At 41.1% G+C, this 121,896-nt stretch overlaps 3 protein-coding genes across 5 annotated transcripts; 1 reads left to right on the top strand and 2 right to left on the bottom strand.

Moving 5' to 3' along the window:
- Positions 1-8,998: 8,998 nt before the first annotated feature.
- Positions 8,999-12,714, bottom strand: LOC140993793 (hippocalcin-like protein 4). 2 transcript variants are annotated; one of them, XM_073463332.1, is made up of 3 exons: positions 12,553-12,714; positions 9,357-9,572; positions 8,999-9,196 (listed from the first exon to the last, which is right to left on the bottom strand). In XM_073463332.1, exons 1-3 carry the CDS (start codon positions 12,712-12,714, stop codon positions 8,999-9,001), a joined length of 576 nt encoding a protein of 191 aa, XP_073319433.1. The 2 variants fall into 2 exon arrangements, with proteins under 2 accessions (XP_073319433.1, XP_073319435.1); XM_073463334.1 differs by lacking the exon at positions 9,357-9,572.
- A 45,693-nt stretch (positions 12,715-58,407) lies between these two features.
- On the top strand, positions 58,408-91,897 carry slc66a2 (solute carrier family 66 member 2). 2 transcript variants are annotated; one of them, XM_073463122.1, is made up of 5 exons: positions 58,408-59,185; positions 59,839-59,972; positions 62,998-63,048; positions 71,864-72,080; positions 88,552-91,897. In XM_073463122.1, exons 1-5 carry the CDS (start codon positions 58,983-58,985, stop codon positions 88,760-88,762), a joined length of 816 nt encoding a protein of 271 aa, XP_073319223.1. In that variant the 5' UTR covers positions 58,408-58,982; the 3' UTR covers positions 88,763-91,897. The 2 variants fall into 2 exon arrangements, with proteins under 2 accessions (XP_073319223.1, XP_073319224.1); XM_073463123.1 differs by lacking the exon at positions 62,998-63,048.
- A 4,605-nt stretch (positions 91,898-96,502) lies between these two features.
- Positions 96,503-116,280, bottom strand: kcng2 (potassium voltage-gated channel, subfamily G, member 2). The gene is made up of 2 exons (XM_073463532.1): positions 115,492-116,280; positions 96,503-97,330 (listed from the first exon to the last, which is right to left on the bottom strand). The coding sequence occupies exons 1-2, from the start codon at positions 116,278-116,280 to the stop codon at positions 96,503-96,505; spliced, it is 1,617 nt and encodes a 538-aa protein (XP_073319633.1).
- Between the last annotated feature and the right edge of the window lie 5,616 nt (positions 116,281-121,896).

Below are 121,896 nucleotides of genomic sequence, written 5' to 3' on the forward strand. Positions count from 1 at the left end.
CACAACTTTTTCAAAGTTTTGCTGGGAGGCTTGCAAGCAGCAGATGCCAACATATTGTTACGTTAGGTCCCTACAGTAAAGGCCAAACTCAGATAACACTGGACCCTACATTTCCCTTAATGCAACTCAATCTCATTAGGTCTCCCCTGCCTGGGGAAGACCTTTTTTAAACTCCATGCCCCATAACGCTGGCTTTCTGTTATAAATGTATAGTTGCAGCCGGAGTTGAGATACATCATGAGATGACATCATCAGGGTTATCTTGTCAGACTTTGTTTATTTAAAGAAAACTACTCCAGAGCCACAGAATGTATTATACAACATGTTTTCACAGGCTGAGCAGAAGTTACTCCTCATGACCATTGTATACTCTTGATATATCTGAGCAATGACCTCAGAGGATGAACTTTCGTGGTATCAATTAAATGTTAACACCATCAAGACTCACAATGATGGGGTGCTGAGCAGAAGGCTAATACAAACCTACACGGTCGGTGTGTTTGTCAGCTGAACATTCACAGAGGGATGAGGGAAGGTTGCTTGGCAGCTACATTTATTTGCCTGGTCATGGGCCAGTGTGAAGATAACTGAAGCCACGTTTCCACCCAAAGTACACGGAACTACAGTCCCGGGAAATGCTTTCAAGGAAGTAAAAGCTTCCTTCAGCCAGTTCAGACTCAACCAGTCATCACTGCACACCCAAGCCCAAAAGTTCTGTACTTTTGGAAAGTACTACCCCCTGAAGCAGGGACTTTTGTTGGGGGGGAATTAATGGTTCCTGTGGTGGAAACCTCAAAAGCAGTAGTAAAAGAAGTTCCTCAAAAGGTTTCTAGTTGGTCGGAGAAGTTCCTCCAGTTGAAACAAGTTTTAGTGTGGTTGTTTTGTTGATTGATGCCAATGTCGCCTTCTTTTTACCATAAAATTTTGTGAATTTGTGTTGTATGTCTCCTCTATGCTCTTCCTCTGTTGTGTTTCATTTTGTTTTTACATGGACACACAAGTGTTAAAAGTAACACGCTGGTCTTTGTATGGCCTGTCAGCGACATTATGTTTGGATTGTGTGTCTGAGCTCACAGCCCCATCCTGTGGCCGCTCCGCAAACTGCATCTCCTCGGTGTGACCTCTATTGCTGCAGTGTGATTCACTGTTTCTCTGCTGCATTTGTGATGTTAGGTTTTCCACTGAGCTGAGGCCTAATACAGCGGCGCTCAGAATAGATTTTTATTGATCCGTGATGGACGGCTGGAGGAGGGGCAATGGAAAACCAGGTTTTTAGCCAACACAGTTTATCCAGAGGAGTGAGCCAGACCAGAGGAATCTATATTTATTTATCGATTTATTACTTCAGTGTTTGTGGAGTCTCCTAACAGGCCGATCTTTTGTCACAGAGAAAAACACAGAGAGCTTAAATGGAGTGGTATTGCCCTTTAACGCAGCATTTCAAAGACAGGAAATCTGTTGAATTTTTCAGCACAAAAGGTCCCTGTTGGTGTTTCCGCCTCTCGTGGGAAGTGCATGTCCTTATCCATTCATAAAGCCAAAGCTCAATCCTCATGAGTCATTTAATAATGTTCAATTATTTCTCCATCGCTGTCCAGCTGAGCCCGCAGATACCACAGGCAACATTCATTTCCTCAGTCATTACGTTTCACCCTGAATTACGACTGTGTGTGTGTGTTTTTGTGTAAATATGTGTGGTAATGAAGGTGTGAGAGTGTGCTTTGTGTGTGTTTATGTACTGGTTTCCCTATCGTGTGGCCTCAGCATGGTTACCATGAGAACAGCATGACGGGTGACATCACTGCAGCAGTGTGACATCATCGCTAGACGGTGACTCATACTCTTGGCTCACTGTCGTGCGTGCGTGTGTGAGAGCGCTTAAACGTGTGAAGACGCTGTCGGAGGAAACACACGGGAGAGAAGACAACAGCAGCCACTCTGGACATCCATGTGTTTTATTCTATGTAACAAAAATAATTACATCGTCTTTGTTCTAGGAGCCTAACAATATTGAAAACAGAAAAGAAAAACAGAAGCCAAATCATCAGACGGGACAAAGAGACATTTACATGAACATCATAGAGAAATGTTGAAGAGTAGAAGTATATTGCACAATCGAGCACAAATGATCCCGTCAGAAGAAAGAGCAGAATATCCATGTTGATATTCATGTCACACAGCTCAGCGCGTCTGTGCAGAGCTCTCTGAGGACTGACAGCTGATGAGCTGCATCACATGTGATCAATACAGCATCACTCCATGTTTAACTCCACCTGATACGACCACAGCCATCGGTTTCTCCACGTGACACACTCCCATCTTTGGCACATACAATCCACAGATTAAATGTTGAATTTTGTTTAAGGAGTTTTGAATTGGACAGCGCGTAGGGAAAACAGCTGATGAGAAGGCATTCGAGAGAACAAATGAAAAGCACTTTCTCCGCTCTGAGCCGGCGCTAATTAAGATGGACAGGATCTAATAAGCAAGAGGAGATTGGAGATCAACACATTGTGGAGCCACTTTGTGAGCCAATCTGTTCCAATCAACTGTTTTATTTCATACCGTTTAATGTAGAATAGGGTGACTAACAAAGCCTATGACAGTAATGAAGTGAGTCAAAACAAGAGGCGACAGAACACATGGGGCTGTGTGGGTGACTGTTTGTACACTGCAAACAATGTGCAAACTCTGGTAGTCAACCTTAACTGTGTGACTTTGTTTTTCTGAAAATCCATGCACAAAATCTGCCAGTGGAGAGATTTAAAAAACTTGAACAATAAAAACCCTTTCATACAAGCCTGTTTGTGCAGAATGTAGGATATTTAAAATTGCTCTCCTGCAGCTGCAATAATTATCTTTTTTGTTTTATTTGTTTTTGCCACATGATGAGACAAAAATAATCACTGGCATATAATCACCTTATGAAGTTGTGATGGCATATAATTGTCTATTAACATATCCAGCAGCTACAGAGTAACATTAGCATTCACGTGCGGTGAGTATTTCCATTTTCTGCTACTTCATACTTCCACATTTTGGAGGCCAATATTGTAGTTTTTACTCGCTACATTTATTTGATAGGTTTAGTTACTTGTTACTTCGCTGATTAAATGCTGCATCTGAGCCAAAGCAGCACATTTTCTAATTCATTTATCCTCAATCAGATTTTAAAAAAGTAATAATTTACTTTTACTTCTACTTCTGATACTTAAGTCCATTACATGTCAGATACTTTAAGACTTTTACTCAATAAACTATTCATATGGGTGACTTTCACTTTAACCAAAGTAATATCTTAACATAATATGTTTACTTTTACTCAAGTATGACTTTTGGGTGCTCTTTACAACACTGCTTAAGAGACCACTAAGATGAGAGATCATAAGAAAGGCTCAGCCTCTTAATCAATTTCTTTCACCTATGTCAGTCTACTTTAAGTGTTTAGCATGACGATGTTAGTGTTACTCGATTCAAGAAAACTCCAAGAAACAGGCTAAAAAAAAAATTTTTGTAAAAGAAAGATCCACTCCAGTTTACCTTGCAAAAAGGCGACTCACTCCACTTTCAGATTTCTGCACTTCTTCTGAGAAACACAAGACTGTAATGACTAATGAAGCTGTCGGCATCACATAACAGTGTCAGTTTTGATCTCGAGGCATGTTCGTTATATAAGCTGTGCGGCAGTTGAGTCGTTGTGAGGTGTGACATTATACCTCCATCCACTGGGTGACACTGTGACACAGCACAGGGTTTTTTCTCACCAGTGACACCCCTCTCCTCACACCTCGGGCTTCTCCTGCCAACAACTCCTCAACAACTCCCATTTCAGAAACCTGTCGAAGCCATTTGGTGAAACATAACGTCTATATGTGAGTATTATTTGTAGAACTGCAACAGTAGGCTACAGCAAACGAAACGACACGTCCCATATCAGAGACAGTACATACCGTATATCAGCGGACCACAAAAGCAAGTGTAGGCAAGGGTAATAATACTCAGTGCTTCGGTGCGAGGGCTTACACTCATTTTTTTTTTTTACAAAGTTAAACTAGACTGAGGCGTCTCTTGTTACACAAATGATACAAATACAAAACACCTGAACACTCGCAAAAGTGTCCCGACATACAGCACACACAGAGCTTTCACAAGCACTCACAGTTGTTACACAGGCTCACTCTATCACTCTCTCTCTCTCTCTCTCACACACACACACACACACACACACACACACACACTTACTCACACGCACACACACACAGTAGCTGTGTCATCATATGAAATTAGGTCTAAGCTAGTGGTACATTTACATTTACATATTATATTTGTTTATATTCATAAATACGATTACAGTCGTATCATAATGTACATGTAGTTTTTATCATTACAGTATCGCACAAAGCCTCGGGGAGGGAGGGAGCGTGCTCATTGGCTGGCTGAGAAGGAGGAGATGAATCTGATTAGCTGACGGGAGAGAAGTCAAATGTTTTTGCTGCTATGCAGGGATGCCAGAAAGTCTACAATCTTTAAATAATCCACGATGAAAAATGCAATGGTCTGCCCCAGTGAATCAGAATTCCTAATGCAGGACTCATGAGATGAAGCAAAGAGTCGTTTTAGAGTCGCAGGGTTTCCTCAGGAAAGTAACAGGCCTGGAAGTAGGGACTTAGCCAGCAACTTGTCGAATTTAATTAACACTACTGGAGGTGCTAAATACTCAAACACAAAGACAAGGTGTTTACTCAATCATTTTCCCCCACACAGCTCCATTCTTACAGGGGTAATGAGACATAGCCTTCGTTACGGCTTTACCAAATCACTATGCCTGATTACGTTAGCTTCATGTAACTTTAGCCATACATTAGCCCAACTTATACTTTCTCCTTCATATCTATCTATGACACAATAATGCTTGTATCTCAATTTCTGAGAAAGTCAGGTGAACAGATTACTGCACTTTTCTTTTTTCCCCCCAACACTTGGTTTATTAGGTGCAGACTAGCATATTTGTTTCTGTTAGCTTTCAAGATTGACTCAACATCCACAATAACTAATAGTCATAATAATAGTTTGACGTTGTGGGATATATACTTTGTCACTTTTTAACTACGAGATGGATGAGAATGTTTATACCACTCTCATGTTTATAGGAGATGTTTAGTTTAGCTGGCTGAGCACAAAGAGCAGTTAGCTAGCTGTGCTCTGTCCAAAGGTAAACAAATCTGCCTATCCTCTAAATCTCTAATTAACATGTTATATCTTGTTTGTTCAATCCAAGCTGGCTCTTTTCCCGTTTTCAGTCTTTGCGCTAAGCTAAGCATGACCTGCTTCTGATTAGCTTACCCCCGTAATTCTTGCCCTAACTAGAGTACAGTACTAGCCAATCAGAGGCAGAGTAGGGTGTGGGTAATTAAAAACTCTGTAATCGACATAAAATTAGATGTTAAATGAAGGACAATATTTTATCTGTGCTCAACCACTTGTTCTCTCTGATTTCTCAAGATAATCCAATGGTATACATGATGTAGCTACAGGTAGCATTACACTGTCCAGTTATCTACTATTATTCACAATCACCGGTGAGCACATGTACACATGCGCACCACCCCAGGCTCCCTCTTCAACCTTTTGCTCTTTTTCGAATTGATTTTAGATCTGAGCTGAGTTCAGCAAAGTTGCTCTCCCTCCACCTATTATCAAAGCGCTTCCTCTCTGACATTTAGGGAGGAAGAAGACAAAAGGGAGGGAGAGCCGGACAGTGGGAGAAGAGAAAGAGGAGCTTCTCATGTGAAACAACGATGAATCATGGAGTCAGGTTTGGCCTTTCAGAGAAATACCGTTTCTGTCATGCGGCCTGTAATTACTGTCCTGATTATTCCCACTCCACGCTCCACTAGTGGCTCTTTCTGTTGCTCAAATTGCTGGTCTGAGAGAAGCAACATTATTTTTCATATTGTTCTGTATGTTTTCCTGGTTTCTCATTCTGCTTAAGACACATACATGTCAGACTGTTGACACGATATCCACAGTTGGTTAAGTTAATTCAGTTTGCTGCCCAAACTCATGGTGCTACTTTACAATGAAGAGCACAAAGCTGACTTTTTTTGTCTTTTTTTTTTTTTGTAATGAGACGCAATTAAAACATATCCACTGCAATCAGTTGTAATAATGACATACTATATCAGTGTAGGTCTAATTTTAAATTCAACCTGTAAATGAAATAAATACCAAAAATGGAAATAGAAATGTCTTAATATAGCCATGTTAATTAGCTCTATTACAGCTAATGGACTAAATCTAATAACTAATTAAGAAACAATGCATAAGAGTGAGCTTTTACATTTCCATTGTCATTATCAAATCACACTTGTGTTCATTAATAGGTTACCTCTCTTTTATATTAAAGGCTTTGAAAACATTTTGTTAATCAGTTTCTTAATTTAGGCTTTTTTTTTGGCAAACCTGGAAAAGATTTGAGAGATTTCTCTCTGAGTTGTTTTCACTGGGCTATTTTGAGAAGCTTAGTTTGCCAACGGAAGAATCTGAAGATACTATAATCGCACAAAAACTCTACAAATGCTGGCTTTAATTATGTCAAACTAATGTAGTGTTTTCATGCCACTCTTTTCTTCCTCTTCTTCTTATAATAATAATTGTATACTATTAGCAATTTGAATGTCAAGTGTTAATTTTCACACTTCCTGTTGCCTCATCCCACTGAAACTGTAGCTGACATTCAAATGAGCCTAAAATAATCACACAGAGAGCCACGCTGGAGAAAGCCTGGGTTCCATTATGCCTCGCCCTGCCTATGTGGAGGACGAAGCTTTACTCTAACCTAATTACATGTCCTTTTAATACAACACTTGTAATCATCTTGATAAGATATTGATTTTGTTAGCATGTGTGGAGAAGCTAGGGGGGCAGCCAGAAGTCATTGAGCAGCACATCAGTATGCTTTACCATGTTGCTGGATGCAGCCTTCTGAGACATTTGTCACCTGCTCGCCTCGTACTTAGAGTGTAAAGCGGGTAGACGCCGTACTGTACGCTGCCGGAAATGCTTTGTTTGTGGATTTGGCTGTTGAGGAACTAACAGATGCAGCTGCGCACAGGCAACATTCTCACAGGTACACTCACACATATGGTGACAATAGCACAAACTCTTACAGCTTATGGTTTACATGGTTCTCTCGCTATCAGCAGAGCATTTGCTTCTCTCTTGTCACTCTACATGGACCATATGGACCAAACAACAGGCCCTCTGTTGGTTTAATGCCATTCCTTTTTCCAAAGTATCCCACAGTGCACAGCATCCAAACATTGGTTCTGTTCTGAAAATAGGCTGCCAGAATTGACACTTGAGTAACACATTCGGGAAATATGTTTATTTGAGTTCTTGACGAGAGTTAAATGAGAAGATACATATCACTCTCATATTGGTTCAGTAAATATGAAGCTAAGGCCTAGAGGCTAGCTTAGCATTAAGACTGGATACACAGGGAAACAACTAGCCTGGCTCTGTCCAAAGGTGAAAAAAACGCAGCTGGTCCTCATCAGAAAAACAACCATTTAAGTCGACCATTAAAGGAGCTTATTACTCCCATATTTGCGTTTCTTGTTAGGTGGAGGTGGCCCCCTCCAGTAGCCATAGTAATTATTACAGAAGCAAAGGAGGAAGTTGGGAATGGGTGGCTGGGTCAAACAGCACAGAACTTTAAGCTCGTAGACTTACTAATGTAGTTAAGTTATGTCACGTATATTACGCACAGTAGGTAACATAGGTTCATAATAGTAGTTTTAGTGCCTTAACCTAACCAAGCATTGCAGCTGATTCGCTGGTTTTGGGAACTGTGATATATGTTGTTTTGAGAGTCACTGGCAGTTGATCTATTCAGTCGTTTAGGTGTAATAATGTGTTTAAAAAATGACAAGTTGCAGTTATACCAGGGGTTTTAGGGACTTTTTTTGGACTTCACCTCATTTCTTGAGCTATGAGTTGGCCAGGCAACCAGCGAACACTCCACATAAACCCCAGTAAAAACACAACTTGTCATTTTGACACTTTGGTTCTTGAATGAACTAAACAATTTTTTATGTGATAAGTGAGTCGAGGTGCTACTCGGCAGATTTCATTGACCTTGAAGACAGCCTTGCCAGCTGTTTGTTGTCAGTCTTTATGCTAAGCCAAGCTAACTATTGCTTAAAATTTAACTGACAGATATGGGAGTGGTATTGATCTTACCATGTAACTCTCACAAAGAAAGTGAACTAAGTATATTTTCAAATGTATTCTTTTAAACAGATAGCTGCAAGTGTCATCTGGGACAATGATGAAGTGGTAGAACCAGATGGTGCAGACATCTGTCGATGTGGTGTTATGAACAACCACATTTCTTCATGCCAATTGAAATCTGTGTTAACTTACATCTTACATTAGATCTTGAAGCTGGTGGGCAAACCATTCACTATAATACAGTTTGGGAGAAATGTGGAAGTGTTATATAAAGGCAGCAGACTTTTGCAGTACCCTGCAGTCTTGTAATCTCACATGCTAGGCACAGAGCCTGACACTCTCAAAGTGTGAGTGACACTTCTACATATCTCCTTGGTAAATCCCGACAATATTTCTACGGTCTGTGCTGAAGGAGCTGCAGGAATTTCCCCTTTCCTCATCAAATTGGATTTGTAAAGACTGCCAGCTAGACTGCAGCAGGAGTGCTGCAGGACTGTACTGCACCGCGGGACGGACTGGAAGAAAAGAATGGCATCAATCAGAGGGTCCACTCTGTTCCAAACATAGCTCACTCCCAGTCATCACTGCCTCAAATAAAGGAGAAAAGCTTCCCTACCTCCTCCTCCTCCTTCTCCCCAAACTGTATCCCTCCCTCTCTTCCCCAGCCTTTCTGTTCTCCCATCCTCTTTCCTTCTCTTGTTTCAGTTCAACTCTTCGCCCATCCCTCCCCTCCCTCCCTCTGTTTCTCCACCCACCCCTCTCTCTACTTCTGCATGTCACACTGCAGCAGTAGGACGATGGAGGGGTCAGACTTGGCCGCCTCTTTAAACTCTTCCAGGGTGATCTCATCATTGTGGTCCTTGTCCATCTTGGAGAATATCTTGTCCACACGCTGCTGCGGGGTCAGCCCGTCCTCGTTCATACGCATCATGATCACAGTGCCCACCATCTTGTAGATGGCCTGAAGAGGAGGAAAAGAAAAGCAATTAAATTTGTCTTTGAATGTGTAAATAACACATGATCTATCGAACAGAAACCAGTAAAATGCCAAAATCTAGTTCCTAGATAAAACCTTCTCATGCGTACATTAACACATGCACTCCACCCTCACAAACACACACCTCGATGATCTCCAGCATCTCCATGCGTGTGATCTTTCCATCCCCATCCAGATCATACATATTGAAGGCCCAGTTGAGTTTCTGCTCGAAGCTGCCCCTGGAGGTGATGGACAGGGCGCAGATGAACTCTCTGAAGTCGATGGTCCCATCGCCGTTCTTGTCAAATGTCCGAAACGCATGTTGGGCAAACTTGGAGGCATCACCATACGGGAAAAACTGGAGGGTGACAAATGAGGAAAAGAAAGTGACATAAATTAACAATCAGATGCATTGAAAAACCCTATTGAGTTGCATTATGGGCAATGTAGGATCCAATATTTTTGAAGTTTGACCCATATTAGGTTCTAAAAGTCAGGATATCATGACCTCAACTGACCTCTGCTGTACCCCCAACTTACATGTTACTATCAACCAATCACAAGAATTGTTGACAACGTACTTTTCTGCAAACCACGAATTGTATGTTGTGACAACACTGTGTTTATGATCTGGTTAGGTTTAGGCACAAAAACCGTTTGGATAGGGTTAGGAGAAGATCATGTTTGCACTTAAAATACCCGGTTTTGACACCACAAACATGGCTAGACATTGTCCTGAGGTCTCTTAAAAAATATCCGCAGTGTCATGGTTACAAATGTCGACACACAGTCTTTAACTGCGGTCATTGGTTTGACAGCCTTCTCCCCTGTAACTCCACCACCATCCCCTCCACCTAACGAGATGAATGTCAGCTCATAAACATGTGAACGGGGTATCAAAGGGATTGTAGAAATGTGTTGCGTAGCCTATGACATGTACAAATGTGAACATATCATACATGTTTGCAGAAACAACACGTCTATATTGACCTTGTATTAAACATCTGGGTCAAACGCATGTACAGAGTGGATTTCTTGTTCAATTTCTGGATATTCGTTTTCTTATATTTTACCTTTTTTTTTAAAAAAAATGTAGCATTCAGCATTAATTGAGTGAATAGAATTCCTAAACACATATTTGGGGTCTCTGTGACCATATTACACCCCTGTCTAATTTATTTTTCGTAAGTTGAGCTTAACTGTCTTCTACGCTTCAAACTATTTGTTTTCAACCATTATTTTGTTACTGTGTTACTGTGTATAAGGTTTATAAGGTCAGATCATATGGGTTTTGGCTTTTTTTTTTGTCTTGACGCTATGAGTTAGTACAGACCTCGAGAATGTTACTTTATGTTCACTGTCACAGAAACATGATTGTGTAGAATCTACGTGCCAGTTTCACTGCAGAGCACAACCTTGTGTGATATAGGAGTGTTTTGATGACAATCACAGAAGTGGAGCAGGAGTATTACAGTGTTAGCTCAGGGGACATTAGCTTACCCAATAAATAGTTGATCACTGTGTGCAGAGCATACAACCACATGATAACAACACAGTGAGTTCAATTTTCAATTACTGTGCTGACTGATTTGTTTTGGGTTAGTGTCTCTGTTCTCTATTTTCAAAACTCTGCAAGCTTTGAAAATAAGATTTTTCTGCCATTGAAGAGTGACGAAAAAATGTCAAACACTTCTAAGTTATGAAAAGCTCACAGCAATGTGATTTTATGTGTTGCTCAATCTGTTACGTATATACCATGTTACTATAGATCCAAAATATGTAGGAACGTCTGTCAAACCATCAATGCATTTGATAGATTCATCTTTCATTTTTATGAATATCTGATGTCTCTAACAGGGTTTTAACAGACAGGAGCTGCTCCAAACATAAACACAGAGAAAGGCAGTTGTTGCGTGAAAGACATTTTAGAAATAAACTGCAGCCATTGGAGAGCACTTGTTTTACAAAATGAAACTGATGGAACTGACAGATGGCACTTCAATCTATCCATCTATTTTCAGTGTATCTGATAGAGCTGTTTTGATGTTGTTCCCAGAATGCCATTATTAATGTAGTGCCAGTACTGTCATTTCAACTAGAAAAAGCAACAAAGTCCACATCTGAAGCAAGCCCTCACAGCTGAGTGGGTCAAGTACAGGACTTTCACTGGGAGACCAGGTTTTGTATCCCAATTGGAACACACTGTTATACTGTTCACCTAATATTTTTACTCTAAGTTCACTCATTATTTTCTGTGTCTTTTCAGTTGTCTGTTCCAGTTTAGTTAGGTTAAGGCACCAAAAACACTTTTGTTCCGGAAAACATTAAAATAGACCCTTTCACAGTATTACTACGTGTTTGAAAGAATAACTTCTCCAAGGTTTACCAGTCTTTTTTTCCAAGTCGCAAAGCTGTGACATTGCAAAAACGCAGCCAGTCCTTATCAGCAAAATGACCATATAGGTCAACTATGAATCACCTTATTGGACCCATATTTACGTTTCTTGTTAGGTGATGACCTCTATGGGCTGTTGTAATTATTACAGCTGCAAAGGAGGAAGTGAGGAGTAGTATAAAGATGTCCGTGTCCAGTGTGAAACCAGAGGTCAGCTGTGAATTCTTTTCATTTACTAATTCAGTAAGTTACATCACGTTACTTACTTAACATAGGTACATTCTTAACTAATTTTAACCCATACCACAATGTTTTCCTCAACCTAAATCAAAGTAGTTTTAGTACCTAAACCTTGAAAACTGCAAGTGTATAACAAAGGTCCGTTACGCCTGTTGCTGGTACACTGCAATGGTTATGTTGTCTTGGGAACGGTCATATATGTCATTTTTTTCTCTATTTTCTGCTGCTTGCTCAGGGCCAGGTTTGTTTCTGATATAATAATACAACTTTGAAAACAGTCAGTTTCTCATTCACAGTGACACATCAATAAGTACACTGAAGTACAAGCCAGTCAGTACAATCTGTCAGTCTCTTTCTGGTGCTGTGCCATTTTAAAGGCTCTGATGAAGTTTCAGGCAGCAACAGAGTGACTGGCAGTATTAGAGACTCCGCCTCCTCTCTATGCCCTAAATATTGGCTGATTAGTCATCCATGGTAACATAAGCCTTCTATGTAACAACCCAACAATGTTCTGAGTCATTTAAGAGGTAAACTTTTAATTTTATATAACAGTTTTCACTGCAGGCAATGCAGGAAGTAGCTATGAAAAACATTCTGCTACCCATTTGTTGACCCCAGGCCGACCTATTACTGCATAATCAACTCCCATGTTTCCACCTCCTCTGCGTCATGTCTCCTTCCCTGCCCTCCACCTCAGGCTCACCTTAACATAGAGCTGCTGAAACTCCTCCAGGTTGAGGATGCCGGAGGGACAGTCTTTGAGGAAGCCTTTGTACCACTGCTTGAGCTCCGCCTCGTTGAATTCGGTGTTCTTGGTCAGGTCATCCAGGACCTCTGGAGCCAGCTTGCTGTTGTGTTTCCCCATGATGCTTCACCTCTCTGATGGAAGCTGATACAGAGAGGGAGAGAGGGCGAGCACACAGGTGAGAGGGTGCTAGACAAACAACAGCAACAGCAGCAATGTCCTGTGTTGTTGCAACAGCACAGGTCCCTGAGGACGGATGCAAACAAGGAATTACCTGCACAGAGCCACACACAAAGGGAAGCTGCATTGTCATTATGTTGCTCTGTGTCAAAATATGCATAATAAACATTCATACACACATGTTCAATGCCAAATGTTTTTATTGAGCCATTCAGTCCTAAAGTTATTTTCAGAAATGTAACCCACTTAAAATTAGCAATATTTTGAGAGTAAGGTAATGTATTTCTTTGGACTGTAGTAAGTCAAAGGTAGATAAGTGTGGTATTTTCTTGTTTAAAGAAACACAGCTCCACCATGGAGATTACTTATTTGAATCTTAAGTACAATATTGATGTGCCCCAAGGTTCCATATTAGGACTTTTACAGTTTACTGTCTAATAAATGACATGCCTTTAGCTGTATTTTCTGATGTTTACACATAAAAATATGCAGATGATACAATTTTGTATATTTTTGAAACAGGGAAACCCAATTTAGCTGTGACATTAATTGATGCTATGCCAAACATATCTAAATGGACAACTTCTTCATGGCACCTAAACCTTAGTTAACCGTCTACATTTATTTTTCTAAGATGACTGTCTGTGGAGCAACTTGACAGAACATGCCACATGGTCACAACTGTTGCTGGTTCTATTCTGGCTGGTGACCCTTGTAGCATGTCAAACCCCCCTATTCCTCTCGCTCTCCCCATTTCCTGTCTGCCTCTACCTGTCACTATCCAATAAAGGCAAAGAAATAATCTTGTCTATTGTTAACCTACTGTTTAAAAGTTATCCTTGTTTGTTTAGATATATTAATGAACTTTTTTTGCAACTAAATGCTAAAACTCTATATGCATGCGGTGATTGTGACAGAGATACGTGTTCAGTATTGAGAATTCAAACCTGTATATACACTTCTGTGTTATATATAAAACTTTGCTTGGAATGGCATCTCCTTTAAGACGCTTTATCAAACTTATGAACAGTACTTCCAGGAAAACAAGGGCAGTTGCAAGAGGCAACTGTATTAACTGTTCTGTAAGTGTAAAATAGCTCTATATTCCAACAGTAATCACTGTGACAGTTTGTTTGGTCAGTAACCCATATCTGTCCTCCCCCTGCTCATGCAGTAAAAGAGAAAATACATTTTCAGGTAGCCCTGCCCACACATCAAATCAGGACAGACCACTCCATAAAGAGGTGGTCCCGTCTCTTTAGGGGACACATATAGAGCAGGATCCACCTGTTCTGGTAGCTACACTGGCAATGGAGGAACAAGGAAAGCTACCAATTCCAGTGATCCAAGCGGATCATGCTTGGACAAAAGAAAGAGGCAAAGAGAGCTGCCTCGAAAAAAAGAAAGGAGTCATGCAAGTGTCGTGAAGTTGAGAGAAGGAAGGGGATTGCTAACTGAAAAACCAACAGGAAGTTAGCCAAAATGACAAAAACACTACAGCAGCTTTAATTGGCTGTTAAAGTAACCCCGGGACTTTACATTGATATCACTGTAGGTTAATGTACATTTCCCCGCTATAAATAACTTGGTTCCAATACATAAATACCTATTGCAGGCATTTTGCAGACACAAGTGAAAATATCTAAATAAGATCAAGTTTAAAGTAAAGAGCAGTAGTTATTGAAGAGTAAATATGCATTAGACAAGTGGAAGTATCATATGATCTGTTTAAAAGATGTGTTGAAATGGATAGTTTTATCAGTGCACATACATCACGGACAAAAAGTCCATGTCACAAAAGGTCTTTCCAGTCCCATAATGACTCGTATCATTCTACCTCCATAATCACCTGATAGCATCACTGCTATTCTGGCCATAAAATGGCCCATTAGCCTGGCTCCTCACCACACATATTCCCATGGTTGCCGACCACTGCAGTGCCTCCATGACGCCATGCCTGACTCATAGTCCCATCTGACAGCTTTCGCACTTTGACACCAGGACACAGCCGAGTCAAGCGGCCACAAATCCTCCTCTAAATTGCAGCGAGAGTGTGGGGACAGTTTAGAGGCTGAAATATCATCCTGCCGTGCTTTATGGCGAGTGAGTCATGTAGAAGGAGGCAACAAATCCCCAAGTTACTGCAGACTGCACAAATATTTTGGACTTTATGTTCCCATGACAAGTGGGAGGCACTGTAGGAGCGCCAAAAGCTTAGAGGAAGAGCAGTCAAGGATATCAATGGGACCGAGGCCTTTTGAGCGTTAACTTGTGTTGAAAAGGTCACCTGTGATCTTCTCAAGTTGAAACACAGAATATCCTCTTACAGTTGTTTAAGGAAAAAAGAAAGATTTCTGTTCGGGAAGAGAATAAAATCAAAGAGTTGAAGCCTTAACACTGAATATAACCCTTTCTGTTCTCTGCAGTCGTGTCCAATTAAAGCATCCTTGACTTTTTTTAGTTATTGCTGGAAACCAGCTCCCACTTTTAGCCTGTTTATAATAGACCCCAGCGTGTGGCAACCACTTAAGAGCAATTTCAAGTGTTTCATTTCCACAAAGGAACCTGTGTGCTTAAATTGTGCAGTGACACAAACGGATCACTTCAGGGGTGACTCAGGATTGTTTTTAGGTTAGGAAGGCGACTGTTTCATCACATCTCACAGACCATTTCTGTAATGCATTACTTGCTCAGACACACATACAGTGTCTACTCAGACACATTAACACAGTTTCACGAGGTTAACTACTACTACAGGATGGATGCAGACAGATGTTGAGGGTGACTGTGTTGAGAAGGATCAAGCGCAAGGGTTCATGTTGTGGCAGCAACACCTTCTCCCCTGAGGAGTCGTTATTAAATTAGAAGGATTCAATCCTCCCTCTCTCTTAAATGCAGGGCTCCACGGTGCCACTATTTTGGTCGCGCAAAAATCTGTCAAGCGGGATTAAACACTTTCATTGGTCACAGCGGTGCGCATGAAATGTAGCAATTTCGCAAACCATCTATTTGCACCTTTGTTCCTGTTTACAATCATTTTCATTATGTGTTAAGAAATTAAAATGGATTATTGGGTGCCCCTAAATGATCTGCTGGTGCACCTAAATGAAAAAGTTTCTACTGTGAAATATTAGCTTGGAGCCCTAAAGTGTGTATGACTCTCATTGCATATGGAAAGAAACTTGAACTTTCTCTGAATCATTGACAGTTTCCACACCGGTAGCTCTGTAAATCACTGACTGCATCAATAAAGATGCACACATCACAAGCGTACCAAATTTTGCCACAAGCTGTGAGTTTATTTTGGCTCTTCCCTTCTATGCACACACACAAAAACAGTCCACACAGTTGAAATAACAGCGCTGTAACATTGTTTCTTGCCTCTGACGGAGGCCGATGAGTTTTTATCCCTCTGTTAGAGAACCAAATGTAGCAGATAATAGAGTTTGCTGTGGAGGACAGAGAGAGGTGCGACTAGCCAGGCGAGCAAACACACCTGAAATTTATCCCATTTGAACAAATCAAAATAAACACTGCTCACGCAAGCAAAATAGGCAACCCGTAGGTTCATTCTAATCATTCCTGGGTAGGATGCTGTCTTCCAGTCAGGTGCTCGAGTCTCTGCCAGCTCATTTTACTGAGGTAGAAATCTATTGTGGGAGACTATTCAGGTATTGGAGGTTATCTGGAGATAACCCTCTGTGTTTACTTCCCCTGGATTAGGCTGCCTTTCAGAGCAAATAAGTCAAATCCCTGCAGAATCAAAGAGATGCTTTCAGACTACAGATTAACTGGCTTCTATAGCCTTTTCTCATTTTGCCTGCCTTGGAGAAGGTTGTGATATGCATTAACACATATGTGTGCACGTATATGTCAAACTAGGGTAAGCTTGTGTTGATTACAGATGTGCTTGCTGTTTTAAGGGACACAAAACATGTGAATGCATAAAATATGGACTGTTAATCTGCCTGTTAAAGTACTCTGGTGCCACATCAACAATTACTTTAAAGATTTAAAAGGGTCTAGCATTGTGCTCACTGATAGCAGACTCCAGCTGAGCAACAATCAGAGCTTTGTGGGCAAGATTAGGAATAGCAATGTCAACTTCCTGTGCCAGAACCAAAAAAAATGCCATTTTCAAAGAGATGAGAGATCTACTGAAGTCAGCATGCTAACCAGCTAACCCAGCCTGCCCTTGTCCAAAGCTTCTGTGCTAGCAACATCAACACTTCCCCAGTGCTCCGAGCTCCCAGTCCAGACTTCGCTAGTCGCATAGCTAACTGTGCTAACTTTATTGACAATAAGCAGCAGTTGTGATATGCTGCCCTCTATTTGTTGCTAACTCTTACATATTGCACCTTTACATTCTCAGGTTTACTGAGCATTTTTGTACCTTTCAGCTCACTGTTTTGGCTTTGTCTGCAACTTTACTGGTTTGGTTGACTCTCAACACTCTCATCAACCATTTTTTCTTAAAGCCTTACCCAATGTACACTAACTGCCAAGCAGACAGACAAAGTAATCGACTATTTAGTGAACATAGAGTATTTAGCTGCTAAAGAGCCACATTCTCAGGAGCTGGTGGAGACCAAAACAGAGTTAAAAGGAAAGTGAATACTGCAGACACATTTGTTGGGTTGACACAATCACCACTTCAAATTAAACCTAATGTAGTCCATGTCTGCTGAATGAGATTATGTAGACAATATAAAAAGACAATATTATTAACAAGGTTTGGGGATTTAGTCTAGTCATTTCCTGCTTACATTTTGTAGGTTTCACCCTCATGTGTCATGTTTTGTTTCATTTCCTGTCTTTGTCTCTTCCTCGCCTTTGTGATTGCCCTGATTTGTTTCACCTGTCCCTGATTAGCCTCTTGTGTGTTTCCTCTTTGGGGTGTCAGTCAATTGCCTAACTGGTTTGTTCTTGATTTAGTTTCGTATTCCTCCTTCCTCCCTCCTTCCTTCTTCAGTTTGTGTTGCCTGCCTGATTTTATTTTTGGAATAGGTTTATGTCATTAAGGCTCTCCTTTAGTTACTTCCACCTGCCTAAACAGAGTCTTGCATTGTGGTCCTTTTTGCAATGACATACTGTATATGATGATGATACATCAGATTTGTACACACTGCTCTGCTTCCTCCAAGTGACCACAAAACAAAAAAAACAACAACAATGAAGCTGAACTGGCGATCATGAACACAATAACCTCCAAAATAAACATCCAAACAACTTGCTAACCCACTAAGTAGAATTTCATTAGCATCCAGAGAAAGTAACATGTTCTTTTTAAACTGCAAATATAAGTTTTGGCTTTGTTAAACCCTAAAACCTATTTATACTCTATAATGCCAGTGCATTCAAAGTCACTCCTTCCGGTGCTAATATGCCATATTCCCTAAATGCTGCAGTCTCCCTCAAACATACTAAAGAGCCCTGAACGCCTGCTGCTCTGCACCTCCCACCAAATGGGATCAATTGGCCTGGCAACATGCTGCCGCTGTGCACAATGATGGCTTTGACAGTCCATTCACGTCAACACGCAGCAGAGGCCCAAACACACACGTTCACATTAACGCACAAACATGCCAGCTTCAGCCAGGGACAACAAGGACATATTAGTTCCACCACACACAGGTGGTCTCTGGAATCTTAACACGTACAGACATTCAGACATGGACATCAAAAATATCATGATAAAGAAGGAAACGGAAACAGCGAGAGCAGATGAAGAGGTTGTGTGAGAAAAAACAGAGGAAGAAGGATGACTCAATCTGGATTCACACCTCTGAGGAAGAAGACAAATAGACAGACAGGGAGAGAGACGGGGAGTGAAAAGGCGATGAAGATGGAGGGACGGGGAGAGACAGCAGCCTGCCGGCAGATAAGCAGAGCTTGTAGAAAATTGTCCCAACAGGCATTCAAAAGAGAAAGACATGTATCTCATTGAGTCTGAAGGGGCCTTAACGCATGTTCATTCCAGCTGTCAGGCCGATAGTAAACACTAACTCTAATCTGAGTTGCAAATGCGTGGGAGGCTCTCTGTGTGTGTGTGTATTGGCCAGCTTGACTGCAATCTAGCTGATTGGATAAGGTAGTTAAACATGTATGCGTGCCAGAGTCAGTAGTACTAAAGCTACGTTTTGATGGCAGTTTTCTCAAACTAAAGACAGTGGTTATTGGGCTAATGTATGACATGACCGCTATACATCAAAAGAAAATGTCCTTCTTTCAAGGACTAACTATCTCTGAAAGGTCAACACTAAAAGGAGAGGTGCTGACAGTACTGTGCTCGGTCTACTAAATACACAGTTTGTAATTTCTGCCGCTAACATTCACTCAATGAAAACAAAAGACGCAAGTTACAGGGGACCGTGGGAGTTGTTGTCTTTACTGTTAAACAACCACCATTGCTGATTAAAATCTATCTGATGTGACTCTGGCAGAAACTGATGAGATACAGTAATGTTTCAAAGTTTTATTCACATTATGTTAGTCACAACTTTCTCCCTCACTTTATCCCAGAATATCGACAGGGCAACCAAATGCAACACACCTTTACCTTAAATAAAATGACAGATTTCTCTGGGTTTGAACATTGTTGGCAACATCTGGGACAAGAACACTGGTCTAGTTGTTTATAGACATTTCAGTGCAGAAGTTACATAAAATATGTTTGATAAAGGAATGACTGTATGTTAGTACAAGGCTGAAAGTGCTAATGATGTAAGTTCTGTGTATGATTGATGAATGACTTAGTTAAATGACAGAAAATCTGTCAACAATTATGATCACTTATCATTTACGTCGACCTTTCCTGGTTCCTGCTGGTGACGATTTCCTATATATCTCTGCAAACTGAATATGTTTGGACACGAGGCAGTTTCAAGACATCACCAGGAAACTGTGTTGGATATTTTTCACTATTTTGAAATACTTTAGACAAAAAAAATTCATCAACAAAGAAAATAATCATGAGCTGATCCCTAAAATGATATAACAGCATAGATGAGTCTGTTCCACTAAAGCCTTTAGGTAGTGGATAATTGCAAAAGACATTAATGATGGCTCTGTTTTAGTAAGCCAGCATGCAGAACAGCAGGACCCTAAAACATAAGTGGCTAAATGAAATTCTGCCACTATTGATTTTATTATTTACACCTGTGCTCTTCCAACCGTGACAGCTCAAAATGTCTGCTTTGACGGCCTACTGGTTTTCACATTACTGAGTGCTCTTCTGGACCAATTGTTCTAAACTCTACAGACCTTCAGAACAGCCAAGAAGAACTTTAACCCCTAACCCTAACCACTACTTTACTGTTGGCATTAACTGTCTAATAGCAGTGGACACAAAGGAAAATACAAATGCAGCTGACATGGATGACTTGATAAAAAACTGCGAACAATCTAGTTGAGTCAAAGGGGTATTCACAATATGACCTCAAATCACACTACAGTTATCCACTACTACTACTACTATAAGACAAACAGTTTCCTTTCTGCACACACACAGCAAGAGGCTCCACAAGGACCAAAACAAGGTTGGAAAGCAGTGGGCTTACACTGTCATTATTGTGAGGCTCAGGCTCTCTGGCTTTAAGTGAACATAGCCTAGAGGGGGAAATGTGTTGGTGTCCCTGTGACTGAAAATGATTAGCTGGCAAAAGCTGTAATTGAGTTGGAAACAGAGCAAAACTGGGAAGCTAGAGCTCCTATACAGTAGTCATTTCCTGTGTGTGTGTGTGTGTGTGTGTGTGTGTGTGTGTGTGTGTGTGTGTGTGTGTGTGTGTGTGTGTGTGTGTGTGTGTTTGCAAAGGCAATAACCTTTGTGAGAGTGGAAAAAGTACAATGGGGAGCAATCAATAGGGTACCAGTCCAATACCAGCCCTTGCCATGAACTACACTGTGAAGTGTGTGTGTGTGTGTGTGTGTGTGTGTGTGTGTGTGTGTGTGTGTGTGTGTGTGTGTGTGTGTGTGCGTGAGTGCGTGTATCAGAGAGAAATGATACAAAGTATGGAGATTTAATGAGAGGTGCACGGCCAGCGTATTGATATGTGAATGATAAGCCACGCCCTGAATGGTCTTCGTGGCAGCTCACCGAACCATCAAAAGTGAAACAGAACAATACGTTGTCTTGACAACAGTTTCCTGGCCCACAGCCAAACAGCCGTCTGGTAGCAGATGAGGCTTTCGGCCAATCGAAGCAGTCCCTCTGCCAACTGGACCTGACCAACTGGCTGACAGATATATGGGCTTGATGTGGGAGTTTATTGAAAATCTAAATATTGGCCAGTGTTAGTCTTCCACATCCCACATGGCGCCCTGTGTTTGATTCGATTTTTATTGTTGAATCAAGCGGGAGGGTAATAAACTGGTTGTTTATTAGAAGCAACCAGACACAATTCTAATGCCAGCCTGGCCAGCATGAATAACATGCCAATGTCTGAAGTCATTTTTAAAGGTTGTTGCAATACATTTCTTGCTGTTCGCCTGTCATTTAACACCAGCACATTAAACTTTTTTTGTGTCGTTTTAGGCATGAATGTCACAGAGAAAGAGAAAGAATGTCAGAGGAAGTAGAAAAGATAAAGAAAGTCTGCATATGAAGGAGGTTGGAGTGGATGGATTGGTCAAACAAATACAGGACTTTCATCCAGGAGACCTGGCGCTCATGTCCCATGTGAAACCAACAGTCTAAGTATGTATTTAACTTACGTCATGTACATAAAGAAATTCAAATTATTTTAACCCCAACTATGGTCTTTTCTAAACCTGACCAAGTACTTTTACTGCCTAAATATAACCAAACTGCGATCGTTTCACACGCTCATTATTGTTACCATGACGACAAGGAACACCAGACTTTGATAACCAGCCCACTGTCACCTGACTTCATCCCGTGCTGCACATCCAAAAACTGAGAAAATTCACCTGAATTTGACACACAAAATGGATGACACACAAAATGTTCTTAAAAGTCATGGGCTATTTGAACGACACCCAGGGAGATCACGTTGCTAATGTTATGTCTGTTCACAAATGTATGCATACATGTTACTTTTTACTGGTGCCATAGCCTAGTTTTTTATCATGCAGTTGTTTTTTATCTTGAGACATTAGAAATGTTTATGTCAGAGGTTCTGCCTGTCTTCTACAACAGTTGCCACTGTTTAGCAGTCAGCAGAATAATACATCAATTACATTTCTCTTTTTGTAGTTTCTCTAGAGTCTCTTTAAAGATGGCAGGAATGTTGCCGCAAGCAGGAAACAAGAAAAATCTGGCGAGGTAAGCTGTGTTTACTCCTTGTATTACTTTTGTGATCAGACCATACAAATGTTTATTTATGACTCGCTTACATAGTGTAACCGTAGGACAGCAGAGAGACAAGCCATAACATCAGCAAACTGACTCAACAAAGATACACAATGTTCGCTGAATAGCTAAAGCAGCACGTTGGAATTCAGCTTTTTTCTTGTTAAAGGAGGAATGTGAGATTGCTTCTTTCAAAAGTTACATGCTCTTGTCTGTAGTCGCTGATTGCAGAGCTGAAGTCTTGAGAAATCAGAATTCAGTCACGAAAATGATGACTGGAGTCTTGACCTGATTCTAATTTACATGAGAACTGTTAATAGTCTTGACTTTAGAGTTGAAAGTAAAATGTATAAGACTCAAGTTTTTGACCTGCTATACAACAGTAAAATCCTGGAGAAATAAAGGAAAAAAGACAGTGTCACATAAGTATTGCACTGAACACAGCTTGAGTGTAGGACTTGTTGAAAAGAACCAAGCATTAGCAGTAGATGCTTGAATCCGAAAAATGTCAGTAATGTGTTGCTCTTGTGAAATGTGAAAGCCTTGTTAACACAAAGTGAAAATGGATGGTTATGTAAGTGAGGTGCTGAGGCGTTGCTCCCTATCAGTAGGATCTCCATATTATTCTAATCTACATATATTCTCTCTGGTGACTGGCGCAGGAAGGATGCATCACTATAGAAACGCAGCTCACCTCTGTTCAGTTCAAACTCTAATTTAAGACCAGGCAGCATGTCTAGCCTGGGGAGGAACACGGGGGACAAAACGACTGTGAGCGTGTGCCCTTATGAGTCAGACTCTCAGCTAACCTTTATCTCCCATATCTCCCTAAACGTCATATATTCACCTCAGTATGTATTTATTGCCACAATTATTAAACATTTGCTGAAGTCTGGGTGACTCATGTCTGAGGGCTGCTCTAATTGTCGCCTATTGTTTCTGTCTGCGCGCTATCAAACCTGCACAGCCTTATAAAATGTGGCTAATAATATTCCACCGACACCTTTAAGCTCAGGCACAAGTAAAAAGCTGCCAGCATCCACACATATACACACACAAACACACACAAACACACACTCATATGCACAAACAAGCATAAACACACTTTCCAGTATTACATAAGCCCTGGTGGAGGGTTGTTTGGTTGTAAGGCTCAGGTGTTTCGAGACAAAAACACTAGTCTCTAGAACAAATATACCCATGTCTCATCAGCGCACACACACACACACACACACACACACACACACACACACTGTATTTACTGTGTAGTGCGTTGAAAGTAGGGTAATTGAAAAGAGGAAGCAGAACATGGGATGAATGCCTGCAGCACTTACCCCTGCTCCTGTACTGAAAGCTATCCTGTCATCACTATCCACTGTTGACATGAACATTTAATGTGTTCTGTAACAAAGACTGCTGCTAGATGGCAAATAAGCATTTTACAACCTACAGCACAATGTCAGAACAGTGTTTTCAAAGCTGCTATGTGTGCCATTTTAAAGGAGACATTTTATGCTAATTTTCAGGTTCATCATTTTATTTTTGACATTGAAGCATGTAACAGGTGTTTCAATGCTCAAAAAAATGCATCCTGTCCAGTGCTGCAGCACTCTATCTCTGTCTGAGGCACTCTTTTTTAGTTCCTGTCTCTTTAAGACCCCCCATCTCAAATACCCAGTCCGCTCGGATTGGTCAGCTCACACATGCCTGAGCCAGCACTGCTAACCGGAGTCAGGGAATTAAAGGCGGGGTGACAGACGAGGCGTTTCAGGCACTTCAGGAGCAGTGTTTTCTGTTGGAGAGAGGAGCTCCCATTGATGCAGATGTGGGCTTTATAACTTTCAAGATCTTTTACATGCACAAGAACATGTATAACACACTGAAGCATAATAAGTCTCCTTTAAGTTTAATTAATGACTTGCATTTCACAAGTTGCCAAACACAACCATATCTTCTTAGCACTCTCTGTAATACACACAAAATATACATAACATTGTTAGGCAGTCGATACAATTGATATAAATCCTGACCAACACAGCTTTTATGACCGACTGACCAGAATCCCAAATTTCAAGCATTTAGTCTCAAAGTTTGTTAGTCTTTTTTCCCTGGCAATCCTTTCTCTACACATAAAAGAGGCATGGATTACAGATACTGGTGAAGAGATTTTTACATGAATTATGGACGAAAGGGTTAGTTGCGATCAAAGCATGTTCCATTAATGCCTGACTTCAACTCATCCAGTTTAAAGTCATCTATCGGATGCACTTCTCCAAGACTGAGCAGACATTTTCCCTACAGGCTCTGCTTCCTGTGACAAGTGTAAATTAGCTGACGGGACCCTAGGTCATCTTTTTTGGTTTTCTGGGAAAACATTTTTCATTTGTACAGTGATATATCAACAGAAAACTAATCCCTGGCAGTCTCTTTGTGATACTGGGTTGCTCCAACGCTGTGACTCTTTCCCAGCGTAACAACAAACCCTCATGTTGGTTACAGCAAAAAGGATTATTCTAATTGGAAATCCATTCTTCCTTGTCAGAATTGTAGATTACAGATTCGATTCAGAATTAGAATTAGGGTTGACAACTACATGCGCGCTTTTTCTGTAATGTGGCAGTTTGTTTTTTATATTCCTCGATTTTTTTTTCTTTCTTGTGTGTGTTTGTTGCAAAAAAGAAAAAGATCATAAAATGTAAAAAATATATATACATTACGCCGCATATGGCAAATGTGTACAAAGCACTAAATGATATGGTTTCATAATCTATTGGATACATTGTGATATAGGAGAGCAGTTGACTTGTTTAGATGTAAAATAAATAAATATAATAAATAGTATTATATATCATATTCCATTGCCCTAATTGGTCGAATGACAAGTGTAGCACAAAACCCTATTAGAGGTAGATTTAGAGTTAATTTCTTTTCACTGCATATTTAAAAAACTCGTACATTTAGTGTCTACAACCTTGAGATAATTTTGGCAGCGTCTCTGCTTGTTTTGGATCTAGTTTTGGCACTCAGCAAACATTAGCCCTGATTTCTTTTGACTTCCACTTATCTTCTGGTGAAAGTTTAGTTACTCCCAGCCACATTTCTCTACAGTGACACTTTCAGTGATTGTTCAGTACAAATTTAAATTAACACTGCTGCAGCTGACTAACTCTCTTAACTCAGCCTCAGAGAGGCTCATCTCACGGATCAGACACCAACCACACAGTCATCTGTTGGCTCACTTTGTACGGAGGTTTAAGTAATAAATGCAAAGGGAAAAAGCTGGAGGGACTTTGCTTTCGAAAAATAAAAATATGCAAAACAGCGTACAGTGTGAAAAAATAAAAAGCAAAATCGTCCCCCAGGTCACATACAGATTAGCCTCAGATTTGTTTAAGAAGGAAAGCCCAGTATACAGAGTGTTATCTATTGGATGAAATATTATAAATTCTACCAAGGCAGGTTTAACAATCCTGTTTTTCTAACCCTGACAGCTTGTCAGTCTATCGCCAGGTTGACACTTACAGTATAGACAGACCAGCACATTCACACTCACATTCCCACCTTTGGACAATTTTAGTATCATCAGTTCGTCTAACCTGTATGGGTTTGAACTGTGGGAGGAGACTGTAGCACTGTAGCAGTATAAGTATCCATCCTGCTCGTTACAGGACGGTAGGTTCAGTATGCGACTTAATTGGTTCAATACACCCTGTGACCCAAACACTTACTGTCAAAACAGTCTATTCATGTCTAGTACTCACATGTGAGAGAATCTAGAACGTACGTTTTACCTGCAAAGTCTTGCTGTTGTTGTTGTTTATCTATCAGCTGTAGCATGCTAGTTGGCTTGGACAAGCTCGTGTAGTGTAACTGCCGTCTTTGTGGCAGACAAAAAATCAGAGACCAGAGCTGGAGGATTCTCCAATGACATTCTGATCCACTGTAATGGAGGATTATGGTTTCCCAGTTACAGTGAAAATGGAAAATCGACTGAATGCGACGATGAAGGTGAGTCCTTCTTGTCCAGGCATTATCAAAAGATCAGAGACTTAGAATGGAGCATTACTGACATTAATAATTTGTTTTTGTTATTTGATTTTTCCTTGACAATATGCCAGTATTAGAGTACCTTAACTGCAAAGCAATACTTTCCCTCCTGCTATACCGAAAACATCACATACATTGACCCCAAAACCAAGGTGCATAACAAACCGAGGATTTTGTTACACCCCTAGAAGAAACCACACAGATTTCAGAACCTTGACTTTCTAGCTGGAAGGCAAAAGTGCTAACCACTGAATGTCTCTTAAACCTATACAAAACATAACATAATAAATAACAAATTAAAGGAACAGTGTAAAACTTCACTTGACTTTCCATCCGCTTTTGAGTGAGTAGATAATTCATTAATTTTAATTTTATGGGTGAACTGTTCCTTTAAAATGTTTTGTCTCACTTCTGAGATCAGTCCCTCAGCACAGTTTCTGGTGTACTTTACCTTTCCATTGTACTGCATTGTATCTGTGAAGCCTCTTGTGGACACTCTATCAATGGAGTCCACTGATAACTGTGGGTGTTCATTAGTTATCCACTGGTGATGCCAAACTCCTTCACTCAACATTCCTTTGTTGTTGCTCAACCACTATAAGCTGGTCTCTCACACACACACAGCATCTTTATATTCCAACATCTGTCTCTTTGGGTAATACAGCATGTGACAGGAATGGATGAATCAATCAGTCAAGAGACATACACATGGAGCAGCTCATGCGAGCCACCTTCCTACATATACACACGCACACACAAGCACACGCGCACAATGAGGCAGTGATGCATGAGACAGATGCAAAGTACACCTGGCCACGGGCTCACGACAAAATGGAAGTGATACAAAGGTAAGGAAAGAAAGAGATGAAATAAGTGGGGGGGCGGTTGTGGGTGTCGTCGCATCATTCATCTGCTGCTGCTAACTGAAAGAGAGGCAGAAGCAGACACCGGAAAAAACAAAACAACACACACATGCTCAGAGGCGGGCAGGAAACTGTAGCGTAACATGTTGCTCCAAGCTAATATTATTGTACTCTACAGAATATGGATCAATAGGTCTTTCCAGAGTAGAGGAAGTAGCTGTAATCATGTGTTTTCCCATCCACTGATCTGTCACTCAGCTGTTATGTGTAACTGCAGCTTCTGATGATGTAAATAACAGGGAGCTGTGACTACGTCTAACTTCACCGCAAAAACCAGGAAACCCACCTAGTGCATCTTTAGGAAACAGCCAGCTGCTCATCTTGTGTGATGAGAACACCAAAATGATCCATTAGCCTGCGGTGGATGGCTGTAGAAGCTGTAAAGCTAAACAATGTTCAGCACTGAGCAGAACTTTTGTAAATCCTATTCAGATTTATGGAGAATATACAATAAAATGTACTGTTTTGAATAAAGGAGATAACAGCAATGGGAGCCTGTGTTTACACAAAGTCTTAAAGTAAAGGTCAATGAGAAAACACTAAGACGTATTAGTGAAAGCTCCGTCATCTTTATTTGGATTACCCCTCAACACAGTGTACTTAGTGTACTTAGTGTGGAGCTAACAATCAGGCATTTTGCAGTCTACGCTCTCCGTACAATACATGATATAAATATAATTGAATGATAGCTCCAACACCAAAATCTAAGGCAGAGAACTTGGACATGATGTCACTCCCAAAGTGATTGACAGGTCTTTTCATACATGGACTAATACTAAATTACATATGGAGGAAACATTATTTATTGGGCACTTAAAGGGATTACAGCAACCGATTATAAGTGATGATTTTAGGGATACTTTGGAGGAGATGGTACTGGAAGATATTAATGTGGCATTGTAATAGTTCACTCATGGGATGGTAAGCACTACTTCAGACAGGCTGACTCTTGAGGACTCTACACTGTCTGCTGAGAGCGTAAGAGTGCTTTCACACCTGACCTGCTTGGTTCAGTTTTTTAACAGACCCTGGTGCAGTTTCCTTGTTAGTGCTTTTTTTTTTTTCTTTTGGCCTGATGTCCAAGCTGTCAATCGAACCCTGGAGCAGAACCAATAACCAGACGGAGGCTGCTTGAAAAGGTTGGTGGTCTTGTTTCGCTTCCAAGGGGACTCTGATGTGAAAGCAAGGGAACCAATCGCAAGATTTATGATAATAGATATTTCATTTTAGTACAAATTCAAAAGCTAAATAACTAATATATCCATCTGTTAGGCTGTTCACAAAGCAATCTGTAACCAAGCCGTGTATTTATGTAACATGTATGCAAGTCAGTGCGGATATTTTCCCTGATTAACAGGTCAAAGCTGTTAAAAACTACCATGCTGCATCCTACTCCATGCCTTCATTAATGTTCATTGAAGTGTGTGACAGCAATCCCACAGAAATAAGCCCCGAATTATTTCTGTACAAGTGCAGATGCAATATATGGATTTTCGATCAAGCAGATTGATAACCAATAATTACCTCCTTCTGCTGGCCACAGCCATAAAGATTAACCAATAATTTCAGATTTTTTCATCGTAAAAAAAAGTTCCTAATTTCTAGTTAATGCAGGGTAGGTAAAAATAAGATGTAGTGAGCAGAAAGATGATTTAATATTCCATAGCTCTGATAAGATTTGTTGTGTTAAACTCTCACTTTTTCCCTCCTCTCTGAACCCTTGCAGAACATGTATTGCACACTACAATTGTGTTGTCTTCCCCTAAACCTGTAAATGAAATGTCACATCTACAGCAACAACATGTTTGGCTCTGTAGTGTACACTGCATGGCTCTTCACAGGTGCAGCAGTTTGATGTCTTTAGCGCGACAACAGCCTGCAATTAGATTGCAAACCAATTTCAGAGGAGCATGCCGCCAGCTTATACTGTATGTTGAATGTATAGATGTTGCTTGTTAAGTCAGTGAAAGCAATCTGGCTTCATGTTAATAAATTCATACAGCCCATTTTTTAAGTCATACCATGTGGTCGATTTGCACTCTAATATTACTTATAATTCTGATAATTATCTATTTGCCAGCTCTTTGTGACACCAATAAACATAAATCAGAAGCATTAAAGTGCTGCATAAACTGCTGCAGAGACCCCACGTGGGTCACGATGATGCGCTAATGATGCAGGATCGACAAAACTGTCCAATCAATGAGTTATGTCAGTCTGTATAACATTTTTATTCGTCCTGGTTTGTTTGTACAAAGTGTGGACCAAATGAGTCTGAAAGCACCCTAAAAGTGGGTTGCAGTAGAAATAAAGCAGCAGTTTTGGCCTCGACAAAAGACTTGAAACAATCGCGCTGCTACAACACAGAATTACATCTGTATTGAGAGACTGTGTCACGAAAGTTAACATAAATGAATTTCAAATAGAGCTTCAAAATGTAACAAAGAGGCAAACGTGAACCCTTCAGCACTGAGACCCATCATGCACCAAAGCTCTGCTCCTGCTCACTCAAAGCCTGGCAGCAAAAGGGCTCCAGAGCCAAACTGAGCTGTCACTGCCACCAGCTGTCTGTCATGGACGTGCTCATCTCGGGTGTGCGTGCATGTGTTTGTGTCTTTTCCATTCCCACTGAACATCGCTGTGCTGCCTTTCATTGTATGTAAACACAATGAATCAATGACGCTACATTATGTATAGACCCAGCAGGGCAGATACAGATAGTACAGATAGTTGACACACACGGTCAGTGACTATGATGCAATAACTCATCTGAAATGACCCTATGATGCCACATGAAGGCCACCAGTAATGTGAACAAGCTCAAACACACACACACACACACACACAGCACACATTGGAAGCTGGTGCTATTGACTGTGCCGGACCTGGTTCTATGCAGATAGAATTGAGCCACATGTTCAGCCTGCTGTCGCTCCTCTCTTCACTCACAGAGTTCAAACTGAAAAGCCAAAACAGTGAGACTTGCACCTGATGGCTTCTTTTGCTCGCTTACTCTTCATCTGTATGCACTTATTACAGTTAGTGCAACTACCAGCCACTCAGGAGGCATTCACACCTTACACTTGCATTCTTCAAGCACTGTCATGAGCAGAAAAAAAAACATATTTGATTCAACTGACATGCTTGTACTATGCTTATTTATGCTCTTAATGTGCTGGAGTCCAGCTTCAGTGGTGCGACACACAGGTAGCCTGATTTTGTTCATCCATCGATTTGCTCCCACAGCATGAAGGACATTCTCGCACTGACTTGCTGCATTTTCAGACCCGTGCGGAAGCAAACAGTTTGTGGGTCCGTCCAAGATGTGAAGACTGTTCTCTAACAATGACTCACCGCATGTAACACACAAAAGAACGACACAGGCGTGACAATATTGCTGCCACCAGGGCAGATATGGTCAACTAAGTGCCACATGTCCATGGCCCCAGGTTCAGTTATCTCTACAGCCCTAAGTGTCCTTGAGCAAGACACTGAACCCCTTGACGGCTCCATAAGACAGCTCAGTATCACTGAAACCTTCACTTGACTCATCTGAAGTGCTGAACAAGTGACACTGACAGGGTTAAGTGTTCACTCCCCCCCTCCTGGTGAGAACACACCAGCAAAATAATGTCCATGACTTCCTTTATCATCACTCATTGCTTCTCTTAGTTAGACATTAGAGGTAAGCAGGGGGATACCTGACACATTCTCACCAACACTTGTACACATTAACATGAGGGCACAAAGAGACCATGTACAAATTTAAAAAATGTCCTCCACTCACCCTGTAATGTTGGGAAGAAGAATAAGCTCCTCACAGACACAAACCAAGAGCGTGTTCTCTGCTTTGCAGCTAATCTCTCGGCAGTGTTTTGGTCCCCGGCAGTTCCTCCCTCATGTAAAATAACCTTCGCGTTAACTCACCTCTCTCTCTGGAAGAAGATGAATGAACCGCTGCGTCTCCCTTGCCAACACATTTGCATAAGGGCCGCCTCCCCCGCGCGGCGATTGGCCAGGATGGCAGTTTAAAGGTGTATCCTGCTCTCTGGTTGGACGGAGCGGCTTGTCATTAAAACACAGAGACGGGTGAGCGCGCGCGCGTCTGTGCCCCTCTGAAGCGCCGCCGAGCGCGCGAGAGAGAGAGAAAGAGAGAGAGAGAGAGAGAGGATGGAAATATTGTAAAAAGCACTAAAGGAAATGAAACGACAACAATAAAGCAGGTCAATACACATGATAATCTTTCAGCATGAGAATAAGTTAAATTTCGTGGCTGTTTACCTTTAAATTGATCTAACTTACACTGGAGATTGGTCATTTTTTGGAGGTATGACTTCAGTCTCTGGCTCATGGGCTTTAAGGCTCATTTGGGCTTACATGACAGCACATTATAGAAAATTGACTTAATAAACCCACAATGTGAGAAACATCTAATTAACCAAACAGTAGCACTATCACTGAAAAATCATTTTGGGCAAGAGCTTGGCCGGATTAACCTGCCTGGTTCCCCTGGGCAAAAATAAGCTGTTAACCCTAGGTTGTTTTTGTCATACTCTACATTAATTGAGGAATCTGAATTATAAATTATAAAACTAGCCTTGACACAGGCACCCAAGTTCAGGCAGGTCTTCGTGTTTAGGTATTAAAGTAGGAGGTTTGACTTGAAGTCCCCCGACGTTCAAAAATATGTTTTGCTTATCGTGATGTTTAAAATTCACTGTGCAGAATGATGGAAGAGCCCAGTTTGACACTAATTTCTTTGTATCTGGCAAAGAGGGAAAGTTTCCACCTTAAATCTGAATTTAAGATGTGTATGAGCAGGATTTTGTGTCATCACAACTAGTCAGGAAGCCAATCTGGTGTAAAATTAAACTTAAAATGTACCCTAACACTGATAAAGGACCTTTCAATGAAGTGAAAGACACAATTTTAAAAAAAACAGTTAATACTATAGAATAAACAATGTTTACATACATCTAACTATAAAGCAAGGGATCTCTGTCCGTCCGCCTGTCTGTCTGTTATTCACATATCTCTAGAACCATTCATCTAACCTTCTTCACACATGGCAGGTTTGTTGCTGAGGACACAAGGAAGTGTCGAATTTGGTGCAAATTTCTGACCTCATGGGGAAGCAGACATAAACAAAATGAAGACTAGCATAGTGCAACAACTTGCCGTGGTAACATTTTGCAGTGAGAAAAAAAAGGTATTTATTTTTCTATTAAGTTTTCTATTCTACTGCGAGAACTGCAGGCGAGATTTTAAGTTTCTGTCAACAGCAATATTCTAGCTAACGTTGGCTTCTAGGGCTAGAATGTTTACCGTTGCATGGCAGCACCGTCAGCTGCTCCAGAATGCCTCTCTCATTGGTTGTTGTGGCCTGGATCAGAGAGTATGGATGTAATTATCCATAAATATCAAACATGTTTGATCGATTATTTGATGTACCAAATCATGTCTGTAGGGGATCTTTAAGGCCCTGATCATGTCTGCATTACCAGTTTAAACATTTATAATCCTCGCTTTCTACAATATCTGAACATATGACATGTTGAGAGAAGTATTGTGGTGCTGGTATATGAAATATTCATGTACTAAGTCAAACTGATACAGACTCACTTTATGCTGTCTTGCAAAGGAAACAAGAAATTCAGACAAACCCATCATGGCTAACATTTCCATATTTCATCTGTTAGCTGAGAGAGAAAAGCCCCAGGACTTTGTCTCTTAATGACACAAATGTCATTTTAACTGAGAGAAATTGTCACTGCAGAGAATTATTTCCTACATTTTGTCTTATCATATGACAGCAGAGCCTCCGATAATGTTCTGCATGGTTATATAATGATTTCAACTGTTGTGCATTATTGATTCCTTTTGAGCTGACATGGTTTTACAATCTGTTGTTACTTGCAAAATCCATTAACAATAGCATCCATTATTATTTGATCTGGGTTTATATAAGCATTATTTCTGGTATTTCCTCTACATCTACAGTATGTGCTGTTGATCTACCATGACAGTTTTATTATCGTTCTTGCTCAACAAGGTACAGTCACATTCCAGTCACTTTAATGTATGTACAAATAACATGATTTGATGGTGACACAACAGTCCTCCCCATTTAGTTCAATTCAAAATGGGTGCATCCAAATACCACACATAAGAAATGTGAGGTGACATTGTATAAAGAGCAAGAGAGTACAAGTAGGGTGGAGGGCTGGGAGAAACAAACACAGGACATTCCTCCAGGGGGCTGGTGCTTCTGTCCAGTGTGAAACCAAGACTCCATGTTGACTTGTTTTAACTTGTTTTTTAACTCGCTAATGTAGTTAAGTTGCATCCGTACATTACATAATATAAGTTACTTACATAAAGTAGGTACAATTGTAACGTAGGTTACAGAAGTCACATAGTTATTTTAAGCTGACTGATTTTTTACCTCAACCTAAACTTACCTAAACCTAAATTAATTGTTTCAGGGCCTACACCTCATCAAGCAGTTTTAGTGCTTAAACCTAACCATACAGCAAGCGTACGACAAAGTTCTGGTACACCTGTCACTGGTATGGGAATGGTGTTATATATGTCGTTTTGGGAGTTATGTGTATTGGACTGTTGATCTACTCTCCACAGAAGGTAATGGGAAGGATTGGCACATCACTTGCACACAAAATTGGACTTTGGCGTATGCACCGCATACAATATGAAAGTCTAGATTCGTATTATCTGTATGCAGAGCCCGAGTTGCTTGTCAAGTGAAAAGACAGACGTCTTCAAACTTTTTAATCCGACAGAAACACAAAAAAGCTTGCCTTCTGATAGGATCTTGCTGTGTGGCTGTCAGACAAAAGTAGATGTGTAAGTGTGTGTGTGTGTGTTGAGGGAATGAGGAATGGTGGAAGAAGAAAACAGAAACTGAGTTATAACAGAAAGGAGGAAAAATGTGTTGCAGTCTGATTATTCAAGGTCAGCCAGGGCCTCTCGTTGGGAGTGACATAATCTCTAACACAAGGTAAACGTCCATCATCCTGCAGGACAACTGCAACACACATTTCTTGGATACCATGATGAGTATGCGTGTGTGTGTGTGTGTGTGTGTGTGTGTCCTTCAATCCAAGGTGGACATCATTCAGTCGGAGAGAGACACAGATAACCACATAAAACAAACAGTTTCAGGATAAACTTATAGAAGTATTTATCAGTATGGGAGGTAAATGGTCTAAATCATGGAGGAGACCATCAGCAGGATTTATCACTTTAAAGATGATGTGTAAGAAAGGTTGATTGTGGGGTCTTATTCCGAACTCGTCAAACACTGACGCATTGGGATTGTAGGTCAGGCCAGCCGCCATCCCGATGTGTCAGTATTTGACGAGTTGGGAATTAGACTCAAAAATCAACTTTTCTTACAAATAGGACCTTTAAGGGAAAAGTCTGATAGTTTGATTTTGCAGAGAATTAGATGAGGAGATTGATATCATGTCATGTCTGATAAATATGAAGCTAGCTGGCGTTAGCTTAGCTCAGTTAAATGACTGGAAATGGGGGGAAACAGCTAGCCTGCTCAGTATAAAGGCGACAAAATCCTCCAACCATCACCTCCAAAGCTCAATAATTAGCACGTTTTATATTGTTAGTGTAATGCATACATAAACCAAATGGTAAAAATAAAATGTTTGTGAGGGTCTTTTGTAACTTTTGGACAGAGCCTAGCTAGCTGTTAACCTGTTTCCAGTCTCTTTGCTATGCTAAGCTAACCGCTGTTGGCTGTAGCTTTATATTTACTGTATAGACATCAGAATGGCATCAATCTTCTCATCTAACTCTCATCTCATCTAAATATTATAGCAACATCTTCTCCTCTTATCTCCACTTTGTCTTCCTGTCTCTCCTTCCTCTCTCCCCGCTCTAATTCAAATATGTATTATTGAAACCGCATTAATTGATATCAAATGAATCTCTCGCCCTCTAATTGAAAAATGCTTTATTGAAAATGGCATGAATATAGTATGAACCTCTCTCCCTTTTACTTCTATGAATATTCATGGCTGTGTGCGTGTGGCTTCAATGGCAACAGAGGGTTGCCATGGGAGACAACCCATCGAGCCGGTCCTCATCCTCTCATCCCTCTCTTCTCTCTTTCATCTCTCCTGTCCTCTGTCACTAACCCACCATTAATCTCAATACTTTCTGTTCTATGTTGTACTTTGTCTCCTCTTTTAACTACTTATTGTGTTGAAACTACATATTTCTGCAGTTTTTATGATGCTTCACGTCATTTAATTGAATTTCCTCTCAAATAAATCCGTCTGTCAAGAAAAAGTGTGGGTTTATCACCTCACAGGCAGATTTTTGTATCACAAGTGAAGAAAAATGGTTTGTTAATAAAGATATTTTTACAGCGTGCTGTTGTTATAATAAGGGCAGACCTAAATGGTACTATATGTGGGTATCACAGCTTGTGGCTGTGATTTCAGGCCTGTTCCCTCAGCGAGAGGTGATACAATCTTATTCATGCTAATTGATGGGCAAGTCGGCAGCCTGATAATGAAATTCAAACCTCCATTCATGCCTCAGTGTGCGTCTGAGGTTTGCGGCGTGTGGTGTGTAATTCTGCGCGGTGGCGGCCTGTAAACTGTCTAATTGACCTTTCCGTACACCACACCAAGGACGGCTCCTCCGCCCGCCTCCTTCCTGCCCATATTCCCTCCCTTCTCCTCTTTCTCCCATCCTCCTTTCCCATTCTCCCTTGACACTCACAAAGTCTTACATGATGGTTTCTATATAATCTTCTATATAATATGTTGTCATATTATGGTGTGTTAATGGTTCAAATTCTGGAATGGCTCCAGTAGATCGTGAAAATCGGGGTTCACACAATTCTCGATTTTCTCACAATATTATTACATCTCACACGGTGGATTGAGCGTTAATTTCGATCAAACCAGAGTTGATGATTGTTGGAACAGTGAAAAAACTAACCAAGATGTTTTTTGTGAGTTTTATTTTGTTGCTGCGGAGTCTGAATGACATGTTGCTTACAATTATAAGCAATTATAAGTTTTTCTAAATGGTGGTCTGGTGTATTCTGCGAGACGATTTCACCCTTTTTGTAATACTGTCAGACACTTTATGTAACAATTTCAGTCTGTTAGTGGGAAAAACAAGCACTTAGTGGATGTAATTTGACAGGTCGAGCTTGCCCTCAAGAATTAAATTGCAGCCATTTCAGCTGTGTCACAGCGGCCAGCTGAGGCGGTCTACTGGACCAGATCAAAAACTTTTTGTGCCTGATATTTATTTACACGCCAAAATATGTAAAAATTGTGCTCAGCAAAGAATGCAGTTTGCCAACTATGACCATCATCTTTAGCCTTAAAAAAGTCATTTAATTTGCCTGAACTTAACTAGACAGGAGGCAGATCAGTCCATTTATATGAGGGTGTCCTGGTGGCCAAGCGCCAGCACAGCATCCTCAGGTTTATGTAACATATTGTGCAATTCCTCACCTCAACATTATGTCCATTGACAATGTTCAATGCCAATGCAGGAGGTAGAACACACTATACTGTGTGTAGCGCACAAAAAATAACCATGTTTTCTTGATGGATTTGTAGCATGTTGGAAATGTGTGTTGTGTCGCAGACCTGCAATTAAACTGTGTTTTAGTTCCTAACCCTCACTCTAGTGTATTTGCCAGAACTGCACTCTTTTCCTAATCTTAAAGGGGAATGTTGGTATTTTTAAACTTGAGCCCTATATTTGTTTTGCTGTGTAAATTATTCATACTTACCTAAACTTTTGGAATGGACCCAGCTGTCAGCCAGTTGCAATTGCTTCATTGTAATCCTTTTGGGGCAATTCTGAGCATCATGACTTAAAGTGCTTGTTTCTGCCACTGACTGACTGAGGATTTTTGTTAAAAAATAAAATCCTTTTTGTCACCAGAAACACAAGTCTCATTCATGGAGAAGTCTTATTCTGAAATCACACAAGGTGAGTTGTTGTTGCACTTCTTGCCTTATCTTAAAATCAATCAAATAGTCAACCATGACTTTGGACACAACTTCTTGCTGGCAGTTGCACTGGGTAAACTCAAACTCTGACTCACATTTCCTCCGCAGTCTTCCTGTAAAAGCTCACCTTTCATGAGATTTCAGAGCGAGACTTCTCCTTGAGCCAGACTTGTTTTTCTGGTTACAAAAGGATCTTATTATTTAACAAAAAGGTCTATCTCATGACGAATCATTTCCGTACCGTGTCAGCCTTGCAACCAGAGTAATGACAGCCTGTCAGTGAATGTAAATTTGACCGCGAAGTTGCGCCGAAGGATTACACTGCAGCCACTGCAGCTTGCAGAATTGTCCAATATCGACTGTCTTGTTTCGCTCTCTCTCCCCATTTTCTGTCTGTCTGTATACTACCATCTATCGAGTGCTGCTAAAAAAATATCCCCATAAAAGCACAGACAAACACTGTCATCCTGCCAACTGAGGCATTAGATCAGAAAAGCCCATATGGGCTGTTTTGGAAGGCAATGAGGAAATGATCTGTTTTGGTTGAATGACTTGTTGGTTCCAAGAGGGAAACTCAGCATCCGTTGGAGACAACATAAAGGCATGATTTTCATAAACTTTTGTGATATCTCTGCAAACATATTTCACAGATTTTATGTTGCAATCATTCTGTCAGATTACAATATGTTGTCTGTCTCTAGTGTACAGACAGAGGTGTGAAAGCAAACCCTCATTGTCTACGCACTTGGAACTGTCTGCAAAAGAAAATTAGCTACCTGGTTAAGTAAAGGTTCAAGAAAAACAAACCTCCCTGCCCTCCCACTACCTTTCCTTCCTCTTCCTCTTTTATGCTTCCTTTCACTGGCTTTGAAGGGTGACACAGAGTATGTGTGGGAGAGAGATGATAAGTGAGTGTCTAGGAGACAAGAATGTGTCCTAGCAGCTGATTACCACCACTGATCTGTCTTCTGTGTGTGTGTGTGTGTGTGTGTGTGTGTGTGTGTGTGTGTGTGTGTGTGTGTGTGTGTGTGTGTGTGTGTGTGTGTTTCAGCTTTCAATCTGGCAAAAAGTCCCAAGTCCCTGCAGTTCTTCGTTGCACAAACCTGTAGTGTACCACTAATCTGACTGTCGCCTTTTCTTGTTTCAAACCTGCCGCTGTCTGAAACAGAAACACTCTGACCTTTCTCCCATCTCTCCTTTTAATGACCCTTCTTTTCTTTCCTTCACCCTCTCTCTGCATCTCCTCCTCCCTCCTGTCTGTAGCGATGTAATGAGATTAGGGAAAATGTCTTGCGATGACCTCTCAATCGCAGGTCAACATCTGCCATTTTGTTAGATGGTGTAGACAGAAACTGGGAGTCACACTGCTTCAGGCAATACAAGCACTGCAGCATCAGGCCGGCAGGAGAGATATTATACAGCATGTGCGCAGAGACGCTCAAAAGAGTTTGAGTCGTTGACATGACAGGTGTTTATTCAGGATGATTTTATTATTCAGACTGACGTCAACCTCCTCGTTCTAGGCAGGCAGGCGGAGGAGTCATTTTAGATTAAATGTAATCTTCAATCTGCTTAAATCTGCTGAGGAGGGAACTCACTCGGGTGTGTTTTTCTGTCAATCTATGAAATCTGCTGTGAAACCTGCTTTTAGGCGCTACTAATGTGCCTTAAACACATAATCAGGGTTGTTTGGTGCTGAAATAGCATAACAGTTGTTCTCAACTATTGCAGCACAAGATTAACTCTAACACCATCCTCCTAAATCTAAACAAGTCCATTATTTTTGTTGTAAGGCATGAAAAACCTCTCTCTTATACAGTGAAAGATGAGGTTCTGAGTCAGGTTACATTATTGAAAACCAGTTTAAGGAATTTTCGACTCATTCTAGAGAATTAAAGTAAGCATATCTCAGCCTCTGCTTATAATGTTCTGCCATTATAATATTGCAGGAGAAGCCCTTGAAGAATCACATCCAACTGTATCATTACTGTTTCATTTGGCCCTGTGGAAGTCATGATCTATTGCAAAAGTCTGTGAGAGTATGTACCCCATCATAATCCTAAAATCATTTTATCATATCATATCACATACATCATTATATCATCAGTATTATAATTATTATTATCATTATTATACTATAGCAGTAAGACTGAACATGACTACAATCACCCCAGGCCTTATATACGTGTTTATGTGTATGCATGTATGTATGTGTGCATGTGCGTGTGTATATATATGTGTTTATATGTCTTTTCTCTTTTTCTCCCTTTCTCCCCCCTCTCGCTGTCTCTCTCTTTCTTTCTCACCCCTTTTCTCCTTTACTCTTTCCACCACTCAGAGGCCATAAACCTGAGTGCACACACTAATACATGACACTGTCACTCATACAAATACCCAAACATACTTAAACACAAACTGTATACTATACCTAATGACTATAATCACTGCGTCTGGACACTGACCAACCACATTATGTTTAACTGTTTGTTGTTGTCTGTATTTTCTGACCAAATCATAAAAAAGCCCCTCTAGCAACTTCTCAACTTGCTAAAAGTGTATTCCCGGAACCAGCCCTTCCTCATCAGAAAAACACCATATACTGTAGGTCAATGATGAAAGCAGCTAAGTATGACCCACACTTAGCATTTCTTGGTAGGTGGGGTCCTCTAGTGGCTGTTTAAATTATTAGAGCAGCAAAGGAGTAAGTGGGGAGAAGAAGTATAAAGAGGGAAAGGTGTATATAGGGAGGAGGTCAGGGACGGATGCTAAGGTTAAACAGGACTTTAACTCAGGTGACTACTGTTTCATGTCCAGTGTGAAACCAGAAGTCAACTGTGAGTTCTTTTAACTTTAACATAGTGAACATAAGTTACTTATATAATTTCAATTTTAACCCAAACCACAACGTTTTCCTAAACCTAACCAAGCAGTTTCTGTACCTAAACCTAACCAAGTAGTTTCAGTACCTAAACCTAACCAAGTAGTTTCAGTACCTAAACCTAACCAAGTAGTTTCAGTGTCTAAACCTGACCAAGTAGTTTCAGTGTCTAAACTTAACCAAGTAGTTTCAGTACCTAAACTTATCCAAGTAGTTTCTGTGTCTAAACCTGACCAAGTAGTTTCAGTACCTAAACCTAACCAAGTAGTTTCAGTGTCTAATGCTAATCAAGTAGTTTCAGTGTCTAAACCTGACCGAGTAGTTTCAGTACCTAAACCTAACCAAGTAGTTTCAGTGTCCACACCTAACCAAACTACGACCGTACAACAAAGGTCCAGTATGCCTGTTGCTGTTACGCTGCAATGGTCATGTTGTTTTAGGATACATGCCATTTTGTAGTTACTGGCAATCAACCCAGTTATTCGTGATAATGTGTTGCCAGGAACCAAAACACACTTCTTCTCACCATACCTAGCCTCACAGCTAAAGCAACAAAGTCACTTCGATAAGCATACCAAGCAAATTACCTTAGACTTTCAAATTGCAGCCAGTAAATTCACCATGTCTAATTGTGTGTGCCTACCCATTATGTTCTGTGGAAATCACATGCCTCCAAATACCAAGCCTTAAAATGTCAGGAGACATAGTTTAAAGAGCGAGCATGTCCATGTTGGGTGAGGGGGTGGAAATACAGGATTTTCACCAGAGTGTAAAGGTTTTTGTTTCCTGTGTGGAACCAAAAGTTGTTGCCTTGTTTTAACTTAAGTTCATAAGTGGACGTAATGTATTTTACTTACATCGTGTAGCTAACGTAATCTTTTCCTAAACCTAACAAAGTAGATTTGTTGCACAAACCTCACCAAATTGGGACTATTGTCTGTTTATTTTAATTAACATGACAACAAAAGTTACATGACCATGGATCTGCTATCCACAGAAGTTAACGGGGAGGATTGGCACATAATTTAAAAGTCTAAAGGCCTGTTACTCAAGTTATTCTTTAAGGCATCTTTTAATGAAGACTTTTAAGCTGCCAGTATACCACAGAATACAATGTTGGATTAGACCAGCCATATCCGACAATTTATGTAATGAAACTGCCTTCACAAGGCTGCAATATCACAAATGTACTGGAGAAATATAGTTTTTGGTGTACTCCCCACTTCAAAAACTGGGGCCAGTGTTTAGATAAATGCAAATATGCAATTTTTAGGTTATTGACTTCTGTTGATGAAAACATTTGTCTTGATTAGCATCATCGATTCTAGTGTTACTGCAGCAGCACCAGCCTCCTGGCAGTATGTTCGCTGTTTACTGGCAAGTTTCTGAGTGGAATCCACTGTGTCAATAGAAACTGTTACTGCTAGATGTTTACCAGTTCATTTGTGGCATTTCATCTTTGTAATTCCCCTGTCCCAGTTGAATACATGTGTTTCATTTTGGTTGTGAAAACCCTTCACCTTGCTGGAACTACAACACCTTCAGAGTGTCATGTAAAACTGGAATAATTGCTGTTTAATCTGAGGATGAAATCCTTTTGTTTATAAATCATGTATTTTTGGCTATAACTTTAAAAGCAAACATACTTACTTATCTATTTTATTTTATTTTATTTATATACCTGGGTTTTTGTGTGTCATGGCAAGTCACATTTTGCAAAATGCTGGCTATAAGTACCTCCAGTCCAAAAACCTGCCATCACCAGTGGCATTAAAATCCAATATTACCTCAGGCTATCTTCACTGATAATTCATATTACAGTATGAGCTTCTTCCCTTCCCACTTTTTTCCAGACAGCTAACGACTCTCACCTCTCTGTAGATAGAGTTCTCTGGTGTTAATGACCCTGTCTTTTAGTAGACCAATGGATGTACCACCTTGGGCACTGAACCGCTTAATCATGGGGGGACAAAAAAAGGGAGCAGACAGGGGGAGATGAAGTGAGGGGAGAGCGAAATGGACAATGATTCCACTCCAGTGATTTCACATGGAAGAAGATGAGGAGCAACAGGGATGATAAGAAAAAAAACGAGGGAGATGGGGAGAGGAGAAAGACGTAGTCTGACAGATCCTTAATTAACAGTGGTAATGAGTAAGAGAGGAGAGGGGGAGGAGGAGAGGTGGGAGAAGGTGGGGAAACAGTAGGATCCTCAACATCGTGATGCATCTGCAAGTCTTCACTATGCACAATTACAGCAGGCCATATGTCCCACTTTGTCACTGTCGCTACGCCTGTCAGGCTTTTCTATTCACACACGTAATAACAGCAGATTTACCATCAAGATGCACTCTTATTTTGTAGCAACGGGTTCTTGATTTCAGATGGAGGTAGACAGAAACATATTTCTCATGTCTAGATCGATTGCTGGCAGATTTTATCAGCTGTAGCTAGCCAGCTAATTAAGCTAATGTTAGCTCAATGAGTGGACTGCCTATTGTTCCAGTGTCCCATTATTCCAAACCATAGACCATAATAGACTAACCATAGTAGTCTGAAAATGTCCAATTGGACAAAAATCCCTCTTGTCAAACAGCACTTTTTGACCGTTAACATCTTCATGTTGGGTTGGGGTTAGGGTATGGCCAAAACTCTCACTAATTCAGCACCATAGACCATATTCACAGGGCGGCCATTTTCCTCTGGTCATGGTGGGAAGCGCTAATGTTTTACTGTTTACTTTACTGTTCCCGGTTGCGAGTCCTATAGCTAAACATAGGCAATCTGACAAATTGTTATCATTTCACTGTCTCCTGATTGATCACCAAAGTGAAAAGACAGTGGACAGTGACGTACATCGGGCCGTATTTCTACACTGAACAAAAATATAAACGCAACACTTTTGTTTTTGCTCCCATTTTTCATGGTGGTCACATCAGATACTGACTGGTTTTCTGACCCCCCCAGACCCCCCCAATAAAGCAAAACTGCACATTTCAGAGTGGCCTTTTATTGTGGCCAGCCTAAGGCACACCTGTGCAATAATCATGCTGTCTAATCAGCATCTTGATATGCCACACCTGTGAGGTGGGATGGATTATCTCGGCAGAGGAGAAGTGCTCACTAACACAGATTTAGACAGATTTGTGAACAATATTTGAGAGAAATGGATCTTTTGTGTATATAGAAAATGTTTTAGATCTTTGAGTTCAGCTCATGAAAAATGGGAAAAAAACAAAAGTGTTGCATTTATATTTTTGTTCAGTGTATATAGAACAACATATTTGATTACCAAATTTGTTGTTTTATCTAGAAATATGGCCTAATGTCACTCGGAATTTTCACTATCAAATGTCTTTTCACCTCCCAACTGAGAAGACAATGGAAAGAGAAAATCTGGAGGGACACTGGGCCATACTTAAAGGCAAAACAACATTTTTAATAACCCCTTAGCTAACATGTCACTTCCAGGTTTAAATGAATCTGTTTAAGATGTGTGTTGATATTTTAGAATTATTTTACGCCCCTCCTTTCTTATCGTGTAATGTGTATCAGACCGTCGTGTTAGCTCGGAAGGGGTTGAATGCTAACATTAGCTGTTATACCCATTAGCTTCCTTTAAACACCAGCCAGCATTAACTTCCTAGCCAATGTTACCATTTGTTAGATGTTACACAAAATGATGGAAGAGGCATAAATTCATTCTAAATCATCTACACACATCTTGGACACATTTATTCAGACCTGGAAGTAAAACATAAAGGATCTAATCAAATGGTAATGTTGTGTAAAGTGTGTATTGTCAGAGCAATGGGTTAATTTGTTCGGGTTAGGGTTGGTGTCTAGAAGCATAAACACAGTAACCTAATGGTATGCAATATTTTGTCATTGTTTATACAGCACAATATTCACACTTATATACCGAATAATGTCACCATTATGATTGCATTATATCTAATTGCATTTCCTATAATGCAATATGTAATCTCACATGATTTACACATGAACACAAACGGCTACACACAAACACACACACACACCTGTTCACACACTTGCTTTTCATCTCCATGGCCTGTCTATTTCCAGAATGCCCCCAACCTGCACACACATGTCACTGACTCACACATGAGCACACACCCGAACACATGCACAGATACACACATACCTGTCGCAGGAGGAAACACACATTTCACTGCCATGGCTACTGCGAAGCTGACCCAGTTTCCATGGCGACAGAGACGGGGTCGTTAACCGGCTGCCGATCCCCAGGACACACCCATTTTTTACTAATAGAGAAAGAGGGATGAAAAGATGGGAAGTGAGACAGAAAGATGCAGAGGAATGAAGTGATGAGATAGCTGGAGAGAAAAATAGCAAGGGGTGAGGGATAATGAGGTAAGAGAGGTGGAGGGGTGAAAGAGGAACGAGAGAGCACTTCAAAAAAAGGGAGGGAAGAAGTTGGGTGTGAGGCCAGTTGAACAGCTTGAGAGGAGGACTTGGAGTAAAAGTATAAAGAACAGGGTTAGACGATGTTAGAAAAGAGTGGGATGGAGTACTAACTCTGATGATTGTACATTCAAGTTTCTTTTGAATTAGAAGAGAGGAAAGAAGCAAGGAAACAAGGAAAGATTAGTGAAAATGTATACAGTATATATTTTTTTTCTGTTTGTGTAGCAGAAGTATGTTTGGTGTTGCTTCTGTCCCGTAAATCATCTTGTGCCCACTCAGGTTGATCTTGTGACCATTTGGAGGAGTCCCAACCACCCCGTCGGAGAACACTGATCTTGAGGCCTTATTAACATTAGTGATGTGGGTGTTTTTATGTACAGTGGGTGATTTGGCAAAATTGAACAGATAGCTAATTCCACCGATCTCCCTCCTTCCTCAAAAATGTCCTAACTGTATGTTTCAGTGGTTGTTCGGTGTTAATGTTGTGTTTGTGTTCCGGTTGGTTTGAAAAGACAAACAGCCAGCAGCAGAGATGATACAGTGGATTGTGACCCGTAGTTGCCCTGGTAAACACACCATCACATTGCCTGATGCAGCTTCTGTGTCTGTAGGCTTGTTAAGTAGCGAAGGAGCGCTAGGGCAACCCGGCAGCAGCTGAGCCCAGAGACACTCTTGCAGCAAAGATCAGCTCTGGAGGATGAGCGACCCCGAGAGGAGCAGCAGTAGACCAGGAGAGAGGCCAAAGAGGTTGGTGTGTTTATCCACAAAACTGTGGCTCAAAAACTGCTGAAAACAGACATTACCAGAGCTAATGTGTGAGTTAACAGTTTGAGTCAAGTCAAGCATAGAGAACACATCCAGTGAAACCGACTGATCCGAGGCAGAGTAGGGCGGGAACTCAGGCGGATGGTCTGCCTATCAGCAATCTGGGGGTAATGGAGAGGGGTGGCAGGTTAAAATGGGGGATGCATTTGGGTCATTTTTGCTAACATGGGTAGCTAGCCTCCTCTCAAATTGCCTACTTTGTATATGTATGGTAATGTGGTGAGTTTATATAGAAATTTCTGGTTGCAGGACACCCTGCTAGCTTACCTGGTAGAATGTGCCTCATGTACTGAGGCTGTGTTCTTACCTCAGTGGCCGGGGTTCCATTCCAACCTTTGTTGTGTCTCTTCCCAACACCCCTTCACCCCTAACTGTTTCCCTGTACTATCAAATTAAGCCAAAAAGAACTTTAAAAAAAAAGACATTTCTGGTATGGTAAAATTAGAAATCTTTATCCCAGTGTGTGGGGTTATATTGGGTGATTTAGTTCCAACTGTTGTGACAAATTTATTGTAAGACATACATAGTGTGTTACATGCTAAGTACTAGTCAATGGGTAGGTTTTATATAAATATCTATGGTAGCATTGGGAGTTTTGTGCAAATTTAACTGTCATATGCAAGGATGATCATTACAATTTGGGGAACTTATCATACCTTATATTAATATCTAAAAAATGTTGTTATAAACATTCAAAAATGAACTTCCATTATCAACAGAATGTAAAGAAATAACAGTTATGATGTTCTGATATCTGTGTATTGTGCTGCAGAGATATCTAAAACACCAACACTCCCCCAGTGCTTGGAGCTCCCAGTCCAAACTGCTAGCTGCACAGCTAACTGAGCTAACTAGCTAACGGTAGCTACCATTACCGATATGCTGCCCCCTACTTGTTTTTGAGAATTAATTCGACAGGATGCCAGTTCTGAGAAGCTACGGACAACTATTGACATGTAGGCCATGTTAATCAATCCTGCCATCAGTGATAGAGTTTGATTATCAACTTAACACAAATTAGAATTAAAAAGCCATTCATCTAGCTGATTCAGATTGGGCTCATCTGATTATTGTCTCGCTAACCTGCTATTTTTGCTAGATAATTAGATAGGCAGACCTGTTCTCTGAACCTCTGTCAGCTCCTTCCTCCCACCATGAAAAGCCTTCTGTGGCAGGACAAAGTTGGAGATCAGTTTCTATTCTCGTAGATGTATAACTGTATTAGCGCAGACAGAAGGTGATGTATGTTACAAAGAGCCCAAAATAACTGCCGGGGTAAAATTAGGCGCAGCTCGCCTCTGGCACAGTAGAATGGGATATAATATATGAATGAGAGGTGGGCTTCTTGGATTGAGCGGCGGGTCTGCATCTACTATGACAAAGATAACAGGTGGTGGTCATTTGTGGTTTGTTTGTGTGTGGAGGGAGAATGAATGAGAGAGAGCGAGTGGAAGGTGACAGGGATTTTCACTTCAAAGGCGGGCTAGAGCACAGCACAGATTAAAGCACACCAGGAATCAAAGGGCCTCAGGTGGTAGGCAACACACAGGTGTTCCCCGTTTGTATGTGTTTGTGTGTGTTTGTGTGCATGCATGTGTGTTGTAGAAGAGAGAGCCCATCATTTTTTTTTTTTTTTTTTTTTTTGCCTCTTATCTCTCTCAACACCTTTCTTGGTTCTTGCTCTCTTTGCTTTGTCCGTGCCGTTCATGGCTTTCAACATGGGAGTGTTGTTGTCGGAGATGAAGGCTGCTCTCCGTGTTTGACTTTGTACATGTCCACAGTAGACACAACATTTCAGGGACCCTCTACAGTGTGAAGCATTCTGCGTTGTCCAAACCAGCACTTCCACGACTATAGTGCAACTACAGTATTGCTACTGCAGCGTGGAGGACAGAGTCAGACCTCTACCTCAGCACAAGAACCAATGTAACAACATCAAAAAAATAGTACTAATTAAATAAATGTAGGAATAAACATATTGTGCATTCAAAATCTTACATGGGGATGAATACAGAAGCATTATCAGCTAAATATATTTGAAGTTATAAAAGAAGAACTACTTGTTATGCAAACTTTTTGACCATTATTGTGTTTTTTCCATAAATCTGCCTCTCAAGGTCTCTTATAGGCTTCAGATATTAACATATTACACATTTACTGAATAAAAGCAGTTGTACATGCTGCATAGCTGAAGTAAGCGGTAGAAGCAGCACACCAGGCTGGAGAACTGAGGCTACACACTGAGGAGGGGACAGTAGATGATTTATCCTGGTGCCTCTTTTTCTGTCATGAATTTTAGAGCTACGTTTGACTGGAAATGTTTTTCAGACATATGTTATTGTGCTGGACCAGCTGAAGAAGGTGTTTGTAACCCTAACCCTAGTTTACGGTACATGTCTGTTGTAATGTGTTGCAAATTAACCCCTAGGTAAGTCAAAAATGGGTCTAATAGGTTGGAAATAAAGATGGTTTATGTTATTTTGCACTATAGTTCTGTTGTAATGTGTGATAAATCAACCCTTTAAGAATGTCTAATAAGGGCCTAACAGGTAAGAAATAAAGATTGTTTTATTTTGCAGTACCGTTCTGTTCTATGTCCCATATACAGCGGCCCAGGGTTCGAATCTCACCTGTGGCTCAATGCTGCATGTCATGCCCCCATTTTTTGTCTTCTCTCTGCCGTCCTGTCTAATAAAACCATGAAAAGGCCCACAAAAATATTTATTTTTAAAAAGGTGGTTTTCATTTTTTTTGCAGTAGAGTTGTACTTGTAATATGTTGTGAAAATGTTGCAAATTAGAAAGCCATCATCATCTACAATGTTGTTTGGCTTTACTTTACAGTACAGCTTTAATTGCAATGACTCACAAATGAACCTGGTATAAAGGGAAACTATGTTAAATAAAACCCAGATGAATGCATCATCCTCCGAGCTCTGTATTTTATCTGACCATTATTAATATAGCATTACATTTGTCCAGTTATAGCCTGTGTTGTCTAATTAAGCCATCGTAGGTCCATGTAGTATTTCATGTGGTGTCTCATGACATGTATTATTTGCTAGAAAGGGTAAAATAGCATCAGATCTGATATGACATTGCATTTGATGTCTAATTTCACGATCTTGTAAAATAGTGTGTAATAGTGTACAAGGATCTCCTATTGGTTTCTAATTAGAGTATAATTCGAAGTAATAGTATCTAAGCACAGTATATAAGGCTAATGGGGATTCTAATTATACATGATTTATGTGAATGGTTTGTAATTAAGGTATAATTGTGTATGTTTGCTGTCTAATAAAAAATATATTAAACCTTGTTTTTCTCTAATTTGACATAAAGTTCAGCTTGCTATGTCTTATTAGTGAACAATACAGTGCCACAGAAATCTTTTGTACTTGAAACGTTGTGGCGTCCAAAAATGAATTCATCTGGTCTGATCATCATTTAAACCTGTAACATTTCCTCGATGTCTCAGGCGAGATCTCCTTCGGCCCTTCAACTCGTTCCCTTTGACAAAAATATGCGCTCCCACGGACACAGATGCTCCACATTTTGCAGAATGGGCTGGTCTCATCCAAAATTATGCAAAACAGCAATCATCTTCTGCCCTCTCGCATGCACAGAAGCCCCTCTGCGCACTGCACTCTTCCACTTCGGGCCAGGCAGGAGGAACATGGAGGCAAAAAGAGTGAGAGAAAATATGACAGGGGTATGAGCTAAGATGGGGATAGATAGATAGATAGATAGATAGATAGATAGATAGATAGATAGATGGATGGATGGATGGATGGATGGATGGATGGATGGATAGATAGATAGATAGATAGATAGATAGATAGATAGATAGATAGATAGATAGATAGATAGATAGATAGATAGATAGATAGATGGTGCAAGGATCTGTGGATAATGACAGAAGAGAGGGGGCCACTTTAGACTATTGACATTTACTTTGTGTTTCACCTCGTAAGTGAAGTGTGCAAAAGTAGCATTAGGGAGAGGGAGAAATAGGGCGGACAACACCCACGTGCAATCACACACACACACAAACACACACTCATACACTCTTTCTGAAGTGCTTCCCCCTATCCAACCATGCAGACATCCATTAGAGCCCGTCCCTCCCTTCCATCCCCTCCCAGTGGAGAGCGCCCGGGCGTGGGCCACGGGGCCGAACCTCTCAGCCTCCCCTCTCTGCTGGCCACGGCTCTCCACACACCCACTCAGCACTCCACCGCCAGGGAGAAGAGTGTGTGAACTCCATTTACCGCCCCAACTGCTAAAGTAGTATCGTGTAAAATGTTAAAAGTGTCTCCGTCACTCACACTCACACTGTGCGAGGAACAGAGAACATCAGCTTAACACACTTTATTATTTTATTTTTTTAAATTCTCATCTCTGCCTCGTGTTGGCTGTCTTCCAAGTACACATAGCCACGGGTAAACACACAGATAAACACACTCACACACAAATACACTAACATGCACACAGGCTGACAAGTGTCTGCTTCAGCACAGGTTGCCATAGCAACATGGTCAGCGGCGTTCTTTGCGCTTTGGCTTCCCCGAGCATGACACTGAGGCCAGTCAGTATTTGAAGTGCACTCACACGTGCACACACACGGCAACGTCTTTGCACATGCAATCACACACCACGCGTGTTCACCTCACACAGATCCAAGCACATCCTGTATGAACTGTGTTTTCCTGCACATGTATGATGGTGTTAGTTTTGGCCGTTGGTCATGTTTGTGCTGGTCTTTGAGGTGATTTTAGTGGCTGCAAATGGTCTTAACATGAGAAGAGAGCAGCGTTGACATTAACAAACACTGCCACCTGCTGTAGAGACACCGCAAATGCATCAACAAACGCAATGACCTCATGATGTGTACAACATCTGGCCAAAAGTATGTAGACTCCTTCACTTAAAATCTACAATATGTCAATGTTGAACATCTAATTCCAAAACCATGGGCATTAATGTGCTGTTACAAGAGCCTCTGCTGCATCAGTGAGGCCCATCACTGATGTGTGGTTGTGTGGTAAGGTCTGGTTTATTATTATGGGTTGTTTTTTTAAACATCACTGCATGCTGTAACTGAGATTTCCTTTCAGTGGAGATAAGGTTCTAGACAATAAAACGCGGCTCTAAAGTACACAAAGGTATGAGGGTGGTCCAAATACTTTTGGCAAAATAGTGTTCTGTTGTAGATACTGTATCCAAAAGAATAAAACTTTTGTTTACAGGATCCAGGTTCACCCACATACAGGTATACTGCAAGCTGAACAAAGATATTTCAGGACCATGGTCAGCAACGTCCAAACTCAATGTACTGAGCACATGTGACCACTAGAGGGCGATACAGCTTCATATCAGCAGCAGTGTGACCACCACGAGGTCATCAGTCTGTGCATTTTCTTATACTGGCACCACAATTTCGATCCTGCTGTAATGTCTTTGAGCAAGACACTGTAGTTGAGAAAAAGAAAAAAAAGCTGGTGTCACATGACAGATGAGGATATATAATTGCAGTTTTAATTTCTGACTCATTAAACAGGCATTTACATATTCACTTATCTCTGAGGATTATACAAGTGAACAGAGAGTTGTTCTCTTCTTTGCACTGAAGCTGTCACCTTCCCCCTGACATGCTTTAAATGAAGGTATTTTTGTGATTTGAGGAGTCTTCAGTCAACACAAACAGAGAGGGGAGTGATTTTGCCTAAATTTCTCAACATCAAATTGCCAATTAGCAAGTCAGTTGGATTTCTTAATTTTTACCCTCTGCCCTCTGGAGTGTACTCACTGGCTGGCTCAAGAGCTGCATGTGTAATCTATTGGAGTACCTAAAGGGTTATGTGTCTATATTTACCAATTGTTTAAGTATCTCATTATTCCTGACAGATTCAGACAACTCCAGCTGCTCTGAAGCTGTGAAGTGTGGAGTAGAGCTCATACTTTCTATCTACTCTCAACCACTAATGTTCAAATTAAGATACATAAAACATTTGATTATTTTCATTATAAACAAATCTGCCTATAATTTTCTCACATGATTGCTTTATAAAGTGAATAATGTCCTTCTTAGGACAAGATAATGCTTTCAAATTGCTTGTTTTTCTTGGATTACCAGTCATAAATCATAAATTGCTTTAATTATGATGTAATTTCCCTGCTTGTCTTTATCTCCTCAGACACGTCAGCATAAATCTTTTGATGTTTCTTGAAGATGAACACCAAAGCCTTACATGCCTCGTACTGTCTTTGACTGTGAGACAAACGTTCCACTTCTGCTAACCAGTTTGGAAGCCTGCTTTTCTTCTCACTGGAGGCTGGCAACTTAATAACATGCAAACATGTGTATATATATATATATATATATATATATATATATATATATATATATATATATATATATATATATATATATATATATACATATATATATATATATATGTATGTATATGATATTTTCATTGACAGCATACATCACATCTTGTCTGATGGGTAAACCCATCTCCACTTTGCCATGGAGGGCAACAGATGCTGGAAGCATGAGATAATTGAATATTAAGACTGGCATATAATTAGCATTTAGCAATTAAAATCAGTGCAGCAGCAGCCTCACAGGCTGGTGCCTTACACCTCCAGATATACAGGAGGTGTAGTCTGAAACACTAGGGTAATATATTTAAAAATATAACAATAAAATACCATACAAATGCAAAATAGATCCCAGCACGCAGGGAAAATGTCCTGCTGCAAGATTTCTCAAAATGAATAGAAAAAAATCTCAAATATTTTCACCACCATGAGTATTTAAAAAGTCTAATCGAGATGATAAATCCTCTATTCTTGGTTTTGCTTGAGAGGAACCTCCAGTCAATGAAATAAAACAACAAGGTTTTATAGAAGAAGAATTTACAGCAATACTTTAAAAATAACATGAAGCACTGTTTGTTCAAGGTACATTGTCGGACTGATGGAAAATGAGTCTTCAGCTTTGGAGTTTCAACCGGGAGACTACTAACATTCAGTGTTTTTCATTAAACTATTTAGTTCCTTGTCCTAACACAGAGTGAGACACTTTCCCCTCATCTCTAACTTACAGCAGACTAGTATTACCACTCAAAATCAAGGATCTTTAGTAAATAAGGCTAATGTAACACTGTGTTCAACTGATCTCGAGAAACCCATAAAACTTTAACCCTAACCACTGTGGGAAACAGCAACACAACTCTGTCACCATTTGGCCTGGTAGTAACAACAGAGGAATGATGCTCTCTGGAAAACACAGCTACACTTTTTATTTCGAGGAGTGAGTAGTGAAACTGTTTGGAAAAAGTCTTTATTTGGCTGTTGCATATTAGCTTTAGTGCACAGTGATTTACAGTCACAGAACTACAATATCTACTACAAGTAATCTGAGTGTGACAATATGTGCATTACACAGTGGTTATACAGGTAAGAGGACAACATAAAACACATGATATGGCAAAAAGGTGAACATTACATGATATATTATGCTCAGAAATAAATTGCATAGATGTGTTAAACAATATATACTCCCAGAAATTAAGTCAGACATCAATAAAACAATAGAATACTTCATCTTTACCAGTACGAGCTGTTTGTCAACCTGTGGGTAATAATACACCATAAACTGTTTTAAGGCCACTGGATGTGTCACTTTATACTGCATGTTGACTCTGCTTCATGGAGTCATTATAAATGTGTGACCACTAAAGAGAACAATACTATCAGATAACTGCAGTGATGTGATATGGTGAGCTACATTTCTTAAAACATTGAACGGGGCAGGAAACATTTTGTCATGCACACTGTGAACGATTCTGTGAAATTAAAACTTAAAGAAAAACTTGATTTTCTCCAAATAATGTCACGACTAATTTCACACGCTACTGTGTGCATTTTAAATGTCATAGTGCCTTTGGGATATAGAAGACTTACACATGTTGATCTAACATCACTGCTGGGTGAGATGGTTAAAAATGTCTGATCGAAGTTATTTGTGTATACAAAGATTATAAATTCATGCTATATACACTCATTTTGATAATAACAGTTACAGATTGTCGTTAAAACCACGTGTTCATGTGTATGTTTGGGCCTCAGGGTGCAGCTGAAGTACAGCTCACATACCAGTGTAGCTCAACTGGCGACAGCTTGACTGCCTGCTCACATGACGCACCATACTTTGTCTTTGGTGGTCAGATTTTTATATCCCCGTTCTCCATGTTTAAGAGCAGCCTGTTGAGTGTTTGACCACTAGAGGCACTGTAAAGCAACAATAATCTGATCAGCAGGTCCCTACAGTGTTTGCACGAGGAAACACTGTCACAAATGTGCATCTATGCACCTGCACGTCAGTGAACATCAGTTGGTGCCGGTAAAAGAGGAGGAAGACCACAACAGGTACACAATGCAGGTTATTGAATGAGGTAGTTGATGCATTCACTGTGTTCTTTACAAGATTTGGTTTGAAAACATTGAATGCAAAGAAAACCACATCTGATTAGAAATAAATCCACATAAATCTCCACAGGATAACATTAAGCACCTTGATCAGCTGCAATCTGATTGGACAAGATTTAAAAACAAAAAAATGTTACAAACATAAATCATGTGTTTGCGTGTTGTTCCAAGGCTCCTCACCCTTTTCTGAGTGTTAATACTGAGAGACGTGCACAGATTTGTTAGCAGCACCTTGGAAAACAAGCACACACGACTAAACATTAAAATGATATTAACTCAGAGGTCCCCTCTATAAGACGTCTGATGAATGTGTGGACCTGTGCAGCCACCACTTAAGTGACATCACTGTTGGCAAGACAACAGAAGCCCTCGGATTTCGGAGGTTACATGGCGAGAGCTCACCCGACGGATGAACTGTGGGCCTGCTGTCACTTTGAAATGGCCTGCTCCTCCATGCCAGCCTGTGTCATGAGCTCAGTCACGTTCTTCTCAAGGTCATCGATGCGGGTTCCCATCTCATCGAGTTCCAAAGTCAAGGAGAGATCTGCCAGGAGCTGTGCAGGTTGTCCAGTTAGCACCAGAGAGCAATGACGCAGTGCAGCAACACACAGCAGCCAAGTTTGATGTGCCATTCTTACATGTAGTACTTTTTATCCATCTAGATTGTTTTGATGTGAGTCATTGAGTTTTGGAGTCATCGGCCATAGAGATGTCTGCCTTCTCTCTAATATAATGGAACCAGATAGCATTCAGCTTGTAGTGCTCAAAGTGCTACAAAAATACATTTGAAAAACTCAACAGTTAAGTCTCTTTCCAGAAATCATGACCTGGTTACTCAAGATAATATGCAGACCTTGTTGTGAAAGCCAACATGTACTCAGGGACAAGAGGCTTGTGCTTGTGATAGCGCGGGATGTAAACAATAATGGCGTCTTTCTTAGCTTAGCTAGCTTAGTTAGCTAGCCTCTCGTCCATGAGTAGATGCATGCTTCCTTCTACACAGCAAGGAACATAAAACAGAAGGAAGGGTCAGAGTCACCATGCATCTCCCATTGACTTCAGTACAGCTGTCACCAGTCTGGCACCAAAGGGGGATACTGTGACGTAATGGTCCTTCCTTCTTTTTTAAGTTCCTTGCTTTACAACAGTTCTGTGAAAGTGGGGTGAACTGTCCCTTTAAACTGTTATATTGTAACCTACATCTAAACTAAGGATCTTGGGGAGAATATGACTGTGCTGCCAGGCTTAACACATACATTTATACATTTAAATGTTTTTCTTTTTCACAGAAGACATGCTGACAGTAGCAAAACCACTGATGCAAATCCTAAAATGAATGATGACGGAGCCTACGTTCATGTTACTAGCAACACCTGTGCTTTTTTCCAATTATGTCAAGTCAAAATGGCTGCTGTAGAGTCGCACAGTTCATGTTATAGCCTTTCGGTCATTTTTTTAAAAACAGTGTCATGAACTACACATATGATGTTTGTCAATTTAAAAGATAATTTCCCAAAACAATAAAGCTGTAATTTATCATAAAACTAATGAACAGTAACACTGTGAAAATAGGTAGTTATAAAGCCTACACAGCCAACAGTAACGTTAGTAAGAGTTAGTAGTGACAAACTCTCCTTTTACATCTGCAGTTGTCAATATGAGCAGATTTATTGTGATTTTTATCTTTTTTACTACCTTTCCTGGTGTTGGTGACGTTCACTGAGCAGTTTAACGCAGAACTAGATGATATTTTACTTTAATTACGACAGACTGCCACTTTCTTGACTTGGAAAATCATCTTTTAAATAGACCAACATCATACATGTAGTTCATGGCACTTCAAGCGAGACCAAAACAGTATCAGTCTCTCTACAATCTCTAACATACTAAGTTTTTCCAAAATAAGGTCCCATACGGTCCACCGGAAAGGGGCGTGGCTTCGGCTCTGCCAGGGAACCTCGCTTAAACTGAGTGTGGACGCCCCCTGCTGGCCGTGCATGCTGCCAAAAGGTGTAAGATTAGCAGGTGCTCTCAGGTGGATTTTAGCTGTCTTAGCTAACATGACACCTCTTGGAGTCGAGACAAACGGACTACACGTTACACACCGAACCTGAACCGCCTCAAAGTGAGGTGAACAGCTGTGGTCTCAGTAGATGTAGCTGGTTACATTAACAAAAAAAAAAAGGATATTTTTGGACTCCAGCTGTTCAGACACCGCCTGGAATCGTCCCTGGAGTCTCTGCATCGTTTTCTCCATCTGAAGGGGAAGAAAAACGTCAGAAAACAAGTATCTGACATGACAGGACGTTAGCTCACACCGGACAAACTTACCGCCTCTGTCATGTCTGCAGCTGCTTTGCTGTCTGTTTTTGACATCGTCTCTTAAAGAACACACAGATCAGTCTAAGAGTCAATAGTCGGACTATGGCTGTTTGTTTGGTGTAACTAAGATGTGACCACGACGATAAAAATCCCAACTCAGCTTCCCCTCACAGACGTTAGCTGTGACTCCCATAACTTTGCGGTGAGTTGAGTCGAGGGAATGAAAACAATACGACTTCCGCTAGTGTCCATCATTTCAAAATAAAGGTCACGTGATAAAGCATTGCTGTATGTTTTTCCTTCTATGGTGAAGTACTGTTCAGTTTTAAATTATTCTGATAATATCACAATTCAGTGTCAGTTTATATATATTAATTTCTACAATAGATAAGGGCTCAATTCAAAAAGGGGCAGACAAACTCATCATACAATTAAAGCAAGTGTCACTACGACATTTCAGCAAAGGGAAATGACTGGCCCCTCGATCCTTAAGAGTGTTTTCTCGTGGAAAATGTATCATTACAATCCATATCTGTTGTTACTTGTAAGTTTAGGTCATGATAAATGTAATTTATTTAATTTATAATCTTAAGGCTAGAAAACATAATGCAAAATGTGAAGTTACCTTGACACGAAATGGCAAAAACTAAATAAAACTGTTAAAACTATTCGATTCGTCTTCTGTACCACCACATGACACATTTCCTGCAAGTGACATATTTAACGCTTTTATTGTGAAGGTACATTTATTGAATATCCGGTCCCGTGCTGACTCACTTTGACTAGCTTGACTTTGACATCCGCGGTGATCTGCATGCATGGATGCATAGGGGCAGAGCGTTTTATTAACTCTTTGTAAACTGGTTGCTCCTGTCAGGCAGGTCTCTGTGTGTTTTATGTGATGTAGATGTGTAGGAACATTTCCCTCTCCCCAAACTGAAGCTCTGGTTTTTATATAAGAGATTATCCTGGATCAAAGTGACAGCTGAGAGATGAGAGGTTGTCTGCTTTGAGGGTTATATAACTCTCATTAAGCCTTTTTAAATCTTTATAATCTGGATTTTGTGTCGGTGACAGTCTGAATTCACTCCTGCTGAATACGTTTAATTTTTTACTGTGTAACATATTTAGAAAGGCATCTCAGTCTGAACCGCAGTGCTCGTGTTATTTGTATGGCACTGGTGTGGTGTGCAAAGCAATAAGTCAACTAAAATAAACCGGGTTGCATGAAATATTCAACAAGGTGTAGCTCAACTGTAAGAGCAAGAACAGGCAGAGTGAGATTCCTCACTTCAATACAATATTAACTGCCTGTAGTGGAGCCGGATTAAATTAGAAGAGAGGTCCCAGGTAAAAAATTAGGTATAGGTCCCTTGCAGGAGTGGGGCCCCTGGATAGAAACCAACACTACCTGGCTGGAAAGTATTAACTTTATTTTAGAAAAGCACAATAATTCTAAAATCTGTAAATGTGTTTGAACTTTGAATTAATTGAGGGGTGTTTTATCCATACAGATGTACACCTTTTTAAGTACAGGCATTATAATATATATGACCTGCCAAGGGACTGCAGATGTAAACTCTGGTACAATGCATCGAATGGCAACAGTTATGTTAAATATTGTACATGGTCCTTCTACAAATAAAGATGAGTTAAATTAAATAACTTGTCATAATAGAAATAATAAGATAGTTCAACAGGAAAAGCTAAATAGAGCTGCAGCTAACAGATTTGGTTCCTTTGTACGCTAATATGTAGCTAATTCTGTTGAGCTAAAGTTATCAACATTCCTAAGTAATGTCATGTCTTCGTAATTATCAGCCAACAGAAAATTATAGCGTGGTATATAACCATTGTAAGCCAGTTGTTCTGCTGCCATCTGGGAATACAGAAGTATCCGGTTTCTTGAGCACTCCACCATAAAGAACTGTTTTAATTTTCCCAATCTGACCAACCATCATTAAGAATAGGAATATAAATAGCCAATATTCTTCCTGATGGTCCTGATGTTACATAGAGGCATCAGTATTAAATTGAGCCTGTTTCATAGCCAGTTAAAAGTCCCTTGTGGTACATTTAGGCACATATTGAATCATGTGTATCATTGATGATATCATTATTTTGTAAAAGAAATACCCCTTTGCTCTCCATACTTTTCCAAACTGCTCACACAGTCAGACTGTAAGTTCAGAAATCCTTGCTTTGAGCTGCAGACCACCCACACAACAGTTTGAGGTGGTGTGTGAACTATCTTGACTGAATCAAACATCTTTGTCGTAACGCGTGACGTGTGACGTTTCAGGAAGTGTGGGCTCGACCATATAACAGAAATACACTGGATATGGGCCAGTTGCTGAACAAACTACTATGATATAAGAACCCTGGACACAAAAAATGCTGTTTGTTTTAATTTTCCTGCACATTTCAAGGGCTTTTTATACTATTTCAGGAAAACTGGGAGTTTCTTCTCGTGAGTTCGGTGCAGCTTTTCAAAACAACGCCAGCTAGCATCAACAGAAGAGTTGAATCAGAGAATTGGGACGTTTTGAGCAGATTAGCATCTTCGGTCGTCTCTTTTACAGCTAATATTCCCGCCTTCTGTAGTAAGCACTGTTGTTCCGTTGTTACAGTAGCTAACACATTGACGTTCTCACTGTTTGGACTGTTCCCAGATGTTACTGTATCGTTAGCCCCCCCGGGGTCGTCGTTTCGGATTCACTGCTCGGCTTGTGATGGCGTGGCAGTAGCTGCTTCTTTGTCCGTGTGAGGATTATGCACGAAACTCACGGATGTTTGTCTTGTTACGCTGTAAAACTCGTTCCAAGGATCCAGCAGAGGAGAAACACCTCATCGTAGTCACCACTGAGGCAGTGACAGCCAGCTGACATCACTTCACAACTTCTTGGCCAGGTTGTTGGACTGCTGAGCTGCTGAACATGGATGATGAGCTGTTTGAACAGATTGTGACTGTGTTTAACAGCCTGGTGTCGTGGGTGGCTGCTGGTGCCATGGTGTTTGGTGGGGTTGTGCCCTACATCCCCCAGTACAGAGACATCCGCAGGACCCAGAATGCAGAGGGGTTCTCCACCTATGTGTGCCTGGTCCTCCTGGTGGCAAACATCCTGAGGATACTCTTCAGGTAACGAGTTATTCCCTCTCTGTTGTATTGCAACAAAACTCCATTTAAAAATCAGTCAATTTAACTCTCTTTTGCTTCTGAGCCAAATTTGATTTGATTATGGAACAAGTAATGAGATGTTCAATAATCAGCAGAATATTCTCTGAAATTCGGCTTACAGGAAAACATCTTAGGAGCTTCCATTGCATTGAAACTGAAGATTTAGTTCTCATTGGTGTCCACCTAGTGGACTCAATTTATGACCAAAAAATGAACTACAAATACAATTTACCCCTGATAAAAGTTCACTGGATAGCAGATATGACAGGTTTCAATGTATGCTGAATTAAACATCGGTTGCTAATTACTCATGAAAGGTCTTAAAGTTAAACTGGAGTACTAAACACACTTGCATAGTCAAGAGACGTGACAAACAAGAGGTCTGAAAACCTGTTCAAGACATCAACCTGAGTAGTTTTCACTTAACTATTGTGTGTGCATCTAATCTGAAGTGGCTGATACCATCATGGTCTCTCTTTGCTGCGGCACAGGTACTTGAGAACTTGAAAAGCAAGCCTGTGTGCTGCTCCTGGTGCTTAAGCTTTGACTCTAATCATGCCTGCTACATGTGACATAGTAAGTTCACACGTTCTTCTGTGTTTTTTTCCCATCAGGTTTGGCCGCTACTTCGAGACGCTGCTGCTGTGGCAGAGCATCATCATGATCGCCACCATGCTCATCATGCTGAACCTGTGCACCAACGTCCGCATGGCCACTGAACTCAACACCAAAAGGCGCTCATTCATAGGTCAGAAACCCTCTGTGGGGCCTCTTTACATTGCAGATAAAGAAAGTGTGTGTGCTTTTAAGTGCCGCTTCAAATGTTACATGCCAAAAAAGAGTGAGTGTGTGGGAGTGAATATGAGAGGACGTGTGATAGAGATGTGATCCAGTGTGAGAGTGTAAAAATATCTGAGTGGATGTGTGTAGGCAGGTGCATAGAGAAGTGTAAGTGTGTGTGAATGAATGTGCTTGAGTGTGTGAGCATTGTGTACAGGTCTCCTTAGCCCTCAGTGTGAGTGACCTCAGAGCCACTCCTTAAATTGGTAATGTTTTAATGCATAAAATCCTTGTTTTAAACTTTGCAAGTGTTGCAAACTATGATCAGAGGTGAACTTTGCCCTTTAACTATACGGAAGATTGTTGCCTTTGACATGACATGCAGGATGTGTTTGTTAATAAATGACTCAAACCTTAATCCCAAAAACCAGCCTTCTTAAGGAGAAAACACTGGCCCACAAATGAAAAGATTTTCTTTTTACTGTTATCATTTCAATTAAAAGACCACAGGTACCTGTTTTAAAAAGCTGATAAAGGCCTAATGTTTTGGTCAAATACGAATATTCATGATCGACCATCTTCTAACAGTAGAAGTAATACGTTTAGTAAGGGAAATATAGTTTTAACTATTTTATTTTGAAGGGCATATTTTACTATTCTCTTAATACTAATCTTTAGAGTAACACCTTATAATCACCATCATCAATAAATTATACATTTATAGTTAATTAAACTTTAGTTAATAGTTATTTCACTGTTAACAAACAATGAAATATTTTATAAACCAGTTAATTAAAAAATATATATAATACTTTTTAAATGTTAATGAATACTGTGTAGTTCATCTTTAACATTACATGATTTACTATTATTGCAACTGATATTTATAAATGTTTACAGTTAGTTATTAAACGGTCTATAAAGCTTTTTATTGTTTGTTGACAATCAAATAACTATAAACTAATGTTTGATTAACAATACAGTTGCCATTTACTAATGGTGTTTATTATCAAGTGCTACCCAGGTGAAGAGAAAAATACACAGCAATATACAGCTTACTGCCATTTGCAGTAACTTGAGTTGTTCCTGGAAACAGATTGCGTCTTTCCCAACAGCCCTATTAAGTTATTCAGTACCTTACATCCTGTCGTTTTATGAGCATCCATGTGTACACAAACGAACAAAGAACAGCCCTCTGTGTATCACGTGTTGAATGCAGTGCTGGAGTTTTCCATCCAATCATACTGTAGTGTACTCCTGCTCCAGGACTGCTCAGCTCTGTCTGCCATGTGGCTGCCTGAAGACAGGGCAGGGCAGGACACTTGAATAGCAAGGTTTAATGTCCCCAGGCCCAGTATCACATGAGAAAATACAGAGAGTGAAAACTGTGGAATCCAGCACAGAAAGCATTCAAACTGTAGTCTGCATTCAAAGAGGAAAGGCTGGAGCCTCAGGCCAGTTGGCCATCTTGACAACCAGTGGGCCAGGAAAAATGTCCAGCATTGAAAAATTCATTTCCCAGACAGCTCCAAATGGATGTAACAGATTGCTGAACTTTCTATTATTCAGATCCAAGGTTCTGTCTTGTTAGATATTGTTGTATTCATTTTGTACAAATCAGTTTGGACACGTTATACAGTTATGACTATATATATATACAGACATTTCAAAACTTCTATGACAGCCCAACTTAAAGAAGAGGCAAAAGAGCTATCCTGTTTCCGTCAGAAGGTAACAAAACCTGCTCACCAGCACCTCTCACACTTAAAAATAATAATCACATAATGTCTTGTTTGTCTAACAAAATCAATGTACAGGAATGATAAGTTGTAATCTTAAACAGGGTTATTTGCAGTAACTTCTTGAAGTCAATGTTCAAATGTGTATTTCACAAATGTCATTGCTATTTCCTTTTCAAATCTTACATTTTTCTCAATATGTTTAAATGGTCATGAGTTAAAAAGCAACAATCAAAGTTAAAGATAAAACTTAAAACTTATTTAACACATTAAAAAACTGAGGCAAATCTGTCTTAGTAGGACTGTGTGGGTGTGCTTTAACCAACAGTGACCATCCAAGTGTGTAGGAGAAACTACAGTTGCTGCTAAAATAGCATAAAGCTAAAGTTTGGCTTGTCCATTGGCGCATGAAAACAAAAAAGTCTGAGTTCCCAGGTATAATATCACCCAGATCTTCTGCATTGGGGGGCAGATGGAGCATGGGCAGAGACTTCTGTTTGCCCAGCAGCTAACTTGGCTTAGCCCTGCTTTTAGTGTGGAGTGTGGATAAAATAATGTAATTGTGCGTCTCTTCTAGGCTTTCAAAATGTTATTGGACTGAAAGGATCAAATTCTGATAGTAAAATGAGTCATTTCACGGTGGTTGTGATGCTCTAAATAATAAATTCACCGCTTTACAGCCGCTCTTCCACAATAAAAGTTTATAGGAAAAAAGCCTTTTGGGTCAGTGTGCATCATGTGACATTATAATTACACGGCTTGACCACTATGTCTAATCGGCCTCAAAGCGTAGAGATGTTCCTGGTGGTTTGGGCAGGATCTGTAGAAGAGCACCCATTCTGTCTATAAATATAAAGGGCTCATTATAAGGCAATCGGAACACAACAATTCGTATATTAAGGTGATTATACACTAATGAAAAAATAATTATGGTAATTATTTGGGGAAAAATTGTCTCTGTGTCAGACCACATCACTGATAGTAAGAAGCCGATTCAGAGAATATTTATTATGGGCCTTTTAATGTGCAAAGACACCAAGGATACTCTATAACTCAGGGAATCAGACACTTTGCAGTGTCACTGATTACTCACAATGATCTGAAGTCTGGCTGACTGTCTCACAGTATAACAAAGTCATGCCGTAGTTCAGTAACCTGACACATCACGGTTAACCTCTGGCTTTGCTGTCAAAAAGAAGAAAACCAAGCTCTTTTTTCTTTCCCTGTGTTCTTCCCTTATTTTTGTGTCTGTAGCAACAGACAGTAAGGACGAGGAGATCAGAATCCCTAAGAGGATCTTTCTGGGTATGTACACAACTTACTGTGTCTGCCATGAAACATCAGTTGTAGTTCATCTGCCTCTCCATCTCTGTGTCTCATGCATGACGCCCCTCCGTGGCTCTTCCTCCAGCTCAGCCAACACTAACTGATGACTAACACCACTCACCACCGAGTGTTTGGATGAAGCATGAGCCCATTTCACCCGCATGTAGTCCTGATGTTGCATCTATATGTTTGATTCATTGATCGTATTTACTGTCCGTCCATTGTGGCCACTGCTGTGATGGTTTTGATGCATGTTAGACCTCACACCTTCACTTCAAATGAAGGGTCAGCTTTCACTGATAAAGCTGTGTGGATGTGATTTTGCATGTATTAATAGTACTTACAACTAAGTTATCATGTATTCTGACCTTATATAGACTAGTTATTAGTTATCAGTGATTTACAACGACTAACATGTTGATAGTACAGTTTTAAGCCACATACTGACATCTTCTAACTTTTCTAACTTTGTTTTTTGAGATTTGAAATGATTGATATCTCAATCCAAATGTGTTTGTGTGTGTGTTTAATGACCCCTTAACTGGTGCATGCTGTTTCTATTTTGTGAATGTAAAGCATCTTTGTTAATGGCTGATTTATGCAAAGTCAGATGCTAATGACATTTAATTGATGTTGTCTTCTCATCGTCTTTTTTCCCATCGTTCTTTGAACTACAAGTTTGGTTTCAGCACAATGATGCTTTTATGATGGATATGTCACAGCTGCAGATTCAAAAGGAGAAAAACTGCTTGTTGATATCAGGCTGTGTGTGTGTGTGTGTGTGTGTGTGTGTGTGTGTGTGTGTGTGTGTGTGTGTGTGTGTGTGTGTGTGTGTGTGTGGGCAGCTATGCATTGAGGCAGATTTAGTCTTTTTTCCATCTATAGTTTGATCTTGTTGAAAGGGTTTGTCAGTATCTCGAGACAGCTTGCATAATTTCAAGCTTCCTGAGAGGATAACGAGGTCAGACATGCAGTTTGCTGGTACCTAATTTAAGGTTAAGACTGATGATGTTCTCTGTGTTTTTGTTACTGTCAACAAGAGCAAAAAACCAACAGTGAATGAATTGAATTGAATTGTCTGTGTATCCAAAGCTTTATATATCTTCTTCAACTGTGCCATGGAGCTCCATTGTTGTCCAAAAATGATAACGTATCAATGAGCTACACTGTTGCACTGGCCAAAAGACATGTTCCTTCATAGGAAGTCTATTTTTAAGTCAGTCCCACTCACATCGTCCTGCTGCTGTACATACTTAAACGTGCAGTAAATACGTATTAGTCTGCAGCTGAAAAAAGTCCCCAAACAATGTACATTTTATTTGTTTGTGAAATATTTGCTGAAAACTACAGTTCCCATCTGTTTTGGGAAATCAATTATTGGTTTTAAAAAGTGAAACTATATATATGTGGCCCCTTTTTTTTTAAAGATTTAAATTTTCAGTAGCAACACATGGGTTTGGGGTTGAGTGGCACAGCACACATGGGTTAGGAAGTATGAAGGTACCTTGAGACAGACTAATGCATTTGTTGGTTATGGTCTTTTTTTAATGACTTAAAAAGACAGAGGAAAACATAGAGATTACTACCGAACTGACTCACGATGGCTTCAAACTGTCAAAATGTCAGTCTGTCAGTCACGTGTTCTCCATCAGCTGCTCACAGGCCTTTATACTTCAGATTTTTGGACTTTTCACTGTAGGGAAAACACAGGTGTTATTCATAACATTAGCAATGGCTCCACTTTATTTAAATGTCCCAGTAAGCCAACATGCACAATACCAGGAAGTGGTTTTCCACTCATTTAAGTGGCCTTCTCAGTTGCACTAAAGTAAACCCTTCCCGGCTTCCAATCTAAATGTGTCCCAGTGCATCTGCTCGGGGAAACATGGACACGAACGTTACGCTTTTTTGTTGAAGTTTAATTCACAGTGGCATTCTAAAGTTGCAGTTTGGTTGATCACTGATGATGCTTGACACCGCTTGAATGAAACTGCAAACTATATTGATTTCACACTATACACAATAAGTATGCACTTTGGAATAAGGACACAGCTGTTGTTGTTCCTGGTGAGGACACTAGATGGCAGTAGGAAACAATGTATGTATGATGTGAAAAGGCACTTGTTCTCTTGGCTCAGTGTGTTGCAATATATAAAAAATCCTCCTCTTGGGACTGACTAATGCACACTAGATGACTGGGTATTGAAGTGCTATTTTGTTCCCTTTTATTGGAGGTTTTCGATCGTTTTAAGAAAAGCAGGAGCAGAGGAGCAGAACCACTTTTCACCATCATTACGGCTTTCTGTGGTTCAGCCTGTCTGTCTGTTTCCGACATCTGGCATCAGCTGTTTTTGCCCACATGTTGAACCTAGCTGTTCAGCTCCAGGGGCTCGATTCTCTATGAACGGTCATCGATCAGTAAGCTCTGCCAAGCATCATTAGAACTGACAGAAGGCCATGTTCTTTGATCGCAGCTTTGCTGGTCTGCGCCCGCTCATTGATCTGCGAGTGTAAATATCAAGCGTAAGCATGTTATAGGCTGCTATTGATGGAGGCATGAACGCACCTAGGTGGAGGGAGGGATTAATGAAAAAGTGAAGCGGAGCTGTGTATTGGTTAGACACGCGGCAACACTTTGAGGCCTGGAGCAAGTGTGGTCGGTGTCTGGGCTGATGCAGCGATGGAAAAGCAAATTATAGAGCTAACAGTATAACATATAGCACCAAACTGGTGTGAGCGTGCAGCTGTGAGGTGGAACAGGCTCACACTGTAGCTTTCTGCTGTGACTCACCATAGTGTTAGTCAGCCAGATGAATTCTCAACGTGTACATTTCTCTGATTGTACAGTTGGATTCCTTTATGTCCTCTAGCCCTCATTATAGAACATATTGGATCCATTGCAGCACAGCATCAATATAACACCAGGCACTTCTGTCTCACAGCTGGATACTTGCACTCAGAAAGAAAATCACAGAACTTTCTAGGACGCCTAAATAAAGCTGGAGTATAATAGATATCAGTGGCTGTGAACATTACATGTTGAGACATTGTGCTTAATAATGTGTAATTTGCTGAGATAATATCATGTAAGTGAGAGCGCACAAAGGTTCAAAGTACGCCTGTGGTGCCGCGACTACACTCACACAACTGGCCACATCTGTGCGGTACGGTACAGTACGTCCTCTGTTGAAGGCTGTGTAGTTCAACTTCTCAGACAGAAGAAATCCTGGTGTAATAGCAGCTCAGGGTGATTTATACGGAAGACTGCATACAATCCTTTAAGGAGATTAAAAGATCAGATCGTTTGGCTGTGTCGGAATCCCAAATGCTGGCGATCACTCAGGTGGAGGTAAAAGGGTTTGGAAAGAGAAAGTAAGATCGAATATTTGTCGAAAAAGTTATGACAGTGGGGAAAGTTTCACTTTGTCTAATGTGTGCCTCAGTCAAACTTTACTGTTGGTTATTTTTGAAGACCTGACAGAGGAAACTCTGATTGAATTTTTCGAAATCACCAGCCGCATATAAATGAAATTGTGTCAGCGAGCAAGCCGTCAAACAGGGCTCTGCTCCATGATTGAAAATTCCTGTATGCAAACTTTAGGCTGTCTGTGGTTTCAGACTGCGGGGGAGCTCGCCTGTGTGTTCCTTAGAGGCAGTCGCTCTGTTTTGTCACAACCACATTCTCAATCAGTTACAGCTTAATCTTAAAGCAGAAATAGACAACTTTTAAATCGCCACCCCCCCATTTCTCCATCCCAGTGTTTCCCTGTGGTATGACTGTTGGTGCCAATGTTGCAAACATTAGAATCATGACTACTACAACTGTAAGAATCCCAATTTGACCTAGAAACCTCAGTGCTATGAAAAGGAAGAGTTGAACACCTGGTTCTATTAATAAGTAGACAGGTTTTGACTTAATCTAGTAGCAAGAATGACGGTTTATGGCCTGGTGGTAAGGGGAGACACATAACAACAAGGGAACAGACTTTGACACAACACCGGAGAGAAAAGAAACCCCTTTTTATATAAAATTTCCCACTTGCAAAAGTTAAATTGACTGCCCCTACACAGGTTGTGATTTGCTTAAAACACGAATCAGGAAGCATTTCATGATATCTTGATCATGTCACAGTGATTGAGCGATACCGTACCACAGAGCTACATGGCAATACAACAGATTTCCATTTCTTTCTAGTGTTGGTCATGGCTCATTGCTCACTCTGGTCCCGTGGGGGGCCTCTACCTGTAGCTTCATTGGGTTTGTCAGCTTATAGTAAATCACCTTCTCCTGCAGGTGCAGTTATCTGCTCCCTAAGGGCAGGTAGAGGCCTAACTTTCAGCCTCAGTCCTTTTTTAAAGAAGAGGTGTAGCATGTAGTTAAGTGTCAGGGCAGAAAAGTTGCTGTGCTTTGGCTTGCCAGTGAAATCCTATTAGTCACTGTGAAATAGCTCCGTGTCTTAAATTCAGAAAATGAAGCATGTTAAAATCTGAGGTTCACTTTCCCAGGCTGTCTCTAACAATAATGTTCCTGCTTCTCCCACGAGTGCTTTTGAGTGACAGCAAGTCATTATTTCAACTACCCCATAGACGTATTCAGGGCCTAACTAAACTTTTCAAGGAGCAGCTGGTAAACAAGCTCTGGCCCGATTCACCCACACATGTACCGCAACTCTGTGGGACTTCAAACCGAGCTGTGCACAAGACGTTTGGCCACCAGAGTGAGTCTTATTGTATGTAGCTCCAGTCTGTTCCCACACAGTGCTACTGTGGCTGCCACACAGCACAGGGATTAAAGGCGCAGAGGAGAACGCCCCAGGGAACACAAGTGGCACAGCAAGAGAGGGTGTGTGGCAGGATATGGCTGAGGTACGGTACTGCGATAAACATCTCATAGCGGTCAGTGTGAAACTGTGCAACACACTGATCTGCCTTCAAGATGCTGTTTTAACATTTTTGCTGCAGCTTAGAATTGACAACAGATTTGTGTGCCTCTTCAAAGCCTGCACACACACAGGATTAAGAGATGATGACACTGCAGCACTGGCACGAAAGAGTGTCATTACCAAAACATGAGGCAGAGACAGGGAAGGCACAAATAATTGAAATGCACGTCATAATCAAGTTTTTTTGTCAGAGCCAGAGGTGTTCTTAAGAAAGGTTTTCTGCTCTTTGCTAAGTCCCTGGCCAATTTTTGTTCTCTAGTTTGGTCTGTTGCTTGGTGACTCTTTTTCTCTTCTTCCTCCATTGAGCTCTTCTCCTCCGGCACTGATGTCCGTAGAGGCCGCTGGGCCTGGCTCCGTTATCAGCTCTGGTGCCCATTCTCCTCATCAGCATTCCCTGTTTTGGGCCTGAAAACCTCCTCCTCCCAGTGATCCAGAGCCTGTGTGATAGTGGTGAGAACACCAACAATCTCCCAGTGCTCTCCCAATCCAGTCCAGGCAGAGTCAGCTAGCTGCACAGCCACTGAGGACATTTCCCACATTACCAATAACAGAGACAAAGGAAAATAACTTTTAAAAACATTCGTAATGGTTTTATTTCAAAAACTGAAAGGGAAATCTTGTAGATACAGCCGTGCAGTCTTTGCGATTATTTCCTAAATTTTAGGGCGTTCGAGTTGGAGAAAGTCATTCGGCAATATTGGCAAAATTTAGAGCAAATAAAGGGTGATGTGTTGTAAAGTGAAATACAAGAAGGTAAGAAAAAGGAAAGCTATACTTTATACTTTACTATGCCATTTGTTAAAACACGCTAACAGAATCACAAGACCTCATACATCACAAAAGTACAGCTGCATTTCACATTTTAGCATATTGCTAACTTAAGCAGCGTCTTTTAGCCACTTGCGGAAAGAAGAAACAAGCTAACAGATGAGGTGGAGTTGTTACGGCTAACATGTTAGCAGACAGGTGCTTATTTACACATTCAGCAGGCACAGACCAACGTTAGCATTCGTTCTGTGTTGTGTTTTTGGCCCCCTTACAACTCTAGTACTCACTTTTCTTTTAGTTGTTTTGGATGCTATTTAGAGTCTTACACTGTTGAATAAATGTGTTAATGCTAATTTGTTCACATGTGTGACACTGTTTTGTGTTTTACTCTTGGTCTTTATTCCAGAAGTCTGCTGAGGTTGAACATGCTGTTAGCTAGCTAACAGCATGTAACACTGTAAATGTTTCCACGGCTCCTGCCAACTCTTTCTGTATGTGTCTGTTATACTACAAAAGCCAGCCACATCATCACTTGGAGCCATATATAACATGTATCATACATTCAGTTCTGTGTTTAATGTGAAGCTGTGCACGGCTCGAGCAGCCAGGTTGGTATTGAGCGCTGCTCTATTGCCCCTGATTGCTTCCCTCTGTGTTTGGCTGTTATCAGGCCGCGCCAGCCTGGTGCTAGTTGGCCCAGATTCACAGCCCTCTGGCTCTGATGCCAGCAGGGCTCCACAGCCTCACCAGGCATCTGCAGCCACAACACCTACAGAATAGCACAGTGCTTAACAGTACATAACAGCTCTCAAAGGATATTCTTAGTGTTGATTATACTCGGAACAGAAATACGTGCCCTGTTAAACCTTTTAAGAACAGTTTGCTTGTCTTTTGTTATATACTGTACGCCGTAGTAAATCTTGGTGTATGGAGTGTGTGGTGGGCTGACAGAAAGCTGTGACCTGGTTTAAATTGCCCTTTGAGGTATACGCGGTCACATTTAGAGGATTTGTTTAACTTGTCTGAGAAAGGAACAATTGGCTTGGCTCATTTTAGCTGGTAACCTTGCTCACAAACATGCCTGCCATGAGCATTCATGTAGAAATGCCATCTAAATGTCAGAATCGCCCACCATTCATTTTCTTATGAAACAATATTTCATTAAATCATAAACCCAAATGTCATAAACGCTTGTATCGCTCCACTTATGATTTAATCATCTGACAGTCTTGAAAAATAGCTGGTTTGTTTATTTTAGCATGGTATAAAGTGGTGTAGTTATTCCGAACAATGCTTTGATTTCTTTTTCCTTTTTCTGTTTTGCCTTATCTACTGTACAGGCCCTTCTCTGGAGGCCTATACTGGCCCATACAGTAGGCCTCTGTAGAATGCTAAGATGTGCCCCTTAGATAAAGCGAGCCTCATTTAAACGTGATTAAATGAATCGGCTCTATTGCATTTGAGGCTTGTAGAAATCCCATTTAAGATACAGCAGCGCAGAAACATCTTCTGCTCTCAGCCATGATTAGATTTTCATGATAAACTCTTTTAATGTCCTCTGCTCGCACATTAAACCAGCAGCTATGCTGTATCTGTGCCTTTTAGCAGCTCATACCATAAAGATGTGTTGACTGTGTGGAAGGAATTAGAAGTAAAAATGTCCTACGTGGCTTATTGTAGGCTTACCTGTTTCCCTCATCAACTATAGTTAGAGTGGTGCCTGAGGCAAACGACAGTTTGAGAATATTATCACAGTGTGATTAGTGTTGGCTCTGTTGCATATTACAGAAAGTCAGTGTTGTGCTCAGAATCTTTATCTAATCATTTCCTTGGAGAAAGAAGGCACACGAGAGGTGCCAGGGCAGAAAACTGGGCTTTAATCATTCATCACTTTCCATATTCTCACCCAGCCCATTACTGCCGTGTGGAAATACTATAACCTTGGCTGACTGCCATCCTCCCTCGGGGCTTTTTTACCACCGTCATTCCTTCTCACGGAGCTTCCTCCCTGAAGACCCTGAAGTTAAAAGCTTCTGTTTTTGCGAGAACCTGAATGAGAATGAGTCTAAATCACGTGCAGTGCCGACGGCCTATTTGTGGCAGTGACATATAGTTTCTTTCTGAAGACGAGAAGGGGTGGTGGGAGTCATGTGAAAATTCACAGCTCAAGTGTGAAGTCAGTTAAACATGTTCACAATAATAGGGTTTTTGATTCTTTTTATTATACTGTCCAAAAAAGAACAAACAGGATTGATAGATAATTATGTGAAGTGAGGGGAGCGGGAAAAGTTTGATTGCATGTAAGTGCAAAAGTGTAAAAGAGTCTCAGCTGACCAGCTCACCTGAAATTTAAACTACATTTAAACAAATCCGAAGTCATTTTTTCTACAGCAGATGATTTAATCATGCAGCTCTTCTAGACTGGAGACTCTAGATGGATCAAATTCTGAGTCATGTTGTGGGGGCTGTGATGCTAAAAGAAATATATCCACCATTTTACAGCCACTTCTTTCATAATGTAAGCTTATGGGAAGAAGTCTTTTTTTGGCCGGTGTGCATCATGTGACATTGTAATCACAGTCCTTGCCCCTCAATTTTCAACACAAGAATTCTTTTATGAACGTTTTGTTTCCAAACCAAGTTGAGACCACCTGGGTCATATCATCGTGGTTATTTTCACCCTCATGTGTAAAAGTTTGTGGACTGCCCCTTTAAATAGCAATATCATTGTCATGTTGTTGTTTTGTTTTTTTGGTTGGGACATCACCACCACTTAGGTGCTTTTGGCGGTAATGAATATTGCATCCTCTCGGGAACACAAACTTTGGAGAAGTTTGTTTATTCCCCAAATTCACTTTGGAATGAAACTCTTTCCTGTGATGTGTGAAAAAGTGCTTTCCTGTCTCTTTTTCAGAACTGCTTTGCCTCATCGTCTTTATTTTTACAGGATCAGTGCACATCAAGTAATGTTTCTGTTACTGTGCCAGTGTTGGCCAGCTGGAACTGCTCTCCCTTGAGTGGCTAGTAGAAAATATTCATTTCTGTGGACTCATTCGTGGTTTCCCTATGTTGTGCACCTACAGACTTTGACTGGAGCCACTTCTGGTCGTGGACTCACTTCGTGGACTACCTGCAGTGTGTGCTGGCCTTCACGCTGGTGGCGGCCTACATCACCTACCTCCTCCTGGACTCTGCGCTGTTCGTGGAGACCCTGGGCTTCCTGGCTGTCTTCACTGAGGCTATGCTGGGCACACCACAGCTCCACTGCAATTATCAGAACAAGTCTACAGAGGGCATGAGGTACGGATTCAAGACTGAACACCCGAGCATGTTGCATTCACATTTTTTTGGCCTTTTGCCTTAGGAGGTACACTAGACATAGATAGAAAAGCTTTTAGTAAGGTCATGGTGAGTGATATTGATTTTGCAGTTATATAGTGCACACCTCAGCAAAGTGAACGTCCAGGATGTTCTGTAATACTCCCGTATTAAACAAGTTACAAGGGCACTGAAATATTTTCATTATTTTTTATTTTGGTTTTCATCACCAGCTCATCTTTAGACTCAAACAGCAGAATAATCTGTTTTCAAAAAGGCAGAAAAAAGTAATACTGAACTTAATAACCATCAAACAGGCACTTTAAAAGGAGATTGGTTTGAATGCCAGGAATGTCCGTCCTGCTGATGTGAAAATCAACCAGATTATTGAGCAAGAAGAGCCACGGCCTTGAGATGAGGACGACGACAGCATGTGGTGGGATGAGTTTGCTGACAGTGATGCAGACAGCTGCTATGACAGCGATGACGGCAACAGCGATTATGAGGATGAGGACAGCGACGAGGAAGTCCCAGAAAAAGAGAAGTTCCTACTTCCTGAACCAGTGACCAGGAAGAGGAAAAGAGATGAAAATGAAGAGCAAATGAAGAGCAAAAAAGCAGAAAAAGATTCAGGTGGTGTGATGAGTTTACTGACAACAATGACTGCAGCAAGGATTACAAGAGTGAGAACAGTGACGAGGACGATGAAGTCCCAGAAACAAAGAAGGACCTACTTCCTGGACCAGTGACCAGGAAGACGAAAAGAGATGATGATGAAGAAGAAGAGCAAGTAAGAAAAAGATTCAGACAGTCTGACACTGTAACATCTCCTCTTACATCACATGACACCTGCACCAAACGTCTCATCATCGGCTTCACTCCAACCTGCTTTATATCTGTTCTGTACCAAGCCATCACTCCTGATATAGGACAGGTTAAAACCTCCTTTCTTTTTCTAAGGAAATATCCAGATGCCTGCATGCAAGAAAAGGCCATTTTGTGACCTCATAATATCCCTGCCTGAGAGTAACAGGAGGTGGAGAAGAGCCTGTACAAATAGCCAAATGCCTAAAGCTACATAAACTTGCATAATTCCCAAGTTTAGGTCTTAGAAAAGTGACCTCATGAATGGGAACAGGTGGGAACACCATCCGGGACACTCTTGGCACCCACCAGCTGATCGTCCTGGAGGGGGATCCCTCTTTGAGTAGGACCTCCCAAGGTTTCTTCCGAAAAGGAGCTTTTCCTTGTTCTCTTGAATGATTCAACTGATTGAACTTAAATGAAAAAACAACCGGTTATTTTGTTATTCATTTATGAATCTGATACCAAAAAACAAATAACGGTTTGTTTTTTCATACTTCAATTTTATGCTCAGATCAAAAAAGGGAAATGAAAAAACGGGCCACGGGCCAAACTTGAATCTGATATTTAGTTTGTCCGATTTGTGTGACCGCTAAGTTATTGACTTCTTCGTGTGTTGTACTTGTACAACTGTTGTAAGCGTGCAGCAAATTCACCCACCAACAGTTCAGTGTGACAGAAAGCCTGAATAGCCAGAATCAAGCAGTGATTGGAAGTCAATGAATCGACACCATGGCCGCACTGGAACCATACGCTAATATTATAAAAGACTTATTTGAAACTGGCAAGATGAATGCAGAGACTTCCAGATGCCGTTGTCATTTTCAAGCTAGTTCATGGACTGAAAACGTAATAAATATTGGGGAGGATGAAATCTTATCATGCTAACTCATTGCCTTTGTTTTTAGAAACCAGAACCAGACAACTCAGTATTTTGTGTACAGTATTACCTCTTAAACATTATATGATCTTTTATGCTTTTTATTATTTATATATTTTTGCTTAATATGAGATCAGACATGCCATTAAACTATTCACAATGCCAAATAATGAAAATAAAAATCCTGTTTATTGCATCACATGTTTTTTGTGAACATCCCTTTTAGTGAAAAACAAACTAGCTTAAATAAGTTAATCATTAATCCTGCATATATAGAGGAATAAATGGGGGGTACAAGCCTGGCCTTCAGCCATGGTGACAGGCTGACAGTGAAAATGATAAATAATCATAAAAATGCTTTGGTGTGTCTTGGCCCTAATACATGAGACTCATCTAAGACTAATGGAGGAGTTTCGTGCGGGGCGACAGCTCTGGAGGACTCCTGGACTGACACTAACCAGCCAGGAGAGTAGATGATATATGTTTTGAGCAAGCTTACAGATTAATACCAACCCCCACCCTGCATCACTTCATGTGCTTTCTAATTGTTGGGTTTGTAGAAGGGGTCTTGGCAGCAGTGACATTGTGAGAATTTGCCCCCAAATCTCTGACAGTGTCAGAACTTAGCCGCAGGCTGTGATTCTGTCACCGGAGCGCCACATCGGCCAACAGTGGACGTGTGTGTGTCACAGTGTAAACACTCAGGTTATTTACTGTCACTTTCTCCTCCTCCTTCTTTACTATTTGGGCATTCAGTATGATTTACCAACAGTCAGTCAGATGGCAATCAAAACAAAGCTTGTTGCCTCCTTGATTAATGAGCATGGCTTTATCCTGATGAGTATTGTTTTATTTATGAGTGCCACCTCCATCACAGGCAGCTCTGAGGGTGTGTGTCCTGTGACACACTTGTGAGTAATGGCTCCAGATTATATTGTCTCACATATGATCGTTAACACTGACACGTGCTTATTAAGTATTTCTGGCACCTGTCGAGCAGGAAGTAAGAACAGGGCTCCTGACAACTATTTATTATGCTAAGATGACGATTTAATTGACCCTCTGAAGTTTCCCTGCGCATCTATTTGATAATGAGGTACTCTGTCTTGCTGTATCTGTTGCTAATGTATCATTTTGGGTCATTAATGTTGATTTGCATCAAGTCTTAGGCTGTAATTAGAGGTCTTGACATAAAACAGATTTTTGAAAGCATATACAGTTTCAGAATAAATGCTACTGTACAAGCTTTCTGAGCTGTAGCCAAGCCCTGGAAGCTGCTTCATACCAAACCTTTATTGTATCGCACTTGAAACACTCAAAAAAGCCAACAGCACCCAATGATTAAAAGCTGGATCCAGGGCGAAAGAAATAAGACAAAGGGAAATGTTGAAGTCGTAAAAAATTAATTGAAATGATCAATCTGATAATGTATGTATGAAAAGACTTGTGAGTGTGAGATTGTCCACAGAGCACACAGGCCTGATAAGAAAACCTTCCTCACAGTATGTGTCCTGCCTCAGAGCAGCGCCTCCCCCCCTCTGCTGGTCGGCTTGCTGCAGCAGACAGATAACAGAACTCCAGCAGGGCTGCCTGTCCACTTAACTGGCCATGACAGCTCCCACGCTGCGCTTTGCCATACCCTCTGTCCCATGCCTTATTTATGTTGCAATTTTTTTTTGTTCTACTTCCGACACTTCTTTGTCTACCACCCTCATTGTCCACCACACTGTCTACAGTATGTGCTTACAGTAGTCCACCCTCAGTTACTCTTCTATTGCTTGGTCTGGAAGATTTCATCATTTAATTTGTGATGAGCTGATTTTTTTGATGGTCCCCACTTTCCACGACGTCTTCATGGTTTCTATCGTTTCCCAGAATGAATTTCAGCAGACAATGGTTGTAAACATGCCTTTAGTGAGGGTGGACATACGGGTGTCTTTAAATATAGATTGTAGCATGGGTGTACCTTGTACTCATAATACAACAACTTGTGGTTGCAATGCATTCTGGTCTATTTCAGATACTCTAGTGGCTTAAATTGGTGTGTATGTCATGTCCAGGATTGATTTCTTCCTGTCTGACAGTAGAAAAAGCACTTTCTCTTTTTATTTTGAAGTACTGACAACAAAACCTAAGGACAGCGCTCGATGTTTTAGAAAGAACACAACCATTTTCTGCTGTGAAACCCAGCAACAGAAGGAAGTATCATCTCGTCTCCTTTTGAACCATTACCTATGGGGATAAAACGCATCACCAAACAGTTGCAGAAATGCAAGGCACAATATTTAATAGCAGTTTTTAATCATGTACAGTATTTTTGCTGACCTGACGTGCCAAAAAAATAAAACTTGACAGGTGATTGGACAAACTATCTGTCTATCACCGTCACCGAGAAGAGTGAAAATGAAAGCCTTCAGGGCAAGTTTCCAGTTCTGATGTAACTGATGCTATAGCGGCTTGATGAGCCGCTGTTATTGTTTTCTAAATGAGCAGTCGCTGCCCCCCTCAAAACCATACCTGTAGCTGCCAGTAGTTCAAAGGATGCCAGTTGGTTCAGCCACAAGCGCATCGCTGAAGCCTGGCAAAGTGGATTTGAGAGATCACTTGATATGGTGAATCCAACTGTCTTACAAGATCATATTTGTGTGGATTATATCATGGATGCTTTGGCTGAGTTTTCACAACAAGGTTTCGACGAGCAGAACTCTTGATGTAAAGAGCCAAGCTGACTTGCTGAATTCTTACCTTAAACTTCTCTGATTGGTTTGGGGACTTTCTTACTGCATCATTTGAAACTTAAGCATCAATTACACATTTTTAAAAATTAAATCAATTTAAATTTTGCATATTTTTGACTACATTATTTAATTATGACCGTTTCATTTCAAATATAACCATGTTTAAAATTCCCTGATAAACACATTCAATGTTATGATGGATTGGTAGAGGTACTGCAGTTTGTGCAACGAAAAAAATTACCTGTTATGAAAAATAAGCAATTTGTTGCTTGCAAATTGGCACTCCGAAACTACAAAACAGCAATTATAAAATGCTGTAATACCCAGACAGTGTGAATCATGAAGTTTCATGTCAGTTCTGCCTGTCAGTTCTTTTGTCTCACAGCTCATTGTGCCAGCCATCAGCCGGTGAGGATAAAGCTGCCATAGACGGCGGAGGACATTGTCATTTCCAGTTCTGTTTGTTGTTTGTGTCCCTCCTCCCTCTCTGCCAAACCTGTTGAGTCTAGCACGTCGTTGCTAGGTTACTTTACCTCAGCACTCTGTTCAAGGTTCTCCTGTGTGTGTGTGTGTGTGTGTGTGTGTGTGTGTGTGTGTGTGTGTGTGTGTGTGTGTGTGTGTGTGTGTGTGTGTGTGTGTGTGTGTGGGGGAAGGAAATAGGAAGGAAATGGAAAGCTGTACAATTTTTAAAAGCAAAATATTTTTTTTAAGATTTTAACCCTGAACTGGTTGCACTTGCAGTTTCTGTTTGTGCCCATATGCATTTTGTGGAGACAAACACAGACAGGAGAAGTAAAGCAGAGTGCCCTGTCTTGTAAAATAATCAGATCCCATGCAGCTCGTCTGTGTGGGGGAAAACAACACGCTGACCTCCTTCCACTTAACAACCCAGCCAGTGAGCCCCCACTGCAACCGCCTTAACATTTCTAACGAGTGTCAGAGAACTTCCAGTACTCAGACATGCTGTAAAACATCACCACCATACAGTATACACCCTCCCCGGTAGGCAGAGGATGGAGTCAGAGCAGGAGAATGAATCATAAAGTATGTCCTCGGTGTGTGTATACACACCAGCACTGCACCATGACACACTGTCAGACAGGCAGCAGCAAAGTCAGTTTCTAATAATGAAATACGGGGAGAGTTCTGGGGGAGGCTGATGAGTCCCACGTTGGACATGTTTGTCCCATGAGGATACAGCTGAAGGCATTTGGTATTTGCCTGATGTTAATTCATCCCCAGGTTCTCTGTTAACCTCACTGATGCTGTCTGACACCAGAGACTGTTCTGCTACCATAATGGGACCTTAGGGGATTGCATTAACACCACCCATACATTGTGTGTGTGTGAGGATATCCCCTGTCCCTTCCAGCTCTCTACTTTTCAACCCCTGGTGTCTTTTCACCGCTCTTCTTCTCTTCTCTTATTGAACTCGTGCAGTCTACAGTGGAAGTGATGTCGATTCACAAAATATTTCACAGAGGTGGACAAAAGCAGTCATCGTTTCTGGTTAATGCCAGTTATCAGTTATCAGTAGTAGCTTGCTTGTAACTAGTCCTTAAAATGACATTTCTTGGCTACATACGTAATATGTTAAAAGGCAGAGGCTGTAGCAGGGCTGGACAATACTGTGAGTAGATATTATATTATTATCATGATATGAGACTATATGTCAGTTTAGATTTTGGATATCTCTATATAGTGATTTGGCGTAAGTGTTGTCTTTCTCCTGGTTTTAAAGGCTGCATTACAGTAAAGTGATGTCTTTTTCTGAGCTTACCAAACTGTTCTGCTTGTTTTAATACTAGTTTTTTTAAAATATGTAAGTGTCAATAGTCATTCCTACAATACTAACGCAGTATTGATATCCAGGTATTTGGTCGGGCAGTCCCAGCATTTAGGAAGTGTTTTTGAGGAGATTTCAAAATATCAAAATATATATCATGTATCACAATACAGCCTAAAAATCTGTTATTATTTTAAGACCATATTTTTCAACCCTCGGCTAAAGCTAATCTACATTTCACAGGAAAACAATACTGTGTCCTCACTGGACAATGATTTCTGTATTGTCTGTTATTGTGTTGCAGTGTACAACTAGTTAGTCTTAGAGTTATAAGCACAATTAGGAAAAATGTAAAATCAGACCAGTTCTTTCGATGTAAGAACTGTTTTGAGTGGTCATCTTACAATTGACTTGGACAAGCAACATAAGTAAGATTTATGCCTTATTGCTATTTGTTTGCTGTTTTAAACTGTTTTGTTTTAACAAAGGAAGAGAATTTGAAGAGCTGTTAACTGATGAGTTAGTTACTAACTGGATGCTAGCCTGGGTAACATTGACATCCACCCGAATCCAATAAAGAGCAGGACAGAGCCAGTCCTGTCTCCAGGACCAGGGTCCACACTCTACTGCACAGTGAACGTGTCAGTCCTGAACCAGGGTTTTTCTTACGTAACCTGTAACCCTATAAAGTAATGTAGGTAGAGTAAGTTGGTGTTGGCAAAGTAATCTTATTGAGCTGGTTAGCTGAACATAAACGTTTGTAACCTTTGCTAAAGTAGAAAAACACACTGATTGATCAGTTACTTTCACTTTTCCTCTTGTGGTTTTAGTTTTGAAAAGTCTTTAAAAAAAAGACACCACTCTTTAAACTGTTGAGAAGGCGAGTGTTGCTACACTACAGCTCTATGCACTTCAATTTAGCGTGTGGAGAATCAAAGATTGACAGGAAAATTGTGTGTGGGTGAGAGAATACTCAAACGTGATGCTTCACTACAAACGTATCAGCTACAGTATACGCACTGTTCAACAACATCATAGTACTATTAAATATAATATCTTCCAATAATTGCTGAAGCGAACGACACTGCTGGCCTTTTTCACACTGCTAATATTTACAGAGGATGTTGTCAAAGTAACAGTCCTCCTCCTCAGTCTCAGCTTGTAGTCTGTTTGGTTCAAGATAACCATGTTTGATTTCATTTATTGTCTCTTCACTTCTTTCACCAGTTGCTACTGCACAAACCTGAGTGAAAATTCCTTTGATATTTGGCCTGAAAAAGCTCTGCTCTCATACCATTTTGTGCCATAAAGCAATTCAGTTCTGCAGTTTTTGCGCATCTACCCGGGGGCCCTGCCCTTCTTCAGACTCTGTTTATTACACTGCACTCTGATCCAGTTATCAGGCCTGAACAGCTCACATATAGTGACTGGCAGCTGCTCAGACCTCTCATTTTCCAGCTTATTCAAACCCCCAAGAAATGGAGAAAGAGGCAGAGTGAGACCTTTTTAAAGGACAAAGGTCAGGAGTCATTGAAATGAAAAGAGAGATATCCCACAATCATAAATTCAGGATTGATATGAAATGCAGTGTAGAGGTCCAGGGAGGCTGGCTGTGTTTTCGGGGAAAAGGCTTGTTTGCTTCTCATAATTAGTTCTGCAATTTGTGTCAGACATTAACTTTACATTTTAATAAGTTTTCTAGTTTTTGATTTGAAAGTGAAATTAAACTAAGTGCCCTTAATGCTGGCTGTGCATTTGTTCTGGCTTAATGTTTAATTTATATATTTTCTTGTTTTTTTCCTCAATGTAAAATAAATTGTCTTGAATCTTTTGAACTAGTTGGAACTGGATTTGGAACCAAGTGAAACTACCTCAGCCAGTGCTACTGTAAATACTTGAAGACAGACAGATGTTTTATGGGGGACATTAGGCCAGATGAAAGGTGTGAGAGCGCAGTGTTTGGAGGATGGGGGGGTTTTGAAGCTAATAGTTTTCAGGCTGCTGCTATTTTTAGATGGTCCCAAGCTTTGGGGAGTCAGAGCTACATGCTGATACTTAGCAGCCTGCCATAAAACAAATAAAATACAACACACAGACAAACACAGACAAAAAAACAGCGAGGTGGGACATCCAGACAGCCAACTGCAGCCTTATAAGGCTTGTGGTCTTGAGCTGCATCCCAGTATGCTAGATAAAAGTGCCAGAGCCTTATTTAGCCTGCAGGCTGCTGTCCACACACACACACACACACACACAGAGCCACGTGCTGGGATGGATCTGTATTGACGACTGATGCTGCCGGGCTGTCACCCCTGTGGCCCGGTGCGTGGCTGTAGAACAGAGCAGCTCGGTGGCTCCCTGCAGCGGGTCACTGCAGCTGGAGAACCTTAAGATCATCCGTCCAACACATCCACCCTCCGTCTGCTCACATCAGTCAGGGCACTGCTTCATCTTTATCAGCGTAGATGAAAAAATCATCAAAATCAGTTTGTTTCTGTTCTTCAGGGGGAGAATCCTGCTGAGACTTACCAATGGAAGTGAGTCTTATTTTGTCAGAGAAACGCCTTTTCTTCTGTATGCTGTGTTTTCTTCTCATAAAACAAATTCAACAGAATTTAGTGAAGGCAACAGACAATACTGATGATATTGGCAAGAAACATAAAGAACTGCTAAATTAAGTTCAACAGTGGCATCTACTCACAAAACAAAAGAAAACTAATATCAAGTTACTTGTTTATTAGGGACTCCAATAAACAAGTGCTTCGTCCTCAAAATGATTACACTCTTACAGCACAGACCCTCAATATTTGAAGAAAATGAAATGATGAGTTTGAGCGAAGGCACGACGAGCCTAAATATTTTCTCCCTTGCAAATATTTATACAATGATAGACAGTTTTCCTTCAATATTGCCAGTACTGTGCGACATGATGCAGTGGGGTAACCCTTCACAATGCAGTTTTCCGTTTTTTGATCCATTTGATCCCATAACATTTGGAAAGCCTAAAAGAGCCGCACGGTTAAATCATTTTATCTCTATTCACGCAAGCCGGGTGCTAAACTGGAAGTTAGCCAGCTCGGTCGGTGGAAGTCTCTAGTGCGCACGCTCTATGAGCCCCACAAATGGAAGATCTGGGTTAATATATAGCTGGGAAGTGGAGCCATTTTGGCTTCATGCACCACTGAGCAGCTTTCATAGGAACGAATGGGGCTCCGCTTCAACACTGTGTCCAGGTTTTATGTAATGTCCTTGTTTTTTATGCACATTTTCAATGTGGGCAAAAACACCTGAATGGAGACGCCTAAAATTAGGGTGGAAAAATAGAAATATCACAAATAAAAATAGCTGCAGACGAAAACATTGAATGCGTGTGGAAGACTGACGAGGCTGTAACTTTCCTGACATGATTACATGAAACAGACAGTGTAGGCTGTCATTCTGGGATAAACAGATTTATTCTTCTTCCCTTCAATGTTTTATCTCCCAAATGACTTTCCTCTCAGCACCATAGTAATTCCCCCAGTTATACCTCCCAGTTTTAGTAAGTGCATGATGATTCAGCGCTGGTCTGCTTTACCTCCTGTATGTGCTCACTGCTGTGCTGTAGTAGTTCAGAAGCGAGCTGACTCACCGCTGAATCCTGAGAGAGGAGCTGCAGAGACGATAAGATTCAGACAAATTTATAGCAGAGGAGATTACGGACCTCACTACGTCTGTTTAGTAAGATATGACTACATATGTAAAAGTAACTCTTAATTAAGTGATATATTAACAGCAAATGGGTTTGGCTTCCTCAAATGAGATTATGGCTCTTTAGCTTTTTCCAATCTGAGGGGCTCTTGTTTCACTTGCAGCTGCAGCAACCGACTCCAACTTAAGTGGTAGTTACAGCTATATAACTATGTAAACAGTAAGTTACACTAAATAACTGTACGGTGCAGCTGTTCACTACTGTAGCTGAATGAACCAACCAGCAACTATTGCATTAGCTTGTAAAGATTTTACCCATTTGGAATTTAATCTTAATAGAATTTAAATTATCATAAGATAACAAACAACATTTGACAAGGTGATGACATTTAAAAGAAACTCCACCTTCAGCGTATTTAATGTAAGAAGTCGTCTGAGGGATGTGTAAAATATTGCACTTAGTTGATGTTTTTAAAGAAAAGAAAAAATGAAAATTGGAATAGCACAAAGTAGAGTGCATACCTCCACCAAGGCCTTTAATTCAATCAAGCCTAATCCAATATCAACCTCTGTATTACTGAACCCTGTATCACTCTAAATTTTAAACCATCCACAACTGCTAGGATCTGCATCAAATAGTACTCACTCGCAGATACCTACCCCATAAAAAATGCCTGAAATAGACCTTTTTATCATCAAGATCCATGCATTTTTACCAGAGATATTATCAAAAATATCCACAAAAAAACTTTCCTGAATCCGTTCCTTTATTCCGCACCGCACCAAAACTTAATGGGGTCTATTCTGGGCCGAGACGCATCCTCCATCCAAGTTGGATGGTAATCTGTTTTGTATCTTTTGTGTTATCCTGCTGACAAACCAACCAATGAAGGGACCCAGGTGAAAACGTAACCTCCTTCGTGGAGGTAAAATAACAAAATATGCCATAAAATATTATATTATAAAATATAATAATATATGTATATTATATTACATAACATTAGTTAGATTAACATAACCAGATATTTCCTAAAATATCTGAATAGCCTACTCAAAACAAAAATGTCTCCTTTAATCACAAACAAAACAAAGTAATGCCCACATTTACAAAGGATAAAATATATAAACGAAGAGAGGGGAAACAAGAAACATCTTAAATGGTTCAAAACTGATTTCATAGTGGTTGCAGTTTTAGCCTTTACATAGGTGGTTGCTTTTGATTGGACTGTGCTACAGATTTTTCAGGCAATTGGGAAACTCACAAGTAGTTACTAAGAACTTTATACACAAACTTGATAAAGGACTCACGACTAGCCGATGCAACTCAGTCCTGTACTTGTACTGTGGAAAGTTTGTCGCCCACCACAGCGCCGCTTCTCCGCTCCTGTCAATATTATTCTGTCAAAGTCTTTTTTATTTTTTTGTCCTGAAGCTGTTCCAAAAGGCCTGTAGCTGCCAATTCATTCATCTTGGCTTAAAATAGCCTGTAAATAAATCACTTTGTGCTTTAACTTTCAATCTGTCTTTTCCATATTACAAGCAATACAAATTCAAAGGCAGTTCTGCTATACAACACACCTACCAGGAGCTCATTGTGCTTTCTCTCTCCTCGCCTCTATATATCACTCAGATAAGGTGACAAATAAGTAGCCGGGCATGTTCGCACCCTGTTTCCCTGGCTGTCTCGGTGTTACCTCTTATTAGGGAACCAACGGAGGCATTGATCAAACACCAATCCTGCCTCTCTCATCATTACCTGCAGGTACATATCGTTGTAGCTCAGACAGCAGCTGCCGAGGAGCACGGGGGAGGAGAGGGAGTGAGGACTGTGGAGGGAGGGTCTCTTCCCACAGAACTAACAAGCTCCTTACTGAGAAAGCAGAGTGTGAGGGCGGAAGGCAGGGGGGGGAGGCGAATGCAAACAGGTATAGAGAGGCGAAGGCGCCGGTGGAAGGAGGTGGGAAGATGAATGGAGGAAGAGAGAAGTGCTGTAGAGAGTGGGCTTATGAAAAAAAGAAAAAGTATATGGAAGCCAGAGGGACATTCAGAGATGCTGCAGGGAAAGAGCAGGTAGAAAGACAGACGGGAATATGAGGAAAATAGCAAGGTTTGCACAAATTGGCCTTGCAAACGAAAAGGGCTAAGGTGAAGCTGGAGGCATGAATAATGTATGAAGAGATCTGGCTGCAGAGCTTTGCCCCCGATGAGGCACAACATGTTGGGGTTGCACTCAGCTCTGCTGGGGGGAGAGACTAGATTACCTCTCATCCGTCCTTTACATCTGTTAAGAGGCTTACAGAAAGGCAGGCAATATGCTAACACAAAGACTCAACCTGTTTGCTTGATGGTCACACTGTCATGTTTCACCTGCCACAGGACTCGTTCTGTGACAGTTTTGTCTCAGCATGTTCCATCAGAGGATCCACACAGGATGTGACATGACTCCGTTGTATTGATTGACAATACTTGACCCCGCCATGGATTAATTGTCGAGTGCCAGTTTTGAGATTACAGCCGGAATTGATCTTTCTCTAATGAACTGAAAACCGTTGTTTGTGCATACAATGCCCAGCAAATGGTAGCCAGCTGGAGGCCGAGAGGGCGGTGGTTGATGTGTTTTGATTTGGATTTGATTGACTGTTTTGTCAAAGGATGTAATTTTCTTCAATGAGGGGTCTCTCAATCGAAACAATAGCCAAAGACTGAGGTTGATGACATGCAGCTAGGGAGCATGGGATCATGGGAGTTGTTGTCTTCACTGTTAAACCACCACTGTGCCATTTTACTTTTAGATTAGGATGCAAGGCTTGACATGAACACTTGGTCAGGACCTCATACAGTTGTTCTATTGGGCAAGTGAAAAATAAATGAGATGTCTAATGTAATGTTATCTGAATATGAACTGCATACTGTACTGCTGCAAGCGTTAGCTCAGCTTGTTCCAAAATGATTATTTTATTTAGCTCTGTGTAAGAATTCTGACATTTGGTTCCAGCTTTAAACAAAGTTTGACAGCCAGTAGTAGCCAATAATTGCAAATTTGACACTGTTGGTACTCTCCTAATGTTAGCCATCTAGCTTTAGCAACGGTAACGTAAGCAAGCGTTAGCAACATTAGCTAACATTTGCTAGCTAATGATAGCTAGCGTACAAACTGGTAACCACTTGAGGGGACACATCAGTGGTGTTGTAACATGGATGCAATTGAAGGGGGTAAAATGCCACATTTAGTGGCTGAGTGTTCTCAGTAACACCCCTAGGATCCAGACACCCAACAAATAAAATCCTTCATCCAGTTGAAAGAAATAGTCTGAGACAGCCAAGATCTAATAAGTGATGCTGAGAGTGACTTGAAACAGTGAGAAAGTAGTTGTCAGGAAATGTTTTCAGTCAAGCCATCCGGCGACAGTTACAGCTGCTGTAACAACAGTAGTAGACTGTGGATCCTGACAGCATGGACTTGCTCCAATTCAGTTCTGCCCAGTACAGACATCCATTCATACTGGACAACTGTCAACCTCATAATTTGCATCCATTTCCAGTGCAGGAAGTATTGCGGCCTATATGTGGTCTGGGCAAAAAAAAGGGTGAATGATGAGCATCCAGCATGTCTGACTTCAGGAAACTGGAGCTTCCCTCCCATCACAGACATACAATCGGTGTTTGTAGTTTTATTAACTATTAACATGGTCTTTCCCGAACCTTTACCAAGTGTTTTAGTAGCCTCACCCTAACTTTAACTTAACCGTAGCTTACTTTCCATAACCACAACATTTCCCTAAACTTAACAAAGTCGTTGCCATTTGCAGATTTTTGATGCTACAGCTAAGACTGGTGACAACATTTTACAGTTGCCAGTGGTCATAGTAATGCAACACGCTTCTCAGCATTCAAGCTTTTGTTAGGGTGTCATTGGGGCCTGAAAATCTTTATAAAGGGGTGCCATAGTTTAAAAGGTTTGTGAAAACTGGTTTAAATTGATCTAGTAACTAAAGCTTGAGCAATATATCAGTCAGTCGATGGTATTGGTCCATATTGGCCCACTCGATTTTGGTACAGGCTTATATGTTGTTGTTTTTTTACTCTTTACTACATTCATAGCAAATGAGACGTGATCTGTGACATTGTTGTACATTTCCTTCACAGTTATCAATTGATTTATGTTTACGTAGGAAAAAGTAGAGGCAAGCAGTCCAGTCAGTGACGGTGAGGTGCTGATGCATGAGAGAGACAAAACTGCACTGCAGGTCAAACACCAGGCTTTGGATGACTAACAGCACTCCTGCTAACCAACATTCATTGGATTTGAGTGGAGGCAGAAAAATCTGAGAGACAGACACTTTTTAAAACAAGGACAAATAAAACCAAAACCATCTTGCATGGGCGGATAACAGTGGGGATAAACCAACCCTTTAAATTCAGCAGAACTTGGCTCAGGGACAAAAAAAAATACCCTGCAAAGCTTATTCAAATAGTGCTGACCAAGCAAACCGGCACGCATGAGTGAAAGGATTTCAAATGTCTCAGCATGTGTTCCTATTGTTGTAGGCAGGTTGCTGAAGGGACCTGTGTGTGTTTATGTGTGCGCAGCGGTGCATTGTAGACACAGTGCTGGCTCAGTCCTGTCTTTGCCAGCATTGCCTACACACATCTCTGTCTCAAGCAAAAGAAATCTAAAGTTTATGAAAAAAACAGTCAAGTAAAAGTGAGCTCTGCAGAAGTACAGCAGCCAGCAGTGCTTTTAATGGGGCCTTAAAAAGGTGATGTCCCCACCTTCCCTCAGTGCAGTTGTTTGCTGTATCTTTGTCTATTTTTGGAGAGTAGGACGTGTACATTAAGTTGTGTGTTTGAAGCTGGGGGCTTTGCTCTTTTCCCTTTGTTTCCTCTTCTCTTATTAGACTTCCTTTTCCATCTCATTAGTCGAGTTCACAGTGCTTCCCAGCGGCAGCGAGAGGACAAAGCTCACACTTAAAGTAACCCTGCCTTCACATCACATGGCCGCTTTACTCCAGTCGCTTCTCACACAATAACTCTTTTATTTAACTGTTACCCATCCCCTGGATCGTCTCATGAGCGCCCTATGAAGAGCCAGCTCAGCGTGTAAATGTGCCACAGGATGTGGAGTTGATGAGAAGCCTGCGTCCTGAGGACATTAACCATTTCAATTTCCCCTGGTTGTTACTGTGGCAAATTTGTTTTTCCCTTCTTGCCTGGATTGATATTGCATTTGTCTGCGCCCTTTCCTGCTGTCATTAATATGTGCTCTTGGTGGCCAAATTGAATTTAGACAGGCCAAAAATAACCAGGTGGAAATTTTCAAGATGCATTAATGGCATGGTCAGGACAGGTCTGGTGACAAGGTGCTAGTGCCAAGTGGAAATGAATTAAAGTGTTCGTTATGAAATAAATAACCACACAAGTTAATTCTGTTAAATAACTTATTTAAATGAGCAAATCATCTGCAAAATATATGACATTATTATTTGGACTGGATTAAACTATAAAATATTATTTCATCATTTTAGCACTACATTTTGTATTATAGTATATCAATAGGAACGTTTTTCTCTCAGTCATTTTCTGACAGTTGTCCTGTGCGGTAATTTCTACAGAAAGAGCACGCTGTACTCTGTCGACAGTGCTCAGTGCTCTCATTTTAGTGGAGAGCGTCAGATTGGACTTCTGAACGCACCTTAGGACTACACATGCTATCTACCTAGCCAGCTAACTAGCAAGGCTGTCAAGTCATAAGCTTGTGGAGAGTAAGCAACGCCAGCAGCTAACGTTAGCTAACTTGGACATTGTTGTTGCTTTGACTAATAGTCGTAAATTAGCTTACATTTTTCAGACGTTGTTGAGCAAGCTAGCTTGAAGGAGTCAGGAGACATTTATTTGACTGAATGGTGGAAAACCAATGTCATCATGAAAAGGGACATGAATTAAAAGTGTCATTGAGAAAATACCAAATACTACTGTCAGCTATTACACACTGCAATATTAGTCAATATTATGTAGACTGTAGTTATAGTGTAGTACTAGGCACATATCTTACATCTCTATTTCTAAGTGTAAATACATACAGTTTATATAGTTGTCACATATTATAGTTTAATACACATATTTTTACTGTTTTTTTTATAGTTTATTACCTGTATATTTTATGTTAACTTACTCTAATTTCTTATTGTCTTCTCTATTTATATCTTACTAAACTCTCTCTATAGACTGATATCTGTATTCTAAAAGGAGCAACTTTAACTGAAATACTTTATTGATCAGGGATCAATAAAGTATTTCTGATTTTCTGACCCGATTTCTGAAATAAAAAACAGTTTTAAAGGGGACATTTAGACAAAACAAAATGTGTATAATGCTATAAAAACAACAAAACTGTTATTTGATCGTTCTTATTTTCATGATCACATTTTCATGATAGCATTAAGTTTGAAGTCTTCTCCTTTACTCATCATCCCTCCTTTTACTCTTTCCTCACAGTATCAAGATGGTTCTGATGTGGACCAGTGGCGACACCTTTAAAACAGGCTACTTCCTGCTCACCCAGGCTCCTGTGCAGTTCTGGACGTGTGGGCTGCTGCAGGTCTTCGTGGACTTCGCCATCCTGTTCCAGGTTTACTACTACAGCCGCTACCCACAGAAGCCTGTGTCCCACACCGTCTCCCACACCACCAGTGCCAAAGCCCTCTGAAAGCCTCTGCGAGCTCTCCGAGGACACGTCAACACTTAAAAAACACCCGTGAGGAAGCACTTTTAGAGGCGCTGTGGACATGTATAAACATACACGAGTACCAAAGCACCCTGAGATGATGCAGGCTGCTCACCCTCACTTTCAAGTATACATAAAGACACATACAAACCCATAAATAAGGCATGAACATACACAGACACGTTGTGGTGTTGGTGTCTGCAGCGATACCTGAAGGACACTTGTTACAAACAAGCTCAACCTTTTTGTTTTATTTATGCTACTGACTTGTTCTCAATGCGACGGTGTGCTAGTGTCTCGGAATGCAGACTTCTCAAAGAGTATATCCTTCAATCAACCTGTGCATGTGGAGATTATTATGCACATACTGAATATATACAGTCTATAAACAGTCTATAAACTGCAGGTGTATGCACTGAAATCTGTGCTCAAGGAAATGTGGACCAGCTGTTGTCCACATTGGCTGATGATTGTTGCATGGACCCTCTGCCTTAAAACACACATTGGAACATGGCTTACCAGCAATATAAATGTATGAATCAATCAAAAAACAAATTCTGATACATTGCTGAATGTACAAAATGGCATTTTTTAGTTTTTAGTTTTTCCCAACTCAGTGGAGAAATGCCAGTCAGTCTACCGCTTGTCGGACAGATGGTTAACGTGCTGTGCATCAGAGGCTCAGTCTCGGAGGCAATCAGACTTTACCAAAAGAAGACAAATTCCAAAGGCTTGGAGATGAGGTGGAGATGCATTCGCTTTGAAAAAACAGTCATGAACGTCACCAGTGGCATTGAAGCTAATGGAGAGATGAGTAAGTCAAGATGTAAAAGACAAAAGGGCTTTCTTCTGTCTGAAGCCAGAATTGCTTGAAGTTATGAAACAAGTGTTCAGGCTGCATTGGATTGAAAACAAGGCCGATGCAGCACGTTTTTAAAGGTGCAATATGTAAGAATTGACCACCTGTTGACTTTCTGCTCAAAACAAACAGGGGGCAGCACATCACCAGACTAACTGCTGCTAACTGTGGCTGCCGTTAGCTAGTGAGCTCCATTAGCCGTGCCGTTAGCGGTCTGGACTGGGGGCTCAGAGCACCCGGGGAGTGTTGGTGTTTACACTGCTGGAACAGGAGGTTTGGACCGTGAAGGGCCAGGGCTAGCTGGTTAGCCTGCTAAACATGCTTTACAACACATTACATAGATGTCAAAGTATCCATACTGTTATTTCTTCACATTATGTTGATAATTTTACATATTGCACCTTTAAATTATCATTTTGGCTTATAATAAATATATGCTCCATTCAGGTGATGTCGGCAGAATGGGAGGAACAGACAAAACATTATCTGACTGAATCTTTCCACATTTTCTATGTGGACTCGAGCCTTGTGGTCAGACCATTTGAAGAGTCTGAATGAGCTACTTCTGTTGTCATGTTGCCACCAGCTTATTGACACTTCTGTCCTTCTTTTTCGCCTGATGGGAGATAATGTCATAGCTGTCAAGATTTTCCAATACTTCTGACTCAGAATTACAACTTGAATTTTTTTTCCTCACTTGGCTGCTGAGAATTACAGTTTGAACAATGTGAGCTGGGTGCAGCTTTACTGTACACATGTCATGCTACGGTTATCCTGGCTAAAATAGTCATTACGATATGCTTAAAACAACGTCATTCTGTTGTATGTCGTTCCTTATTTGGAATCGGTGTCATTTCCACACGTCTGATTTATCTTTTTAAGTAATGAATACAATGAGAAAGACAATCTTTCAGCCATGGTGACAGGTTTTTGGTGATAGGTGAAAGATGCAGAAGGAAATGAATATAGGACCATACGTCAGCAAGTTTTTATTGCAATCTGTGATCAAAAATCTTTTTTGTCCCGTCCCTATTTTGCAATTTTGGCTGTCATGTCTGTCTGTAATAATTACACGCACAAAGTTAACTAATGAGATCTGGAAAGGCAGCAACTCAGAAATAATTTTGATGAGCACACTGGTTGTTATCATTAAATTACAAACACAGACATTAAGTGAGGCGTGAGTTGTAATGAGCCAGAATGATCCTTTCTGAGAGGTTCACTTCACGTTTTACAGACTGATTCTTCTGAACATGCTCTGCAAAATCCTATCTTCACATCCCATCACGTTGGCTGTGGGTAACGCTGCCCGGCCAGTTTATTATTTTGCTTGCAGATCCAATAACGTCCCTTCATATCCCTACTCATGACTCTTCATCACCGTGCTGCTTTGGGCAGGTTGTACTCATCACCATTTTGTCAAAAGAAGATTAATTTCCTGTTCAGGAGAAGCAGCCAGATGAGATCGGTGAAGGGTTTTTGTTGTTGTTGTTTTGTAATTTTTGTCTCTGAGGAAGGGAGAAATGCCAAACCAGGAGGTGTACGACTGTCAGCCCTTCAGTGAACTGTGTACCAGAGACCTGATTCTGTCCTCTTCCTCCAAACCTCAAGAAATGTTCCAGTGGGACGTGGCGGGAGTTTTCTCTGAATATTTCTTTCCTCTGTCTTAAATATACAAAAAAGAAAGATATGGTGGGGTAGCTCTTTGGTTTCTGAGTAGTGCGTGTACACAGCAGTTTAGTCTACCTATTTATTTTGTCATCCTTTTGATATGCCACTGTACGATCGTGTGTGCCTGTTGTTTACTCAGGCAGTAGTGAGACTGACGGTGTTGTGAGGAGAATGTGAGATACCTGACAGCTTGTGTTGGGACCTCAGAGTTTCACCTGATCTATCGTTTAAATCCATGTATCTGATTTTACTTTTTTTACCTTGTGTTTTCTACCATTTGGTTCATTCATTTTTTATCATGTGAAGGTGTTTTCCCAAACAAACCGCCGACATTCGCATCGTCTTTTCTATGAAACCCACACCTAGTTTGTTAATGTACCAAACATTTTATTTCCTGTTTCTTATGCCATTTTTACTATGTTACATCTGTTAGTTTGTAGTTCTTTTTTTTTTCTTTCTATTAAACTTCCAGTTGTCCACCTCAATAGCTAATGACATCCATCAACACTTGTTACAGCTGTTTAAACACAAAGTTTTGTTGAGAATTTAAAGTGGCATTGTCACCCAATAAAGAGGACACGGAAAGACTCGTGCGTCATGTTTTTGTTTGACAGAGATGTTTGTGTCAGTTGTGCAGACATCCACCGTTGCTTCCATCAGCGGCGCAGCTCTGGCAGACATCAGTTGTCAGAGGAAGAATAAGCCCCACCGGCCGTCGTCCTTCTTTGGGCTTTGAGCATATCTAAATAATAAGCACATAAATCATAATGTGCTGGGCTCTCACATCAAGCTCTCCGCTGGTACAGAGAGGAGGCAGTCCACAGATAGCAGATGTACCATCCAAGGGGTAAAAAAGATGGATTTTTAAATGCAGAGTTGCTGGACTGCACTAATCTGCAAACCAAAACCATGAAATAATGAGGCGATCTGCATCAGACGCACAGTGCTGTATAAACGTCTTACCTACAGTACAGTCTGTGTATAGATAAGAACAGAAAACACCTCCAGGACTCAGCTGCATGAGCTCTCACCGACATAAACGTATTTAAACTTTATATCTAATTTAAACTCGAGGTCAGAAATTCATAAACACAGGCCTCAAAATAAAATTCTGACTTGTGCTCAGTGCCTCAGGAATTGAGTGGGCGTGAAAGAGCTTCCCTGCGTGGTAAATACTGTAAAATGGCTGGTACAGACTCTTGTCGATCCCCAGTGCCTTGTGCTGTGCAGGTATTAGCGGTGCATCTCTGCATTAAACTCAAAGTGATGATGAGGAGTCTTACTCATGCACTTCTCTACCCACATATTTACTTTCAAGAACTTTACAGTATATGTCAAACTCACTGACTGCAGTGCTACCTGGAGAGACCGTCTGGAGCCGCTCGGCTGGAGTGTTTGTCTGAGCTGGTGTGATTAAAGCTGCACTAATTAATATTTTCATTTTAACAATGGATTAAATGACTGTTTAATTAGGAAAGTGTTGCTCAAAGCTTACATTCTGCTGGCTTTATTGTTACAGTACATTAGGACTTGTAGGTTTTGGCCAACGCAACGTTGTCCAGGATGAGGAGTTTGCCTGTTGTTGCAGAAAAATAAGGGCAATGCTAACTTCCCTGTTAGCCTACAAAAACACGTCATCCCTACAGCACTCTATACCAGACTATGATTCAGTAGATATGCTAGCTGCTAACAGGGCTTCTTTGATGTAACCAGTAACCCCACAAATAATGTTCTGTATTTACTCCAGGTTGTGAGCTAGCTAGCTGGACATGCTAATATGTGTAGCAGCTGCTTAGGCTATGTTTTAGTAGATAAAATAATGGTCATCATGTTATATTTTTGCTTGTAACTAAAAATGAAGGCACCACCCTCCAAACATGCTGTCCAGAGCACTGTCTTACTAGAGCCCCATGAATACCACTTCAGTATGTGGAAAAATCCAAAGCTTGCGTAAATTAGCAACTTGTAGCATTTAGCAGCTAAAGAGCTACATATGTTTCAAAGGAGCTGGTGACCAAACAACAGCTAGAAACAAAGTGAATATTGGACTGACTTTCATGGGGTGGTCAGAAACACAACTTCAAATGTAATGTTATTGTGGCTCCATTTCGGCTGGATGTTTAGATGGGGAGCTGTTAGCTAATACGTTAGCTTTAACGCCTATTGAGTGCATCAGGTATGAGTCCTAAAACCCAGATTTAAGTTAGCATTTTTGCACTTCGGGTTCCCTTGTTTCAAAGTCAACAGGTTTACGTAAAATATTCCAGTAAATACCCAACACGTGAGTGGCTAAATGAGACTACAGTTGCTGTCGGGGACATTAAGTCCGACTGCTGTTAGCCTGACGTTAGATTTTTATTTCTGGTGATTGAATTTATGCTACAAAAATCATTAAAGTGGTGATCATTTGTGAAGATTCTCTTGCTGAACAAAACACCTAAGTATGATAAACTTGTGTTTTCCGCAGAGCTTATTTTCTGCAATAATCCAGAATCAAATTGAAACATATAGGCTTAACACGAGCGATGCTAACTTCAAGGTCATCCTGGAACAAGACTCTGATAACTCCTGTCTATACAACCTTCAGAATATTCTCTCGCCAACTTGTTTTTCACAAGTGGCACTAAAAACCTACTCTGATGTCATTCCAGCCATGAGGTGAATTTAGTTCAAGGTCTATTTTTCTCCTAAGTATTGTAACCGTGAACAGGAGAACTCACTGAGCAGGCTTCTTTACTAACCTACTCCCAACTTTAACATTTCATTAAAGCAGTCAGTATTTATCAGATGTACAGTGCACGGAGCATCAACATCACGACTGGAAACAGAATTCATTTATTATTCATAACGGATGTGGGGAAGGAAAACATGAACCAAACCACAGACAAACCAATTTAGGATGTTCTAAGTGCAGATAGTGCAGCACGCTCTCTCTTGCAAACATTTCAGGCCATCCTTGTGTATAATAAATTGTTAAATCAAAGCCTCTCCGCATGGGACCATATTCATTATAATCTTTATTACATTTCTCAAAGGCTGTTCTTCAGGCTCCAGATTCATGACGCAAAGCACACAAATCCATTTAAGTTGGGTTTTTATTCAAACGATGTCCCATTGCACCCCGACACTCCTCATCAAAACAATATTTCCATTTCTTCAAACCTAAATATTGTAGATATAATAGTTTTAAGTGTTCTGTGTAATATTTCCATGCTTTTTAAGGGTTCAGTTAATCCAGTGACTGCGATTCAGAGTTGACAGACTGAACATCACCTTGTGGCAGAATAAAAATATCTAAATCCAATTTGCGCTCTCATGCACTTAGGCTGCTTTGATGGGTCCCGACTTCACAACAATTTGGGGAAATAGTTCTTTAATGCTTCACTTCAAAGTACAAGGCACTCAAGTCAAAGGAAATGAAGTGCCGTCTTTGCAATTATATGACGAAATCCTGTAAGACTGTGGAAATGATCTGAGATGCTTTTAGACTCGGGCGCTCGGGGTCTGTTGCTTTCACTGCCCGAGGGCGGATATACAACATTGGCCTCTTTGACGAGAATCAAACTGCAATTAGGCCTTTTGGTAAGTGTTTGCTTCTGTGGCTGGTTTCATTTACATAGAAGAATTATGGTCACTGGTAAATTATCTCTGAGGATTTGGCACCAACATCATCTCCAGCTCTCAGAAAGATAAAGCTCTTACAAGTGCTCACTCATTAACACATTATACGGGACAAGTGGCACATTTGTAACATCACCACAAGTCTAACACCCGTACCTTTCTGCATGTAAACATGTACCGGTGACCTGATCATGGACATTAAATGTCAACAGACCGATCGTGGAGACTCATCTACTCTCTAGTCCGTCTTTACAGGTGGACTTTAGTCTCTCTACTCTAACTTTACAACAGATTGATCAACTTATAGTACAGTGTGTGTGCTATAGCGTAGTAAGATGCTTTATGTTGGTGACGTTGAAGTCATGCGACTGCAGTGTAGAGCATTTATAGCCTAACGTTAGCTTTTCACTTGTGGTCATTTCATTTACGCTGCAAAAATCATAAAAGGTGGTGTTCATCTGTGAAGAACAACATGTCTGAGTATCATAATCTTTCGTTTGCCACAGAGCTTATTTTTCTACAGTAATCCAAAATCCAATTCAAAAAGTATCATTAGCTTTGTGGCAAGGGAACAAGGGCGACGCTAACTTCTGGTTTAGCCTACAAAAATACGTCAACCCTGCAGCACTTTACTCCCCTAAACGTTGAAAAGTCAAATTTATGTCGTTTGTTAAATCTGGACAAAAACTGTACAAAGCGACAATTTGTGGGGGGGGACAGCATCCCTGCTCTAGCTCATATTTCATGTCCAGATGTCACAGTGGTAGCTGTCTTTTCATTTAACTCTCAGCATCAAAGTGTTTGTGTATTTCCCAAATTGGTTAATTATTCTTTTAAAGCATCAGACACAGCGATCTAACAGAGACATCAGTATGGGACCAATCCTCTTGTCATTCACCACTGAGCAGAACTTTCAACCAGCTGTGTCGCCCTTTGACAGATAAATTCATCTTGTGTTGTTATGTTGGAGATTAATTAGCTCTGCTTCACTGCAAATAAATGTGTTGTGTGAATGTGTGAAGCTTATATAACAGAGCTCGAGGTACAATACCTTATTTGATTTGGCCAAATACAATACAGAGTGAGTGGGGATGATATTGCACGTCCAACAGCTTCATTTCAGACAATCCTCTCAAATGCAGCTAGATGTGGGATAATCATTTTTAGTCAGAGGTCTGAATAACGACATGTGATGTCTTGATATCAGGTTTCCCTTTGGAAAAGTCTTATCTCAAGTCTGAATCGCACTCAGTGAGACTGTCACAGTCACTTTTTTAATCTCATCTGACTTCAGTTGTTTAATTATAAATGTGGTACTGTTACTGATCTTTTAAAGTCAAATTTGTGAGAGAAAAAACACCCCTGCAGCTCCTCCGTGAAACTTAAGAAACTCAGATACACTCTGGTGCACAAGCGCTTCACACGATCAAAGCAGAGACATCAATCTGCCGAGAAGAAAATCTCCTCCCTGCTCACAATCCTGCCACTTGTCAACTTTGAAGTCCCAGCGCTCGGTGTCATGGCCTCCTTGGCTGCCACTTGAACTCAGACATAGAGAAGAGACACAGCAGTTAAGTCTTCATGGACGCTCTGATCTCAGCAGCCCTCTGAGCAGCCATGGTCTTCCTCCGCTGCATGGACGAGGCCGCGGCCTCTGTGATGCCGTGGTAGCTGTCCGTCTCCTGGGAGTCCTCGCTGTTCTGGGACTTGGTGCTGTCCTGCGAGTCCGGCTTCTGCCTCATCGCTCTGTTCTGTTCCTCCTTCAGCTCCAAGTAGGAGCGGGAGAAGGTGTGAAAGATGGACGTGACGGGGAAGGCCATGAGGAGGATGCCGCTCAGGATGCTGCTGAGCGCCACGACCTGGCCGGGGATGCTCCTGGGCACCATGTCTCCGTAGCCGACTGTGGTCATGGAGATGACCGCCCACCAGTAGCTACCAGGGATGCTTGTGAACTCCTGCTTGGCGCCCATCTCGCTCTCAGCCAGGAACACCAGCGGGGAGAAAAGAGCCATGGCCACGCAGAGGAACAGCAGCAGCAGACCGAACTCACGCGTACACCTCCTCACCGTCAGACCGAGTGTCTGCAGGCCTAAGGAATGCCGGGCCAACCTCATCACGTAAAAGATCCGTAGAGCTCGCAGGACTCTGAGAACCAGCCCCACTTTCTCCAGGTAGTTGTTCCCCGAGCCTGCACGTTTCTCTCCCACCGACAGAGAGTCCACGATGAGGGTGATGTAGTAGGGGAGGATGGCCACCACGTCGATGACGTTCAGAGGCGTGCGCAGGAACATACACTTGCTCTGCGTCTGGATGAAGCGCAGCAGGAACTCCAGGGAGAACCACGCAACACACACCGTCTCCAGCACAAAGATGTTATAGCACCTCTGGGAGCACTCACCCTGCGGAGATAGACAACACATAAAGACAGACATTAATAGTTGTGTTACACTACACACCAGCAGCAACACGCTTCAGTGCTCAAGATATGTGATCACCAAAAGAGCTTGAGATAAGGCTGACGCGAAGGCTCGGCATGAAGTCTGTAATTAAGAATCTATTTCAAAGGCCGCTGTTTGATTTGCAGGTTCTTCATTGACAGAAGAGGTTGATGCGTTTGATCTCACAACAAAAAGGTGATTCTGTTCTCTGACAGAACAAAACACGGCAGAGACGGCGCTGAAAGATTCATGAAGTGTAAAACAAAGGCTTTGATTATCTCATCCCATGAACCTCGCTGACTTATACATCAAACTGAGTGATCAAGAGGTGAGAGCGTGAGGAGGTGCAGATGTGCAGAAGAGAGGCTGTCTTAGTCACAGATATGCCTATACTGTGGATTGTAAAGCTAGCACAGCTGAAATATTCTCCCTGTTAGTGATAATCTGTTTTTTTAGGACTGCTGAAATAGCGTTCATAAATATTTGAAAGTATAATTATAAGAGATTACTTGGTTATTAAGTCAAAGTCAACCCTGGGGGAAACTGAAAACGCTCTTCATTTTTTTTGCATTTACTTGAGTTTTATTAATGAATTAAAAAATACTTTGCTTAATTCGTGTCAGTTAATTAACTATGTGTGGATTAATTAGAAGATGGGAATAATAAAGCAAACTTTCTTCAGACCTTTAAACTTTGAAATGCCGTGTAATCGTGTGAAATAGGTATTTCTAAAACAGCTTTGACGAGACTTTTGCGGTTGTGCAGAATCATAAAGATGATGAAATTACCGAGCCATTAGGGCAACGACGACACACCGTGGTTGTACAGGTCGTCTCCAGGTGTGAAAGTGCACACGTGTGACTGCACAACCAAACCACTTCCCCTCAGTATTTGCTCAGTCAACAGCTCTGCTCCATGGAGACGTCATTCCAACTGACCGCCCTCGCACAGGAAAAAGTCCTCCTCTCGGATTGAGCCTCATGCATATTTCAGAGGATACACTTAGTTTTGCATGTAGCGTGTTTTTTTCCCGTTGAGACCTTAAACTTACTAAGCCCATTAAGGACCATGTAAATCACTGATCGCCAAAAGCTGGAGTTGCAGTTTTTCCACTCAGCAGCAGCAGCAGCAATAACCTGCTAAAGTCAAGGCTGAAGAAAAATGAGAAAATATGTGGATTTGCTCAGTAGTCATCATGATCAGAAGTGGTTAAAGAGCTACCAGCCGATCGATGTGTTATGTTCTTCTGTAACATCATTACTGGCCATTATGCCTTCATTCTGACAGAAAAAACAGATGTGTTGGTTGATTGCGGTCAGATATCACCCCTCTGACAGATGAAAATAGATGATTCAGTAATATCCTGGCCTTTACCAATGTGAAGTCTTAATAGATTCTGAAACAGATTGTGTCGCAGGCTTTGGGAAAAATTAAAATGGCACTTCTATCTGACCCCCACGGTGTGGATGTGCAGTGCTGAAATTGCTGTGAAGTAATTAAATCCGATCCAGCATCTCGTGCTACTAGCTTGTGATTGTAAGTCATCCATCTTGAAAGTCATGATTTCTTACATTGTGAACAGAGTGGAAACAGAGACCTCTTTAAATGGGGGTCCCTCGCCCCTTAAAATGCCCCCAGTCCCTTGTGTTTCCAAGTGGTATTATTTTTTACTGTGGCTGTTGCAAGGACAATGGGATCGCTTCCCAGCAACAACTACCAACAACAGGTCAAACATGAGTTAATTATTTTTTTAGTCTATAATGGAGATGTGAAAGCAGATAGCAGTGGTGCCAGGCTGCCAGTCTAACAGTAACACAGTCATGGTCTCAGGGGGTTAAATTGTAATCTGGATGGTCTCCATGTACCTGCAAAACATATGACATCCCCTGTCAGCTTCCACAGTACTTTGTGTCTTGTGCATGCTAACATGCTAAACCAGTATGGTGAAAATGATGAGCATTATACATGCTAAATAAACATCAACATCTTTATAAGTGTGAGCTTATTAGCATGCTGATGTGAGCATTTAGCTCAAGTACAGCCTCACAGAGCCAGACAGACTCTTAGTACCGTGAGATTAAAACCTTCATTTAAATCAGATTTCAGATCTACAGGATCTCCTGGACATATTTCTCAGCAAAAGCAGGTCAAGGGCACTTAAAATCCTTTGTATACAGTACAGCACACATTATTGTGAAGGTTTACAGGTGAGGTTCCACATCAGGTATGGAGGCTTGTTTAAAGCAACATGATGTAACTTTTTCACCTTGAAATAACAGCTTCAACATCATTGTGATGGTACAGTGTCTTGTAACAGGGTGAATGGTGTCTCTGTCTCTATCACTTGTTTCTGCACTGTGTAGCTTCAGTGAGAGGGTAGGATCACAGAGTTACATACATGTTTACTTTAACATACAAGTTTTAAACACATAACATTGTTCTAATGAGTTTTGCTTGTAGTTAGCATCTACATTACATCTGACAAATTGTTACAGACCTGGGATCTGTATTTACGACAGCTTTGCTGCACTCAGAAACAGTTTCTACATAATGTTGTTTGAAAGGGAAAGTACAAACCAAAATCAAAAATATATATTTTTCTTCCTCGCTACAGTGCTGTTTAGCCATTTGGATTGTATTGGTGTGAGTTGCTGAGTTTTGGAGATATCAGCTGTAGATGTGTGCCTTCTCTTGAATATAATGAAAGTAGAGGGTTATGCTAAAAGTGCCCAAAAATATACATTTGAACAATTCTACAGCAATGCCTGTCCAGAAATCATGACCCGGTTACTCAAGATAGTCCACAGAGAGCTGTTTCATGTAGAAACTATGTACAGTATATTTTTGGCACTTTGAGCACCACAAGCCATCTTGTTCCATTATACTCAGGAAAAGGCAGCCATCTCCAGGGCTGAAATCTTCAAAACACTTCAACACACACCAGAACAATCTAGGTGGATCAATGGCACTACAGGTAAGAGGAAAAATATGTATTTGTGATTTGGGGTTGTCTCTTTAAATCTGCCTGGATAAACTCTATCAACAGTATACAGACAGACTTTAATTCAATTCCACAACCTGCTTCCTGCAGCGTTAAGTAACAGAGCCAGAGGACATATGGAATCTTATTTTCTGGTACTTAGTGTCACATCAGAAAGTCTCTAACAGCTGCAGTCCACAGTTAAATCAAAATTAACAATAGGGAGTAAGTTCACTGCCTCGGCACAGCTCGTTGGGTCCCTGGCCAGCTGCTAACGAGCCTCCATCCTCTTAGTTGGAATGTAAAATAATAAAATAAGTGTGAGGTTAAAAAACACAGATTGTCTACTTGGGTTTGAGGGAATTTTAAGTCAAACTGGTTCAGAAATTTGAAAACAAAAACCCTTTCTGTTCATATTCTGCCTTTTTCGGAATGCCAGAAATGTTTGGACAGTTTACAGAGGCAACAGTGCTTTGCTGGATATGATTATATTCAGTAAAACGGCCTGTCTATTCAGTCTGAGGTAAAAAAATATATATCTTCTCTTTTGTACAGTCTAGCTCTCATATCGTCTGTATCTTATGTTCTGTTTCTTTCTCTAACGCTTGTCATCTGGGTTATTAATCCACTTCTGACTGCTCCTGTGGCAGACCATTTAGAGATCTACAGGAGTATTTTTTCTTTCACCAGCTTTTCCCAAAAAAAGCGGACAGATTTAAGTGCTGCCGCGGCGCAATCTTGAAGCACGGCTGTTGCATCGGAGCGGTTCAAATTTGAGCTGAAATCCACCCTCTAACCACATGCTGTCGTTTCACATCCAACGTAAAAAGAGTCCAAAGCCAAAACAAATACATGTGCTACTGGCCAAATCCTTAAGGAGCTCACCCATTTCCAACCACTATCCACCACACTTCCTCTGTCACTCTGCTCCTCTGCAGCCACGAGGGAGTCTTGTGTGACACATTTGCAACTGATACCGTCCCTTTTACTTGAATTTGACCAACGTATTCAGATTGCTCTCTGTCAGAGGCTTTCTGGCTGAGTGCATTTTCCGCTCCCTCCCTCCCTCCACACTGAAAAGCCTCTGATGTATGCGCAGAGGATCGAATTAGAAGCACACAATTATCCGTCTCAGCGATCAGGGGACTCTGACCCTTTCACCGCTGAAGACAAGCACGTAAACCAAACAACGCAAGAAGCAACAGCTCACCTCTGATCCCCACTGATAGGGTGGAGTGGGTGTGATTCACAAACAGGCAGCGGACCTCAAGTGGTTCTGTCTTCGGCACACCCACAGTGGATTTATTTACCGCTCTCATTCGTTCACCTCGCTGGGCACTGCTGCGTGTGTTTGTTCTGCCTCCCAGATTGAGTTTCAACACTTCTGCCTCTCATCCAGAAACCATCTTAAAACGCTTCTTTGCACAGCAAGAATCTTATTACAGAACAATTATGTGATTGTGTGTGAATCAACAGGACTTAAAGGTCAAGCGAGCACGATTTCCATCCATAGGAACAGATGGCTATTTTATGATACCGTGCACTAGTCTTATTTTGCGGTAGACACAATCAGGTGTTCTAATACATGAAGCGACCGGCTTCCAGGCACGCTGTATTCAGTCATAAATATTTAAATACATTCAAACCAGTTACACACAGGATGAAAAGGGCTCTATTACCAACAGTTGGTGCTGAAGATGAAGTAAATGCACATAGAGACGCTTGCTTTTATCCTCATTTCTGCTTCTCACATGCTTTACAAAGACACCTGCCTCATCAATGCATGGATCAGTAGTTCTGTTGCTCCAGCAACACATCAGCATGTATAATAGCAGAGCACAAGCGTAACAAATGCAAACTTCTAAAACAAAAAGTTAAAATGGTAAGGTTATGTACTGTTATACACTTTAAAAGACTTGTAGTTTCAGAGATTATTATCAATGTTTGTGAGATACTACAGTATGTTACTTTTATGTAGACTGCCCCTTTTGGGAATACTGCATTAGAGACAGTTCCAGATGCTTCCAGTAGAAAAGCCGGGGGAACCAGCTGTGCACTGCGCTTTAATGGAGGTGAGGAAGTTAACGAGAGGTGTATCTGCCAAACCAACCAGATGTTACTCATCCCTGAAGACATCTGCGATGTAAAACCCAAAAATGCAGTTTGGAAACACCTCAAGTAAAGCACTTCATCTTTGTGTCCAGTTTTCCGGTGAGACGATCGCCGCGGGGTTCAGCGCAAAGTTCAACCTGGTTGAACATTGGCTGCAAGCATGCTTGGCTCAGCACAGCAGGAAAAAAAATGCTGTGGTGTATGCCATAGGGGATAACGGGTTTCAGAGTGCAGCTGTGCCGTTGTCACATTCTGCCTTAAAGCCCATTGAGGCCGGAGGGAAGAAAACACCCACTGGAACTACAGTTGGGTGACAACTGCAGTCTTCACCATCAGCCTCAAGAGGTAACAATGAGCTCATACCACCTTCAGAAACAAACTTGGACTAGCCACAAAAAGGTGAGATTTATGCTTAAAGAGGAGCTCCTCACCAGATTATTTTGTTTGCAAGGTACACATAATCTCGTAGATTATTACTGGCATATATGCAATATATATATATAGCTTGTGTGAGTCTTCATGGATGTGAAAGTTCAGTTCGGCCAGATTCCTTGCCAAGTATATATACTGGCTAACCGTAGCCTCAGTTTGCTCAGTTTGTGCCTCTCACACATGCTCACACCGTTAGCAAGTCTCATATACAGCGGAGGGACAACGTAGTGTGGCACTAAACACAACAAATGCCATAACTGTGCTGTATTCAGAGCTTAACAAGATATTTAGGGCTGAGGAACAGTAACAGTAACTGCAAGAAACATGGCCATGCGTATTGTCACTCCCCCACAGACCGACACTGGAGAGCCTGACATAGTAGAGCTGCTAGCCCAGCTACAACACTTGTACCCACACAGTGAGTCTCTCAAAGGGCCATAAATGCGCTTCTAGTGGCTGTCAAAGCTCCACCAGACTCCCTGTCCTCATCTGAGAAACACAGTCTGAACAATAGCTTCTCCTGACTGGCGAGCTCTGACTACCAGCGTGTTCCCTGACCGTACACGTCACACACTACGTAGCCATGGGGCTACACCACCTGCAATCTGTGCTCCGCCAGTCCTCTGTAGCATTTTTATGTGTCAGTTTTACACACTTATTATGATCCACATTTATGTTTATTGTTAGGCAGCGACCTCTAGTGGCCATTGTAATAATTACAGTGGAAAAGTAGGAAGTCAGGTGAAAGTCTGCACATGGATGAGGTGAATGGATGGGTCAGATAAACAGGACTTTCACCGTGGAGACAACTGTTGGTGTCCAGACTGAAACCAAAGTCACCGGTGAGTTCTTTTAACTTAGCAATGTAGTAAACTGAGGGTTAAGTAAACTGAAGTTATGTAACGTAATCTAAGTATGGACGTAACTTAGGTCGCATAAGTGTCAAACTGCAATATTTTCCTTATTTTCCTGTTTAGGTAGCTAAACCTGACTAAGCAACAGTTTGCATGGTACACTATAACAGTCATGTCATTTTGGGAGTCACTGGCAATCAACCTGTTCTGTATTTAAGGATGTGTTGGTATGGCAGCATGCTGATAATGACAATAATGATGCTGACAGTGTGAAAATGCTCATGCAGGTAATGTGTACCACTGTCACCATTTTAATTGAATGTGTTACTATTTGCTGATTGCTGCTGAAGACAGAGTACAGCTTAGGAGGAGGATGATGATGATGATGATAACATTGAGGATGTACTGTATTTTATATTTGTTGGGCAACATGTCTATCTGAACATCATTTCATCCCAATTCAACCATTATTAGCCGAGATGTTTTAACTTTGACCAATAAAAGTCAGGGGCTACATTCTGTGTTGTGGGAGGTTACCATGCATGTGACTTTCTTTATTTCCATATAAATTATTGTGGTATGTTAAAGCTAAAAATAACTGCAGCGTTAATGAGCACACAGTTGTTCAACTCACATACTTTAACAATGTTTCCCACAGGCAGAATTCCATCCATTTATGCACTGGTTGCACTTTAAGTGAATTGGTAACTAGAGGAAATATATTTGTCTGTCTATTTATAGCCCTGTAAAAGACTGATGACCTGTCCATGGCGTACCCTGCCACTCACCCAGTGCATGCTGGGATGGGCTCCTGTCCCCTACAGTTAACGATGTATTCAATAACCATTAGTGCTCATTTAACCTACTACATTTCACTGCCAGCACAGGAAATCGTGGCTGTCTACTGCATATCCAAACACTGTCAGTCAATTATATTTTCTGTCCTCATCTTAATTCGTCTCCCACAACCTTAAAATGGCTTGCATTCAATTTAAAAAGTGTGACATTGAATGTTGGATTTGAGATTATTGCATGTAACTAGGATGTCTGGGAAGTGGAGACAGCAAATCTGAAGGGCATGATGGTTCAGAGGAACCTGCCTCAGGGAGAAATGTGAGCAGAGAGAAGCTTGCTCCAGTAATGTTACACAAATTATAATAAATAAGACCAATGTACTCTAAGTTAATAGGTTAGTGACCTGCTGTGTGGCTAATCATTTCTCAGTCATGCCTCCACTCTGTCATTACTAACCGGGCTGTCTTGGCTCACAGTTTGGTGAGTTTCCTCAGTATTTCTGTGTCCGTGTGTGTGATTAGGATGCAGAATCTTGATGAGCAGGCAAAGTATTCTGCTCCAACCCAGATTCAATAATTACACAATCATGATTACTTTGTCTGGAACTTTGTCTGGAAGATTTTAATAAACATCATCTTTGGCAAGGAGAGGAGGTCTAATCCACCTTCGCCATGGAGATTGATCACATGTTTTAATCATTTAGGAAATGTATTTATATTTCAATAGCCTGAAAACACTGCAATAACTCACACACACAGGCCACTGGCCTCGACCCAAGCAGTTTTGTTGCTTGTCAATATGTATTTATTACAGTCGGTTCTTTGGGGAGGGCAGGGGAACTTTACGGCCGACCCTTTCTGTTCTTTGCTGTACTAAATTTTCTTTTATTCCCTTCAACCTGCAATCTGCCAGCTTTAGCAGCTTTCAGAACACATGCATGCTGTTCTCTTAATTCATGCATGAGACCTGTGGCCACTGCTTTTCTAGACACATCCATTCTTTTTTCCATCTGTACACTTGATAGTGGTATAGCTGAATAGCTAGTCATCTACTTCAGCGTCAACAGTAACACGGTGCCTCTACACTATATGCCCATACACTGTTGTTTATATCCTGTTCTCTGCAGCTGTGACAACCCAAATTCCCCATGGGGGTCATTACAGTTTCATCTGATCTAGCCTGATCTTAAGTACCATCAATATTGATAGCTGTTGCCTGACAAGTTTATACTTTTACTCTCTGCCCACCAATGTTTAAATACACCACTGATGTACACACACAGTAAATCAGTTAAAGTGGTCCAGTTACGACTAGTTGTGCTTCTTTATCGCTGAAGTAAGACTACAGAGTGTTTTTGGTTTATTGTGATTTAGCAAGTAGTCAGGTCATTTGTTCCAACACAAAGACATTGCAGGCAGAGCTGGCATTGCTATGGCAGTGGTGCAGCGGCTGGTAGCTCCTTCAAAATTATGCTTTTTTAACCGTCATTTTTTCGGCTTTGTTGCTGAAATACGTGGCAGTCATCATTATTGGAGAAGAGAGCGGAACTGACCGACTTGACCGCCCCAGGGAGGCAGAGTCGGAATAAGAGCCATGCTAATCCAGCGTGGTTCATGGCTGATGCTTGGTCACAGGAAAAGGAAGTGGACCAAATGTGTCGCAGGCTGGCCAAACAACGTGAAGACGGACTGTTGTGGCCACATCTTTACAGAGACCTGTCTCCAACACAACATCTTAGATCAAGCTGTTGCACTCTGAGGGCGGGCCGTGTTCTGAGCCAGCTGAGGGCAGGACTATAGCTGGATGAGGAGAGGAGGACTCTGTGTTTATAACATTGATGCTTGGTGATAACATACAGTCAAAGTTGACGGACGGTGTTTCCCTGATGTAGCACTTTTGATGTGAAGATGTTTATGTATATTTGTATACAAACTGTATATATGTTCTGTAATTTGTGTGGCAAGAAGGAGTTTACAAACTTTCATTCCGTTACGCAACCCTGTGTTGTATAATGATGAATAAAATACCTTGTACCTTAACATTTATGAGCAAGGCTAATGCAACTCAATTGGACCTTGAATAAATATTTATTTTTGGAGTGATATTCCACTCAAGCTGAACACTAGGACACAACTTTAAAGCTCAATCTCCTGGGACTTCAAATCCTCTTCATGTTCAGATTAGATTTTGGCACAACTGTACCCTCACACCCCCGGAGAACCATCAGTCAATATCCTTCATCTCATCCACACAGCAAAGTGCTTCCTTTGTGGTCACAATGGAAGAAATATTTTTAAAATATCGGGTTTTACTGGACATTGTTTCACTTAATGGGCTGACGGACTACTCTAGCTGCGAATGCTTCTATGGTAAGAGGAAAAGGATTTTTTTTTCATACTTAAAGTCAATTGGTCTTCCCTCTTCATGTGTTGAGAGGCTGTTCAGCTGGGTGTGCTTGCAGCTCTGCAGGGAGGAGCAATTAGAGCGAGCACAGCTGAAGCATTTTTCTGTTAGCTGTAAGTAACCACGGGGTTGGGGAAATACATTATTTAACCTCTTTTGCTCCCTATTTTTGTAGACTTTCAATTATTCCTGAATGCTAATGGAAATCCACCAGCCAGCTAAAGCATAGGGAGAAAGACACCTGTGGTGGCAAAGGCTTGAAGTTAGCCAGTTAAAAACCATGTCCTAATGGGATTCAGATATCAAGGCAGTAGTGGTGTAATGCAATTAAAATTTTAGTAGTCTTTCAAACTTTAAGCTTTAATTTTATTGGCTGATTGCGTCCACACCAAAGAAATACCCCCAAACCTGTCACAACTCATACTGAAGTCCACTAACTTTTCTTACAAAACTTTACAAGTCTTAAGCCTGGTCTGTGTTGCAATGTTTTCTCGCTCTTGTAGCCAAACACAAACCAACACAGACTCTTAAATCATTTTTGGTGACCAGAGTCCTACATCACAGATTATTTATTGCTCTATTATACAATTTATGACTACTAGCGGGCCAAAACCACATCAGATACTGAGTCATCAAAGGAGAATCTTGAGGGCTCTCCACAGCCTGCAGGGTGAGGGTCATGTGACAGATGGAGTCAGTAGACGACTTTTCGTAGCCAAGAACCAAGTTCTTTACCTCTGTTTAGTTTTGAAAAAGCAACGGGATAACAATTCATACTGAAATGTATCCAATGTAACATTTTCTTTCATAAGAACTTATTATTACACTGTCAAACCCAAAGCCAGCAGCTGATGCAATAGATTAGCTTGCCAGCAGTGGTGTTAGCTCTGCTAACCCTGCGTCACCCTCACTTTGCAGGTCGCATGGGCCTTGAAAGTCTACCCTTAAAAATATTTGCTCATCAGAAAATTGTGTGTACAGTGGACCATAATTCCTGTAACGACTGAGAACAATCTACAGTGTTGCAAGCAGGACTGAAAAATGAAGCCAACGGCGAAGTGCCAAAAACTGCCATCCCTTGAATGGCCACTTGAGGCTGGTTCTTTACTCCATGAACGTACAGAGTAGAGACGGAGGGTAAAAAGACACTGGAGGATAACAGATAAGTTAACCTAAACACCGACACAGACACACCCACCCCCACACAAACTTAAGGGTGACGTCATGGTGGCCGTGAATCTGTTCACTACTGTTGCAGTCAACAGTCGCACGATGCACATTGACACTAACTTATTTCCTGGTGCGTCGTGTTGGCCAAATAACATACGTTCACTGAGCTGCCTATGGTGGTGAGGCCCTTTCAGACCTGACATAAGAATGGTACCACTGCACACTGAAACCAGTTTTCAATGAACACAAAAAAATGTATATTAAAATTAAAATTTCAGCGACAGCTTTAAAAAACATTCAAAACTGTATACAAATATGTTGGTGACTGTCCTGTTTCTGTACGTCGACTATAACATTTTGAATCTGACAGTATGAGCTAGAGGAGGTGCTAGAGTCCTAGCATAAAACACGACAACGCACCCATGTGGATTTACAGTTTGTACTTCGGAATCACTCACCAGAAATTATTCGAACACTGAACGAGACACACAAATCATCACCACCATGATGGATTGCACATTTCTCTGAGTATGAACAGCCTATGTCTAACTCCCCGTCAGGAGGGATGAGTAATGTGCACCCCCTATTCTCAGCATGGACTGAGACAAAATTCTCTCTATTTTCCTGCAGCATTTGCACACATTTCTCTTCCACCCGTCCACAGCCTCTGAGCTCTGGCTCCCCATTCCCCTGTGATGATATATGACTGGGGTGGGGGTGTACTTTAAAGTGGCTGGGATTTACATCAGAATTGAGTGTATAGGGTTCCGAGGCCACTGAAAGGTTAGATCCACAGCCGGGACTCTCGCAGAAGATAAATGGGACGAGACCACAGTTTTCAAAGATGCTTATGTGAACAGAGTAAGCAATTCTGAGGGGAAGAAATTGACAAAACACTTGAGATGTTTAATCCCCTATTCATTCAGAGAGTGCGGAAGAGGGACCATGAAATGTGAAATGCAATATAGCTTATTTTTTTTAGTCTGTGCATGTGTGAGATAGAGAGGGGGATAGAAAGGTCTCCCAGCCACTGAATGCTTCTCTAAGAGCCACATTAGATTAGACAGCCAGGCTAAGTGCTTTCGGTTGCAGCTGCTTAAAAACTTATGTTTTTTTCCTGAACTCGCTCCGGCTCAAGTGACAGAGTGCATAAAGACGTCTGCTTCCTGGGTTTAGGTTGCATCGCCCTCCTGCTTCACAGTGCAATATAATTTGGGCCGGAATCCACATCTGACACATCTGACACATCTGACGGCATCATAACATGACGCCGTCAGCTGGGAAATAAACATGTTGAGATGGCTTTGGTCGTGAAAGGGGTCGCTCGTGACGGACCTACAGAGAACAGTCACCAACCCTGCTGTTCCCCTCAGCTCTCCGAAACGGTTTAGCATCTTTAAGCTCACTGTTTTGGTTTTCTATCTGGCAACTTTACAGTATTTGTTAACCTCTTGATTCAACTGGGCACATCTCTGTTACATGGCATGTCTGACGCTGTTTTCTTCCGTCCTCCACACGGCTTCATGTCCCACTGGGAGCATTTTGGAAGCTGAGCATCAGCTCTTTGTGGCCCTGCTCAGATTGTGGTTATTTCATCATTTCTCCTTGATTGTTGTGCTTCTACTGTGGTTGAGTAGGCTACGTAGTTAAGTCATTTCATTTTTGGTCTGTTTTAAGTGTATATATTTTTAATATTTCTGTCTTTGTTGAGCTGTAGATTCTGCGTCGGCACAGTGTTTTATTTTGAAAGTGAATGCACTATGGTGTTCTGCTGTCTGACTTCCTTTCTTGATGTGGCTGCGGTCCTCTTTCATCACAAATAGACGCGGCACTTATTCTCAGCGGAGCATGGCTGAAAAATGAGGCCAACAACAAATTACCAAAAACTGCTGTTCCTTTAATGGTCATTTGAGGTTGGCTTCAACATCAAGTCAGTCCCCTGAGGAGCCCATGTTAAAATACACAACTTTACAGCAGAAATATACATGTGTACAGCCTGGTACAAAAACGCTTTCGATCTCCATATTATATCCATCATTTTCCTGCTCATGACAACTGTTCGGGGGTGAACTTTTATACATCTCACCTGCAGGCTTGGGGAGTAACAGAATACAAGTAACGTTATTATGTTACAGTCAGTAAAAAGGGGGATTTAGGCCTAGTAGCCCTAATAGCATTAAAAATGCTCTCAAAACCAACTGGATGCTACCTGCCCAGCATGAAGAAAAACAAAGTTAGCTACTAGCTGGCGAACACATTGTAGCATTTAGCAGCTAAACAGCCTTAACAGGTGGTAAATAGAGCTGGTGAAGACCAAAGCAGACTCGAATGAGAGTGAATATAACCCTTCATTCATCATATGTTCACAAAGTCAGCACCAAAATAAATGATAATGTTGCTTTCCCTTTGCCAGATATGTATCAAATTTGCTAACTGTTTGCTAACACATTCACACGCTCTCTAACCCTAACTCTCATCACAGGCAGCTGCTTTCAGCAAAGAAAGCCCTTTTAACAGACTGTGCATTCAGTTACCTACCGCCCAGCACCAAACAGCAGACAGTGTAGCAGCTAGCTGGTGAACGTAGTGGTGCATTTAGCAGCTAAAGAGGCCAAAAAAAAAATTTCTCAGGAGTTGTAGGACACCTAAGTGAGCTAAAAATCAAGGGAACATTACATTCGCTAGGCTGGCTACGAAATGACTTCAAGTGAGTGCTAATGTTGTTTTGTATCTGCTGGATGTGTAAAAAAGCAACCGTTTGCTAACATGTTAATGACATGATAACGTGATAATGGGCTATGTAGGTGTTGTGTTCAAAGCTTGTTTGACTGCCCCAAACTGGCCAAAAAAACAATTATTCCAGGTTTAAATTATTAGTACAGTTATACAATTAATTTCATGTATTGCTCAAAGTATTGGTCAAATATGTAGCTTTATAATGTATCATTTAAAAGCCAACAAGTCAAGATAGATTAAAGCAGGGTCAGCACTGTAAGGCAGTGTGTCTGGCTTGGAGTGCTGCTGCCTTCATACTGCCAACACTGGAGCCATAACTGAAGCTTAAAAAGCCTTTTTCATAACAGATACACCATATATTACAATATCTTAAATAGGTATCTGAGGTGTGAAACGCTCATTTCATTACTTTCATTAGCATAGGGAGGATGTGTGCAGATGTAAATGGCTGGCTATCAAAGCTAATGGATATTAGGAGGCTGTGTAATGGAGGAGGGTGAGTGGGAGGACTCGACTGAAAGGGATGCGGCAATTAGCAACGGCAATTCACCAAGTTGAGCTGGATTCATAAAAAGTGTTCAGCTGCTGAAATGCTTTGCTTGACATTTGCGTGAATGAGGACAATACAGGAAGCAGAGCCCACTCACAGCACATACATACATTTGAGGACAAGACAATACTCCTCTCCTAACATGGAAATGAGGAGAGGAGACACTCCAGGGTGAAAACTTTTAGGACAAAGTATTAATGTCACCTCATGTTAACAGACTTTGGCACTTGGGGATAGCACTTTGTTTTAATTTACTCTCTCTACTGTTTGTGTGTGAAGCAGTGGCAGATTGCGGTTTGCCTCCCTTCACCGTGTATGATAGGCTTTCCGAGAATGACAGCCACCTCATTATACCCATAAACCCTTGCGTTTCCTGGGTTGCCTCCCATTGCTGGTTCAGGTTAGGCTCTCACTCCTAATGAACTCCTCACTCACAGAGGAGGAGGAGCGAGACGCTCATTTTCAGACATCCCTGGGTGGTTAATTGGCGCTACAACGACACTGTTTTCATCTGTCCAGAGTCTGAAACATGGCACGTCCCTAATCACACTCTTCTGATTCAAATAATTAAAACTGCAGATTCATTCAGGCGTTTGATGACGGATAGCACTTAATGAGAGATAAGACTATGTCTAAGCTGGTTCAGCTTTCACCCACTTTGTTTTCCTGATTGATTTTTCCCTTTGAAGCTTACACACTTCATGCCAACACCCCCTCCCAGCCTGCTGATGAAGACATATCTTTGACAGAGGGGGAAGCTGCGAGGCTCTTCTTTAATCATACTGTCGTCTGCTGATGTCACTGTAGAGGTGAATTAGTGTGATACAAAAGGTGCTCTAGAGCCAGATCTCCGAGCCTTTTTTATGTCTTTGAGGCAAAGGCGGACATGAAAAGGCTCTGGAGAAAGACATTGCGGCTTTAACGTGCTTTTTTTCTGCTCCACTTGTCAAGGAGTGTGGCAACATGTGTAGTTAGTGGGAACAAAAGCCTGAGGTGGAAATTTTCCTCTTCCTGCAAGATGAAAGCTAAATGCAGCAACAAGTGGATGTGCTCTGCTCTCACTTTCAGACCCAATTAGAGACCAGAGACTGAAAACTACAAGTATCATCAGCGTTATTTAAACATTTCTACCTAACAGGTTACAGCTTTGGGATAGTATCAAGCGTATATTTTTCCTAATTGCCAATACTATGCTTAGTATTATCCTATTCATAATCTTCAAGGTATACTGTAATTAAAGGAATTGCTTAACATTTTGGAAAATACACTTACTTTCTTTTTTGAGAGTTAGACCAAGCTCATATCTGTGCCTTACATACAGAGCTGGAGTCAGGATATGGTTAGCCCATCTAGCCTGTCACTCTTCAAAGTGAAAACATATGCCACCTCCAAAGCTCACTAATTACAGCCCGCTGTCACTCCCATCCTGTCAAATACAGCAGCCTGGTCAGTGGCCCAAAGCTGCTAAGTTTGACGCTGTAGGTACCCCTCCAGAGTCCCTTCTTCAAGTGCAAGTGCAGTTTAGTGCAATAGTACAAGGAGCGAGATGGAGCATATACTGGACTTTCCCTCCGAGGACCAGAGTTTGGATCCTATTTGCGATCAAGAGTCAAAAGTGATTTGTTTTTAATTCATGTAAAGTAAGTAAGTTATGGTACGTAAGTGAAGTAACATATGTTACATGAGTGTGGGTGTGAGTTATGTCCTTTACGTAGTCTACAGTATGTTACAAGACTGAATGCAGTTATTTTAACCCAAAATATGATCTTTTCCTTTTGGTGCCTACACCTAACAGAGTAGTTTTAGTGCCTAAACCTAACCAAACTGCAACTGTTTTATAATGTTAATAACTGTCCAAAAGTCATAATTTGTCATACTGTGTGAAATGTTTGTAAGCAAGCTTTATTTTGAAAGTCTAGCAACATATAACGTATAAGTGTTAACTTGACCGTGGAGCACTTCTCGTGCAAAACTGATGCTAGAGAGGTAGGTAGTGTCATTGTTCGAAGCTTAAGGCCACTGACCGAGCAGCCATATCTGACAAGTTGGGACTGAGAGTGTTTTGCTAATTAAAATGCTATATTTCGTTTAATTCATTACATACAGAAAGAGAAATGTTTTAATGGTTTTGGGGGGTTTCTGTTATGTAACCATTTTTTTTTATCAAAAGGTTTGTTCATTAGCCCAGTACTTGTGCGCACATCTGCAGCAACAGCTGGGCTGCCAGATACTGTTGGTGTGGCTAGGTTTACTGTAAGACTAAGGGAATGATGCCAGCTGTTGCCAATTTATAATTTTTTTGCTAGTTTTGGTGAATTTTAGACGATCTTGTGACTTTTCCTCTCAGTTTTAATTTTTCTCTTGATTTAGTATTTAATGTACAACAATAGTTCATTCCAGTAATGAATCCAGCCTGCATATACTGCACATGGGCAATAACGGCATCGTCAACATCCATGAAAACACAGGTTTGTCAGTAAGGTAGTTTCACATTCTCACATTGTATGAAAATCATTTTCTATCTTTATCTTTTGTTGAAATGCAAATCACTGCATAATAATGTAGTTTGTATGCAAATTAAAACATGCCGTTTCCTCCGAGGGCAGATTATAGCTGCTTTCCATTGAAAATAGTTAACTAATCACTCCACCCTACATATCAACTTGTGTTGCACCACAATTTGATGTTTTACTGTCCACTTGGATTAAACAAATTAATTTCAATATTTTAATTAGAGCTTTTGCTAGGCTTATGTTCCACTTTGGATGCAGCCAGGCTAGCTGTTTCCTCTTGTTTCCAGTCTTTAAGCTAGGCTAAGCTAGCCATTCCCCATGTCCATTGACGCACAGGCTCGAGATTAATTCCTATTTCTTATTTCCCCTTCAGCAGTAACACATTTTTTTGTTTCTCATGGCAAAATGTTGGTATATGTACTGAATATATGTATTGTATGTATTTCAAAATATCATTCACAAACTACACGGCAGTTAAAATTGTTCTTAAATGGAGTATCACAGTGAACGACACACTCAATTCAATTTAAGGCTCCCAGTATGTTTAATGGTCAGCTGGTCTAGATAAAAGTTGGGTGAACAGGCCTTTTACAGTAAGGATTAAGACCTCATTCCACAATTTGCATAATCATCATGTTATATAACAATAATGAGCTCATTTCATATTCATTTGAGCTTATTTCATATTCATTTTTTGAAGCAGGTTGAGTATTACCCACTGCATGTGGACGATATCTATGGGATTTGCAAATACAGAACTGAATCCTAAACCCAGAATACCTAAGACCATTCATTTAAAGATGTGTGAATATATATCCTCTTTTCTCATCCTCATGTTATGTATGCTCTGTCAATTACGGCATACATTTGGGAGAACACTGATCTCATCTTGCTATGAAGGAATTTGTGCTGCAGGAACGTTGAGGGGCTCCACAGTAATCTGGTATTCAAGTGAATGGAGAAGCAGCCTCGTTGTCCCTGAGCCTTCGCCTCTGTCTCAGTCACGATGATTTACAATAAAGCCTAGGAAGACTCTGTATGTGGGTTGCTGCATCAACATAATCTGAATTCTACTGTATAAGCTGTAAAGCATTCACATCCCTGAGGCTGTTGTCAAAAAACAGGAATTCTGAGACTGGGGTTCCTTCAGTTTATAGTTATGTGCGTTATATAATGTCTTAACTATTTGTTCATCGTGAAAATCTATTCTGCAGTTAGATGCCACAGAGAACACGCTATTTTACTTAACGGGAGTAATTATATTTGTTATTACATCAGTGTCTGTTTTTGAACTTTTCTGAAAATGGTCATTTGATTCTGTGTTGCCTTCAAAAATTCAGAGACGCCTGGTTCTGGAAGCTCTGTGTGAATGTTAGTGGTTGATAAATGATTTCAATGCTGACTGCTGAATAAATGAGTCCCAATCTAATAACTGTCAGGACTTCATTCAAGAACCTGAATATGGGGCACAAGATATGAGTTTGGACTTTTTGAATAATCTAAATGTAAATGGAGTCTGTGAATGAGAAAGTCAAGGAAAGTTATTACAGATCAGTGAAGAGATAGAGTGTACTCACCCTCTCCTCCTCCTCTCTGAGATCTGGCATGGTGCTGACACACAGCGTAACAGCAGTAATGGCTACAAATATCACTGACAGACAGGCGAAGATCTTCCCTGGCAGGCCAGAGTGAGGGTTCTCCACCATGTCCCTCAGTCTCCGCATGCAGCCCCCTGGTTGGGTCTCTTCCAGAGTCTCCACGCTGGGGGGCTGCTGGGTCTCATCGCAGGACTGCGGCGAGTTGAGTTCGGCTTCCTCCTCGTCCAGCCTCTGCTGCTCCTTGTAGTCCTCCTGCCTGAGCCGCAGCTTCCTGAGGCAACACCACTCCAGGTTGTTCTCCTCCACCCCCCAGTACAGCAGTTCCTCCTGGAAGGACAGGGCACACATCTCCCTCAGGAGCCGCAGCTTCCCCGCTGCTAAGAAAGTGACGATCGTGCGGAAAGCCAACGGGCTTCGGTCGAAGAAATACTCGTTGCGGCTGCCATCATAGTCGTCGCATACGTCCATGATCTCGGCCTCGTTGCTGCAGCTGCGTAGCTTGCCCAGCCGTGTCAGGGGGAACTCCTCCAGCGTGGACCATGGGATGCGGTACTTGATCCCCCCCACATTTATAATGGCCACCCCATCAGCGAGGCCGATCTCATCTCCGTCTTGTTGGCGGGGCTGAGACTGGAGCAGGAGTTGGGCTCGCTTGTAGAACACACCCTTCTTGGAGCTGACTTCCTTCGGGTTCTCCACTCTGTTGAAGCTGAAGGTGGTGAACTGATGTTCAGTGCTGCCTGCCAGGAAGGCCACCTCCTGGTACATCACTGCCACTTTGCTGGGGGACCCTGTCCTGAACAAAGTGATGGGAACGGGGCTTCACAGGGTAGGTGAGGTGACCTGGAGTTTGTCACCCATTCAGCAGTACAGCATGTCTCTGCAGGACAAAAAAGACCAATCAACCATTACTTTTATTTAGCGTCTTAACACACTTTTTACCACCTAAAGGCGTCAGTATGCCTCAAACAAATGCTTGTTGGATGGTCAGACAATGTCTTTCAGAAACAAACAATTTGACGTTTCTGCCAACTTTACATGTGTGTGGAGGTGAGAAACTAGGCAGGTTTTGAGCCTCCCTCAAGCTCTACTTCAGTCAGTTTTTGATCATTGTGTCTTGCTCCTCTCTTATGGCATGGCATAGCATGAATCTCCTTGATTAGCACAACAACTCATCTACTCCATGCTGTTTTTCACCAACAGTATGCCATGCTGACCTTTGAGGGAACGGAGAGCCAAAATGGAGGAAGCTATCGTAGCTAATTAGCTGTGTTGCACCATTCACTTTTATTTAACCAGAGTATAAACAGTTCCACAAAGGCAGAATAGGTAAGTTACAACATATTTTGCAGTTATCTCTTTGCATCCAAGCTGGTCACAATATCTCCAAGTCTTCACTACCAAATAGTTTGTAGTAGTTGCCATTTCATAGGTGTGATCATGCCTTTTTATCATAGGATGACGTATCTAACAAAGTAGTTCCTTTTGAGCATATAACAGCCTTAACTTTAAGTTAAGTTTCACATTGTCAGGCTCTGAGAGGAAACCCAGCCAAACAAAGTGAGACCATGTCGTCCTCACACAGGACAATCTCTGAAAATGTATGAAGGTAATCCAAAAAACACAACATTCTGGCTTTTAACTAACTTGCTTACTGGACTGAAAACAGAACATTGTTGAAGAAAACCTTCAAGTCAAAGCAGATAACTTCATGTCTCTGAAGTGTAATTGCATGGAAGTTCAAAGAAAAGCAACTGGATGTCAGGTTACAGCCTGAACCAAAGGCAGACAAATTAATGTTTTTCTATTTACTGCATCGCCAGGCTGCAGAATGAGACAATTTGAAACACTGTGTAACAAACTGTGGGAAACACGATGATGTAGAACTAATTACAGCACAGTAAACCAGCTATGAATACATGTGAAGTAAACATTTACTCAGCGTTTAACATATGTTATAATGGTTTATTCATTCTTCATTTTATATGAACACACAGCTTCTGTGGAGATGTATTATTCAAACCCATCAACATGAAGAATACTCTCAAAGGATCAAATGGACAGCTACTGTTTGCATTTCTTACTATATGAGGAGGCTGTCCATATTTTCAGAATGAAATATCCAATATCCAGAATGAATGTCAGAAGATATCAACCAAATCCAGATGGTTACATTTCCTATACGCTGATGCTGCACTAAGGATTTATGTGATGAAGGGCAAGGAGTTTGAAGTTTTCTATGGGATTTATGTACTTTTGCTGTTAGTGGTGATAATATTTCAGACACAACAACTGCAACTAAAGGAAATTAATGAAAGACACAAGGAGATAGTGCAAGGTGAAAGGGAGAAACTTCACAGGAAAATGAATATGCATTCCCCCTCGGTAGCTCTTCATGGCACCGCCAGAGTGAAATAAATGAGAAAGAAAGAATATAGTAGAACAACTGATCACACTCCAATGCTCATATATTTACTTTATTTATGGGTGACACTTTGCCTTCCTATATTCCTCCTCTCGAGCAGCTGCTCCTACAGTAAGTGCTTGGTGCCTTGAGGATGAGCCAAGGATCCAAGGTTTCACCACATTAAAACATTCTCAATCATCACAAAACAGAAGAAAAGAGCAAGAAATACCAACATCATCACATTAATATGCAGTTATGCCGCTGCTAACAACATGAAAACTCACAGTTGCCAGTTGTCATAGTAACACGACACGCTTCTGAATCTGAATCCAACAAAACTAAAATCAGAAAGGACCCTGCTCAGCTAACGGCTTAACGGACGGATATCCATCATTGTCTCATGGCAAATTCACTGTGGTGCTGCACATTCCCAACATCATATACTGTAAGTGTGATGTTGCTCTGTCATCCCTGGCATACAAGAAAACAAGGAAGTGTCCGTCGGTGGAGTCAAGCTGTGCTCTCCTTCCCAACAGCAGGCTCAAATAAACCAGTAACATGCCTGTAACCTGTCTTTTGTTCTTCTTTGTATTCAATAAATTAGCATATTTAAGTCTGTTCATTTTCTCAGTAGTTAATGGTGCAATATGTAAGAATTTGTATTCAAAACAAATAGGAAGCAGCTTGTCTACAGAGTTACCGCTAACTGTAGCTGATGTTAGCTAGTGAGCTCCATTAGCCATGCAGCTAGCAGTCCGGACTGGGAGCTCAGAGCACCACAGGAGTGTCGGTGTTTACCCTGCCAGAACAGGAGATTTGGACCATAAAGGGCCGAGGCTAACTGGTTAGCATGCTAAACTTGCTTTGAAACACAATACATAGACGCCGTAACATCAAGGTATAAAACAGTTTGGGAACCACTGCTCAAACATTGCCTTTTGAAAGCAGAGACCAAGCAAGAACTTTACAAACAAGGTTGGACAGCATCTGGTAATAGCTAGATCGAGAAGCTGATGATCAAGCAAAAAAAAGCTACTTCTACAAGTTTTTGACTTCATGAAGAAAGTGACGCCCGGCTGCCTGCTGTTTTTGCTGAATCAGAGCAGTGTCATCACTCCCTGATCAAACAGTAAAAAGTCTCAGTCTGTGTGGATTGACTCTTTTCACATCCTAAAGCTATTTAGATTAATTTACATATTTTTGAAGACATCCTGTTTTAACAAGCTGAGAAATTTCCTGTTTTATTTAACATGGGCATCTGGGTACACAGTCCACAGAGAGGGAGCACAGGCTTCAAGTATAACAACATGCCTTAGTCAGTAAGAATGGCTGTACTGGACCTGAGGCAGTGGAGGCGATGTAGGGAGGCTGGGCACATCATCACAACAAATTAAGAGATGGACCCCTCGAGCTATCCTCAGAGTTTGCTCTTCTATTGTGAGGCCAGTCCTTTTGAAACAGGCCGCCTTCTCAGCGGGAGGGGGTTGCAGAGCAGCACCTCGACAGCGACTCAGCAAAGTGCTTCTGACAGAAGCAGTTTATTGAGCATGACACTGCACCCAGGGGTGGCTTCAGGAGCGCAGGGAGAATGAATTCAAGTTATAGGTGGACCTCCACATTGGGACAACATGTCAGCTAAGGCTCATTGGCTCACTGTGTAAAGGAAATATTTCATTTATGTTCGACCAAATAAATGCAGTGTTGAGCCATGCGCAGCAGGACTGACTCAAGTGATGTCACTTGAGTCAGTGTCGGTTTGAACCGAAAAAGTTTGAAAGTGAAAACAATCTAGGCGTGTGGTGTTCAAAAAGCAGTGAGGTCACCGGACCTGGTTGAGTTGAATTGTGGGTCTTGTAGGCGCCAGATTCTGACAAGGAAGAAGAATTCATTTCGCAAAGCAAGCAAGTGTGTTATCTATATGTTACTTCTTTATTTTGTTCCTATTGCAGGTATTTAGAGTAAAAGCTGGTAGTTTGGGTATGTCACATCTAAAATCACATTCTGAAGTTCTTGTGCACACATAGTTTTGTATTATTGGTCTGTTTTGAAGGAACACAGACCAACAGAAGCAATAATTGTTAGTTGAAGAACAAGAAAGAGCTTTGTTATTTGAAAAAGAAAACTGGCCTTTTGTTGTGAAGGTTTAAATATGTTCTCAGTTGATTCAATTTGTAAAGAAAATAATAATAATTGGACCCCTATCTTGCAAACCAACTTCAATATTATGCCAGTAAGTGAGGAAAAACAAAGAGAAGCTTTCCTAACCCTCACTAATGTAACTGGTTTCCTAATGTACTAACCAGGCCATTATGCAACAATTACTTTATGGAGTGACTTTGAGGGAAAAATCGCTTTCATTTCAAGTACGTTACATCCCTCTCATCCTCATTAGATGGGGTGAGTACAGCATTTGAGGTCATGTTGTTCCCTTTCATCCTCAACAAAAGAGGCTCATTTCCTGAATCTGAATCTGTGACAAAAGCGTGAATCAAAAACATTCCCTGATCCCTGTTTCTTTTCTCAAAGCTGGAGGTTAGAGAGGCTTCTTTTAAGAAATACTTTAAAAATAGAAAAGTTACCTTTCTCTCTTCCCTACCTGAATAAGTGGTTGTTCTGTTGCCACCAGTCGCTCATGCAAATATAATTTACATGCCTCTTTGCATAAATCTGCAGCCCCATGCATCACTGATACATCTGCCTCCCCACATCTACTCAATCTACATCATTGTAAAAGCCTGAAGCAGAGGTCTATTTTGGGACACAGAGATCTTGAATGACACTGAACTATCACCTTACCTGCTGTTAAATCAGACTGATTGGCCCTCCTCAGAGCAACTTTTTGTCGGTGATGACCTCCACTCAAAAATATGAAGACAATTAAGTTTCTTGCCTGCAGAAGCAGCGGAGCAATCAGCAGAGAAAAAACGATTTTATAATCTATAATGACGCAAAACGTCTCTTGAACTGCAATAATCATGGGACGAGTACTTCTCACATAATAATCACATACGTAAGAGTCGGACGGAGAGCACATTTTAGATTGTGAGTCACAGGAACTGATGATTTCGATGACTAGTCAGACTTGGTCTCACCGAAAAAGATACTTTATTACTGATTCTGGGGAAATGTGTTAAATTAAATGAGCCACGATGCCATGACCTTTTGCTTTATTCAGGGTTATTTAACAGTACTCTGAGGAACTTTGAACTGGGTATGAAACAGTCGCAGTTTAATACTGGTGCCTCTTTAAGCAAACAACACTATGAGCGAGAAGATTGCCTAGTTCTGTATAATTTTTAGAGTTCCATTTGCTGTTTCACCAACCTTACCTCAACTGCACAAAATTGATGGCAAATGGAAAGTTTGTTCCAACGTTTCAGAGTTGAGTAGCTCCGAAAATGAATGCCAGCCAGCCAGCTAACTCACTGGTTGGCTTAGAGACCCCTGTTGCCCCCCAGATCACACAGATCACAGACAAATTCAGCAACATTTCTGTCGACTGCATTGCATTTATTCTGTTTATTTTGCATTATCAAAGTTAAGCCCAGCTTTAGGTAAACTCTATAAGGGAAGTCTACTCCAGGTTCCCCACACGTGCAGCTCTTGGTAACTCATAAGGAAACTCAGACTGGGAAAAACACACATCCAGTGCTTGAAGTGGGCCGGTACTCGTTCGCTACCACCACCATAACCTTCTCTTGAACTTCTCACAAGCTGCCATTACTTTTGCCCTCTCCATGTAAGGTTCTCTGGGAGATTTATAATGGCCTTAAAGATAGGGAAGGCGATTCTTGAGAAAGATAGTTGATTGTAGGTACCCCCAGGACCTGGGAATGAAACTCAACAATCAACTATCTTTCTCCAGAATCACCTTGCCTATCTTTAAACAGACAGCGTTACCAAGAGGCATCACGTGACTGTTACATGTCCGTTTTTGCCTGCCTGCTCTCCTGTTGTTCTTTCTGTCGCTTTGTGTG

Source organism: Pagrus major, chromosome 3 (assembly GCF_040436345.1).
Source record: "Pagrus major chromosome 3, Pma_NU_1.0".
In the NCBI taxonomy this organism is placed as follows: Eukaryota; Metazoa; Chordata; class Actinopteri; order Spariformes; family Sparidae; genus Pagrus; species Pagrus major.

Excerpts from the sequence above, each read along its gene's own strand:
- kcng2 (XM_073463532.1), bottom strand. The coding sequence starts at position 116,280 with ATGTACCAGGAGGTGGCCTTCCTGGCAGGCAGCACTGAACATCAGTTC. Across the intron at positions 97,331-115,491 it reads TCAGAGAGGAGGAGGAGAGG|GGTGAGTGCTCCCAGAGGTG; the intron begins GTGAGTACACTC and ends CTATCTCCGCAG.
- LOC140993793 (XM_073463332.1), bottom strand. The coding sequence starts at position 12,714 with ATGGGGAAACACAACAGCAAGCTGGCTCCAGAGGTCCTGGATGACCTG. Across the intron at positions 9,573-12,552 it reads TTCAGCAGCTCTATGTTAAG|TTTTTCCCGTATGGTGATGC; the intron begins GTGAGCCTGAGG and ends GTCACCCTCCAG. Across the intron at positions 9,197-9,356 it reads AGATGCTGGAGATCATCGAG|GCCATCTACAAGATGGTGGG; the intron begins GTGTGTGTTTGT and ends CCTCCTCTTCAG.
- slc66a2 (XM_073463122.1), top strand. The coding sequence starts at position 58,983 with ATGGATGATGAGCTGTTTGAACAGATTGTGACTGTGTTTAACAGCCTG. Across the intron at positions 59,186-59,838 it reads ATCCTGAGGATACTCTTCAG|GTTTGGCCGCTACTTCGAGA; the intron begins GTAACGAGTTAT and ends TTTTCCCATCAG. Across the intron at positions 72,081-88,551 it reads AAGTCTACAGAGGGCATGAG|TATCAAGATGGTTCTGATGT; the intron begins GTACGGATTCAA and ends CTTTCCTCACAG.